Source organism: Odontesthes bonariensis, chromosome 14 (genome assembly GCF_027942865.1).
Source record: "Odontesthes bonariensis isolate fOdoBon6 chromosome 14, fOdoBon6.hap1, whole genome shotgun sequence".
NCBI classification, from domain to species: domain Eukaryota; kingdom Metazoa; phylum Chordata; class Actinopteri; order Atheriniformes; family Atherinopsidae; genus Odontesthes; species Odontesthes bonariensis.
The window spans coordinates 1,378,393-1,522,571 of NC_134519.1; the positions used below are offsets into that span (position 1 = coordinate 1,378,393).

Consider the following 144,179-nt stretch of genomic DNA (forward strand, 5'->3'; position numbering starts at 1 on the left):
ACAAAAAATATCTGTCAAATCTGAGGTTTTACATGTCAGGATACATGTCATCTGGTCCTTATCAGATCTGAAAAATGAGACGAAAATGCAGAAAAAAGTAGTGTGTGAAAAACTAAGTGAACCCCATGATTCAACAGCTTGTAGAACAAACTTTAGTAGCAACAAGTTGAAATAATCATTTCCTGTATGATATTACCAGCTGCTCAAATTATTTCTAACTTATTCTTCCGGAGTATCCACAAAAGGTTCTGCCTGATTAATGCTTCATCCCGTTTAAAGTCAGCTTTCAGAAACAAACGAACGAAAAAGTATTAAATTAAACCTGAAAAACAAGCAGTAAATTTTAACAGGAAACAAAGAAGTCAGCTCACAACTTATATTTCAGTTTAACAACCATGTTTTAGCTCAATCAGGTTTTCCTGCGTCTTCTACATACTGTGAGTTTAATGGCCCTGTCACACTGTTGCGTATGGCACTAGCGTATGCCAGCGTATGAAAATGATCACTCATTCGCTGGTATATGCTGACATACGCTAGGGGAACGTTAGGCATAGGTTGTATACGTTTCAAGCACGCTGGCATACGTTGGCATACGCTGAGGCAGAAATAAATTTTGAACATGCTCAAAACTTTTGTGCGTATACGACCGTATGGTTAATACGCTAAGCATACGCTAGGCATACGCTGAATACGCTAGAGGTACGATATAGGTACGTTACTGATAGGTCGAGAACGCTGGACATAAGTTGCCATACGTTGGCATTAAGGTGTACCGTACAGCTGCACACCTGGCACAGGGAGCCCCTGGAGCCTGGCCTGAAGCTTGCACTTACTTTGCGTCACCTTGCCTCTGGTAGCAAGTATTCAACCATGCAATACGGATGGAGGGTTCCCCACAACACACAGTCACTCGTCGTGAGAGAGGTCTGCCAAGCCATCATCGATGAGTACATGCCTGAGGTGATGGGTTGCCCCACCACTCCTGAGGGATGGCGTGCTATCTCTGACAAGTTCCTTCAGAAGTGGAACTTTCCCCATACATGTGCACTAGATGGGAAACACATTGCCTGCAAGTGTCCTCCAAACAGTGGTTCCCAATACTTTAACTACAAGGGGTTCTACTCTGTTGTACTCATGGCCCTTGTAGACGCGGACTACAAGTTTATCTGGGCAGACCTCGGAGGAACAGGATCTGCATCAGACGCACAATATATACAATGACTCTGAAATTAAGACGTGCTGAAGAAGGTACCATTGGATTCCCTGCCCCTGATCCTCTATCCAATGACTACCAGGATGTCCCCTACTTCTTCATCGGTGACGATGCCTTCGCCCTCCGAGAGACCATGATGAAGCCATACAGCCTCCGGTGTCTGGACAATGAAGAGAGGATATTCAACTACTGGCTTTCCCGAGCTAGGAGGGTGGTAGAAAATGCCTTCGGTATCCTGGCAAACCGATTCCAGGTTCTTCTGACTACCATGCAGCATCACCCCTCAACTGTCAAGGTCATCGTGAAAGCCTGTATTGTCCTACACAATCTGATGAAGATACGGTACCCCGGACTCCAGAACCAGCAGCTTGACCGTGCAGAGAACATGAACCGTGACTTCATCCCTGGAGCATGGAAACAGGACAGGAACTTGCAAGACACATACAGTTGCTGGCAATAACACCTCCACTCAGAAAGGAAAGAAGCAGAGGAACCTCCTGAAGCACTGGGTCAACTCCATAGCGGGTGCAGTTCCATGGCAGGACATGATGATTTAGAGCACCTCAACACACCACCAGGAAAGAAGTAGTGACTGTTGTGTCATCATATAAATGTTTGTTTAAATTTTATTAAAAATAAAACAACTTATTTTGAGTTATTTTTTGGCTTGAATATTATAGTTTTGTTTAAGTTGCATCTGGATCACCGGGACGCTGGTCCCATACAAACCCCCGACCCATATCTAAATTAATAAACTGCACTACAGAAGTGTATGCAAATTACATATGATTTCATGTATACTTCATGTAGACTAGGGGTCAGGGACACTTATGAATTACATATCATTTGATGTATTACAAAAGTATTAAAAACACCACATGTAAGCTTAAAAAAAACATTTATTTAAATGATCAACTGACCTTTAATAATGGCACAGAGTAAACAGTCAATACACACAGTCATAATAACACGACTCACTACAACAATAGTCACTACTTCTTGCATGGTGGTGGTGTGTTAAGTTCCTCATCCTGAGAACCGATATCAAGAGGAGATCCCATGATGGCTGTGCCTGGACTGGGCTGGGTTGGAGTTTGCTGGTCTGTCAGTACGTCGGCAGCAGCACTCAAGGAGGCAGACACTGGGGTGGGGGTAGGGGTGCACTTTTGCTGCTGCTGAGTTAGCTGAGCAGGTTCCTTAGCGGGCATCATCTGATATAGACGCACGCTGAGGAGGCATCTGCTGATGTGGATGCTGGAATGGTTGCTGTTGGTACTGCTGCATGTCCTCCATGGACTGTGAACCCCACACTGATGATGCTGGAGGCACGTTTCTCCACATGTGGGGAGGTGGCTGATACTGCTCGGAGGGTGATGGTGATGAGGAGCCGAACGAGCCGAAGGACGGTGCTGAACTGGGGTGCAGTGCAGGTTGTTGAAGGTGGCTGGGTTGTTGGGTTGCTGGGATGAGGGGAGCTCCCATGGTATTTGAGATGCCATCATCACTGTCCTCATTCATCAGGTCATACAGCAACCTGTTGATGGTTAACCTTGCCTTTTTATATTTGGCATTAGGCATGGTAAACACGCTGTCTCTGACATAGTTGGCAAAGGCTGTTCGGGCTGTGATGGGCTGCTGCTCAGCTTTGGCGAGGCCCTTGAGGATGATGCCGGATTCAACAATTCTATTCTGTAGGGATTCAAGGAGGGCGCTGTCCGGGTCCTTAGGCCGCTTGCGTGAGGTAGATGAGGGGTTAGGGGTTAGCTCATCTAGGTCAACCTCAAGCTTGGCGCAAGCAGTCTCTGCAGCATCAAGGTCTCCCCTGTGCTGTTGGATGGTTGCCTTCACCTGCAAAGACAAAATAACACATTTATAAGTAAAATGAATGCAACAATGAAAGCAAATAGGATTTAAATTAAGAAATGGAATTTATTTCAAAATTATTCATGGGATTCGAATAATAGTGGTCAATCACAAATTAGAACTGTTGTATACGTACACTCTGGAGGGGCTCTGGACGGTGGCGAGTGACCGTCTTCAAGAAGCCAAACTTGGAGAGGATCCACTGCTCCCTCTCAGTCAGGTCTGGGGCACCATCACCGCTCTTCTTCTTGTCAAGGCGTGTGTGGGTGTCACGCAATGACCGGAACCAGCCCTTAAGGGTGTCGACTGTCTTCTCCATCAGCTGGGCCTGGTCTTCCCAGATCTTGTTCTTCTTGTCCTTACGCCTGTAATCTGTCATCTTGACATTCCATAGCATAGGGTTATCAATCATAAACTCCAGCATCAGCTCCTCCTCAGCGATACTGATGTTGCAGGGGTTCTTTTTGGCCCTCTTCTTCTTTTTCCCCTTGTCATCAGCCAGACGGGCTGAGATGGAGGCGGCAACTGACATATCTGAGGCAACCGAAGATTCACGGGAGCGGTCAGGAGGAGGAGTTGGGGATGTTGATCGCTCAGAAGCATGTAACTCATCAGCCGCAGGTGCATCAGGCATTTCAGCAGGTTTGGGTGAGAATGATTCTTGTGTTTTTTTGCCTTTTCCTCGGCCCAGGACCCGGGCAAACGACGATTGCTTCTTGGGAGGCATGATCGAGATGAATGTCTCGAGAGATGTTGATAGCGCGTTGTCTACTGCAATAATGGAGCAATGTGGAAAGGCTGTTGATAAAGGCACGTTGAAACGTACGCTGGGCATGCGCAGTTCATATGCTACTCATACACTAGTCATACGCAGAGTACGCTGGTTATACGTTGTTCATACGCTGACATACGCTGACCATAAGCTACTCATAGGTTCAATACGGTAAGTGTACGCACAATTCTTCATTTTCAAGGACTTCTCGTGCGTATGAAAATGATATTATTAATTTTCATACGCAACTCATACGCTTCTCTTATACGCAACAGTGTGACAGGGCCATAATTCTAAATGATTCTGCTTTTAAACACAGATGCATTCATCTTATTTCTGTCTGAAAAATAACTGCAGCTGCACCGTAACTTTCCTCTGTAAGACTGAAATAAATTATTCAATTCATTTTTATTTATATAGCGCCAAATACAACAAATGTCATCTCAAGGCACTTAGATAATAAAGTCCAATTCAAGCCAATTGGAATTCAATTAATTGTAATCATAATTATTCATAAAATAATCCAATTCGTTCATATAGAGCAAATTCAAAAACAATTTCCTAGCTAAGGAAACCAACAGATTGCACGGAAACTTAAAATAAATGTAACGTAGAGCTCTGATTAGGATCCTCTATGAGTCATATTCCTGTGTGAGTTCACTCAGCCCATCACAGTGTTCCTTACCTGCTGTGTGGAGCTTTATTCGGGGTTTCCAGGTGATATCCAGCAGTCCGCGCTGACGATCGATCTCTTCCTCGTACTGGTCAACATCATTTCCAGTCTCTTGTAACTTTTCCTCACCTTCGGGTTTGGATTGAAGTGGCATAAAGGTATCAGTCTCTTGACCCAGTACAAGCTGCTCTCCTTGACTGGGGCAGAGTTCATCCTGTTCCTCTTTAATGTGTGGAGGTTCTGGTTCCTCCTGATCCACACTGGAGTTGCTCTCCTGGTCACAGAGCTGCCGCTCTACTAGAACGTTCTTCTCCTTACAAACATCTTGTTGCGAGAGTTCTGGAGGGATGAAATGAAAACCAGACATGATTAGCGAAGTGATAATACAGAAATGCACATCTGCCCACATCAAAACTGCGTTCCAAGTGAACGATATCTTCAGTGGGAACAGGAACCTTTGGAGGGTCCTGTTTGTCTTAGTGCTTGGAAATGAAATGAAAGTCTGTTGGAGGTTCCGCTCAGGTTCTGTGGTCAGCCTTTAGAAGTTTAAATCCCACATAAAAAAACGTGACAGTGATCCTACAGAAAATTATTAACAACCTGACAAAGACAGTCCTCAAAAGCAGATGGTAGAAAGCTGAGCTGTAATAACGACAGGTCTAACTTTAATGTTTCATTTTGGTCGACGCAAGACATCTTTTAACGCTTTGATGCGCAACATATGCACACCCCCTCTAATGCACAACATGGGTCAAAAATGACCCGCATTCATTTCCCAGGTTATTTCACGCTGGCTGAGTTTCTCTTTGTTCTAGCTTTTGAAATCAATTTAATTTATGATTGAATATTCCAAGTATTCTTTAAATATCTTGTTTTTGATCATCACTGATCATTATTTTCATTTTTACTTTCATACTTTATAAGAAAGAGTAGTTTTTATATTACTACATCGAATTTACATACATGGGTAAAAAATTACCCATTCATCCAAGTGTGACATAAAATAAAGTAACTTAATACTATTTAACTTGTTACAAGTAGTTACTTTAGCAGTGAGTGGGGCCAAACACTTATTTAGTATTTGCAACATGTTTGTCATTTTTACACACGCACATACTGTCAGGTTTTTGGGGTGGCAAAGCAGGTGGACCCGAATGCAGACACTGCAGGCTGAGGGATTTGAACAAAGCATCTTTAATATAACCAAAAAGGGTTATAGGCAAGATCCAAAAACAGAAAATGGAAGAACAAGGCAAATGGGGGAAACATGACTATGATGACTACAAGACAAATACAACTACCAGACAAACACCAGAACGGCAAGACTTAGTTTGGAAGACTAATGACGCAGGAACAAAATAAATAACTTTGTGAACAAAGGGGAAGAAGAACAGGTGAAGAGAGGGAGGAGAAGCTCAGGTGAGGGGAGTGAGCAGAACATGGATTGGTGGGGAAAACACGAGGAGGCAGGGATGAACAAACAAAACAACGAGACAGAAGTGTGAGCAATCAAAAACGAGCAGGAAAAAGACAAAGACAGTAAGTAAATATGGAACAGAACACAAGAGGACAACCACTACAAAAATGAAACAGGAACTAAATAACAGAACCATGATAACAGATAACACAGATAACCCTACCCTAACCCTAACTAAAATAGTATATGTCAACAACTAGCTAATAATAATTATTTGTAACTTTCTGACAAGTAATGTACTCACTCTCAAGGTAACCTAAACCTAATCATCATATTATGTTATGTAATATTATCTTTCACTACTGTCATCCAGAATTCTCTAAAGTAATATTAGCACAATTGAAAAACTAAAGTTACTGTACTTAGATGTGTGATGTGAGCTGTGAAATGGTAAATGTATGTGGGTCCTGTATGACAAGATATTTACTGCATACTTGGAATAGAAAATGATTAATGATCGATTTATTTCAGAGATAAATCATAGAAACACTCAGCCACACATGATGTGACATAGAAAATGAATGCGGGTCATTTTTGACCCATGTTGTGCATTGGAGGGTTAGTGATACAAAAAGGGTTTTTATTCAAAAAGTAAGAAAGGAGAAAATAAAATAAGGACGCATGATGATTAAAAACAAGTTAATTGAGGAATGTCTTGAATATTTAGTGATTAAGTTAATTTATTGCAAAGATATGGAAAATGAAAACTCAGCCGGGTCACTTTTGACCCATGTTGCGCATCAAAGACTGTTTTAGTCACGTGTCTCTGCACCGTAACTTTCCTCTGTGAGCCTGAAATAAATTTAACGTAGAGCTCTGATTAGGATCCTCCATGAGTCATATTCCTGTGTGAGTTCACTCAGCCCATCACAGTGTTCCTCACCTGCTGTGTGGAGCTTTATTCCGGGTTTCCAGGTGATATCCAGCAGTCCGCGCTGACGGTCCATCTCCTCCTCGTACTGGACGATGGTTTTCTCAAACTCTGAGAATATTTCTTCAGCAGCAGCAGTTAGTCGCTGGCTGATAAACTCTCTCAGATGCTGAACTGAAGACATTGTTGCTGCTGAGTCCATGCAGAAGCTAAGCTAACTTTTAGCTTTTTGTGTAGCAGCGCGGTGTTACCACGTGGTGTTACTTCCGCTGGGTATCACACTTCCGGCAGGCTTGTTGCTGCCTTCTCTGCCGGAAGCAGGTTTGTCTCCGTCTTTCAAAATAATGTGGCACAAATAGGTAATTTTTTTTTTAAATCAAATAATATCAATTTTTTTTCACCTAAATTCAGTTTAATCTTTACAGAATCTTAAGGGTTTATAATGTGTGAATGCTTGGTGTGCGATTTACTTAAAGCAATACAATGTAACTTCTCAAAAAGCCCATTATGGAGCTCCCCCTACAGGCTTGGAGGTAATGTACGGTTACACTGTCGTAAATACAACACCCTTTCATGTTTCACGTTTCACGTTGGTTGACGAACCGGCGAGGAGTCCGAAGGTGCCAGCTATGTCGACCGAGAAGGTAAGAGTACCCCCCCCCCCCCCCCGCCCCAGCTGCCCCAGCTGCCCCAGCTGCCCCAGCTTTTCTTGTTGCTGATGCTGCTGTTTTTCTCCATCTCTCTGCAAGAAAGTTGTTAGTGGGATGGGCCACACCTGCGCCCGGAGTGCTCTACCTTTGGAATAGATGCCTCAGCTTGCAGTCTGGTGGCTCTCTTGTTGCTGTCATCTGGACAGACAGCACCTGAGCAGCATGAGCTCGTCCTATAGTTTATGTGTTTCTTTTGCACATACACCACCACATGCGCCCATACTTACATTACACCACTGAATAACTGAATACTCATGTTTCCTTGGACCCTATCCATAGTATGCCCAACTTACACATATTTGATCAAAAATCAACAAAAGGCTCTTCAATGCTGACGTTAATAAATTCCTCATCTGTGTGAGTTTTTCTTGTGGCATGTCAGGTTGGATTTTTAAATGAAACTTTTCCCACATATTTTGCAAGAATATGGCTTCTCACCTGTGTGAGTTCGTATGTGGTGTAACAGGCTAGTACTTGCACTGAATCTTTTTCCACATATTTTGCAAGAATATGGCTTCTCACCTGTGTGTATTCGCACATGATCAGCCAAACTATTACTCTGACTGAAACTTTTCTGACATACTTTGCAAGAATATGCTCTACCTTTGGAATAGCTGCCTCAGCTTGCAGTCTGGTGACTCTTGTTGCTGTCACAGACAGCACCTGAGCAGCATGAGCTCGTCCTATAGTTTGTGTGTTTCTTTTGCACATACACCACTACATGCGCCCCTACATACATTACACCACTGAATCACTGATTTTCAGATGTTCTGTTAATTTACTTGTGTTTTCTTTTAAAATAAATGAAGTTTTCTAGCCCGCCACCTCGTGTCTGTCTCCCTCTATGTTGCAGCCAGTGAGCCAGGCTGTAACAACAGCCACTGAACTTCAGCTCTTCCAATGACATTATTTCTTCCTCATTCTACTGCAGTGGAAGAACATTGGGCCTCATGCTCTTAAACCTTGCGTACGAGTGATTTAAGAAAATTTGCGCATTCACCAATCTTTTCGTATTTTACGTTTTCTTTCAGGTACGAACAGAATTTACGAGTGATCCAGACCTATCGTACAAGTTTCGTAAAATAGTCTGCTGTTATTCCAATCAAGTTTGCTTGACTAATGGATTGTATATTCAATTACTTTGAAGCAAACATAAATAAATACATACATTATATCCCATAATGATGCTGACATTATTCTGTTTGACTTAAATTATGCACTAATTGAAGGTTCATTTGAATCTGTATATAACAAGGTCAATGGGAAGCGTAACCAGCGGCTGACTTTCTACTTTTGGATGCCTTAGCACGTCAGGCTCTTGACGAGACCGTGTGGAGACAGACGAATGGCTGACATGGCGATTAAGATTGCCAAGGACTGTGCTGCTGCAAATATGCAGCTTGCTGGAGCCACAACTCCAGAGAGAAACACGTCGATCTAACCAGATTCCACCACACGCCCAGGTCCTCACCACCCTTGGATTTTTGGCCACTGGAACCTTTCAGAGGGAGATTGGAGACAGATCGGGGGTGTCCCAGTCCTCTGTGAGTCGTGCGCTCCCCTTGGTCATCAAAGCTCTCATCTGTTTATCACCCATGGTACATCAGATTCCCATACACCGCTGTCCAACAAGTACAAATTAAGAGGGACTTTCATCCCGTGGCTGGACTGCCAATCATAATTGGAGCACGAGACACATATACGCATCAAAGCACCCGTGCCCCAGTCGTGGAGCGCACTGAGCTGAAGGCCAGGTGGGTGTGTCTCTATACAGCGGGGGGGGGGGGGGGGGGGGCAAACTGCTCTATAGCCCAGAGAAGGCATGCCAGATTTGCACAATATTGTCATAAACAAGGGTCTCCTACTACCTGAACTAGCCCAAGAACATTTTCGTATTTTTATTCTAAATTTCTCTTACTTTTTTCGTACAAAAGGTCTCGTACACAAACACGCCACGTCAGATTCAACAAACGCTCTTAACTTCAGAAAAAGTGTGTAAACAACCTGCGTAAATGGTAAATCCCACTCGTGCGTATCTAAGTGCACGTGCACAAGGATTGTAGATTTGCATACTCCACGCCCAAAATTATACCATATAAGGCTGTGCTTCCTGTGGGATTTACCATTTACGCAGGTCGTTGATGCGTATATGTGTCTCGTGCTCCAATTATGATTGGCAGTCCAGCCACGGGATGAAAGTCCCTCTTAATTTGTACTTGTTGGACAGCGGTGTATGGGAATTTGATGTACCATGGGTTACGCTTCCCATTGACCTTGTTATATACAGATTCAAATGAAACTTCAATTAGTGCATAATTTAAGTCAAACAGAATAATGTCAGCACAATTATGGGATATAATGTATATTTATTTATGTTTTCCATCCATCCATTTTCTATACCGCTGAATCCGTCGGTCAGGTCGCGAGGGGGGGCTGGAGCCTATCCCAGCGGTCAATGGGCGAGAGGTGGGGTACACCCTGGACAGGTCGCCAGTCCATCACAGGGCCACACAGAGACAAACGAGACAAACAACCACACACACGCTCACACTCACTCCTAAGGACAATTTTAGAGACACCAATTAACTTAACATGCATGTTTTTGGACAGTGGGAGGAAGCCAGAGAACCCGGAGAGAACCCACGCATACACGGGGAGAACATGTAAACTCCACACAGAAAGGCCCCAGCCGGGAGTTGAACCTGGAACCTTCTTGCTGTAAGAAGACGGTGCTAACCACCACTATTTAGGTTTTCTTCAAAGTAATTAAATATACAATCTATTAGTCAATCAAACTTGATTGGAATAACAGCAGACTATTTTAGGAAACTCCAAAGACAGCTCTGGATCACTCGTAAATTCTGTTCGTACCTGAAAGATTGGTGAATGCGCAAATTCTCTTAAGTCACTCGTACGGACAATTTAAGAACAAATCTGTGCGTACGAATGGTTCTTGCATGAGGCCCAATGTTAGTCTAATGGCTTCATTTTCTCTACTTTTTCCAGGACTAATAGCTGGAGACACAATCTCTCCTCAACAAGATGAAGTCAGTGGAAGAGAAGGACAATCTGTCACTCTCACATGTACATATCAGACAGATAACAGAAATGTTTTGCTTTACTGGTACAAACATCATTCTGACCTTCAGGCTCCTCAGTTTATACTCCTGAAAGGAGCAAAAGGCTCCATAGCTGAATATATTCCAGATAATCGATATGGCTCCCAAACATCAGCTACTTCCACTGAACTGACCATCACAAAGCTAACCCTGGCAGACACAGCTCTCTACTACTGTGCTGTAGAAACACAGTGATACAAAGTGTAGAAGAGGCTGTACAAAAACCTGAACTCAGATATCTGACTACTCTTCAAAGAGGAGGGAAGTGGTGTTCAAACCACAGCTTCATATCAGATGGATTCTGCTAATTCCTGTTTTATCAGAGTCACTGTGGTTCCAGCTGCTAATGAAACACTGTGGGAGGATTCACATGAGCAGCAGATCCACATCAACAAGAAAACAACTACATGATGCTGCAAACACTCCAGATTTGATCAGAATTCATGTTTTCAGACAACTGATCTCCATCCAGTAGAAACACAGTTCATGATTACAGACTTCAGTGTGAATCTGGTATTCTGACATTATTACATTACATTACGGTCATTTTGCAGACGCTTTTAACCAAATCAACTTACAATAAGTGCGTTCAACATCGGTAGGCAAAAGAACTTCAGGTCACAAGAAATCATTAAGTGCATTTCCTTCCAAAACCAAACAGCTAAGAGCAAAACTAGTGCTAGAGTAAGTGCGATAAGTCAGGTACCTAGACAGATGGGAAGACAATTTAGAAAACAAAGACAATTCAGGATTCAATATAAACACAAGAAACTTTTGCTAAGGAAAATAAAAAATTAAAATAAAATAGAGGACCAGACTCATTGAATAATTCCCTATACTCCCTATTATATAGATCAGTGAGCAGCAGTGGGAACCTCCGTCCATTTATTGTTGGAATCAATACATGAGATCAGGAAAACAGCAGGTACTGAAAAAACATCTTATCAAATGTCTCTGAAAACAGAAACTTTTATGACAAAGAACAAAAACTCAGTGCATAAGATCAAAATACCCAAATCCTGTGCACAGTATGTGATTTATTGAAAGTTGAGTGTAATAAAAGAAGATAAACGTTGAGTGACTGGATAAATCTGTGAATTTAATAGTCACATGTGAAACATAAGAGCAAATTATTCACTGGATGTTTGAAACAAAGTTTACTTTAAGAAAATACATTTCAGTATCAGCTAAAAACATGACATAAATTTCAAAGTATTATTGGAATCCACATGCCATAATTATGAGAAAACTACTTCATAATCACAGATATGATGCACAATATACTAAAGGTGGAGGAGCTAGAATACTTCAGTATATTGTCTGAGAATACTCAGGTTTCATTGGACCAGTTTCATTCAATGTGACACAAACTTAATCATTATTGAAATACAGTCTTAACAGCTCCGTAAATCTGAAACATTTAACCAGCACCTTTCCCAAATCTTTTCCCATAATGTTCTGCAAGAACAAAGCTTCTCTTTGTGTGTTCTCACATTAAAAGCCAAAACCACTCAATTTTTCTGACATTATTTCAAGAAAATGGCTTTTCACCTGTGTGAGTCCTCATGTGGGACAGCAAATGACTTTTTCGGCTGAATCTTTTCTCACATGTGTTGCAAGAAAATGGCTTCTCACCTGTGTGAGTCCTCATGTGGGACAGCAAATGACTTTTTCGGCTGAATCTTTTCTCACATGTGTTGCAAAAAAATGGTTCGCCTGTGTGTATCCTCATATGACAAGTCAAACCGTAACTATGACTGTAACTTTTCGCACATATTTTGCATGAATATGGCTTCTCACCTGTGTGAGTCCTCATGTGGGACAGCAAATGACTTTTTCGGCTGAATCTTTTCTCACATGTGTTGCAAAAAAATGGTTCGCCTGTGTGTATCCTCATATGACAAGTCAAACCGTAACTATGACTGTAACTTTTCGCACATATTTTGCATGAATATGGCTTCTCACCTGTGTGAGTCCTCATGTGGGACAGCAAATGACTTTTTCGGCTGAATCTTTTCTCACATGTGTTGCAAAAAAATGGTTCGCCTGTGTGTATCCTCATATGACAAGTCAAACCGTAACTATGACTGTAACTTTTCGCACATATTTTGCATGAATATGGCTTCTCACCTGTATGAGTCCTCATGTGAACCACCATACTGCCATGTTGGCTGAAACTTTTCTCACATAGTTTGCATGAAAATGGCTTCTCACCTGTGTGAGTCCTCATGTGGGACAGCAAATGATTTTTTTGGTTGAATCTTTTCTCACATAGTTTGCATGAAAATGGCTTCTCACCTGTGTGAGTCCTCATGTGAATCACCATACTAGAATGTGTGCTGAATCTTTTCTCACATAGTTTGCAAGAAAATGGCTTCTCACCTGTGTGAGTTCTCACATGATAAGCCAAACTGTTACTATGACTGAACCTTTTCGCACATATTCTGCATGAAAATGGCTTCTCACCTGTATGAGTTTTCATGTGGGACACCAACTGGTTATTTATTCCAAATCTTTTACCACATATTTTGCAAGAATAAAACTTCTCAGCTGCGTGGGTTCTTTTGTGATACTTCATCAATGATGAGTCAGAGACTCTTTTCCCAAGAGCATTGCAAGTGTAAGGTTTTATCTCATCTGTGTATTCAGTTATTTGCCCTTGTAACACTGACAAAGCAGAGTTGTGAGAGTGGAGCTGATTACTGTTTGGTTCTGAATTCTTGTGGTCGCTTTCCTCATAAGCAGGATTCACCATAAGAAAATCTGTCTTCTGTCTTGGTTCCTTCTGGTTCAGACAAGAGTTCCCCTCCTGGTTACAGAGCTGCTGGTCAGAAAGAATGTTCTTCTCTGCAATGACATGTTGCTGTGAGAGGTCTGAAGACACAAAGGGACACAAGATAAAATATTATTGCAGAGAGGAAATACAGTCATGTGAAAAAAAAACAAAAAAACATCATCCGTCAATTCTGAGGATTTACATGTCATCTGGAACTTATCAGGTCTGAAAAATGAGACGAAAATGCAGAAGTAGTGTGTGAAAAACTTAGTGAACCCCATAATTCAGCAGCTTGTAGAACCACCTTTAGTAGCAATGGGTTGAAATAATAATTTCCTGTATGATATTACCAGCTGCTCAAATTATTTCCAACTTATTCTTCCTGAGGATCCACAAAAGGTTCTGCCTGATTAATGCTTCATCCCATTTAAAGTCCGCTTTCAGAGACAACAAACAAACGAAACAGCATGAAATTAAACCTAAAAAACCTCAGTAAATTTTAACAGGAAACAAAGAAGTCAGCTCACAACTTATATTTCAGTTTAACGACCATGTTTTAGCTCAGTCAGGTTCTCCTATGTCTCCTACACACTGTGAGTTTAACTCTAAATGTTTCTGCTTTTAAACACAGATGCATTCATGTTATTTCTGTCTGAAAAATAACTGCAGCTGCACCGTAACTTTCCTCTGTGAGCCTGAAATAAATGTAACGTAGAGCTCTGATTAGGATCCTCCGTAGCCCCTTTCACACTGAGGAATAACCTGCGCTTAATCCGCGAATTTAGCGCGTCCGCTGTTGCGTTCACACTGACGACCCGGGCTGCCGCGTCAACTTGACTCGCCTTTCGACCCGCGTCGGACCCTAGTCTTTTTGCCGAGCCGAGTTTGGTGTGAACGCAATCGACGCGGGTCGGACGTGGGCGTGGCGTGAGGAGTTTAAAAGACAGAATGGACAGCTGATTCAGAACAACAGCGACAGGTGAGGACAAGTTTTACTCTGTTTTAGCCTACATCAAGTTCGAGACATTTTTGAAGATGGCCAACTGGGGAGACAAGGAGGTCCGCGAGCTCCTCAGCCTCCGAGCAGAGGACGTTATTTACCGCCACATGTCGGGGACTATAGTGCTCTTGTATTCTCCGCATATGTTCTTCGGCGGCATCCCACGTAACCATCCACACCCCGTAAAATAACATCTCCATGAACTGCATATACACTTGCAAAAACGAGTCCTCAAGGTGTATTTAACCCTACCTCTGACGCATGGCTTGTGCCTACGTCATTGTACACGCCCAGCATTTTATGTGTTTCGTGTGACGCTCTGCCACAAGGCCACGCACCCTGAACTCGGCTTCAGGCGACACGGGTCACCAACACGCCAAGCGTTCACATTGCTCGACGTGGGTCGAAGGTGCAATTTGGACCCGCTAAGGTAGCGAGTCGCAGTGTGAAAGGGGCTCATGAGTCATATTCCTGTGTGAGTTCACTCAGCCCATCACAGTGATCCTTACCTATTCTGTGTAAGATTATTTGGGGTTTCCAGGTGATATCCAGCAGTCCGCGCTGACGATCGATCTCTTCCTCGTACTGGTCAACATCATTTCCAGTCTCTTGTAACTTTTCCTCACCTTCGGGTTTGGATTGAAGTGGCATAAAGGTATCAGTCTCTTGACTCAGTACAAGCTGCTCTCCTTGACTGGGGCAGAGTTCATCCTGTTCCTCTTTAATCTGTGGAGGTTCTGGTTCCTCCTGATCCACACTGGAGTTGCTCTCCTGGTCACAGAGCTGCCGCTCTGCTAGAACGTTCTCCTCCTTACAAACATCTTGTTGCGAGAGCTCTGGAGGGATGAAATGAAAACCAAACATGATTAGCAAAGTGATAAAAGAGAAATGCACATCTGACCACATCAAAACTGCGTTCCAAGTGAAAGATATCTTCAGTGGGAACAGGACCCTTTGGAGGGTCCTGTATGTCTTAGTGCTTGGAAATGAAATGAAAGTCTGTTGGAGGTTCCGCTCAGGTTCTGTGGTCAGCCTTTAGAAGTTTAAATCCACATAAAAAAACGTGACAGTGATCCTACAGAAAATTATCAACAACCTGACAACGACAGTCCTCAAAAGCAGATGGTGGAAAGCTGAGCTGTAATAACGACAGGTCTAACTTTAATGTTTCATTTTGGTCGACGCAAGACATCTTTTAACGCTTTGATGCGCAACATATGCACACTAAGGTGGCCGACACGTGCAAACGCGCTGCAAACGGCGAAACACATGCAAGAAAAAAAACGCGCTGCAAATATCAAAACGCATGCAAGAAAAAAAATGCACTGCAAACTTCAAAACACAACGGAAGTTCGCCAGGCCACTAGGCGGTCTCGACCTGTGGGATAGGGGATCAACTATGGGAGATCGACCATATGAACGAAAGAGAAGAAAGTCAAAAGGTACGTTGTCCTCATGTCTTTTTTAAACACTTGACCGTAATCTTTTACTTTATTATAGAAGAGCAGCGGAGTTATGTCGCTATAATAAGGTAAAAGATTACGGTCAAGTGTTTAAAAAAGACATGAGGACAACGTACCTTTTGACTTTCTTCTCTTTCATTAATATGGTAGATCTCCCATAGTTGATCCCCTATCCCACAAGTCGAGACCGCCTAGTGGCCTGGCGAACTTCCGTTGTGTTTTGGGGTTTGCAGCGTTTCTCTCTTGCATGTGTTTTGGGGTTTGCAGCGTTTCTCTCTTGCATGTGTTTTGGGGTTTGCAGCGCGTGTGCTCCGCTCGTTTTTGTGATTGCCGCATTTTTCTCTTGCAGCATTTTACTGTTGGATTTGTTTCGCCGTTTGCACGTGTCGGCCACCGTAGCACACCCCCTCTAATGCACAACATGGGTAAAAAATGGCCCGCATTCATTTCCCAGGTTATTTCACGCTGGCTGAGTTTCTCTTTGTTCTATCTTTTGAAATCAATTTAATTTATGATTGAATATTCCAAGTATTCTTTAAATATCTTGTTTTTGATCACCACTGATCATTATTTTCATTTTTACTTTCATACTTTATAAGAAAGAGTAGTTTTTATATTACTACATCGAATTTACATACATGGGTAAAAAATGACCCATTCATCCAAGTGTGACACTTATTTAGTCTTTGCAACATGTTCGTCATTTTTACACACGCACATACTGTCTGGTTTTTGGGGTGGCAAAGCAGGTGGACCCGAATGCAGACACTGCAGGCTGAGGGATTTGAACAAAGCATCTTTAATATAACCAAAAAGGGTTATAGGCAAGATCCAAAAACAGAAAATGGAAGAACAAGGCAAATAGGGAAAACATGACTATGACGACTACAAGACAAATACAACTACCAGACAAAGACCTGGGGCCCGTTGTACAAAAGTAGGATTTAGACATCCAGGACGAATTACTTAGCCAGGTTCAAGGAATCCAAAACATGGGCGCCCAGGCTTAGTTGGTTGCACAAAGGCCAAGCCAGAATGAGCAGACACGGACTCATTAAGCCAGGTGAAAGCGATCCTGGATAAGTGCTGCACACGGCTTGCTTAAATAGACCCCACGATCGATCATAGATTCACTGATTCACCATGGCAACAAGGGCGGCGTATTTCTCCCCAGCGGAGCAAGAATTATTAATGGAAACCTATGAAGAGGTGACGGAGAAAATAAAACAAAAAGGAAATACCGCCACAGTTAAAAAACAAAGGGAGCAAGCGTGGCAAACCATTGCTGACCGCCTGAATGCGTAAGTAGTGCACAAATACACACTCACCCCTCCACTGAAACTATCACAATTAGGCTACAATCCAAATCAAATGTTAATTAACATATTTGAAAACATATTTATAGCCTACTTTGATTATGAATAAGTTGAAATTGACTGCATGTGAGTGAAACCATCTAAATGTAACTATCTAAATGTACTTTTTATTAAGAATGTGCCTGCCCACACTTTGCCTGTACTGTGCATTAATTGGTTTAACATCTTATCATTTCAGATGGTCTGCAATGCTGACTATTTGATCAGTAATGTTGTGGCAAAGTGGCCCGGCTCGGTCCACGACTCCCGAGTGTTTCGGAACTCGGAGATCTATCGGCGCCTATCACAAGGTGAGCCACAGAACCTGTATTGATAACCACTTTTAACATCATGGCTGTGTTAAGACTGTCACTACTTATGAGGTTGTGATGGTAACATTTTGTATTCACAGGTGAATTCCTGGGTGTATTGCTGGGTGACAGAGGGTATGCCTGCCAGCCTTTTCTGCTCACTCCATTTGCAGACCCTCTGGAGGCACAACTGGCATACAACCATGCCCATGCCAGAACAAGGGCCCGGATCGAAATGACATTTGGCCTACTGAAGGCACGCTTTCTGTGTCTGACCCACCTGAGAGTCAGCCCAGACAGGGCATGTGATATCATTGTGGCCTGTGCTGTCCTCCACAATGTGGCCTGCCTGAGAAAGGAGAGGGCCCCCAGAGTGCCAGCTCTCAGACTGGGACATTCCTGCCATCTTCCCGGATGACGACTGTGGTCGGCTGGTCAGAGACCAATATGTGTTAACTTATTTTAATTAATATTGCATGTTTATTTAAGTTGGGCCTGCAATGGCAGAGGAATTTTTGTTAGGTTTTTGTGCTGTATAGGCAAGGCAATTTTATTTGTATAGGCCATTTTTACAAACAGTTTGTCTCAAACTGCATGCTTTGATTCTGTGCTTTTTGTCTTGTAGAGCACTGTGTGACTTCAGTTTTGAAAGGAGCTGATGGTTTACTTGCTTTGATTCAGCCTTGTTCAATAAAGGAACATCATGGTACACTCTAATGTGTATTTATATTTATTTGGTGATGTACTTTATGTGTAGTCTGTGGGAAACTAAATTATCTAGTGGTTAATCTAAAATCATCAGTTATCTAAAATGATTGTAATTAATGATCACAAATGTTTCAATAATGATAGTGGGTATAGTTAAATGTTTTAACAATATGTTCTGGGCAGTGGAATAAATATTGGTTTCCATTTGTGGCGACCGCTGACTGAGATAAGGAATGAGATTAAATAGATCCTGGAACTTAGCCTGGTCTGGAGCAGGCTAGCTTCACAGAATAAATCTCCATGGTAACTTACGTCTGAACATATCCCACTTCCCTCTATCCCACTTTTATGCAACCGGATCACGGATAAGTTGATCCAGGATAGCCAACATATCCCGGCTTAATCCCTTATCTTAGTTTTGTGCAACAGGCCCCAGAACGGCAAGACTTAGTTTGGAAGACTAATGACGCAGCAACAAAATAAATAACTTTGTGAACAAAGGGGAAGAAGAACAGGTGAAGAGAGGGAGGAGAAGCTCAGGTGAGGGGAGTGAGCAGAACATGGATTGGTGGGGAAAACACGAGGAGGCAGGGATGAACAAACAAAACAACGAGACAGAAGTGTGAGCAATCAAAAACGAGCAGGAAAAAGACAAAGACAGTAAGTAAATATGGAACAGAACACAAGAGGACAACCACTACAAAAATAAAACAGGAACTAAATAACAGAACCAAGACAGGAAATAACAGAACCATGATAACAGATAACACAGATAACCCTACCCTAACCCTAACTAAAATAGTATATGTCAACAACTAGCTAATAATAATTATTTGTAACTTTCTGACAAGTAATGTACTCACTCTCAAGGTAACCTAAACCTAATCATCATATTATGTTATGTAATATTATCTTTCACTACTGTCATCCAGAATTCTCTAAAGTAATATTAGCACAATTGAAAAACTAAAGTTACTGTACTTAGATGTGTGATGTGAGCTGTGAAATGGTAAATGTATGTGGGTCCTGTATGACAAGATATTTACTGCATACTTGGAATAGAAAATGATTAATGATCGATTTATTTCAGAGATAAATCATAGAAACACTCAGCCACACATGATGTGACATAGAAAATGAATGCGGGTCATTTTTGACCCATGTTGTGCATTAGAGGTAGCCTGGCGACGCCATCCTACGTACTTCCGCCCAAAGATTTTGGCTCCGCACATAGTCTGGCCAAATCCCCCTACCTCGGTTCGCTCAGTGTTTTGCCAATCAGCAAACAGTTGCGAGTGGTGACGCAGAACTCACGCGCGCAGTCCATTGTAGTCCATGTAATTGTAGTTCAACCGCAGCGGAAATAAACATGGCGACGGAAGAACGCTAGAAGCTATCCATGAAGTTGTCTCAACTCTGGAGATCATCACACAATTAAAACGAGAGCAAGAGAAATGCCTCGTCAATTTTGTTAGTGGCAAGGATGTCGTAGCTCTCCTTCAAACTGGCTTTGGGAAAAGTTTGATTTATCAAATGGTACCGGTATAATGAAAGCGGATGTGGGAAGCGTGATTCGCGAGCTAGAGCCTCGCGAGAGTAAGCATGAAACTCGGCGCATAACCAACGTCATTTCTAAACATTATGATTGGTTAAGGGAACTCCGTTACTCCAATGAATTTAAGTTGCTGGGTAAGGTCCCGCCTTCCATGGAAACGGATTCCTCTTGGGTTTTCCCAGACTGTTTGACAGAGTCAACAGTCGGCTTTCGCCCAGGCTACATTAGAGGGTTAGTGATACAAAAAGGGTTTTTATTAAAAAAGTAAGAAAGGAGAAAATAAAATAAGGACGCATGATGATTAAAAACAAGTTAATTGAGGAATGTCTTGAATATTTAGTGATTAAGTAATTTATTGCAAAGATATGGAAAATGAAAACTCAGCCGGGTCACTTTTGACCCATGTTGCGCATCAAAGACTGTTTTAGTCACGTGTCTCTGCACCGTAACTTTCCTCTGTGAGCCTGAAATAAATGTAACGTAGAGCTCTGATTAGGATCCTCCATGAGTCATATTCCTGTGTGAGTTCCCTCAGCCCATCACAGTGTTCCTTACCTGCTGTGTGGAGCTTTATTTGGGGTTTCCAGCTGATATCCAGCAGTCCGCGCTGACGGTCGATCTCCTCTTCGTACTGGACGATGGTTTTCTCAAACTCTGAGAATATTTCTTCAGCAGCAGCAGTTAGTCGCTGGCTGATAAACTCTCTCAGATGCTGAACTGAAGACATTGTTGCTGCTGAGTCCATGCAGAAGCTAAGCTAACTTTTAGCTTTTTGTGTAGCAGCGCGGTGTTACCACGTGGTGTTACTTCCGCTGGGTATCACACTTCCGGCAGGCTTGTTGCTGCCTTCTCTGCCGGAAGCAGGTTTGTCTCCGTCTTTCAAAATAATGTGGCACAAATAGATATTTTTTCTTTTTAATCAAATAATATCAATTTTTTTCACCTAAATTCAGTTTAATCTTTAGAGAATCTTAAGGGTTTATAATGTGTGAATGCTTGGTGTGCGATTTACTTAACCGCTTCATCATGGATGCATGTTTGTATTTACACCAACAACAGCGGCCTCATGTACAAAGACTTGTGTGGATTTCCTCCTGAAACATGGCGTGGGCTCAAACCTAAATGCCCTCCAACGTACAAAAATATCCGGTTGTATGAATCTGTGCGCACACGCATTAATCCAAGCACATTTCGTTTGTACATCCCAATCAACATTGAACTGAGCGCACATGTCGGAGCACCCGACTCCTCCCTGTCCACGCCCGTACTTAAATATGCAAATCATATGTAAATGAGCCCTGCACCTGCGATTCCCCTCTCTGTACGATCAGAAAATAAAGAAAAAAAGAATGAATAAGACGGGAAAAAAGAAGAACTTCCCGGAAAGCGAGATGTCGGAGCTACTTTCTGAAGTGGAGGTCCGCAAAAATGTGTTCTTTGGCACGCTGTCCTCCGGCATAAGCAGCAAACTAAGAGGAGTGGGTGGGAGAGCCTGTGCGAGGCTGTCAATGCTGGGGGGTCTGAGAAGCCTCACAAGCAGAGGGGAAGAAGAAGTGGTCCCACATTAAGGTGGAGGGGAAGAAGAAGTGGTCCAACATTAAGGTGGAGGTGAAGAAGAAGTGGTCCCACATTAAGGTGGAGGTGAAGAAGAAGTGGTCCAACATTAAGGTGGAGGTGAAGAAGAAGTGGTCCCACATTAAGGTGGAGGTGAAGAAGAAGTGGTCCCACATTAAGGTGGAGGTGAAGAAGAAGTGGTCCCACATTAAGGTGGATGTGAAGAAGAAGTGGTCCAACATTAAGGTGGAGGTGAAGAAGAAGTGGTCCCACATTAAGGTGGATGTGAAGAAGAAGTGGTCCAACATTAAAGTGGAGGTGAAGAAGAAATGGTGCCATATTAAGGTGGAGGTGAAGATGAAGTGGTACCACATTAAGGTGGAGGTGAAGAAGTGGTCCCACATTAAGGTGGAGGGGAAGAAGAAGTGGTCCCACATTAAGGTGGAGGGGAAGAAGAAGTGGTCCCACATTAAGGTGGAGATGAAGAAGAAGTGGTCCCACATTAAGGTGGATGTGAAGAAGAAGTGGTCCCACATTAAGGTGGAGGGGAAGAAGAAGTGGTCCCACATTAAGGTGGATGTGAAGAAGAAGTGGTCCCACATTAAGGTGGAGGGGAAGAAGAAGTGGTCCCACATTAAGGTGGAGGTGAAGAAGAAGTGGTCCCACATTAAGGTGGAGGTGAAGAAGAAGTGGTCCCACATTAAGGTGGAGGGGAAGAAGAAGTGGTCCCACATTAAGGTGGATGTGAAGAAGAAGTGGTCCCACATTAAGGTGGAGGGGAAGAAGAAGTGGTCCCACATTAAGGTGGAAGTGAAGAAGAAGTGGTCCCACATTAAGGTGGAGGTGAAGAAGAAGTGGTCCCACATTAAGGTGGATGTGAAGAAGAAGTGGTCCCACATTAAGGTGGAGGGGAAGAAGAAGTGGTCCCACATTAAGGTGGATGTGAAGAAGAAGTGGTCCCACATTAAGGTGGAGGGGAAGAAGAAGTGGTCCCACATTAAGGTGGATGTGAAGAAGAAGTGGTCCCACATTAAGGTGGAGGTGAAGAAGAAGTGGTCCCACATTAAGGTGGATGTGAAGAAGAAGTGGTCCAACATTAAAGTGGAGGTGAAGAAGAAATGGTGCCACATTAAGGTGGAGGGGAAGAAGAAGTGGTCCCACATTAAGGTGGAGGTGAAGAAGAAGTGGTCCCACATTAAGGTGGAGGGGAAGAAGAAGTGGTCCCACATCAAGGTGGATGTGAAGAAGAAGTCGTCCCACATTAAGGTGGAGGGGAAGAAGAAGTGGTCCAACATTAAGGTGGAGGGGAAGAAGAAGTGGTCCCACATTAAGGTGGAGGGGAAGAAGAAGTGGTCCAACATTAAGGTGGAGGTGAAGAAGAAGTAGTCCCACATTAAGGTGGAGCTGAAGAAGAAGTGGTCCGACATTAAGGTGGAGGTGAAGAAGTGGTCCAACATTAAGGTGGAGGGGAAGAAGAAGTGGTCCCACATTAAGGTGGATGTGAAGAAGAAGTGGTCCCACATTAAGGTGGAGATAAAGAAGAAGTGGTCCCACATTAAGGTGGATGTGAAGAAGTGGTCCCACATTAAGGTGTAGGTGAAGAAGAAGTGGTCCCACATTAAGGTGGAGGTAAAGAAGTGGTCCAACATTAAGGTGGAGGGGAAGAAGTGGTCCCACATTAAGGTGGATGTGAAGAAGAAGTGGTCCCACATTAAGGTGGAGGTGAAGAGGAAGTGGTCCCACATTAAGGTGGAGGTGAAGAAGAAGTGGTCCCACATTAAGGTGGAGATAAAGAAGAAGTGGTCCCACATTAAGGTGGATGTGAAGAAGAAGTGGTCCCACATTAAGGTGGATGTGAAGAAGAAGTGGTCCCACATTAAGGTGGAGGAGAAGAAGAAGTGGTCCCACATTAAGGTGGATGTGAAGAAGTGGTCCAACATTAAAGTGGAGGTGAAGAAGAAATGGTGCCATATTAAGGTGGAGGTGAAGAAGAAGTGGTCCCACATTAAGGTGGAGGGGAAGAAGAAGTGGTCCCACATTAAGGTGGAGGGGAAGAAGAAGTGGTCCGACATTAAGGTGGAGGTGAAGAAGAAGTGGTCCCACATTAAGGTGGAGGGGAAGAAGAAGTCGTCCCACATCAAGGTGGATGTGAAGAAGAAGTCGTCCCACATTAAGGTGGAGGGGAAGAAGAATGGGTCCAACATTAAGGTGGAGGTGAAGAAGAAGTAGTCCCACATTAAGGTGGATGTGAAGAAGAAGTGGTCCGACATTAAGGTGGAGGTGAAGAAGTGGTCCAACATTAAGGTGGAGGGGAAGAAGAAGTGGTCCCACATTAAGGTGGATGTGAAGAAGAAGTGGTCCCACATTAAGGTGGAGATCAAGAAGAAGTGGTCCCACATTAAGGTGGAGGTGAAGAAGAAGTGGTCCCACATTAAGGTGGATGTGAAGAAGAAGTGGTCCAACATTAAAGTGGAGGTGAAGAAGAAGTGGTGCCATATTAAGGTGGAGGTGAAGATGAAGTGGTACCTCATTAAGGTGGAGGGGAAGAAGAAGTGGTCCCACATTAAGGTGGAGGGGAAGAAGAAGTGGTCCCACATTAAGGTGGAGGGGAAGAAGAAGTGGTCCCACATTAAGGTGGAGGTGAAGAAGAAGTGGTCCCACATTAAGGTGGAGGGGAAGAAGAAGTGGTCCCACATTAAGGTGGATGTGAAGCAGAGACTAGCTGCCCATCGTGTGGCCAAAACAGGCGAGGGGGGGGGGCGACTCTGTTTGAACAGAGAGTCAGGGCAACTATGGGTGACACTGCTCTCTCTGGGGTGGTGAGAGCTCATGTGGGTGACTCTGATTACCCTCGAGCTAAATACCCATGTTTTTGTGTAACTCACAACAACGTGTTCATACAGTAACGTGCAGAAGTGCGCCGGGGAAAAGGTGAGGCTGATTACGACATTTTACACTTTACGCACGGGGTTATTAATATATGCCCACAGAAACGATCAGGGGCTTGTTAGAAAGATCTTAAACTGAAGTTTAACCAGCAAAAAACAGCACGAAACTGACTTTAACCACCGACTATGATGCTGTGAAGACGGGATAGAAACTGGGGACGCACATACTCAATGCACGTCACGGGAAATAATATTCAATTCAATTCAATTCAATAATACTTTATTAATCCCCGAGGGGGAAATTACAAGTAGTTCCAGTACGACCCATCCAGACAGACAACATAAAAATAATAATAATATTAGGACAATTACACAATAAAGTTACTCACCAAGAAGCCAGCCATCACGCACAGTGCCACCTTGTACTCTGTTCCCAACAATGCTGTTACTCAGAATGTATGAATCGTGCGTTGAACCAGGCCACCTCGCCACAATGCTGGTTAATTGCATTTACGCATCACATATGATCTGTACATCGATTGAATGAAAATGTTCCCTGTTAACATACAAATTCATCATGTGATGGCGCTTTTATAGCAATGTGTGCGCAGTCGATAGCTCCGATTACAAAACCGGCTCTCGCTTCAAATTGAGCTTTAATGTTGGCCTGTCCAACTGCATTGTGGGAATTTGATATACGTGGCTGAGATGCGGATAATTCTGTCCCACACGGCTGGCTCGGGTCAGGCTAGACTGGCACAGTCCCAATCGGTTGGCCAGCTCCCTCTGGAATGCCCCGGTTGCTATAGGAATCCCAGTGTGCACATCACCTGTGGAATGCCCCGGTTGCTATAGGAACCCCAGTGTGCACATCACCTGTGAGCACAGGCAGCGCACAGCTCCACGCTGTGTTGCGCTCCAACGCCGGCCGCTGCTCTGCGCACAGTTCCAGGAGGATTTCCCTCAAACGGCTAATGAGCCAGTCGCCATCATGTGCCAGCAAATCCTCTCTGTCTCTGAACACACGCTCTCTTCTAATTGCACCATTTGCAAAGTCTTCTAATACTGCTAAAGCAGCCATTGTTTTTAATGGTATGCATTGCACCACTTTGCGCATGCTTTTGTGGTGAGGAGCGGAGTAAAGAATGAAATTTTTGAGCCAACAACGCCACGTGGGGACTTGCACCCCAGGATATGACAACTGAAACCCAATTGCTGTAAGGACACAGGGCTGTGACTGAGGAGGCAGAGATAGTAAAGAAAGAAAATATATTTATTGAAAATAATATTTCTGAATAAAACTTAAGTAAAGCTGCTGCTGCGAATAAACAAGAAAAAAAAGAGTTAAACAGACGGATTTAGTAAATAATTTTTATTAACAGAAGGCTAAAAGGCCGGCTATAACAATACTAAAAGCCAAATGACTAACAGAATTAAAATCAGTGGGCTGATCAATGGGCACTGAGTGGAAGGCATACTACTGGATGTGTGTCCCTCCTTCTTAAGCTGGGGTGCAACAATACAAATGAAAAGTCACCACAAACACCCTAAAAGTGCCCCAGTGTATTTGCATGCCAAAACAGGAAGTGAGGTCCTCACCACAGTGCCTAGCCTCCCACCTGATGACACCCAGGCCACACTGAAACTAAAAAAAAAAGGAATGACAAAAAGTTTAACAAACCTAAGGCTTAAGCAATAATCGAACTAAAATAGACAAAGAACTACACAAGCAAAACAAAAGTAGAGCGAACCAAACAAAACTGCCTAACAGAACTGTACAAACAAACTAACAAAACAGCAGCAAGTAAACCTAAAAAGACAAAAACACGTTAGTAGGAACCAAAGATTGGTTTGCATGATGAAATGGGGACCCTACTCACCACCTGCGCTAGGTAACCACACCAGCTCAGCAAGAGCTGAATGGAGCCATTTTGAGGCTTTAGAAAAGTGCGTACACCAGCCCTGAAGTTGGCGTGAGGCACCGCACATTTCCACGATCATTTCGCTCTTGATACATCTGATCGTTGACGTGAAAACGTGTGTACGCCACTTTTTTGTGGGTACATACCCTTTGTGCATGAGGCCCCTCTTCTGCAGCACAGCAACTGCCTCCACATTTACTGTTAAACACAGGGATAATAGATACATAGTGTTGTGAAATCGGTGGTTTATATGACCCAGAAGGCGAAAGCCTAAAAGTTGCTCAGCTGTAACTCGAGAATAACATGCATCATCATAACAGGTAAGATGCTCTTGTCATGTCTTCAATGACTTGTCTACACACTATGGGAAGAGGTGTACCGTTGCTCAAGGTTTGAGTAAAAAATTGATTTCTTCAGCATTTTTTTTTTTACTTACACAGCATCCCATCTTTTTTTGGATTTGGGGTTGTATCACTATTGTTGAATTAACCCACATCAATTAACACAAATATACCAAAAAAAAAACCCCAAATGTTATAACCGAGATAAGTAAGCTTAAAAGATAGGTTATCAAGACGTCAATGTTTCTATTTATCCTATCATAGCTTACTCAGACTATTCAGTGTCCACGTGGCCATACAGAATTTAACGTACATAAATAATGTCCGCTCAGGATAAAGCCAATGCAACACAACCAGAGGTCGGTTTCACCTCTGGTTTAGTGAAAACTGAGTTTATTAACCCTGAAATGAGGGAAACTCTGAGTTTTCCGTTTCACAAAGGGAGGTAACTCAAACCAGAAAAAGAGGGGTAACTCTAGCCTGTTTCACAAAGAGAGGTAACTTAAAGCAATACAATGTAATCTCTCAAAAAGCCCATTATGGAGCTCACCCTACAGGCTCGGAGGTAATGTACGGTTACGGACTCTTGCTTTGTCGGCCTCTCTCTTTCTCTTTGTTGCTTCATCAGTCAACGTCTTCTTCTGTTTCTTCGGTGCCTCTGCCATGATGATCGTACTGACAATGTTGCGCTAGCTTAGCCTTATACCTGGGAGCGTGAGAGGGGTCTATTTGTTTTTGCGGTAGGTGTGCCAGAAAGCAAGTCGAAGTACTTCCGCTCAGCTCCCGGGCCGGTCCAGCAAAGTTACATTGCGCAGTTTTTCCAACTCAGATCCCCGAAGGGCATAGGAGACAGGCCAATCGTAATATTAAAACTCATTCTAGCTGCACAATTTTTTTCAAGCTGTTATATGATATATCACTGCGTAACCCAACTGCAACTGGAACTCGGCTCACAGGACGCAGCAGGGGGTAAGAAAATGTTCATAAATGATATTACTCGTATGGGATGTCATTCAGCTTCATGTCAAAAGAGGCGAACTATCCCTTTAACAATGTTTGGGTCTAAATTGCTCTTCTTCAGAAGGGGCTTCAGCACCGCTGTTTTAAAGGAGGTGGGGAAGACAACCGTCTGCAGAGAGCAATTCACAATGTTTAAAAGCTGCTCCTCAAAGAATCCATAAAATGTTTTAAAAAACGGTGTTGGAATTGGTGTCTAAAAGGCACGTTGTAGGGTTTTCCTGGGAGAAAACTCGACCAAGTTTACTCCCATCAACAAGGGCAAAACCCTCCCATGTTTCCTCAGGTAAAAGCAATGATCCAGGTGTGGTGACGACTAAAAACTGTGGAGATAAAAGACTGGATCTGATCAATTTTACTTCTGAAGTGGTCTGCAAAGTCCTCACAGAGAGTATCTGATATTATTTTGTGGGATCTGCTATAATTACTGTTAGATAAAAGAGCAATGGTGGAGAAGAGGAATTTGGGATTGTTTTTATGGTCAGAGATTACTTTTTTGAAATGGGAAATTCTTGCCTGTTTGATTGCATTATTGTAGGTTTTGAGTTGTTGGCGTAAAATTTGATAGTGAACGGTTAGTTTTGATTTTCTCCATCTTCTTTCAGCACTCCTGCAGTTTCTTTTCAGTTTCTACGTTTCCTCATTTCTCCACGGGGGTGTAGGTTTTGTCTTGATTGTTTTGGTTAAAAGAGGAGCCACTGAGTCCAGCATTGACTGTCTAGCATTGATGTTAAAATGGTCAACGATAAAATCACAAGGAGCTGGTAAAATCTCCTTTTACCAGCATCTTTCTTTTATTGAAAGACATTCTCATTTCAGAGGAAGTCCTTCTTTAAACTTCTGTATAATTATAAATATATAATTGTTAGAATTACAACATGTGCAAATAAATGCTCTGAACAAATAATAAAAAAGTTAAATCGCCAGGAACGATTAAGCATTTTTTCAGCTTTACAATGAACCAATGAGGTAGACTAATCTATAACTTTCCAGAGGACTTAATATGAATACAAACCAAACTGATGGTTTGTGATGAAAAAGAATAAAAAGAAGAAAACATGCATTTTCAAAACAGTTCAGCAGATATAACTCAGGTGGGTTTATTTCTATTTATAGAGTATTAATTTACAATTTTTATCCAGTAATAAAGTGCTGGAAGTTTTGGTGTGAAAACCTCAATGCAAACAATGACATAAGCACAACTTTCAAAAGTAACAATCAACACATAGCTATCTGCTCATAAAAATGGGAGTTTCTGTCTTTTCGTGGTGAAAGACTATCCATGTGAAAGATTGCTTGGAAAATATCAACAGCAATGCCTTTCCAGTAATGGTCAACGTCTGAGCTTTTCACCCTTACATGTTAACACCAAGATAATATTGAAACATTTGCAAAAGAAAAAGAAAAATTGGGCACATTCGCTTGTAGCATATGTGGAACTATCTTATAATTATGAGACAAGATCAAAATTAGATAATCAAAACGCACAATACAATGATGGTGCAAAAACTGGAACACTATAGAACCTGAGAAGAGTTCTAAGGGTTTTAAGACAAGTAATTCATTCAAAGCTGTCACTACATTCAAAGGTAAGGTGAACAAAATAACTATAGGAGCTCATTTGACCCAATTAATTTGATAAAATGTAGACAAATACAGGCTAAAAACAGAGCTCATGTCGCAGCCAACAGCGCAAGTTAATTAATTCATGGTAACATTACACATTCCCTTTAAAAAAAAAAGAACTTGTTCACAAGACTTAAGTGACAATGTGCAAAATACATCTTAAAATGTGAAATTGCAATGCACATTGGACCTGGTCTCAAACTGAGTGTGTTGCTTCCAAATGGAAACTAGACTTTGTCCATCCCACTGTAAGCTGGGATGAAATGCAGTAAATTCATACATTCATTGTTAAAGCAAAATGTAAAGGCACTTTAAATCTGAAAGCTCCATTTACAGTTTTTACATGTTTTATTCCCCTTGATATCCTCCCTAAAATCTTTCAAGATATTCTCTTTGAGATGTTTCAAGTCTGTGACTTCTTGCATGTGTGGGTTCTCATGTGGCGCAACAAAGTATTACTTTGACCGAAACTTTTCCCACATGTTTTGCAAGGATACCATTTCTCGCCTATGTGGGTTCTCATATGGACAGTCAAATTACTCTTTTGACTGAAACTCTTCCCACATGTTTTGCAAGGATAACACTTCTCACCTGTGTGGACAACAACATGCTTTTTAAGAGCTGATGAGTTACTAAATCTTTTCCCACAAACACTACAAACGTATGGCTTCTCACCTGTGTGCATTCTCATGTGGACAAACAAGATATCACTACGTTTAAAACATTTTCCACATGTTTCACAAAAATATGGCTTCTCACCTGTGTGAGTTCTGATGTGAACAGTCAACTTACCCCTCTGACTGAAACTTTTCCCACACATTTTGCAAAAATACAGCTTCTCATCTGTATGAGTTCTTGTATGGACAGTCAAGTTACTAGTTTGATTGAAACATTTTTCACAGGTTTTGCAAGAATACCTCTTCTCACCTGTGTGGATTCTCACATGTCTTGCAAGTGCCCAAGAATAAGTAAATTTTTTACCACATATTTGACAAAGGTACGGTTTCTTACCTGTGTGGAGTGTGTGATCATTACTCCTGTGGGACTCATGTGGGACCTTTTCACAAACATCACATTTTACAGACTCTTCATCTGCATCAGCATTACCCTGAATATCAGTTTCAGAGAACTTGTTTGAGGCAAGTTGGTCAGTGTTTTGGTGCGTTTCATTGTGGTCACTTTTCTCATAATCAAGAGTCACTGTGAAAGTGTCAGTCTCCAGCCTCTGCACAAGCTGTGATCCCCCCTGACTGATGCTTACTTCCACCTGTTCCACTTTAATGTGTAGTAGATCTAGGTCATCTTGGTCCAAAATGAAGTTCTCTTCATCATTGAGCTGCTGGTTGGTGAGAACCTCCTCCTCCTTTTTACAGACCTCCTGCTGTGAGGTATCTGAAGGGATAAAGGAAAACAAAATGTTTAAAAAAGGGAATGAAAGAAAAGAACAACATGACATAATTATGAGAAAACTACTTCATAATCACAGATATGATACACAATATACTAAAGGCGGAGGAGCTAGAATACTTGAGTATATTTTCTGAGAATTCTCAGGTTTCATTGGAACTGTTTCATTCAATGTGGCACAAACTTAATCATTATTGAAATAGTCTTAACAGCTCCGTAAATCTGAAAAGTTTAACCAGTACATTTTCCAAATATTTTCTCATAATGTTCTGCAAGAACAAAGCTTCTCTTTGTGTGTTCTCACATTAAAAGCCAAAACCGCAAAATTTAGTTTTTCAAGAGTTTAGTTTGTCACCTGTGTGAGTTCTCATGTGTCGCAACAGACTGTTACGTTGAGTGAAACATTTCGCACATATTTTGCATGAATATGGCTTCTGACCTTTGTGAGTTCTTTAGGTGCGACAACAAATGGATATTTAAGCCAAATCTTTTCCCACATATTTTACAAGAATATAACTTCTCAGCTGTGTGGGCTCTGTGGATTTTATCTCATCTGTGTATTCAGTTATTTGCCCTTTTAACACTGACAAAGCAGAGTTGTGAGAGTGGAGCTGATTACTGTTTGGTTCTGTATTCTTGTAGTCGCTTTCCTCATAAGCAGGATTCACCGTAAGAACATCCGTCTTCTGTCTTGGTTCCTTCTGGTTCAGATTAGAGTTCCCCTCCTGGTTACAGAGCTGCTGGTCAGAAAGAATGTTCTCCTCTGCAATGACATGTTGCTCTGGGAAGTCTGAAGACACAAAGGGACACAAGATAAAATATTACTGCAGAGAGGAAATACAGTCATGTGACAAACAAAAAACATCATCCGTCAATTCGGAGGTTTTACATGTCAGGATACATGTCATCTGGAACTTATCAGGTCTATAAATGAGACAAAAATGCAGAAGTAGTGTGTGAAAAACTTAGTGAACCCCATAATTCAACAGCTTGTAGAACCACCTTTAGTAGCAATAGGTTGAAATAATCATTTCCTGTATGATATTACCAACTGCTCAAATTATTTCCAACTTATTCTTCCTGAGGTTCCACAAAAGGTTCTGCCTGATTAATGCTTCATCCCGTTTAAAGCCAGCTTTCAGAGACAACAAACAAACAAAACAGCATTAAATTAAACCTGAAAAACAAGCAGTAAATTTTAACAAGAAACAAAGAAGTCAGCTCACAACTTATATTTCAGTTTAACAACCATGTTTTAGCTCAGTCAGGTTCTCCTGTGTCTTCTACATACTGTGAGTTTAACTCTAAATGTTTCTGCTTTTAAACACAGATGCATTCATGTTATTTCTGTCTGAAAAATAACTGCAGCTGCACCGTAACTTTCCTCTGTGAGCCTGAAATAAATGTAACGTAGAGCTCTGATTAGGATCCTCTATGAGTCATATTCCTGTGTGAGTTCATCAGCCCATCACAGTGTTCCTTACCTATTCTGTGTAAGATTATTCGGGGTTTCCAGGTGATATCCAGCAGTCCGCGCCGACGGTCGATCTCTTCCTCGTACTGGTCAACATTATTTCCAGTCTCTTGTAACTTTTCCTCACCTTCGGGTTTGGATTGAAGTGGCATAAAGGTATCAGTCTCTTGACTCAGTACAAGCTGCTCTCCTTGACTGGGGCAGAGTTCATCCTGTTCCTCTTTAATCTGTGGAGGTTCTGGTTCCTCCTGATCCACACTGGAGTTGCTCTCCTGGTCACAGAGCAGCCAGTCTGCTAGAACGTTCTCCTCCTTACAAACATCTTGTTGCGAGAGTTCTGGAGGGATGAAATGAAAACCAGACATGATTAGCGAAGTGATAATAGAGAAATGCACATCTGCCCACATCAAAACTGCGTTCCAAGTGAAAGATATCTTCAGTGGGAACAGGAACTTTTGGAGGGTCCTGTTTGTCTTTGTGCTTGGAAATGAAATGAAAGTCTGTTGGAGGTTCCGCTCAGATTCTGTGGTCAGCCTCAGAACTCTCTTGGGGGGGTTTGGTGGCGCTCGGGCTCGCGGGGGCCAGTTCCGGCGCACGACCCATGTCTGGGTGGCGGGGGCCTTGCGGGGCTGGTAGGCTGCCACCTCTGGTCGCCGGGGGGGCTCTGCCCCGGGGCTTCCTCTGCTGTCTTCTGGGGGGATGCGTGGTTGTCCCTATGGTGGGCTTCCCGGGTTCTGTGCTCCTTGGGGGCTGTTGGTGGCCTGGGTCTGGGGGCCCTCTCGGCCTGCTTCTGATTGCTGGGGGGTGGGGATTGTGGCACTATACACTGATATTTAAGCATGGTTATTATGTGGAACCATCTAGGCGTATTGCATGTTCATGCACACGCACACACACACACACACACACACACACACACACACACACACACACACACACACACACACACACACACACTCATTAGCCCAGTAGCATGCTCGCTAAGCAGTTGTTATACTGTGGTTTAAGGTCATCTGTATCCACAGTTGTATTTTATGAGATTGCTGCTGCTTGTGCTTTTTTGTTTGTTTGTTTGTGTGTTTGTTCTCTGCTTGTCTGCTTACATGTGCTCCTGGTGCCTCTAAAGCCGGAGTTACAGTTGACGCGGTGGGGGACCGTGACGTCAAAATGACGTTTCAGGCCTGGCGCTTCCCTTGAAAAGACGGCGCAGCGCGTTGTCGTGCACCAGTCAATTTTTGTAACTTGACGGCGCCAACAACGACAGACCGGATGGACCATTTTGAGGCCAGACTCAGTCAGGAGGTGCGTTTGTACAGGCAGCTGTACGACACTGCAGTGAAACAGCACAGGGACCACGTAAACTCCCAAAACTGGTGGACAGAGATTGGCAGAACTTTGGGGAAAGAGGGAGAGTTCTGTAAGAATGTGTGAAATTAGCTACGGGACAGATACGTGAAGGTAAAGAAGAGGGCAGAGACTCCAAGTGGTGATGCCGGGGGCTTCAGACCTTCACCTCTTTTAACTGAATTTAAAAATTTTAATTATCCGAATACTGCAGCAGTATAATTAATGACAGTTTTCCTGCTCTTCATTGTTTTCTTCTCCACTTTCCTGGTTGTAGAGTAGAGGTAACCTTCACGTAGCAGCGCCACCTCTGTGACGGAGAAAATTGCAACTACTGACGCATCGACTTGCGCCACCATATATAGCCGCCACGAAATTGTGACGTCATCAACACCGCTCGCGCTAGCAGACATGGCAACCATGCAAGAGCCTTAAGGCTGGATTCCCCACAAAAGCCGTGAATTGTCTTCAGTTTTGTTTTTACAGGTGTAGCAGCTGGTTGTCTGACTTTTCACTGTTTTCTATGTTTGTCTCTTATTGTTTCTGTTCCTTTTTTTTCCTTCTTTGCTCTCCCTCTCTCTCTGTCCCCTAGTCCGGTTCAACACTATCACACCATGTTAAGTATTGTAACAAAACTAAATAAATAAAAATAAGGATTACTGGGCATCAAGGGGAGCTTTACATTTATAAAGCTTCCCTTGGCATAGCAAATGTGTTTGGCATAAACGGTATTCAGATTACAGTTCTGCTGCCATAATGCTGGACAGGACAAGGGGTTAAATTAAAAAAAAAAAAAAAAGTTTAAATCCCACATAAAAAAACGTGACAGTGATCCTACAGAAAATTATTAATAACCTGACAAAGACAGTCCTCAAAAGGCTGATGGTAGAAAGCTGAGCTGTAATAACGACAGGTCTAACTTTAATGTTTCGTTTTGGTTGACGCAAGACATCTTTTAAAGACTGTTTTAGTCACGTGTCTGCTGCACCGTAACTTTCCTCTGTGAGCCTGAAATAAATGTAACGTAGAGCTCTGATTAGGATCCTCCATGAATCATATTCCTGTGTGAGTTCACTCAGCCCATCACAGTGTTCCTTACTGTTGTAGTTCTTTGTTAGGTCTTACTGTAGGTCTGTCTCAGACCGGACCGTGGGTTACTATAACTATATTAATAAATAATACACAACGGAGGCGAGGTACTTCCAGGTGCTTTCTTTAGTATGTCAGCTTAACCTAGCTACAGATACAAGCAATCAATCACAGAGCCTGGCGCGCCGCAGGCCAACATTGTCAAGTACCGAGTGCTCAATCAAATACACCACATCCCCCTTTTCCAAGACTGAGATGTGATGATACACTTAGCATTATCAACTTCAATAGCATAACACTGTGATGTGCTCAATATCAAACATATCAGATAAACATGTCTCTTAAAGGTGATAGAGAAAGGTTGAATGGGGCATTAATCCTTGTTCTGTGATGTGATATGTAGCCCAAAAAAAATTGGTTGGGTCTGTAATGACTCAGAACCTCCCTAAAAGGCTCTCTGAAACAGCTGTTACTATGCTGGGTTTAGAATGCGTCTTTTTCCATCGTTTCAGAGCTTATCTGGCAACCTCATTGTGAAATGCAGGTAGGTGTTGGCGCTATTCGGTTGCCGTTGCTTGATTGGCTGCCCTTGCTCTCATTGAAAAGAAAGTACTCCGTTTGGCTTCATTTGTTTTGTTTTACTTCGGTAACTGTGACTTCCAAAGGTTATGCATTGAAACAAGCAAGCTGGCCTTTGCAGGCTTACTTACCGCCTGCATAATAGTGAAAATAGCTAGCTGCTAAGGGGTTAGCTCATTCCCTTTAGATGAACAAGCCAGAGCTAACATGCAATTCTTACAACAGGAATATGGCACAACACACATTTAAAACTAAATAAAATGTGATACTTAAAGGCTGTACTGATTGCTGGGGTTGATTTTGTTGCAAAGTCGGAACTGACCCTCTACTGAGCATTAAATTCCGACTGAAGCCTGCTGGGAATCGTGCAAGGTTTGTTAAACTGTACTCCGTGAAGGGGCATGTCTGAAAGGGGGTGGCTGTGGATTTGGGTGTGGGGGGGCGATTGCGGCAAAAGATAGGTCACTTTATGCTCAAACACGGATTGGCACATTTTCTGGAAGTATTCAAAACAGGGGGAGGACTTTAAACAGAGGTTCTGACACTTGCTGGCACTTCGTGTGTACTCCCCACAGCGGGGAGACTCAGAACTAACACCAAAAACGTGAAAAACGATTTTGATTCTCTATCACCTTTAACAGAACCACCTGCTTTCTTCATAAGCATTCTTTTATAAACATGTCAATAAACATTTATGACAAGCAGATAAATAACATTTTGTCTACTCAGCCAGTAGACATGAACTTGTCTCTGAACCTGTATTGTGGTGTGGACACCACTGCCATGCTGCATCCATCTTGAGCAGCTGTCTGAGCGGCGCTGTCAGTGAAGCTTCATTTGGCACATACTGGGCCAAGAACTTAGTCATACCCAACAGGCGTTGGAGGCCTTGTTTGTCCACTGGGGGCGGCATGTCGACGATTGCTTTAATCTTTGCCTTGTCAGCCTTCTGGCCGGCTGTGTCCCATATATTTCACTGTGTCGACCTTGTACTGTATCTTGTCCTTGTTGAACTTCACTTTTGCTGCCTTTGCTCGCTCCATCACCTTATGAAGGATTTTGTCATGTTCTTGTTCTGAGGCCGCAGCTATGATCATGTCATCTGCAACAATGTGCACACCTGGGATGTCACCAAAGGTCTCACAGTTCTTCTGCTGGAACACTTCACTGGCTGACTTAATCCCAAACGGAAGCCTGAGAAAGCGATATCGGCCCCATGGTGTATTAAAGGTGCACAGTTTCGAAGATTTGCTCGTCCAGCTTGATCTGCCAGTAACCGTCTTTTTCATCCAGGATGGTGAAGGTGTTTTTAACCGGCGAGCTCGCTGCACACATCTTCAGGGGTAGGTATGGACTGGAGTAATGCTGGCGTTTGACAGCTTCATTCAGGTTACAAGGGTCCAAACACACCCTTAGTGAACCATTTTTCTTTTTTGTGGCAACAAGACTGTTCACCCATTCAGTCGGCTCGTAGACAGGTTTTATCACCTCTCTCTTCTCCAGGTCTTGTAGTGTGTGTTTCAGTGAGTCCATGATCGAAAGAGGTACGTTTCTGCAGCCATGAATCACAGGGGGAACAGATGAGTCAACATGTATGTGATGTACTCCAGGAAACTCTCCCAGACCTGTGAAGACCTCAGCATACTTTTCAATCAGCTCCTCTTTGGTGGATGGAGGCCTTGGTGGCTGTGAGGGCGTCGTTGTCCGTGCTTCAACCCTCTTCACCAGCCTTCACCTCCCAGAATCGCTTTGTCTGCCTGTCCGGTTACATGGAACTCTACAGTGTGTCTCGCAGTTTCACACTGCAGGGATGCAACCCCGCATGAAGGCAGGTGGGCTCCACCAAAAGCGATTAATACAGTCTTTGTGGGCCGCAGTTGAATGGGACCTGGTAGCTGCTTAAAAATGGACATGGGCAGCACACTTGCATCTGCACCTGTCTCAAGTTTGAATTTTATTGGCATACCTCGGATGCTGGCTGTTTCAAACCATTTGCTGTCCTTTGTGAGGCTCGCTGTTTTTCTTTCCGTACTGTCTACCATGCCAATATACAAGGAATCCATTTCACTCTCAATGTTATGTACAGTCTTGGACATATATTTGTCACGTTTCTCGCCAACTACACGACATACCTTGGAGAAGTGATTATTTTTTCCACACTTATGACACACTGCTCCGTAAGCTGGGTTTTGGCGAGGCTCATGCTGTCTCCCACATTTCTGGCAGTTCACTGTTGCCCTTCTTCTTGCCCTTGTTGAACCTGCTGCTTGTTTGTTTGTATCCTTTTGTTTTTACCACAGCATCAACTGGAGCATCATGCGTGACAGGTGTCATCCGCATCACCTGTATTTGTGTCTTGGCAAGTTTTGTGGACCTCCATATGTCAATTGCTCTTTGAAGTGTTAGTCCGTTTTCACGGAGAAGTCTTTCTTTCAGATGAGGATCATTAATTCTGAACACTAGTTTATCCCTCATCATATCATCTTCACTTCGGCGAAACTCATAGTCTTTACTTTTCTGACGCAGTTCTGTAATGAATCTGTCCACTGTAATTCCTGATGACATCGTATGGGACCAGAACTGATGTCGTTCAAACACAACATTCTTCAGTAGGCTACAGTACTCTCTGAATGCCATGAGAACGTCCTTCATTGATATGTCATCTTCTCCAGACGGACTGACATGGAGTGTGTTCTACACTTCTAATGCTTCGTCACCTAGAGTATGAAGTAGGATGGCTATTTTAACCTCCTCCTCTTTCTCTGACGCACCTGAAGCAATCATGTACAGGCGAAAGCGTTGTTCCCACCTGCGCCAGTTTTCAGCGACATTGCCAGTGAGTATCAGTCGTGACTAGGGTTGCCAAATGCCCTTGAAAAACTGAATTGGGCCGTATTTAGAAACAAAAGCACCGGTCCCGTATTGAGCTGAAAAGGGACGCACTTTGTCCCGTATTACTGTGAGAATCTAAAAATAGGCAGTATCGTGCCAATGGTAGTTAATTTTGTTATTTTATATTAAAGTGAATTGCTGAATGATAATTAGTTTTCCAGGTGTTCATGTCACTCAAAAATATGCATCTAATTCAATTCAGGTTCGAGTCAAATAGTTAAAAAATTGTTTCACTCACAAAAAAAGGGGCTTAAAAATTCACCAGGCCAGGAAGGGTGAAGGCAATCGGTTTCGGCCGGCCCTTCTAATGAGGTGTCCCTTATTCATTTTTCAGGGAGTTGGCAACCCTCGTTGTGACGGTGGTCTGAACTGCTCCATTTTCACGCGTTAGCCGTCCGGTGTTAGCAAAATGCTAATCTCCTCTTATCTCACACGTAGTCCCTCAGCTCACTCCGTAACTCCGTCTTCTGACACCATGTTGTAGTTCTTTGTTAGGTCTTACCGTAGGTCTGCCTCAGACCGGACCATGGGTTACTATAACTATATTAATAAATAATACACAACGGAGGCGGGGTACTTCCAGGTGCTCTCTTTAGCATAGATATGTATAGAATGGCTAGATGTGTTACGTCTGAGTTTAGAACGTCCGCACAAGTCGGCCATCTTACCACAGGGTGAGATGTCCGGGAGACAGTCAAACCTGAGGTAACCTGAGTTACGCTAAGTGATCTGCTCTGACGCTATTACTCTTATCTCGCAGAAATCTCCACCATTTTACATACTAAAAGACCCCGTGCAATATTTTATTTATTCGGTCATCTGTGCAATAATTCACGTCACTATTGTGCAATATCTTATCTATTGATGGTCAGACTATGTGCATACAATGTGTCATTAACACAAGTGTAGTGCATTATGGGCAATAACTCAACCATAGTGCTATAACTTATTTCATTTAACTCTCTTTACTTTGTATATCTTGTATAGCCTATATTCTTTTTTAAACTTTGTTTTAGATTATTCTATATTAATTATATTTTAATGATATATTAAATTAATTATTCTATATTATACTGTATTTTAGATTTATAGAGATCCTATGTGTGTGTTTGGAGCTACTGGGGACTTGAATTTCCCTGAGGGAGTCATCCCAAGGGGTAAATAAAGTTGAGTCATGGGGCAAATAAACCTGAAATATTTACGTTTTTATTTTAAAAAATAAATATGGACTTCGTCTGTAGTGTGATAATTAGCTTACTACTTTGATGTTTATAATAACCTAAACGTTTGAGAATTAAGCAAGTTATGTCTTGAATGTTTGAATGTTTCAACATCAACACAATGTTGTCGGTGAGAGAGCTGCCTGTGGTAAGATGGCGGCCATCTGAAGACGTTCCACTCCGTTGCCCAGCAACGCGGACAAGACATCTAGCCATTCTATCTATGCTCTGTAGTATGTCAGCTTAATCTAGCTACAGATATAAGCAATCAATCACAGCGCCTGGCGCGCCGCAGGCCAACATTGTCGAGTACCGAGTGCTCGATCAAATACACCACACTTACCTGGTGTGTGGAGCTTTATTTGGGGTTTCCAGGTGATATCCAGCAGTCCGCGCTGACGGTCGATCTCCTCCTCGTACTGGACGATGGTTTTCTCAAACTCTGAGAATATTTCTTCAGCAGCAGCAGTTAGTCGCTGGCTGATAAACTCTCTCAGAGGCTGAACTGAAGACATTGTTGCTGCTCACACTCAGATATTCAGCTCAGACAACCCGACCGTCCTCCCGCTGCTGGCGTCGGATCGTTGTTTACTTCCGGCGCGTGTCACACTGTAAATGTCCGGAAGAGGAGAACTGTTTATCTTTATTTCCGTCTTGAACTTTCTTTTTTTTAATTTTATTTTTTATTACTAAAATGCAAATAATGATAACAATAAATTATATAACACTGTTGAAAATAATCTCCAAAGAAAAATAAACTTTTAAAAAAGAAAAAAGCTTATGAAAAATGTAAGCAAAAGAATAATGAAAAACAGAACAAAAAATAAAACTAAGCAACCAAGAATTGGCATCAATATATTTGTTTTTCATTGATTTCAGAAAACAGTAATATATTAATAATAATAATAATAATAATATAATAATAATAGTAATAATTTCTCATAAAGACCTGCAGTGAATGTTGATTGTTAAAATGTTTATATTCATGAATCAAGAAATTGGCTAAAAAACCCCAAAGAGATTTAACACAAATTGTTTTTTTATCGAATTTCAAATATTATCATAAGAGCTTGAATAAGGGCATCTGGACTTCTTTTTCTTGGATCTTGAAGACGTTTCGCCTCTCATCTGAAAGGCTTAGTAAGAGCATATTTCCAGGATATTAGACTGTGCCTAAGTACAGCAGGTTTCACAACAAGTTGGCAGAGGTTAGAAATAGACATTATGGCAGGGTGTACGATTTCTCCATTAGCATTTACAATGGCCATGTAGATAATTATTAGAGCTTCCAAGTGGGTTGTAGGTGGAGAGAGAGACGTCAGGATGGCATGCGCCTTACACCAATTAGAGCATACATGGATGATATGACGTTGGTGACCACAACAGTGCCATGTATGAAGAGAATATTTGAGGGACTTAATAAAAATCTAAAGTGGGCTGGTATGACAATCAAACCTACTAAGTCTAGAAGTATCTCAAGAAGTAGAGGGAAATGAAGTGATAGAAAGTTTGTAATAGATGAAGAAAACATTCCAATAATTAGGGACAAGGCAGTAAAGAGTTTAGGCAAGTGGTACCAGGCAGACATGAATGATGGAGAGCGGGCAGTGCAGTTTCAGAAAGATGTTGCTGAGGGACTGAATAGAAGAGATAAATCAGGGCTTCCAGGAAAGTTGAAGCTCTGGTGTCTGCAGTTTGGATTGTTTCCTAGGTTGATGTGGCCACTGTCTGTGTATGAGATTCCATTATCTGTTGCGAAACAAATGGAAAGATTAGTTAGTTTTTATACTAGGAAGTGGCTAAGTGTTCCTAGATGCTTAAGTACTGTGGCACTGTATGGGAAAGGCATACTCCAGCTCCCAGTATCTAGTCTAGTAGAGGAGTTTAAATGTACTAAAGTTAGGACAGAGCTCCTGTTAGCTGGGAGTAAAGATGTGGTAGTTAGTAATGTGGTTCCAAACCCAACCAAGGGGAGTAAATGGAAACCAAGATTGGCAGCTCAGGAGGCAGAAGCAACTCTTAGACATGCAGAGATTGTGGGTAATGTGCAAATAGGCCGGGGAGGCTTGGGGCTTGGCCCAGGCAAACCGGTGTGGAGTAGAGCAGGTCCCAAGGAGAAGAGAAAGCTAGTTGTTGAGCAGGTTCGTAGACAGGAGGAAATGTTAAGGGGTGCAAAGGCAGTGGCTCAGGCTAAGCAGGGACGGTGGTTGAATTGGGAAGGTGTAGAGAAGAAAAAGCTTAGTTGGAAAGAACTGTGGAGTATGGAGGAAAGGAGTATTAGATTTTTGATAGGGGCAACATATGATGTTTTGCCAACTCCACAGAACCTAAAACTCTGGGTAAATGGAGACCCGTTATGTTCGTTATGTTCAGGTACGGCAACTCTAAGGCATATTGTGTCAGGTTGTAAGGTTAATCTGTCACAAGGCCGGTATACATGGCGACATAACCAAGTATTAAGAAGCTTAGCTGCAGGTATTGAAGATAAACGAAGGCAGGTAAACTTAGGAGGGTCTAAGGTGAAGAGAGTTGCAATTCAGTTTGTTCCAGAGGGGGAGAAAGTTAATAAGACGATAAGGAGGCACGGCAGCTTAGAGGATGCTTGTGATTGGGAGATGCAGCTAGATTTAGAAAATAAGCTTGTTGTTCCCCAGGAAATAGCCTCTACAAATCTAAGGCCTGATATAGTCTTGTGGTCTAGGAGTAGAATGAGAGTCTATTTCATAGAGCTGACTGTTCCTTGGGAGGAATTAGAAGCAGAAGCCTATTAAAGGAAAAAGCTTAGGTATGTGGAGTTGGGGGCAGAAGCAGAACAGCGAGGATGGAAAGTTAGAATCTGTCCAGTGGAAGTAGGATGTAGAGGATTTGTTGCAAAGTTTGTTGTCTTATTGTTGAGGGAGCTGGGTGTAAGTGGACAGAGTGTGAGGAAAATAGTGAAGGAAGTGTCAGATGAGGCAGTAAAGTCCAGTTAGTGGATTTGGATTAGAAATAGCAATAGTAGCTGGGGGCCCAGCAGGGGGAGCACTTAGGGTAAACAGACTTTTGGAAGAAGCAAAGAAGAAGTTCAAGATATTTAAGTGGAGGGTGTGGCCCATAGACATAATATACGTAGACGCCTTATTGACTGACGCTGCCTATTGGAGCTGACGTATCAGCGCAGCCGCCATCTTGGCTGGGTCTCCAATGCCCCCACATTGCATTTATTTCCACTGAGGACGGTGTATATCCCCAACTACAATGATCATAACTCCCCGAATATTTACCGGATTTTCACGCGGTTTGCTTTGTTACAAACGACAGAGATTTAGTTATGATACAGGACGCTGTCACACATTAAAAATACATGCTTTCATGCTGAAAGACTTTGTATTATGCTCTTTAACAAAGACATATGGTAGGCTATGGCATATTGAAAAATTTATAATTTAATTTAAATATAAATTTTATATTTTAATAAAGAAACAAGTTTGATTGTTCATTTGAATTTATTTCTCTTTCACACACACACACACAAACACGACCCTACTGTAACACATATACATACAAGCTCCCATATAGGATTCAAGGATTTTTTTATTTGTATTCCTACAGCAAAATTTTGTTGGCACTCAAGAACAACAGACAAAACAACAACAATGAGGAAAATAAAGTGTCGTGGATAAAAAAAAAGTGTTGAGGAATAAAAACAGTTATAAATATATTAGAAAAAGATATATACAGTTCTAAAAATGGTGGAATTATGAATATGATGGAAGTAAACATTGAATAAAATAGAATAGAATAGAAAAATACTTTATTTATTATTCATCTACATGACTTATTACTCATTTATTGAAGCAGTATATGTAACTCTCTCAGTGATGGCGCTTCTGAATTTCACTGATCACTTTAGATTTTCAAACTGTTTTTTAAATTCTTAGATTGTTTTTAAAGTGTTTATAATTGTATAAACATTTGTATTGCTTTATTATGTCTGCTACTTTATTATGTCTACTTCCGGATCAATAAAGTATCTATCTATCTATCTATCTAAAACCCTTGAAAAATAACTGTTTTGCACAGCTTCTCGCGTATGCTGGCACTCTGTAACTTCAGGGTAGTTAATTTTGCGATGTGGTGCAGCCTTACTGCACGAATAGACCAAGCGCGATATGAGCGAGCGACGCGACGGAAGTAATTGACTTTGTATTGAATCGCTGACGACTGAAGAGACAAAAGCGATTTGCGCGACTAGAGGCGATTCGAGAGACTAGAGCGACAGTTTGTAGTTGAACTTCAGTGAATATTATGCAAATTAGCTATGATGCGGTTCGGCGACAGCCAATCCGAATGTCGAAATGCTTGCATCCGTCTCTCATATATGTCCCATCGGATACAAGCGGCATGATTTTAGTTCCATCACAAATCTTTCGTTCCATACCTCATTTTCGCGCCATCCACCATTGTTTCCGCACAGCACATCACACACACATATTCACTCTCACTTCACTTTATATTCCATTCTTTTGTCATTCCCCACAATGATAGAAAATTTAATCGCATGTGTTCAGGACCACCCCGTCCTACACAACCCGACTCTGTTTGCCTACAGAGACCAGGACAAAAAGGCTGCTGCCTGGGACAAGGTAGCCGAAGTGGTTGGTTGGTCCGGTGAGTGTCTGGTTGAAAAGGTAGCAGTGGTTTCGCGAAACGACATTAAAATGAAGTGAAACATTTATATCATTTGTTTAAGATGTTGTGGGTTGCTTTGCGGATTTGACTTCGATAGCAACGAAACTTGCGCTAACTTTTACTTCCATGATAAGCAGGGTTGCTTATCATGGAAGTAAAAGTTAGCGCAAGTTTCGTTGCTATCAGTTTAAGTGCACCCACAAGTTCATGTAGTCCCACAGTGTCTGATCTTCCCCGCCTTTCATCATTGTTGAACAGAATAGGTTGAGAATAAGTTAAGAATGAAAAATAAGTGTAGCCTATTGATCATAGATGGTACGGTTATGTACTGTGCATAGGAGAGAAATAATGGGAGAGAAAACAATAACATGGCGATATTACAATAGCCTACCATGCGCCCTACGTTTTTTGTAAAAGCAATCTTATCAGATTGTATTGGGTGCGTGATATAACAAATTGGATCACTGAGATGGTGGCTCTTGGGAGGTAGGGGGCTCACTTCATACTGAATGTTGGTTGATTAATATTATATGAATATATACTTAACACTATATTGACGTTCTATTCTGGTCTGTATGTTCTTTGTAGTACATGTTTAATAGCTGAAGAATGCAAAAGAAAATGGAAGAATCTCAGGGACTGTTACAGAAGGGATAGACAGAAACAGAGAGAGCAGAAAAGGAGCGGGTCTGCAGCAGGTGGGGCCCGGCCATGGCAGTTTGCTGAGATTATGGGTTTTCTCGACCCTTTTATGGAGGAGCGTCCCACCTCCTCTAATCTCTGTGCCATGGCCGGGCCAAGCCAGGAGGAACAGGTAGAGGAACAGGAGGAGGATGATGAGGAAGATGATGAGGAGCAGGAGCAGGCTCAGACGCAGGCTCAGACGCAGGCTCAGACGCAGGCTCAGACGCAGGCTCAGACGCAGGCTCAGGTCCAGGGTCAGTCGAGTTCTAGTGGAGGGGCAAAGAAGAGGCAGAAGACCCAGGCTGAGGTCCAGGACGGTCTGCTGAAGGTCCTGGAAAAAATAAGTAACCGGCCCCTGCAGCCGGTCCAGCCCCCCCCTCCCCCGCCACCTCCAGAGGATGCAGACTCACTGTTTTTCAGGAGCCTGGTGGTGGAGTTCAAAACATTGTCGGTCCCCACCAGGCAGCAACTGAAACTCGAAATCCACAGACTTGTGTTTGAGGCACAGCAGAGGGAGGATCCCTGGGGTGAGAGGGCCGGGGTGCAGCTGACAACACTGTGAGGGGTGTTAGTAAGCTTATTTACCCTCGCATTCTGTCAGCTGCACCTTGGTACGGGGTACCTCTCCCTCAGCTTATGGTTGCTACAGGGCTTTCCCTGTACGTATGTTTAGCTCAGAGGTTCCCTGAGTCAGCCTTTCTGCTAGCCAGAGTATTGTCATTTTTTTTAATATTCTTGCATTTAACACTTGTTTATATGTAATAAAGTATTATATAGTTGTATATAAAAACGTATCACTGTGTGTTTTTTGTATGAGATAGGCCTATATGAGTACAATGCAGCAATGCAGTTTTGTGACTATCCTATATTCAGTTTCACTGTGTCAGCATCCAGTCAAGTCAAGGCAAAGGTTACAAAGGTTATGAAAGATCTTGTTAAACACATGCAAAAGTATTTGAGGTAATGCTTTTAAATTACCTTGTGGCTGACAACAAAAGCCTAATTTTAAACTTCATCACACTTAAAGACTAAAATGTCAGGTTTTCTATGTGATGTGTAATAACAATGTAGGCAAAGTGATAAGTAAGTAAGTAAGTAAGTATGCCCTTTATTATCCCACAGTGGGGAAATTCATGCGTCGCAGCAGCAACATACACACATACATACAGCTTGTGCAAAAAGTAGACATACATACAGACACATAATCAGGAAGTTAAAACTATATAAGGGGGATAATAAAATATGGATGTTATATAAAAATAGAGATATTCCTGTCTAAATAAATGCGTTAGTAAAAGGGCTTGAAAAAAATTTTAATTTAAAAACCCAGAGGTAGTGCAGTGTTAGCAGCATCATACAAATAAGAAAAAGACTAAAAATAGTAATAAATAAATTAAATTAAGAATTAAATTGAGAAGAGGTGGTCACAGTAGGCTATCGCAACACTGGTGGGTTATATTATTGAATTTGATGGAAATATTGCTTTTTTCGGCATTTGGTGGCTCTGAAAAGAGCCGTTTGGTGTTGGATGCTGGACATCACGTAGTAGGCTGCCAGGAAACTGCTCTTCGTTGGAGAAGTAGTCAACGAATTTCTCCCGTGTCTGGATGGCCTCGCGAGTCGCATTGTTGCTGCCCACTCGACAAACTGGAAAGATGCCAGAGGGATCGGTGTCTCCCGAGGTGGACGGTCCAGTTTGTGGCTGCCTCCTGGTGATGTTGCGCCGCAAGAAATTGTGCAGCACACAGGTTGCCTTCACACAGGTCTCCGCGTTTGCAGGACTGACCCCAATGACTCCTCTGTACAAACGCCACTGGGTTGTGAGAATACCAAATGTATTCTCAACGATCAGCCTTGCACGGGAGAGCCTGTAGTTAAACACCCTGTGGCTGCCAACTTGCCTCCCCGGGAAAGGCCGCATGAGGTTGCGCCGGAGTGGAAATGCCTCATCCCCCACGAAGGCGTATGGCTGCGGCCCAATCCTCTCCGCTCCTGGCAGCACCGCATCCTCTGGCAGTCCCAGTGCCCCGTCGCGCAGCATCTGGCCAAAGATCGAGTTGGCTAGAACACCACCGTCACTCATCCTGCCATAACCCCCCACGTCCACCACACGGAACCGGTACTCGGCGTCCACAACAGCAAGGAGGACGATGGAGTAGGTGTGCTTGTAGTTGTAGTATAGCGACCCAGACTTGTTCGGCGCCTTGATCACTACGTGTTTCCCGTCAATGGACCCCACGCAATTTGGGAAGTTCCACCGACGCTGAAAGCCATCTGCGATGCACCTCCAATCGTCGGCAGTTGGCTCCGGCATGTATTCGGCCACCAGCTCGTCCCAAATGGCCTTGCACACCTGCACCACAATCCTGCCCACCGTGCTTGCGCCCACACGGTAGCTGTCCGCTATGGTGCGGAAGGAGTCTCCGTAGCCACGAAGCGCAGGCAGATGGCCAGACGCTCAGCAGGTGGAATGGGCTGCCTGTAATTCGTCCGCTGCATCGTGATCACCGGGCCAATCTTCGCCAGCAAGACATCGAACTGGTCCCGGTCCAGTCTGAAGTAGCGCTGGAACCTCTCTCCATCCAGACGCAGCTCTTGAACGAGGCGGTGGAACTCCCCATGCTGTTCACGGCCAGCGAGGATGGGGTGCACCCACACCCGGCGGCGACGACGTCCGTCCAAAAGCAGCACAGCGCAGCAAATAGCGATATCCAGATCATCCATCTTCACAGGATGAGAAAACCTGATAAGCGACGGTATTTATAGAACCTATCTTCACTTGTTTTGAGGCGGGAATGTATTTTACTGGTCAGACGGGTGAAGTAGAGAGCAAATGAAAATTGTTACTTTTTGTTTTTGTTTTGAAGCGGGAATGTTTTTTTGCTCTCCAGTCCACCTCTCTGACCAATGGAATTTATTTCAGCAGCATCAATAGGTCAAGCCCCATGCATGCTTTATTTTAAAGTTGATGATCTTGTGTCTGCAGTGTCCTTCCGTCCAAAGCTGCAATTAATAAAAGAAATAGAGATGGCCTACGTTCATCTCTCTATTTATGTTATCTATTTATTGAATCGCTCAATCAAGACGATCGGCTAATTGTTTTAACATCACACTTCGGTACTTCAATGTCCCATCGTCCATCACGTTCAACATTAGTACATGAATATTTTGTGTGAGCTTATGTCTTTATTGATCACGTTTTGTTGTTCAAGTTACATCAACCTACATGGGCCATGACCTTGAATCGCTAGACTCGCTGCGAGTGAAGCGATTCTTTGTCGCTCGCCGACGCCTTGTCGCGGCCGGTGTATTTGCCCGGTTACTTTGTGAAATACAGACACCACAAATGACACAAGCATCCAGTGTTGTGCCAGTTCACAGCTTTTCTGAACTAGTTCAAGTTCAGTTCATACATGCTCAAAGTGAACAGTTCACGTTCAAAGTTCACCGAATTTCGTTCTGATAACTGTCCTTCCCCAGCGGAACTGTTTCAGTCTGCATTCGCACATGAGTCGGGACCAGGTGGGAACTGATGCGCCGCGCGCAGCCGTCTGCGTCAGTGACGTGTTAGCCGTTAGCTGTTTAGCGCCACATTCAACAACAAAACAAAACAAAACAAAACTGGTAAAAGTAAGGAGAGAAGAAAAAACACCACCAAGAAGCTAATATGGAGAGCGGGGAGGCCACCGTGTTCATGGTCTGCATGATGGTGATATTAATCATGGACGATCACATCGGGCGTCTAATATCAAGGCTGAAAGAGCTCACAGAGAGAGTCATGAGATACTTTTTCATTTCATGAAGGAAGAAAGGAGAGCAGAGCGCCGCAGACAAAAGAGACAAAGTGTAAGTTTAACTTATTAAACACCCGCCGGTTGTGTCTGTGTCGTATGAGGAAACATTTCAGCCGTGACAGCATGACATGTGGCGTAGCTACCGACCACCAAACACCTCCGTCAGATGCGTTCTATAGAACCATGAAAAGACCCGACATCGGAGAAGGAGCTAAATGGTTATAGGAACTAAGGGAGATAGCCCCGAGTTCCTGTATGTCACGGAACACGGGAGAAAACGGCCCCGCGGATTAAAAGGTTATAAGAACTGCCAAAGGTTCCTACAGTCCGAAAGCGGTTATTGAGAGACAGTACCAGTCCCCGCTGTAATAACGTTAGTTAGGATGACACAATATTATATATGGTAAAACAACCAAAATGACTGTTTAATCTTACTTGTGAAAGGTAATCCCACGCGATCTGGTATCAATACTGTCCCGGTTATTGCAACTATAAGCTGCACTAAATACGAACATAGTAGCTCACTCTCCGTCGACTCCAATTGATTCTGGTGCTAGCGTAGAGTGAGGAGACCCAGCCAATATGGCAGCGAAGCTGTTACGTTCCAGCACGCCACGAGGAGTCTACGTATATTATGTCTATGGTGTGGCCCATGTCAGACTTTTGAAACCAGACGGCCATTTTAGGGGAGTTGGCTTTGAGTGAGTTGTATGGCTTTGTTTTTGCTGGCATTTTTAGTGATTGTAGGACTGTTTAGGTGAGTTTGTCTGCTGAATCTGCTTGTGTGTCTTGTCCTGCCGCCACCTCTGGCACCCTCTATACTTTCATTACCCCCTACCCTAACCAGGGTTTGAATCCAATTCCTACTTATCTTTACCTCTTCTATTTCTACCCCCACCTGAACCAGGGTTTGCATCCCCACCCCGCTGTGACTGGTGTGCAGTTGGTGAGAGGCTGAGGTAGCTTGTGGCTGTGGGAAAAAAAAAAGATGGTTGTTGTGGTGTGAGGAGCAGTGTTGGCTGGCATTAGGGGGGTGACTCTGGGACGCCAGTGGTCATTGTCTAGCCTCCTGGAGGTGTCGTGGGCCAACCAGACGAAACACTGATGGAAGGAGGTTCCCACCTGATGACCCCAATGATATGTTGGTCAGCACTGCTCACTGGTCTATATAAGGAGTATAGGGAATTATTCACTGAGTCTGGTCCATTTTTTCTTTAGCTCAAGTTTCTTGTTTACGTTAAATCACCATAAGAAAATCGGTTTTCTGTCTTGGTTCCTTCTGGTTCAGACTAGAGTTCCCCTCCTGGTTACAGAGCTGCTGGTCAGAAAGAAAGTTCTCCTCTGCAATGACATGTTGCTGTGAGAGGTCTAAAAACACAAAGGGACACAAGATAAAATGTTACTGCAGCGAGGAAATACACAGTCATGTGAAAAACATCATCCGTCAATTCTGCGGTTTTACATATCAGGATACATGTCATCTGGTCCTTATCAGATCTGAAAAATTAGACAAAAATGCAGAAGCAGTGCTTGAAAAACTAAGTGAACCCCATGATTCAATAGTTTGTAGAGACACCTTCAGTGGAAATAAGTTGAAGTAATCATTTCCTCTATTATGTTACCAGCTGCTTAAAATGATTTCTAACGTATTCTTCTTGAGGTTCCACAAAAGGGTCAGACTTTTCAATATGTTTATGAGACTCCCCCGAAGCAGCAGCAAACCCAACAAAATGTAGATATGGGTTTGTGAGGAACCAACACATAGAAACTCGCACTTCTCTCTGCCCCCTGCTTCCTGTCTCTCTTCAACTGTCCAATCCATTTAAGGCATAACCCCCCCCCCCCCAAAAAGAAAAGAAGTGCGAGTTAAAGACCTTGCAGACATAGGTGTCCACCAGACGTTCCCAGTTCACCCTCACTATCTTATGCCTAAACGTGGTATTTGTGACGGACAATCCATGGCTAGCACAGAAGTCCAAAAACAAGACACCACTTCAGATGAAACTCCAACAATGCCGGGTAATCTGAGTTGCTTGGTGCATACACACAAACAAGAGTCTGATCCTGTCAGGTTTAAGGGTTGGACAGGTCATGAACACTAACAAAGGCAAAGATCCGACAAAACTGACAGGGGAATAAGGAAACTAAATAGAGGGCGGGGAGTGATTGGGGAGTGAGTGCAGCTGAGGGGAATAAACAGGTGCAGTGAGTGAACTAATTAACAGGGTGCAGGGAAAACTAAGACATGAACTGACACAAAAACATAACCTAAAACATGAAACTAAAAAACACAAGTCCATGGGCATGACAGAACCTTCCCTCCTATGACTTTCAGCCGCAGTGAGGTGGCTCTCTCGCTCAATGGGGAAAACTCCAGCATGGAGGTGCTTGGAGGACTTGTGAGTATCCCTTCACTTGCTCGACCCTCTCTCCATAGTCAAATCCAGAGTTCGAGAGTCCAGTCCTTCTCCAGGACTCTGGTTCCAGGGCCAACACTCTTGTGTGGAGGTGAGCCCAATTATATCAAGTTGGCACCGCTCCACCTCAGACTCTTTCATCACCAGCGAAGTGACATTCCACGTTCCTACAGCAAGTTTGCAACGGCAGGGATCAGCTCACCAAGGCCACCGCCTTCACCTGCCAACCAGCTCACACTACACCCGACCTTGAAATTCCTCACCGCGAGTGGTAGGTCCACATGGAGGTGGCTTCCTGACTCTTCTTCGAGCTGAGCCCGACCGAGGCCCTGGACACAGGATCACAATCAACAAATCCTGTGCAGTATATGATTTATTGAAACTTAAGTTTAATAAAAACTGTGATGTATTAAACATGATTGGGGATTGGGTAATTTCTAAGTCTATTTAAGGACACCTGGGACACCTGTACTGACTTCCTGTTTTGACCCCCAAGTAAAGACAACTCACAGCAAAAGAGCTGGCTGTTTCCGCGTGCGTTATTTTGGAATGAAAATACATCACAGAAAACTGGCAACGAGAATAAAAACGGAAAGTCAAAGGGATGGCTTTAATGGGGACAATAGGAGAATTTGTCCCGAAGTCGGAGTCCTGGACGGCGTATACGGAAAGACTGGAGCAGTTCTTCCAGGCGAATGGAATTAAAGAGGAGAAACAGGTGGCCACATTGCTGAGCGTAATGGGACCAACCACCTATGGACTTTTAAGAAATTTAGTGCAGCCAGCTAAACCGAAGGACAAAACATTTGCCGAAATTGTGAGTACATTGACCACGCATTTTGAGCCTGAGCCCCTACTGATAGCGGAGAGATTCCGTTTCAATCGCCGTAATCAGAAGCCAGACGAAAGTGTCACTAATTACGCAGCTGAGCTGAAGCAGTGCGCATTACATTGTCAGTTTGGTGCCACGCTAGATGACGCGCTACGGGATCGATTAGTGAGTGGCATAAGGAATGAAGCGTGCCAGCGAAAATTGCTTTCGGAAGATAAATTAACTTTTGCCAGAGCGTTCGAGATTGCTGTAAGTATGGAGACAGCCGCGAAGGACGCCGAGCAGCTCCAGAGACCAGACTCCTGCGCGGAGACCGTGCACAGGGTGGAGACACGTTCCTTCAACTCGATGGGGAGAAACCGGTGTTACCGGTGCCACGGTACAAATCACAGTCATAGTGTGTGCTACTTCAAAGACGCGAAATGCCACGGGTGTGGGAAAACCGGACATATTAAAAAGGCTTGCAGAGCTACAACTACTGCTGCCCAACCAAATAGGAGACGCCATGAAGCCGAAAGGAACACAAAGTATGTGGAAGCAGAAGATGATGAATTGCCAATTTTCACACTAGCCAGTGGAGACTGCAAACAACCTTTCAACACGCACTTTAAAGTGAATGGCCAAGACATCGAGATGGAAATCGACACTGGCGCTGCCGTGAGTATTATTTCTGAAACCATGTACTTGACGCATTTCCCAGAGCAACCTCTAGATGTCGCTAGTGTTAAGCTAAAAACGTACACCGGAGAAACTATGCCTGTGGTAGGTCAGTTTGAAGCCACAGTTGGCTATAAGCAGCAAAGAGAGCAGCTACCACTTATTGTAGTGAAAGGTCCTGGCCCTGCACTATGTGGCAGAAACTGGCTACAGAAAATTATACTGGATTGGAAGGAAATAAAACATGTGAGTGAGATGCATGAACCAAGGTCCATAGAGGATGTGCTTCAGTTACACTCAGAAGTGTTTAACGAAGAACTGGGCACGCTGCGTGACTTCAAAGCTAAGATTCTTGTAAATCCAGATGTCCCCCCAAAGTTTTGCAAGAGCCGCTCATTGCCGTTTGCCATGAAAGCCAGGGTGGATGCAGAACTAGACCGGCTGGAGAAGACCGGCATAATATCACCAGTTAAGCATAGCGAGTGGGCTGCACCAGTAGTGCCTGTAGTCAAGAAAGACAATACAATTCGCCTGTGTGGGGATTACAAATTAACAGTTAATCAAGCTGCTAATACTGAAACTTACCCCCTGCCTCGCATTGAGGAGCTGATGGCGACCTTAAGTGGAGGAAAAATATTCTCAAAAATTGATCTGGCTGCAGCATACCAGCAAGTGCTGCTGGAAGAGGAGTCAAAAAAGCTACTGACCATCAACACACACCGAGGTCTCTTTGTGTACAATAGGTTAGCTTTTGGAGTCAGCTCTGCCCCCTCCATTTTTCAACGCATTATGGAGAATCTCCTAAAAGATCTTGATGTAGTTACTTATTTGGATGATTTACTTGTAACGGGAAGAAATGAACGAGACCACTTGCAGAAGCTACAAAAGGTGTTACAGAGACTTCAGGAATGTGGCCTAAGAGTGAAGAAATCCAAATGCGAGTTTGGGAAAAAGGAGATTGAATACCTGGGCCATGTACTGGATAGCCAAGGCCTTCATCCATCTCCAGATAAGGTAAAGGCCATCAAGGAGGCCCCAGCGCCCTCCTCAGTGAGGGAACTCAGAGCATTTCTAGGCCTAGTCAATTACTATTGGCGTTTTATGCCAAACCAAAGCACCGTGTTGGCTCCCCTCTACAGACTGTTAAAAGAACAAGTTAGCTGGGAGTGGAAGAAACCACAGCAAAAAGCCTTTGAGAAGTGCAAAGAATTGTTAGCAAGTGATCAGGTACTCATGCACTACAATCCAGACTTACCTCTTGTACTGGCCTGTGATTCATCAGCCTACGGCATAGGGGCTGTCATTCAACATGAATTGCCATCAGGAGAGAAGAGGCCCATTGCATATGCATCTCGTACGCTGGCCCCTGCTGAAAGAAACTACTCCCAAATAGAAAAAGAGGGATTGTCTGTGATATTTGGAGTAAAAAAGTTCCACCAGTACTTATGGGGAAGGAGATTTAAAATAGTTACTGACCACAAACCCTTGCTGACTCTTTTTGGAGAGCGCAAATGTTTACCCACTATGGCTGCAGCACGAATTCAAAGATGGGCAATCATACTGTCTGCTTATGACTATACCATTGAGTACTGTGCATCTGAGAAACACAGCAATGCAGATGGACTGTCAAGAGTCCCTTTACCAGAGACAAGTGATGCCGGAACAGCAGCCATCTCAGAGAGCATTCATGCACTGTTAACTGAGCACCTAGAGCAAGCACCCTTGGATGCTGACCAAGTAGCACGCGCCACACGGACAGACGTGGTGCTGTCCAAAGTTCTGAAATTCATCATGAATGGTTGGCCAGTGATCGTGGATGCTACTTTGAAAGCCTTTCACTCACGCCGATGTGAACTGTCCATTGAACGTGGATGCGTCCTATGGGGAACCAGGGTCGTGCTACCAGAGAAACAGAAAAAAAACGTGTTAAAGGAGTTGCACTCTGGACACCAGGGTATTGTGAAGATGAAAGCCCTCGCACGCCAGTACGTGTGGTGGCCCAAGATCGATGGAGATCTAGAACAGGTATGCAAAGCCTGCCAGTTTTGCCAGATGGAACAACGGATGCCTCGCCAGGTACCATTACATCCATGGGAGTTTCCTGGCCAGAGCTGGAAAAGACTACACATAGACTTTGCTAGCCCCTTCCTAGGTCACACTTTTATGATAGTGGTGGATGCCTATTCCAAGTGGCTGGAGGTGTTCAAAATGCCATCCCTCACCTCACAAGCCACCATCACCAGACTGCGTAGACTGTTTGCAGCATACGGCCTTCCTGAGCATGTTGTCACGGACAACGGAACACAGTTCACATCTGAGGAATTCAAAACCTTCATGAGACAGAATGGAATTCTACACTCCACCAGTGCCCCTGGTCACCCTGCCAGCAATGGCCTCGCCGAAAGGTACGTGCAAACATTTAAAAATGGAATTAAGAAACTTGGACAGACTTCCATGGATTTAGAGGACAAGATCTCTGTGTTTCTAATGCAATACCGCTGTACTCCTAACTGTACTACAGGCCAGTCGCCTGCAGATTTGTTTTTGAACAGGCACATGCGCACCCGCCTGGACCTGATTCATCCCGATACAGCACTCACAGTTCGCAAGAAGCAGTACATGCAGAAGTTCTACCATGATCGACAAGCAGTGAGTAGATCTTTTTCTCAGGATGACCCTGTGTATCTGCAAAATACAGCAGGGGGAAGAGAGAAATGGATTCCAGGAGTGATAGTGGAGCAAACAGGACCAGTGTCTTACAGAGTTCAGGGGACAGACAGAGACATTACCTACAGGAGACATGGGGATCAGTTGAGATCTCGTGTCACAGCCGAGGAGCTGGATCTGAATACGGACTGTACACCTGCTGACATTGCTGACCAACCCATATCCGACCAGCCCAGTGTTCAGCTGGACATGCCCGCAGATGATGGTCCTCTGCACATGGACAGTGATGAGGTGCCAACTGCATCTCCAGGCTTGCGTCGCTCAGGCAGAGAACGGAAGCCACCTGAGCGTTATGTTCCTTAAGCTGCATAGTTACTTTTGCAGGGATGGATTTTACATTGGACTGCTTTTTGGTAACACAAAGTCCTTTTATTTAAAAGGGGGGTGATGTGATGTATTAAACATGATTGGGGATTGGGTAATTTCTAAGTCTATTTAAGGACACCTGGGACACCTGTACTGACTTCCTGTTTTGACCCCCAAGTAAAGACAACTCACAGCAAAAGAGCTGGCTGTTTCCGCGTGCGTTATTTTGGAATGAAAATACATCACAAAAACAGATAAACATCTTAAGTTGTGACCGGATACATTTTTTTAAATTTTATATCAATAAATATAAAGTCACATGTGAAACAAAAGATCAAACTATAAACTGTAGGTTTAAACACAAATGTATCCTGACAAAATACATTTAATTTACATTAAAACAATTCAACAAAAATGTACTTGTAATTGAAAGGACATGGAGTATTGGGAAACTTTTTCTCACACACTGCAAGAAAATGGCTTTAAACCTGTGTGAGTTCTCATGTGGCACAAAAGACCATGCTGTGTGAGGAGCAGTGTTGGCTGGCATTATGGGGGTGACTCTGGGACGCCAGTGGTCATTGTCTAGCCTCCTGGAGGTGTCGTGGGCCAACTAGACGAAACACTGATGGAAGGAGGTTCCCACCTGATGACCCCAATGATATGTTGGTCATCACTGCTCACTGGTCTATATAGAGAGTATAGGGAATTATTCACTGAGTCTGGTCCATTTTTTCTTTAGCACAAATTTCTTGTATTTACCTTAAATCACCATAAGAAAATCGGTCTTCTTTTTTGGTTCCTTCTGCTTCAGACTAGAGTTCCCCTCCTGGTTACAGAGCTACTGGTCTGAAATAATGTTCTCCTCTGCAATGACATATTGCTGTGAGAGGTCTAAAAACACAAAGGGACACAAGATAAAATGTTACTGCACGGAGGAAATACACAGTCATGTGAAAAACATCATCCGTCAATTCTGAGGTTTTACATATCAGGATACATGTCATCTGGTCCTTATCAGGTCTGAAAAATGAGGCAAAAATGCAGAAGTAGTGTGTGAAAAACTAAGTGAACTCCATGATTCAATAGTTTGTAGAGCCACCTTCAGTGGAAATAAGTTGAAGTAATCATTTCCTCTACTATGTTACCAGCTGCTTAAAATTATTTCTAACGTATTCTTCTTGAGGTTCCACAAAAGGGTCAAACTTTTCAATATATTTATGAGACTGCCCCGAAGCAGCAGCAAACCCTATAAAATATAGATATGGGTTTGGGAAGAACCAACACATAGAAACCGTTGATCCCGAAACCTGAAGCCTTTAATGATGGAAGGTCCTGTAACAGAGTGCCACGCTAGACTTCATAAGGAGAAAGTGTTTTTGTTATAAGCACACATTCACATATTATGAGGCTTTTAACAAGTTTTTTTACAACAAGCACCAACAACCTTCAGGCCACAACTCTTTGAAGCCACATCCGCAACGGAGGTCCTGAACATGGTCCATTCAGATTCCATGTCCCCCAATATGTGAGAAAAATTCTAACAGAAGTGCAAGTTATGGGGTGGTTGGTGGCGTAGTGGGTTAAGCAGGCACCCTATGTACAGAGGCTACAATTTCCTGGTTCGAGTCCCACGCCGGACCGCCGGACTCGAATATTGCTTCAAATACTCTTCACACCCCCATTGCAACCTATTAATTAAAAGTTTTGACACAAATATGAAATTTTTTAGTGGCCTCTAGAACGTACAATCTAGGAAAAACAGTATCCAATCATTGTGAACCGTTCACAATGATTGGATACTGATGCCGTCTATCAAACTGCAATCTGCTCCTCCCTCCCCCTCCTTCCCCCTGTGCACGTACCCTGCTCCGTGAACGAATTACGCGTCCAGAAGCTTGGCAGGAAGCTAAACTAGAGCAGGCTTGGCTAGCACCTAGCATTATTAAACGTATAGTTAGCATATACTAAATACTAAATACTAAATACGGCAACGATCGATGCTTGCTGTCAGAACAGCGCTCGTGCACCGTCGTGCTCGTGCGCGTTCATGTACTCTAGAGGCGTGCCTTCTGGGGGAAAGTGAAGAAAAGGGTTGGGACTTTTTACCTGTGTATTTTCAAAATGCAGCTTCGCTGGACTCAAAATCCAGGATCTCCTACCCTACCTTTAAACGCATAAAAAGCCCCAAAAAATATACATTAAAAAAAAGACATAAGTGTCCACCAGACGTTCCCAGTTAACCCTCACTATCCGTTTGGGCTTACCAGATCTGACCTGCAGTCCCCCCCCCCCCCCCACACACAGTTTATTTTCAGCTGGTTTAGATATATGAGACTTCCCAACACTTTAAAGGAATGAAAAATCTTTTATGTCATCCTGAAATTACATAAATCAAGTTGAAGTAACTTCTGTGTAATCTGAAGAATATTTGATGCTGAGTTTTCTTTTCTTTCTGCAGGGATGAAAATGTGCTCCATCCTATAAGCTCCTGTTATAAAACAATGACAAATATCACCTCCTTGAGTCACAAAGATATAGTGTTGGGTTTCCTCACAGTGATGCAGCAGGAGGAAGAGGAACTGAGAGGAGAGAAACTACAGATCAAAGAGGAGACAGAGATTCAGGGAGGAGCTGAGCTGTTACTGAACTATAGAAGAGACACAAACTTCCACATTCAACACAGTTCAACACACACACACCACAAACATTGCCTTTATTCAACATGCTGTCTTTGCAGACATTTGTATTCACTCTGCTGTTTCTACTCATTGTAACAGGTTCGTTTGATTCTTTCAAAGATTCATTTCAGCATTTTATGTTTCTTGTTCAGTTATTTGACTTCTCTCTTCCTTTAGGTGTCAGCTGTGAAGAACTCACTGCAGTCAAGGATAAAGAGTCCAGTTTAGAAGGCAGAACTGTTACTCTGTCCTACACTTACTTTCAAACAGCAACTGGCAGTGATTATTTCTTCTGGTATCGACAATATCCAGGAAAACCACCAGAGTTCCTGATCTCTCATTTTGGAACAGGAACAGAAATATCAGCTCCAGTACCTGGACTGTCTTATAAAGTGAGTGATGATAAAAAGCAAATGGATCTGGTGATCTCCTCTGCTGCAGTGACAGACTCTGCTGTGTACTACTGTGCTGTGAGGCCCACAGTGACAGGAAACACCAAAACTCTGTACAAAAACCTTTGGAGCAAAGACAACACAATACTCCACAACATCCACTAGAGGGACTCACACACTGTTAAAGCACTGATTGTTGAGTCATTGGACTGATGACAAAGACAACAGAGAAATGAAGCAGTAAAGATCAGAGACAGAGACAGAGCTGCTGTGGAAGCAGAAAAGAATTTGATTGGTTGAGCTTAAGTCAAACAATCCCGTCAACGGTGTGATGACCCCCCCCCCCCCCCCCTTGCACCAGCTTTTCTTGTTGCTGATGCTGTTGTTTTTCTACTTCTCTCTGCAGGAGGGTTGTTAGTGGGATGGACCACACCTGCGCCCGGAGTGCTCTACCTTTGGAATAGTTGCCTCAGCTAAAAGTATATTCTATATTCTACATGTTTTTTTATGAATTTTTATGTTGTAGAGTTGTAAAATTATTTTATCAATGGAGAAATTGAGCAGCCTTGCTTTGTTGTCTACAGTAGTAGATCAACCCTCATCTTACTTTGAAGCTCCCAGCTCCCAGAAGTGACGTCAACGAAGCTTTAGCAGCAGAAAAGCTATCAGGCTTGTGTTGATAATAATAAACTCCTGGACTATGTACAAACTTCCAAATGCATCGTTTTGTGAGTACAGACCATATTTGTACTACTGTAGAAGTTTGGTGTCATGGCATGTGATTTTAGTGTGGTAATTTTGGAGATACTGCCAGGATCCATTAACCCTTGTACGAAGCTATTCGGGATAACTCAGTAACTCAGCTGATGTTCAGCCAATATCGAAAAAACTGCGGGTGGGCTACTTGGTTGGATATCACGGTTCAAATGACCCCAGGTTGAATCTACTCCGGAGTATCGCTTTAAGTCATTCCTCAAAGATATTTTAGCTGCATCTCGGTGAGGCTAATCCAAGCGAGGCTTACATACCCTAGCTTAGTGCGAGTGCACGAGGAACGTAAAAAGCCCTGACGAGTGGATGGTGGAAAAACGGAGATCTGTGTGAAAATGAGAGCGAGACAAGAGCTGTTATTTTTTCGTCAGCTGAACAAATAATGCTGATGGAGCTGTATGAGGATTTTAAAAGTGTCATCACCAGAAATGGTAATACAGCTGTGATCAATAAAGCTAAGAAACGGCATGGCTAACAACTGCAGACAGACTAAATGCGTAAGTTATGAAAGTTTCATACCATTGACATTCATTTTACTGTCCTCATGTATTTATGCTCTCCGCTTTGAGTTATAATTTGTTTACATAAAGCATGCTGAATTGTCTCTGTATGAGATGTACTGCACACATATACTGGCCCTGCTCAGTTAATTAATAACCCAATAATCGACACACATCATCATACTTTGTGACTATCCTGTGTGTGTGACCCACATATTAATTTTTCACTGTTACATCTCAGCAGGAGCAATCTTAACAGCCAAAAGCGTACCTGGCAGCAAGTGAAGGTAAAGTACAGGAAAATATTTCAGAGTGCTAAGTAGCCTTTGAAGAAATGTGTTTGTCCAATAAATAGAGCGCCAAACTAGATACAAGAAACTGAAAATAAAAAAGATCAAGCTAGAGATTATGAAACTGGAGAGGGATGTTAGTATAAATTCAGATAAAGGAGAATTTCGTGTTGTGAACTGTATTTAATTGTTTTCTCTCCACAGCTTGAGAAACATGTAATAATAATTAAAAAATTCAACACAACTTGAACTCAAACCTGTCATTATTGTACGGTTCATGCAAAGTGTTAGAAATTTGTTTATACAGTACATTTATATTCACAGTGGGGTGCCATGACCTAAACGTGTGGAAAGTTATAAATCATCTCTGTCCATTTAGCCTTCTTACACTTGCTCTGACTTAAACTGCTACTGTGTCAATGCTAAATTATGAAAAGAAGTTCTAACTCAAAGGTCACAACAATAAGGATCAAAGGAAATATGTGTCCCTGTACAGGTCCCTCACTGTGTCAGGAGAAACTGAGTCCTTTCAGGCACTGGAACCTGCAGGGACTCAAGGAAGAAAAGACTTGAGCCTGAAAAGTTGTCCACAAGACAAAATGTATAAAATATGAAGTATACTATTAATTTAAGCCCTTATTCCTGGATCAGGATATGGCGTGAAGAGGTACGGGCAGCATGGATAGCCTCTGTCCCCAAGCAGGACACCATTGAACTCTCCTGCAGAATAAGAGAAATGTTGGATGGATGTACATGTGTTAAGACTTTAGGCAATTTGATGCAATATGTGCCTTATATGGCTATCTATAATAAAGTATGACGAGCACTTTAAATTCCTTAAGATGACCTCTACACCTGACCTCTCATTACATTACCAAAATTCTGCCAATGCTACACCTTACTTCAAAAGTACACTCCTTCAGGTTAGTAAAATTCTTGCGCCTTGTGCAAACCTCTGTGCCAGTGAGGATACTCGGAAGATCCCAGAATCATGAACTGATCCCGGCCATTTAGCCTCAATGTTGGAAATTAAATGACCTCCATCACAGATCATCTGTATGCTCGGAGGATAGGAGTCAATGATGAGGTTTCACAGGGCATAAATGTAACATTGCTCAGCATTACTCAGCATAGGGGTTGATGTGGTATTTTTCAAAATGAGAAATCCAGTTCAGAGTCTATGGACAATTATCCCCAAGTGTACCTGTACATTTAGGATATGGAAAAATGTTGGGTTTACATAGTCAGCCTCCACGGGTCCAGCAGGGGCCTGGACAATGTTTAAATCCAGACTGAAAGTTCTATTTAGATGTGCATATGACACCTGAAAGTATTTTATCTGCACTCTTCACTTTTAAATTAATTAATTAATGATTTTTTTTGTTTTTTGGAATGATTTTATTGCCTTCTTGTGATTTTATGTAGCTGTAAAGCACTTTGAATTGCCTTGTGTACGAAGTGTGCTCTACAAATTGCCTTGCCTTGGATGCGTACATGGGCACAGTGTAGTGCACCGATAACATTAGGGAAGCCTGAGGGAGATGATGAACTTAATGCAAATACTTCAGCCAGTAGGTTGTTTTACATTATCAGCTACTGTAAATGTGGAGCAGCAGCCTGAAAGGACAGAGGTCATATTTTTAATATGGTAAGATGTTTTAATTCCTGCGTTTTATCTAATATCTTGTTTGTACAGTCCTTGACTGTACAAATAATTTTTATTAACATTATTACCTGTCCCCCATTTTTCTGAGTCTGGTCCTACGTGGGTGTAGATCGAATGTTTTTTAGGTATTGATTAGTTTTAATGAATACCATGTTCTCTCTCATTTAATTTCATGCTCACGTGTGTATAGTTGCGTTTCTTTAGTTGCACTGGCACCGACTGATTGATTTTTCGAGACAGTGAAAGTGGTGATATGATGACCACAGTTTTTGCTTTGTTTTTTAGACAAGACATGAGTTGCGGGAGCGCAGAATTCTTTTTTTTTTTTTTTAATTTTCTGTTTATTGGGATTTTTCACATTTTTACATACATGAACATTACACACTAAACATCGCTTTACACAGAACTTTCACTTGGGAGCCGTTATTCTAATAAATTTTGACTTATCTGGTATAAGTAGGTTATTCTCTATTTGTTGTCACTATCTTTCGTCTTAAAAATTGTCCATTTTGTCCATTTTTTGTCCATTTGTGCCTGTTGGAGTCTCAGTCAATGCGTCAGTTTCTCCATAGTGTAAATTTCTTCTATTATGTCAATCCATTGGTTTTGACAAGGGGGGTCAGTCTTTCTCCAGTTCCTCGTAATAGCTTTCTTGCAAGCTACTAACATTATCTTAATCAGATACCTGTCCTTTTCCCTTATATTGGCACCGTGAAAAATGCACAGATATAGTACCCTGCTACTCAAGGGGATATCATATCCCAAAATCTTCTTCACCGTTTCATGTACATTTTTCCAAAATTGAACAATTTTTGAACAGTTCCAAAATATGTGTGCATGATCGGCATTCACTGATCCACAATTTCTCCAGCATCCCAGGTTGGTGTCACTATACTTATTCTTGACTTTGGGTGTAATGAAAAATCTTATTAGATTTTTCCATGCAAATTCCCACCATATCCGTGAATTGGTGGATGTCTGATGCGTTTTCCACATGTCTAGCCAATCTTCATCTGGAATTGTCACGTTAAGTTCTTCTTCCCATTTTTCTTTAACATACTTAGTTGAATTCTTATTCATCCTCAGTTTTTGATATAAAGTGGAAATGATTTTAATTTTTGTTCCACTGAATGAATTTATCACAATTTGAATCATACCATTCACTTCAACACAGGGATCCCACTTTATTTCTGTTCTATAATAATCTCTTAATTGTAGGTACCTGTAAAATTCGTGTTTATCTAAGTTATACTTGTTCTTCAGTTTTTGAAAACTCTCAAGCTCTCCATCCTTCTGAAGTGTGTACCACCCTGTGACTCCTTTGTTTATCCATTGTTTAAACCCTTTATCATACATTGCTGGTTTGAAATCGCTATCATATGCTACCCACCTGAGCATCTTCATTTCTTTTTTAATCTTGTATTTTTTTAATGTTTTGAACCATAAATCCAATGTAAATACTGTAATCGGATCCATATATTTCTTGATTTTTTCATATCTATCTTTGCCCCCGATAACACTTTGAATTGGGTATCCTCCAAATTCCTTCTCCATATCTTTCCACTTGGCCATGTAGTCCGGTGTGCACCAGCATATAATATGTCTGAGTTGGGCAGCACAAAAGTATTCTCTTAATTTTGGAAGACCCATACCTCCTTTGTCTTTTGGCAACTGAAGAGTTTCATATTTAACTCTAGGTTTTTTTCCACCCCAAATAAATCTAGATATTATCTTGTCCCATATCACAAATTGATTTTGAGGGACCTCTAATGGTAGTGTCAGGTGTGGGTTTTTAAGGGAGGACACGGATGCGGATTTTCCAAAAGTAAAAATAGATTTATTTAACAAAAACAAAGTATCAAAAGGAAAGCGCGGCTGAGCCGGATACAAAAACCTAAACTGTGGAAATATCTATGACGAAACAAAACAAAAGCATGGAAACTTATCTGTGGCATAGCATAGCATAGCATAGCATAGCATAGCATAGCATAGCATAGCATAGCATAGCATAGCATAGCATGGCATGGCATGGCATGGCATGGCATGGCATGGCATGGATGTTGACGGGGAAGGATCTCAGAACAACTGAAAATTAACCTGGAAACTAAATACTGTGGAGGGTGATTAAGGATGGAGTGCAGCTGATGGGGAAAACACAGGTGAGGGACGTGAGGCTGATTGCAGGGAAGGAGAGGGTGGCGTGACATGAAAACTAAACAAGACCTGAACCTAAAACATGAGAAAAAAAAAACTAAACTAAGACATGAACTATAAACCAAAACATGACCTAAAACTCGTGACATGGCGTTACAGGTAGTGCCTGAAACAAATATAAAAGTTTTGCTTGCACATTCATTTCAATAGCTTCAATTTTTGAATTCAAATCTAGAGGTAAAGTAGTCCATCTATCTATATCTTTTTGTATCTCCTGGCTTATTTTATCATAATTTGCTTTGTACAGTGAAGATAACCCTTTAGTAATGTTAACCCCTAGATATTTAATCTCTTTCATATTCCATTTAATGGGCAATGATTCCTGTATTTCTTTTGTCGGAATGTAATTAAATGTTAGAATTTGTGTTTTGGTTATATTTATTTTATATCCCGAAAGATTACCATACTTTCCAAAAAGATTCATCAGCTCTGGTAACGATTCATTTGGCTGTTCGAGGAAAGTTATTACATCATCTGCAAAAAGCCCTATCTTGTGTTCCTCTTCCTTTACTGTAACTCCCTTGATTTTTTCTTCTTGTCGTATTGCTTGTGCCAGAGGCTCTATAAAGAGGGCGAACAATGTAGGCGATAAACTGCATCCTTGTCTGGTTGATCTTTGTATGTTGAATTTGTCAGTCAGGCTTCCATTTATTTTGATCCTCGCTGTGGGGTGTTGATATAATGCACTGTACTGATTTATTACTGAATCCAAATCGTTCTAGAGTTTTATATAGAAATTCCCAATTTACTAAATCAAATGCTTTTTCTGCGTCAACACTTATTAATACGGTACTTTGCTTTTTCTGTTGCGCCTGATCTACTATGTGTAGTACTCTTTTGATATTATCATGTGTTTGACGTCCTCTCATGAATCCTGTTTGGTCTTCCTCTATCAGATCTGTTATAAAGTTATTTAATCTATTAGCAATTATGGATGTGTATATCTTGTAGTCTACATTTAATAGTGAGATTGGTCTATAATTACCACAGTGCTCTTTATCTTTTCCTGGTTTTGGTATGACCGATATAATGGCTTCTCTCCAAGATGGAGGAATTTTATTGTTATTAAGTGTCCAATTGAATGAAGCTGTAAGGGAGCGCAGAATTCTTGGTGAACATTTCTTTCCGGAGTCCGTTTCAGCCGTTCGGACATTTTTTGAGTTGCAGCTAAGCTAAGCTTCAACTTTAGCCTGCCCGGAAGCAGGCTAGTTCAGCAGCATAAACTACCATGGTTACTCAGCGGGCGTTCAAATAAGCCACCTTTATGGAACGGAACTCTCGCTAAATTTAGCCAGAAGTAGCTAAATAAGCCAGCTTCTAGGAATACCCCCCTGAGCAGCATGAGCTCGTCCTATAGTTTATGTTTCTTTTGCACATACACCACCACATGCGCCCATACTTACATTACACCACTGAATAACTGAATACTCATGTTTCTTTGGACCCTATCCATAGTATGCCAAACTTACACATATTTGATCAAAAATCAACAAAAGGCTCTTCAATGCTGACGTTAATAAATTCCTTATCTGTGTGAGTTTTTCTTGTGGCATGTCAGGTTGGATTTTTGAATGAAACTTTTCCCACATATTTTGCAAGAATATGGCTTCTCACCTGTGTGAATTTGTATGTGGTGCAACAGGCTAGTACTTGCACTGAATCTTTTTCCACATATTTTGCAAGAATATGGCTTCTCACCTTGGTGTATTCGCACATGATCAGCCAAACTAGTACTCTGACTGAAACATTTCTGACATATTTTGCAAGAATATGCTCTACCTTTGGAATAGCTGCCTCAGCTTACAGTCTGGTGACTCTCTTGTTGTCGTCACCTGGACAGACAGCACCTGAGCAGCATGAGCTTGTCCTATAGTTTATGTGTTTCTTTTGCACATACACTACCACATTCGCCCATACAAACATTACACCACTGAATCACTGATTTTCAGATGTTCTGTTAATTTTCTTGTGTTTTCTTTTAAAATAAATTAAGTTTTTTAGCCCGCCACCTCGTGTCTGTCTCCCTCTATGTTGAAGCCAGTGAGCCAGGCTGTAACAACAGGTAATGGGCCCCGCCCACTGAACTTCAGCTCATCCAATGACATTATTTCTTCCTCATTCTACTGCAGTGGAAGAACATTGTTCATCTGTAGTTCCCGCGGGAGGAGCACAGCGAACGAGGGGGCAAGTGGAACGTGGAGTGGATTTCAGTCTGCTGAGGCCTCTCCAAAAGGCTTCTACTCCAGCCAGTGTTAAAATAGAACTTTTCAATGTACAATCATTGTCCAACAAATCCTGTCTTATTCATGACCATATTCTGGAGAAGAATTTGGACCTTATGTGCCTTACTGAAACATGGCACCAACCAGATGTGTACAGTTCGCTGAATGAAACCTGTCCCTCTGGATACAGTTATCTGCAGAGAGCTCGCCGCACTGGCCGCGGTGGTGGTCTGGCCATAATTTACCGCAGTAATTTAAAATTGTCTCATCTGGCTCTTCAGGACTTTTCTTCTGTTGAATGTTTGGCCTTCAATCTTAAAGCCCCCCCTCCAGATGAATATTATATTGCTTTATCGGCCTCCAAAACCACATGCTTCATTTAACTCAGAGATGCATGACCTCTTTACTTCTCTCTGTGCCCGTTCTGTGAAAAATATCATTCTTGGAGACTTAAAAATCCATATTGATCATCCTTCTTCCCCTCTGGCAGCAGATTTTAAGTCTCTTCTGGACTCTCTTAATCTTACTCAGCATGTTGACGCCCCTACACACAACAGGGGGCATACGCTGGATTTGGTGATTACAGACACTGTAACTATCAACGACTTATCTGTATATGACCTCGGTGTCTCGGACCACAGTGTCATCTCTCTAGAAGTGCCTTGAACTTTGTCTGCTCCAAATCCTAAACGTCGTATTCAGTTCTGTGACTTGAAAAACATCTCCCTTGAGGCTTTGTCCTCTGATCTCCACTCCCTGACTGCTGTCAATCATTCATCTGTAAATGACTCTGTGGATTACTATAATCAATCTCTTCAGGAGCTTCTGGAGCTCCGTGCTCCTCTTAAATCGAAGCTGGTGTCATTCCCCCGCTCAGCCCCTTGGTACACTGATGAGCTGCGGAACATGAAAGCAGCAGGCCGTGCTATTGAGAGACGTGTAAAGTCATCTGGTCTTTCTGTACACAAGAAGGCATATAAGGAACATCAGAAAGCTTATGCCTTTTCTCTTAAAGAAGCGCGGTCTAAGTATTATTCCAACATTTTCAACAGCTGCCCGGGAAATTCTAAACAGCTTTTCTCTACAATAAACCATCTCCTTAATCCCACTGAACAAACTCATGCTGAGGACTCGGCTCAAAAATGCAACCTGTTTCTTTCTTTTTTCAAAAACAAAGTTAGCTCTATCCGATCTCAGCTCCATAGTCTTCATGATCTTCGGCTGGCAACTACCCGTGTGCATTCTGGGTCCCTGAGCTGCTTTGACGACGTTGCTCAGAGTGAAGTGGAGACTATCATCAAGAAAATTAAGCCTTCATCCTGCGCCCTGGATCCCTTCCCCTCGTCACTCATAAAATCCAATCATGTTGCAATAAGCCCATTAATCACACAAATAATAAACAAGTCACTGAAATCTGGTCATGTTCCATTGCCTCTTAAAACTGCTATCATCAAACCTCTTCTGAAAAAATCCAACTTGGATCCAGACATTCTTTCCAATTACCGCCCAATTTCCCACCTCCCATTTCTGTCAAAATTGCTGGAAAAAGCTGTTGCTGCTCAGCTGCAGCTCCACCTACAACAACACTCTCTGTACGAGAAATTTCAGTCTGGTTTCCGTCCAGCTCACAGTACTGAGACCGCATTGCTGAGAGTTACCAACGATGTCCTCATGGCAGCTGACACTGGCTCTACTTCTCTCCTTGTCCTCCTTGACCTCACTGCAGCCTTTGACACTGTGGACAATAATATCCTCCTCCACCGTCTTCACGAGGAGGTCGGTCTCTGTGACACGGTTCTGGAATGGTTTAAATCCTTCCTCTCCAATAGGCTGGAATGTGTTAGTCTTGGCAACGCCAAGTCCCATACTGTCTGTGTCTTCTGGTTCTGTCTGTGTCCCACAAGGGTCAGTTCTAGGGCCCCTGCTATTTTCCCTTTACATGCTGCCTTTAGGTCAAATCATTAATCGGCACAACATCTCCTTCCATTGTTATGCTGACGACATACAACTTTACATTAGAACTGGAGCATCATCATCACCATCTTCACTCACTGCCCTCACTACCTGCCTGGAGGAGATAAGGACGTGGATGAATCCGAACTTTCTTCAGTTAAACTGCTCCAAAACTGAGGCCATACTGATTGGCACCCCTCACCAGGTTCAAACTTCAACTCTGACGACTATTTCTTTTTCTGGACAAGACATCTCCCTCTCCACCCCTGTTACAAATCTTGGAGTAAAAATGGACTCTCAACTTACATTTGAAAATCACATTAAGCATCTGTTTAAAACCTGCTTCTTTCATCTTCGTAATATCTCCAAAATTCGTCCATCTCTCTCTTTCTCTGATGCCGAGACTCTCGTCCATGCCTTTGTTTCCTCCAGGCTCGACTACTGCAACTCTCTGTTTGTTGGAATCTACAGAAAACACCTGCAGAAGCTTCAATACATTCAGAACGGTGCAGCCAGGGTTCTATTGAGAGCTCGTAAATCTGACCATATTACACCTATTCTCCATGATCTGCACTGGCTTCCTGTCACTTACAGAATTCAGTACAAAATTGCTCTCATCACCGATCAATGCTTAAACGGAACCTCACCAGATTATCTGAAGGACCTTCTCATTCCACATTCATCCACCAGATCTCTACGATCACAAGACTGCAACCTCCTCCACCTTCCTCGATCCAGATTAAGGACCATGGGAGATCGGGCATTCTCTGTGGCTGCCCCCCGTCTCTGGAACTCTCTCCCGGTCTATCTGAGAGCTCCGCAACCACTGGGCGACTTCAAAAGAGGCTTAAAGACTTTTCTTTTTAAGCAAGCCTATTCTGCCGCCACATGATTTTCATGATGTTGATTTTATCCCTGATTTTAGTTGTACTTTGTAGCAGTTTGAGATTTTTGCGAATGAAAAGTGCGTTTCAAATTTGATTTATTATTATTATTATCTGCTGTCTGCCTGGCTTTAAGAACTCCAAAGACATGTTGCTTTACATCTTTTTGCTTCTATCTCACATTAAAGGTGAGTTTAAGAACAGGGATTAAAGTTTTGTTGAAGCTGCTGCATTAACCAGATATACAGACTGCATTTCACTACTTTTCTTCTTTCTTTGCTCTGATAGAATGAAAATCATGTTTGGATCATCTTGTAAATTGAACTGACAGAGTTCTACAGTTGATTTAGTTGTGAATGTCCACAGAGTAACACTGTACAGGTGACATTTCCCACTGTCTTCTCCTCTCAGCCTCATGGACAATGTTAGTCTAATGGCTTCATTTTCTCTACTTTTTCCAGGACTAATAGCTGGAGACACAATCTCTCCTCAGCAAGATGAAGTCAGTGGAAGAGAAGGACAATCTGTCACTCTCACATGTACATATCAGACAGATGACAGTGGTGTTTGGCTTTACTGGTACAAACATCATTCTGACCTTCAGGCTCCTCAGTTTATACTCCTGAAAGGAGCAAAAGGCTACACAGCTGAATATATTCCAGATAATCGATATGGCTCCCAAACATCAGCTATATCCACTGAACTGACCATCACAAAGCTAACCCTGGCAGACACAGCTCTCTACTACTGTGCTGTAGAAACAGAGTGATACAAAGTGTAGAAGAGGCTGTACAAAAACCTGAACTCAGATATCTGACTACTCTTCAAAGAGGAGGGAAGTGGTGTTCAAACCACAGCTTCATATCAGATGGATTCTGCTAATTCCTGTTTTATCAGAGTCACTGTGGTTCCAGCTGCTAATGAAACACTGTGGGAGGATTCACATGAGCAGCAGATCCACATCAACAAGAAAACAACTACATGATGCTGCAAACACTCCGGATTTGATCAGAATTCATGTTTTCAGACAACTGATCTCCATCCAGTAGAACCACAGTTCATCATTAGACTTCAGTGTGAATCTGGTATTCTGACATTATCACTTTACTAAGATTTATTGTTGGAATCAATACATGAGATCAGGAAAACAGCAGGTACTGATCACTGTATGCAGTGCTACCACTTAGCCTGTTGATGATCATAGTTAGAAAAATCATTGAATCCATCACTGAAAAAAAAAAAATATTATCAAATGTCTCTGAAAACAGAAACTTTTATGACAAAGAACAAAAACTCAGTGCATAAGATCACAATACCCAAATCCTGTGCACAGTATGTGATTTATTGAAAGTTGAGTGTAATAAAAGAAGATAAACGTCGAGTGACTGGATAAATCTGAGAATTTAATAAAGTCACATGTGAAACATAAGAGCAAATTATTCACTGGATGTTTGAAACAAAGTTTACTTTGAGAAAATACATTTCAGTATCAGCTAAAAACATGACATAAATTTCAAAGTATTATTGGGATCCACATGCCATAATTATGAGAAAACTATTTGATAATCACAGATATGATGCACAATATACTAAAGGTGGAGGAGCTAGAATACTTCAGTATATTGTCTGAGAATTCTCAGGTTTCATTGGACCAGTTTCATTCAATGTGACAAACTTAGTCATTATTGAAATACAGTCTTAACAGCTATGTAAATCTGAAACATTTAACCAGCACCTTTCCCAAATCTTTTCCCATAATGTTCTGCAAGAACAAAGCTTCTTTTTGTGTGTTCTCACATTAAAAGCCAAAACCACTAAATTAAATTTTTCTGACATAATTTCAAGAAAATGGCTTTTCACCTGTGTGAGTCCTCATGTGGGACAGCAACTGACTTTTTTGGGTGAATCTTTTCTCACATGTGTTGCAAGAAAATGGCTTCTCATCTGTGTGAGTTCTCACATGATAAGTCAAACCGTAACTATGACTGTAACTTTTTGCACATATTTTGCATGAATATGGCTTCTCACCTGTGTGAGTCCTCATGTGGGACCGCAAATTACTTTTATGGCTGAATCTTTTCTCACATGTGTTGCAAAAAAATGGCTTCTCACCTGTGTGAATCCTCATGTGGGACAGCAAATTAATGTTTTGGGTGAATCTTTTCTGACATATGTTACAAGAATATGGCTTCTCACCAGTGTGAATTCTCATGTGAATAACCATCTTGTTATGTCGGCTGAAACTTTTCTCACATGTGTTGCAAGAAAATGGCTTCTCACCTGTATGAGTTTTCATGTGGGACACCAACTGGTTATTTATTCCAAATCTTTTACCACATATTTTGCAAGAATAAAACTTCTCAGCTGCGTGGGTTCTTTTGTGATACTTCATCAATGATGAGTCAGAGACTCTTTTCCCAAGAGCATTGCAAGTGTAAGGTTTTATCTCATCTGTGTATTCAGTTATTTGCCCTTTTAACACTGACAAAGCAGAGTTGTGAGAGTGGATCTGATTACTGTTTGGTTCTGTATTCTTGTAGTCGCTTTCCTCATAAGCAGGATTCACCATAAGAACATCCGTCTTCTGTCTTGGTTCCTTCTGGTTCAGATTAGAGTTCTCCTCCTGGTTACAGAGCTGCTGGTCAGAAAGAATGTTCTCCTCTGCAATGACATGTTGCTGTGAGAGGTCTGAAGACACAAAGGGACACAAGATAAAATATTACTGCAGAGAGGAAATACAGTCATGTGAAAAACAAAAAACATCATCCATCAATTCGGAGGTTTTACATGTCATCTGGAACTTATCAGGTCTGAAAAATGAGACAAAAATGCAGAAGTAGTGTGTGAAAAACTTAGAGAACCCCTTAATTCAACAGCTTGTAGAACCACCTTTAGTAGCAATGGGTTGAAAAAATAATTTCCTGTATGATGTTATCAGCTGCTCAAATTATTTCCAACTTATTCTTCCTGAGGATCCACAAAAGGTTCTGCCTGATTAATGCTTCATCCCGTTTAAAGTCAGCTTTCAGAGACAACAAACAAACGAAACAGCATGAAATTAAACCTAAAAAACCTCAGTAAATTTTAACAGGAAACAAAGAAGTCAGCTCACAACTTACATTTCAGTTTAACGACCATGTTTTAGCTCAGTCAGGTTCTCCTGTGTCTTCTACACACTGTGAGTTTAACTCTAAAAGTTTCTGCTTTTAAACACAGATGCATTCATGTTATTTCTGTCTGAAAAATAACTGCAGCTGCACCGTAACTTTCCTCTGTGAGCCTGAAATAAATGTAACGTAGAGCTCTGATTAGGATCCTCTATGAGTCATATTCCTGTGTGAGTTCATCAGCCCATCACAGTGTTCCTTACCTATTCTGTGTAAGATTATTTGGGGTTTCCAGGTGATATCCAGCAGTCCGCGCTGACGGTCGATCTCTTCCTCGTACTGGTCAACATTATTTCCAGTCTCTTGTAACTTTTCCTCACCTTCGGGTTTGGATTGAAGTGGCATAAAGGTATCAGTCTCTTGACTCAGTACAAGCTGCTCTCCTTGACTGGGGTAGAGTTCATCCTGTTCCTCTTTAATCTGTGGAGGTTCTGGTTCCTCCTGATCCACACTGGAGTTGCTCTCCTGGTCACAGAGCTGCTGCTCTGCTAGAACGTTCTCCTCCTTACAAACATCTTGTTGCGAGAGTTCTGGAGGGATGAAATGAAAACCAAACATCATTAGCAAAGTGATAATAGAGAAATGCACATCTGACCACATCAAAACTGCGTTCCAAGTGAAAGATATCTTCAGTGGGAACAGAAACCTTTGGAGGGTCCTGTTTGTCTTAGTGCTTGGAAATGAAATGAAAGTCTGTTGGAGGTTCCGCTCAGGTTCTGTGGTCAGCCTCAGAACTCTCTTGGATTAAGTGACTGCAAACCAAAGTCAGTGGAACAAGCCTGAGCTGCCGGACCAATTGTTTTTCATTGTGTTGAAATTGATTTTCTAGAAGTTGGGATTCTTGTCCTGTGGATTAGTCACAGCTCAGATTTCCAAGCTCTGCTCCCCTGTTGTAAGTTTAAAAACGTGGCTGTGTGTTAGTGTGGTTCACCCTGTGGAAGCCCTGCCTGACCAAACCATTAACTGCAGCATTTATCTGTTCTCAGTGAGAGGGGACAGGCTGCGTCAGGTGGAGCGCTTCAGGTTAACTTTCAGCCCTCAGAGCTGACATTACAATACATTAGTGCTGGGCGGTATACCGGTTCACACCGAATACCGGTTTATAATTTCGTTATGATATGAATTTTTAATATACCGCCATGTTTGAGACGGACCCTTTTCAGTGTTGCGCTTCTAAACACGCATGTTTACTGTCTATGGGTGCGAGGTGGTAATAAGCACTTGCGTTACGCAAAGGTGAAGGTGGATAGGATAGACATGGAAAGTTCCGAAATCGAAGCTGCAGAACTAGTAGAACATGCTGACACAGAAGAACTTGTGCCAAAAAAAGGAGCCGTGTCTGTAGTTTGGAAGTTTTTTGGTTTAAAAAAATCCGACGTCGACCCAACAACCATTTTATGCAAGTGTTGTCGGGCTACAGTTGTCGCTGGAGGTGGCAACACGAGCAATTTGCTCCTTCACCTTAGCCGTAAGCATGTCTTAGAATATCAAGAATGCATGAAGTTAAGGTCAGCACCCGCCACATCAGCAGGTAACACGGAGAAAGCAAAAGAAAAGTCGAGCCAAATGTCACTTCAAGACGCGTTTGCTAGAGGGACTGCCTCATATTGATGCAAAAATATAATTATTGCAAGTTGCACTACTTTTTTGTATTGATTTTCATAAAAGATGTTTGCAATTTGCACATTAAAAGTTCTGTATTTTGACTGCAATTGTGTTTCAAATCAAATCAAAATCAAATCAAATTTATTTGTATAGCACATTTCATGTACATGTTTGCATTCCGATTCCTCACTTCATTTGAATCATGAGTAGAACTTCTGAGTAAACAGCATCATTTTGTGGGGCGTTATTCTATGACGGTAAAATAGACCATCCTAAGTTAATCTACTGCAGTAATTCTGTTCTCAATCTGTAGAAAATGCTGTGAACACCTAATTATGCATGAAAAAAAAATACCGTGATATACCATGAAACCGTGATACCGTGAAAAAATACTGTGATATGTATTTTTGGTCATACCGCCCAGCATTACATTACATTACGGTCATTTTGCAGACGCGTTTATCCAAAGCGACTTACAATAAGTGTGTTCCACATCGGTAGGCAAAAGAACTTCAGGTCACAAGTGCATTTCCTTCCAAAACCAAACAACTAAGAGCATAACTAGTGCTCGAGTAAGTGCGGTAAGTTAGGTACCGAGACACATGGGAAGACAAATTAGAAAACAAAGACAATAGGGCGGTCGGTGGTGTAGTGGGTTAAACAGCCGCCCCATGTACAGAGGCTACAGTCCTCGTTGCAGCTGGCGCCGGTTCGAGTCCCGCATCGGACGGCCCTTTGCTGCGTGTCTTTCCCCTCTCTCTGCCCCCTGCTTCCTGTCTCGCTTGAACTGTCCTGTCCATTAAAGACTGCGGTCAAGTGAGCTTTTCCTGATTTAAAGTGCGCCCGTATTACAGAATTTATGGCAAATGCAGGAAGTCCATGATACAGAGCGTCAAATATTTTACTCAACTGTAAAATCCTTTTGATCCATAATTTCTGACAAAGGGTGTACACTTGAACTCAGGAACATCCTGACTGTTCACTCACTCAGTATCAAACATATTCACTGTATCAATTTGGAGAAATTCAACCTCAAATTTCATTATTTTGAAGTGAAAAGGGCATTATGCGCATTACATCAGCCAGGTTTGCAAGAACTGATTCTATATCAAACACAGTCACTGCAGTTTAATTCTTTTGATACATCTCAAATAATTTTGTTCTATTTCTGAAGAATGCGAAATTCAAAGTCATGACAGAAACTTTGACTGATTGACTCGCTTAGTGAATTTTTTCTAAAAAAAAAAAAAACACTTTGTAAACCTCTTCTCTATACGCTAAAACAAGTAAATCATTATTTTATTTATTATAAGAACAATTGTTATTGGTGGCAGTCGTGGTAAATCTAATATTTTCAACTTTCTGTTAGTGATTAACACAGAGACCAGCTGTGCCATGTGCTCAGCTGTCAAACCAACACTTAAAGGGCCTGACCTAACAAACTGGGTAAGTTGTTTAAAAGGTTTTCTCCGCACATTTTGCATGCCTTGTTTTAAAGTGAATGACGGCAAGCAAGAGCCTAAAATGATGAGAAATGACAGCCAATCATCTGTGCTGGGACAATCTGAGGTTCACTCCTCAGCCATAGGGATGTGCATGTTTTCCTATCAAGAATTCCAAAAAAAAAAAAGTGTGCATTAGATTGAGATTTCAACAATGACGACATTTTGATCTGGAGAATAATCAAATGAAGATAGTCATCAAAAGGTTGTAGAACAGTACATAATTTACTTAGTGATTTCCATGAAGAAAGCCAAAACATTTCTGGCCTTTGCCTTTTTACAGATTCAGTGTGACGCCTGTTGCAGATTCAGTGTGACGCCTGTTGCAGGTGGTTCCATGTTGAGTGCATCGACTCGGAAACATTTCAGCAGGCAGAGAGTAGTGAATGGAATTGTGTGATTTGTGAACAATGAATAAACAACGTCAACAATGATTTCAGACTATATCTACAGTTTATAGTCACTTCCTGCTCACACATCCACATTTTTTTAGTGAATGATGTTATTTGTTTCCCAAATGTGGAGCTGAGACATGGAGGGTTTGTAGTGATGTTTTCAGCTGAGTTGTTTAGTTTTCCCTCTGTTTGGAGTGTAATCCTCTCGATTTGTTCAGCTTCATTCTTATTTTGAACAAATAAACAAAACCAATATTTAAAAAAAAAAAAAGGAAAGGAATCTCCCTTTACAAACTAAAAATGTGAACTTTGAGGCTGAATTACTAAACAGTAAGGATGGTCCTGAGTTCAAGTGTACACGCCTTTGTCAGAAATTATAGATCAAAGGGATTTTACAGTAGCATAAATATCGCGCATAATGGCTTTTTAACGCAGAGCTCTGATTAGGACTTTTATTAATAACATTCAGTTTTTAACTCACTCAGCCCATCACAGTGTTCCTCACCTGCTGTGTGGAGCTTTATTCCGGGTTTCCAGGTGATATCCAGCAGTCCGCGCTGACGGTCGATCTCTTCCTCGTACTGGACGATGGTTTTCTCAAACTCTGAGAATATTTCTTCAGCAGCAGCAGTTAGTCGCTGGCTGATAAACTCTCTCAGATGCTGAACTGAAGACATTGTTGCTGCTCACACTCAGATATTCAGCTCAGACAACCCGACCGTCCTCCTGCTGAGCCCGACACGAGGACAGAAAACGATGCTGGCGCCGGATCGTTGTTTACTTCCGGCGGGTGTCACACTGTAAATGTCCGGAAGAGGAGAACTGTTCATCTTTATTTCCGTCTTTCTTTTTAAAAATTTTATTTTTTATTACAGTATTGAAATGCAAATAACAATAACAATAATTATATAACACTGTTGCAAATAATCTCCAAGGAAAAATAAACAAAAAAATGTTAAAAGATGCATATGCACAATGTAAGCAAACTCAAAGAATAATGAAAAACAGAACAAAAAATAAAACTAAGCAACCAAGAATTTGCATCAATATATTTGTTTTTCATTGATTTCAGAAAACAGTAATATATTGATAATTTTCTATAAGACCTGTAGTGAAGGTTGATTGTTAAAATGTTTATATTCATGAATCAAGAAATTGGCTAAAAAAAAAACAACAAAGAGATTTAACGCAAATTATTTTTTTAATCTAATTTCAAATATTATTATTAGAGCTTGAATAAGGGCATCTGGACTTCTTCTTGGATCTTGAAGACGTTTCGCCTCTCATCTGAAAGGCTTAGTAAGAGCATATTTCCAGGATATTAGACTGTGCCTAAGTACAGCAGGTTTCACAACAGGTTGGCAGAGGTTAGAAATAGGCATTATGGCAGGGTGTACGATTTCTCCATTAGCATTTACAATGGCGACGTAGATAATTATTAGAGCTTCCAAGTGGGTTGTAGGTGGAGAGAGAGACGTCAGGATGGCATGCGTCTTACACCAATTAGGGCCTACATGGATGATATGATGTTAGTGACTACAACAGTACCATGTATGAAGAGAATATTTGAGAGACTTGTTAAAAATCAAAAGTGGGCTGGTATGACAATCAAACCTACTAAGTCTAGAAGTATCTCAATAAGTAGAGGGAAATGAAGTGATAGAAAGTTTGTAATAGATGAAGAAAGCATTCCAATAATTAGGGACAAGGCAGTAAAGAGTTTAGGCAGGTGGTACCAGGCAGACATGAATGATGGAGAGCAGGCAGTGCAGTTTGGGAAAGATGTTGCTGAGGGACTGAATAGAAGAGATAAATCAGGGCTTCCAGGAAAGTTGAAGCTCTGGTGTCTGCAGTTTGGATTGTTTCCTAGGTTGATGTGATAACTGTCTGTGTATGAGATTCCATTATCTGTTGCAGAAAAAATGGAAAGATTAGTTAGTTTTTATATTAGGAAGGGGCTAAGTGTTCCTAGATGCTTAAGTACTGTGGCACTGTATGGGAAAGGCATACTCCAGCTCCCAGTATCTAGTCTAGTAGAGGAGTTTAAATGTACTAAAGTTAGGACAGAGCTCCTGTTAGCTGGGAGTAAAGATGTGGTAGTTAGTAATGTGGTTCCAAACCCAACCAAGGGGAGGAAATGGAAACCAAGAATGGCAGCTCAGGAGGCAGAAGCAACTCTTAGACATGCAGAGATTGTGGGTAATGTGCAAATAGGCCGGGGAGGCTTGGGGCTTGGCCCAGGCAAACTAGTGTGGAGTAGAGCAGGTCCCAAGGAGAACAGAAAGCTAGTTGTTGAGCAGGTTCATAGACAGGAGGAAATGTTAAGGGGTGCAAAGGCAGTGGCTCAGGCTAAGCAGGGACGGTGGTTGAATTGGGAAGGTGTAGAGAAGAAAAAGCTTAGTTGGAAAGAGCTGTGGAGTATGGAGGAAAGGAGTATTAGATTTTTGATAGGGGCAACATATGATGTATTGCCAACTCCCCAGAACCTAAAACTCTGGGTAAATGGAGACCCGTTATGTTCGTTATGTTCAGGTACGGCAACTCTTAAGGCATATTTTGTCTGGCTGTAAGGTTAGTCTGTCACAAGGCCGGTACACATGGCGACATGACCAAGTATTAAGAAGCTGAGCAGCAGGAATTGAAGATAAACGAAGGCATGTAAACTTAGGAGGGTCTAAGGTGAAGAGAGTTGCAATTCAGTTTGTTCAAGAGGGGGAGAAAGTTAAAAAGACGATAAGGAGGCACGGCAGCTTGGAGGATGCTTGTGATTGGGAGATGCAGGTAGATTTAGGAAATAAGCTTGCTGTTCCACAGGAGATAGCCTTTACAAATCTAAGGACTGATATAGTCTTGTGGTCTAGGAGTAGAATGAGAGTCTATTTCATAGAGCTGACTGTTCCTTGGGAGGAATTAGAAGCAGAAGCCTATGAAAGGAAAAAGCTTAGGTATGTGGAGTTGGGGGCAGAAGCAGAACAGCGAGGATGGAAAGTTAGAATCTGTCCAGTGGAAGTAGGATGTAGAGGATTTGTTGCAAAGTTTGTTGTCTTATTGTTGAGGGAGTTGGGTATAAGTGGACAGAGTGTGAGGAAAATAGTGAAGGAAGTGTCAGATGAGGCAGTAAAGTCCAGTTAGTGGATTTGGATTAGAAATAGCAATAGTAGCTGGGGGCCCAGCAGGGGGAGCACTTAGGGTAAACAGACTTTTGGAAGAAGCAAAGAAGAAGTTCAAGATATTTAAGTGGAGGGTGTGGCCCATAGACATAATATAGGTAGACGCCTTATTGACTGACGCTGCCTATTGGAGCTGACGTATCAGCGCCGCCGCCATCTTGGCTGGGTCTCCAATGCCCCCACATTGCATTTATTTCCACTGAGGACGGTGTATATCCCCAACTACAATGATCATAACTCCCCGAATATTTACCGGATTTTCACACGGTTTGCTTTGTTACAAACGACAGAGATTTAGTTATGATACAGGACGCTGTCACACATTAAAAATCCATGCTTTCATGCTGAAAGACTTTGTATTATGCTCTTTAACAAAGACATATGGTAGGTTATGGCATATTGATAAATGTATAAATTAATTTAAATATAAATTTTATATTTTAATAAAGAGACAAGTTTGATTGTTCATTTGAATTTATTTCTCTCTCTCACACACACACACATAACCCTTCTGTAACACATATACATACAAGCTCCCATATAGGATTCAAGGATTTTTTTATTTGTATTCCTACTGCAAAATTTGCATGGCATTCAAGAACAACAGACAAAACAACAACAATGAGGAAAATAAAGTGTTGTGAATAAAAAAAAGTGTTGAGGAATAAAAACAGTTATAAATATATTAGAAAAAGATATATACAGTTCTAAAAATGGTGGAATTATGAATATGATGGAAGTAAACATTGAATAAAATAGAATAGAAAAATACTTTATTCATTATTCATCTACATGACTTATTACTCATTTATTGAAGCAGTATATGTAACTCTCTCAGTGATGGCGCTTCTGAATTTCACTGATCACTTTAGATTTTTAAACTGTTTTTTAAATTCTTAGATTGTTTTTAAAGTGTTTATAATTGTATAAACATTTGTATTGCTTTATTATGTCTGCTACTGGACGCTTGAATTTCCTTTGGGATTAATAAAGTATCTATCTATCTATCTATCTATCTATCTATCTAAAACCCTTGAAAAATAACTGTTTTGCACAGCTTCTCGCATATTCTGACACTCTGTAACTTCAGGGTAGTTAATTCTGCGATGTGGTGCAGCCTTACTTTGTGAAATACAGACACCACAAATGACACAAGCGTCATATGTAAGCCTGACAATCTCACCCGTCCTGTCAAAATCATCAGGCTTGAAGTGCTCACTACAGAGCTTTGACGACTCAGACGCAACAAAATCCTCCCGTCTTATAGCAACTTCCCATTGCCTCCTGAAGCCTGTATCACTGGGAAACCTTCAAAATATGAAGAAGAAACAAAAAACAGCATGAGACAATGAGAGAGAGTACCAGTCCCCGCTGTAATAACGTTAGTTAGGATGACACAATATTATATATGGTAAAACAACCAAAATGACTGTTTAATCTTACTTGTGAAAGGTAATCCCACGCGATCAGGTATCAATACTGTGCCGGTTATTGCAACTATAAACTGCACTAAATACGAACATAGTAGCTCACTCTCCGTCGACTCCAATTGATTCTGGTGCTAGACTAGAGTGAGGAGACCCAGCCAATATGGCGGCGACGCTGTTACGTTCCAGCGCGCCATGAGGAGTCTACGTATATTATGTCTATGGTGTGGCCCATGTAAGACTTTTGAAACCAGACGGCCATTTTAGGTGAGTTGGCTTTGAGTGAGTTGTATGGCTTTGTTTTTGCTGGCATTTTTAGTGATTGTAGGACTGTTTAGGTGAGTTTGTCTGCTGAATCTGCTAGTGTGTCTTGTCCTGCCGCCACCTCTGGCACCCTCTATACTTTCATTACCCCCTACCCTAACCAGGGTTTGAATCCAATTCCTACTTATCTTTACCTCTTCTATTTCTACCCCCACCTGAACCAGGGTTTGCATCCCCACCCCGCTGTGACTGCTGTGCAGTTGGTGAGAGGCTGAGGTAGCTTGTGGCTGTGGAAAAAAAATAGATGGTTGTTGTGGTGTGAGGAGCAGTGTTGGCTGGCATTAGGGGGGTGACTCTGGGACACCAGTGGTCATTGTCTAGCCTCCTGGAGGTGTCGTGGGCCAACTAGACGAAACACTGATCAAAGGAGGTTCCCACCTGATGACCCCAATGATATGTTGGTCAGCACTGCTCACTGTCTATATATGAGTATATATCGGCCCTGGACACAGGATCACAATCACCAAATCCTGTGCAGTATATGATTTATTGAAAGTTAAGTTTAATAAAAACAGACAAACATCTTGTGACCGGATACATTTTTTTATTTTATATCAATAAATATAAAGTCACGTGTGAAACAAAAGATCAAACTATAAACTGTAGGTTTAAACCCAAATGTATCCTGACAAAATACATTTAATTTACATTAAAACAATTAAACAAAAATGTACTTGTAATTGAAAGGACATGGAGTATTAGGAAACTTTTTCTCGCACACTGCAAGAAAATGGCTTTAAACCTGTGTGAGTTCTCATGTGGCACAAAAGACCATGCTGTCGACTGAAACGCTTCTCACATATTTTGCAAGGATACGGCCTTTCACCTGTGTGGGTTCTCATGTGACGCAACAAACTGCTACTTAGACTGAATCTTTTCTCACATATTTTGCAAGAATATAACTTCTCACCTGTGTGAGTTCTCATGTGACGCAACAGAATGCTACTTAGACTGAATCTTTTCTCACATACTTTGCAAGAATAAGGCTTTTCACCAGTGTGAGTTGTCATGTGGGACAGCAAATTACTTTTTCGGCTGAATCTTTTCTCACATACTTTGCAAGAATAAGGCTTTTCACCAGTGTGAGTTCTCATGTGGGAAAGCAAATGACTTCTTCGGCTGAAACTTTTCTCACATATTTCGCAAGGATAGGGCCTTTCACCTGTGTGGGTTCTCATGTTGTGAGAGTGAAGCTGATTACTGTTTGGTTCTGAATTCTTGTGGTCGCTTTCCTCATAAGCAGGACTCATAAGAAAATCAGTCTTTTGTCTTATTAAAAACTGCTCTCCCTCATGACTGGGGCAGAGTTCTTCTTGTTCTTCTTTAATCTTTGGAGGTTCTGCTTCGTACTGTTCCTCTTTCAACTGTGGAAGTTTTGGTTCCTTCTGTTCCAGATTAGAGTTCCCCTCCTGGTTACAGAGCTGCTGGTCAGAAAGAATGTTCTCCTCTGCAATGACCTGTTGCTGTGAGAGTTCTGGAAATACAAAAGGGACAAAAGATAAAATATTACTGCAGAGAGGAAATACAGTGAGGTAAATAACAAATTTTTCTTTTTTTTTTTTTTTTTTCCATCCATCCATCCATCCATTATCTTCCGCTGGTCCGGGGATCGGGTCGCGGGGGCAGCAGCTTGAGCAAAGAGACCCAGACGTCCCCGGCCACTTCCTCCAGCTCTTCTGGGGGGACCCCGAGGCGTTCCCAGGCCAGCCGAGAGACATAGTCTCTCCAACGTGTCCTGGGTCTTCCCCGGGGCCTCCTCCCAGTGGGACGGGCCCGGAACACCTCACCGGGGAGGCGTCCAGGAGGCATTCTCACCAGATGCCCGAGCCACCTCATCTGACTCCTCTCGATGCGGAGGAGCAGCGGTTCTACTCCGAGCCCCTCCCGGATGACCGAGCTTCTCACCCTATCTCTAAGGGAGAGCCCAGACACCCTGCGGAGGAAACTCATTTCGGCCGCTTGTATTCGCGATCTCGTTCTTTCGGTCACTACCCACAGCTCGTGACCATAGGTGAGGGTAGGAACATAGATTGACCGGTAAATCGAGAGCTTGGCCTTCTGGCTCAGCTCCTTCTTCACCACGACGGGCCGGTGCAGAGACCACTGCAGACGCCGCACCGATCCGTCTGTCAATCTCCTGCTCCATTCGTCCCTCACTTGGGGAAGGATCTCATTCCCGAGTAAGTAATTTAACGCTCTATTATTGTGTTGCTTTCCTGTATGTACAGTATAGTAACATAGCTTGTTACCACAACAAAGGGTTTGTATCGTTAGCAGCTGACGTTAGCTAACGGTTAGCTATGCAGCTAATAGCATCTGCAAGCTCTTATCTCTGCCAACTGGGCTGTTGGAGGTGTTTGCATGCCCATGAGATGGTTAGCTCGCTCATTTTAGACCAAAACCCCCTACTTCAAGCTTCCTGAAGAAGAATGAATCCGCAAATTCAGTGCATTTCATCAGGATAATGATTCAGTCATGGTTCCAGCGCTAGTGCTACGTGCATCTTTGCAAACCAGAGCAATCAGACGAGAATGTCAAAATCCTCACTCCTGCTTTCCCCTTCACGCACGCCTTTTTTGCTGTGTCTTGTGTAGCACTTGCTTGATGTTTGACTGTGTTAGGAGAGTTGTTCAGTTACTAGTTCGTCATATTGTCAAAGTAAGCTCATTTTAACAGGTTTCGCTAGTTTTACGGCATAGGGCTGCCGTGCCATCTACGTGCCATAGCGATTCACAAAACATTTGCGCATGGTACCACGGGCGTAAGTAAGGCCACACCCCCACTAAACAGCTCATTCTGGGGATCCTAAGGAAAGCTCATTTTTGGGACTGGCTGTAATTCTGCACCAAGGCAGAATTTTGGGGAAAAAAACTCAGATAAAGTATTAGGGGACCACAAAAGCCTATAAAAATATATAAAAGCCTCCATTTATTTTCATGCCATAGGACCTTTAATACAAATTCTTCAGGGGGTCTATTTTCGTTAGATATGCTAAGCTTAACGTTTAGCCTATCTAGCTTTAGCTATTTTCCGACTACATCCTGCAAATAGTTTACAATATCAACCTAGATGCTGCATTAGCCTATTTTAACTTTGAAAAGAAGAAATGAGGCACCGATGCTGTCAGATTTTAAATGAATTAGTAAATTCTAACAGGAAACAAAGAAGTCAGCTCAAAACTTATATTTCAGTTGAACAACCATGTTTAAGCTCAGTCAGGTTCTCCTGTGTCTCCTACATACTGTGAGTTTAACTTTAAATGTTTCCGCTTTTAAACACAGATGCATTCATGTTATTTCTGTCTGAAAAATAACTGCAGCTGCACCGTAACTTTCCTCTGTGAGCCTGAAATAAATGTAACGTAGAGCTCTGATTAGGACTTTTATTAATAACATTCAGGTTTGAACTCACTCAGCCCATCACAGTGTTCCTTACCTGCTGTGTGGAGCTTTATTTGGGGTTTCCAGGTGATATCCAGCAGTCCGCGCTGACGGTCGATCTCCTCCTCGTACTGGACGATGGTTTTCTCAAACTCTGAGAATATTTCTTCAGCAGCAGCAGTTAGTCGCTGGCTGATAAACTCTCTCAGATGCTGAACTGAAGACATTGTTGCAGCTCACACTCAGATATTCAGCTCAGACAACACAACCGTCCTCCCGCTGAGTCCGACACGAGGACAGAAAACGCTGCTAGCGCCGTTTCCTTGTTTACTTCCGGCGGGTGTCACACTGTAAGTGTCCGGCAGAGGAGAACTGTTCATCTTTATTTCCGTCTTGAGCTTACTTTTTTAAATTTTTATTTATATTATTGAAATACAAATAATAATAACACTAAATTATATGACACTGTTGAAAATAATCTGCAAAGTGAATAATTCCATATAATCCCTATATAGACCAGTAAGCAGTGCTAACCAACTGGTCATTGGGGTCATCATGTAGAAGCCTCCTTTCATCCGTCTTTCGTCTAGGTGGGCCCACGACACCTCCAGGAGGCTGGACAGTGATCACTGGCGTCCCAGAGTCAACCCCCTAATGCCAGCTAACACTGCTCCTCACACCACAACAACCAACTTTCTTCTACAATCACAAGCTACCCCAACATCTCAGTAGCCCCTTTCACACTGAGGAAGAACCCACGTTTAATTTGCGAATTTAGTGTGTCCGCTGTTCCTTTCACACTGACCGGGCTAGGTTGTCAACTCGATTTGCCATTCGACCCACGTCGGACCCTAGTCTTTTTGCTGAGCCGAATTTGATGTAAAAGCAATTGACGCGGGATGGACGGGGGCGTGGCGTGACGTGAGGAGGTTTGCCGCGACATCCGAAAATGCTTTCTCCACTCGTCGTCGTCAAAACTGTTCAGAGCATTGGACCAAAACACCAACCCTTGTGGTCTTGCCATCTTCCACACTCTTCTTGCAGACACATGTGTGTTCAGAGCCATGACAGCTAAACGTCTTCGTCGATTGCGTCGACGCTGTTCGCGTTCTTCTGCTTCAAATTGTCGATGGATTTCCTCAACTTGGACATTATAGTGCTCTTGTATTCTCCGTATATGTTCTTCGGCGGCATCCCACGTTGTGACCATCCACACCCCGTAAAATAACATCTCCATGAACTGTGTAGCAGTCACAGTGCCGTGTGGATTAAGAGTTTTTCAAACTTTGACAAAACCAACATTCCTGTGGGGGATGTTTACGTATGTGGATATAAACCAGATCTTCATTTTCTTTCCACAAAGGAAAAAGAGACAGAAACTGCCTAATTTACAACACCCTTAAGAGCTTTTGGGGAGTCGAACTCCAACAGACACTTGCCATTAAAATTGGAAAACTCGAATGAACAAAGAACTCACTCTTGGAAAAGTGGGACACTTACTATCTTATCTAGACCATAACTCGAAAGTTGACACTTTAACACCCCTCTTCACCATCAGACCGACCAGATGGCTATACATACGAACTGAGAAGACTCACTTTTAGTCAAATCTTAAAACTATATTAAATGTGTTTGATAACCGTGTACAATTTCTTTCAGGTTTCCAGCTTGATCACAAGACGCATATAGAGACAATTTGTACGATTCTGGCTTAAATATTGACAAAGAACTGATTTTGGTGGAAAATGCCCAACCTGCCTGATGGAACCACATTGCCCCCTAGTGGTCTGCAGTGTTGATTAGTTGAACATCTAAATCCCAGAGGACTCAGTAAAATGGACAAAATATATGCAACTAGTAACTTTTAACGATGTCCCTTCGGTATCTATTTGGTATTTGTTTGGTGTCCCCATTGTTAACACAGAAATTAGCATTGTGTAATTCACAATTCATATGTCACGATTTCATAGATATTCACCTGAATTTTGAAAGTCATAATTGTCTTTATCATGTGTGTTATTTTGATGTCTTTATATTACAAGTCTATGTTATATCTTTAATCTGCATATCTTAACAAGATGTGGTGTTTTCAGAATCACCGAGACAAATGTTCTATGAGATGGGAGTAATGGAGAAACACAGAGTTCTTTGTCTCATCCAGAAATCCCCCTAGCACAGATCACCTTACAGAGACATGCACACAGTTCAAGCATGTCATTGGCTGAAAAAGTAGTGTAAGCCCCGCCTCCGAGAGTCAAAACCCGGAACAGCGGAAAACACAGGCCTCTTGCCCTCTTGCCTTCTTGCCTTCTTGTGCTCTGGATCTTGTTCCAGAAGGGCTCCAACCCAGAGTTTCAGAAGGAGATTTGAGCAGAAAACAGCTGCTCATAGACTTTTAGAGATGGTTTAAGCAGAAGAGAAGAGCTCGCCGGAGTTTGGGAGTTTTCCATAATCTCAGGAGAGAGCGGAAGGACGTGTGGATAACGATGCAGCGGACGACCGGAGGAGACCCTCCAGAACCCAGTGAGACCCCGGAGACGAGAAAGAAAGATCCGAACAAAGAAACAGATTGAAATACTCTGAAGATGAACGTTTCACGTGTTTGTGTTCGTCCCTCGCCATCCACGTCCTTCTACGTCGCACGTCCCAACCTCCGCTGTTTCACGCCATCATCACCTTTTCCTACCAAGAAAGCCAACTCCAAGCAACCTTTTATTAATCTTCTGTGAACTTAAGTTCACTTCATCAGAGAAAGCAGCAACGGACCAACTCTGACACAACGATGGATTTGATCATCCCACAGTAAAGCCCTCGACATCATCGTCCCCGTTTCCCGGTGAAAGAAGCAACTGAGAAGCTAAAAAGGTCAGCCACCACAGCCAGGAAGGCCCAGAGAGCGGAAGAGAAGTCCCCTCGGACCCCGCGTGGCCGCTGCCTTGGTCCGAACCGACTGAACAGAACTTCAGCACAGTAAGACCGACCCGTTTTCACCTTAAAGTGGGTTTGATGGATGTCTCGAGGCTTTCACAGAATGATAAATTAATCCGAAATGTCAGTATTTAGATTCAAATAGTCAGCCAACCCAAACTATTTGAATACATCCAGTATCTCCCCATTCCCCATATTTTATTTTATATTCACTAAGTGTTTTATATAATCACCCATATTCAATGCATCTCCTGTTTGTTTTAAAGGTTCATGTTTTGGTCATATCATTGTAATAAACAGCTCATATATCTATATATATGTTATAATCACAGATTGTGTCGTATGCTTTCTTTACGTAATGTCTGTCCAACCAAACGAGAACTTCACGAAAGTAGCGAGATATGAGACTGAATATTAATTGAATATTAATTTAACACCAGGATCGTAAGATTTCGAACAGTTTTCCTACCTGACTGTGACTTAAAATTAAGTCAAAACCTAGGTTGGTGGTGCCCCTGAATTCGAGGTAAGGTTTATTTGAGACTGTAAGAACATCTCATAAATCCTTATATTTAATAGGTATATAAATACCCGGTAACGCTACATATTTTTGGTGCGCCGTGCGAGGCGTTTTACGGTAGACTGACTTACGTGAAGGAAAGCATAAACATGATATTGGCTGGTTCATTATCTGTGTGTGAGCAATGCAAGCAGTGGCTGTGTCTGTCTTTATAAACTTAGAATGACTGAAAGCACTTTATCAGAGTAATCGTGGACGCATGATAACTCTCCAAATCCGTGGGTGCGCAATATTAATTGCACACCGCAGAAGCAGCGCCAGCCCAGCTGTCCCGCTGTCTCGTCCCAGAATAAAGATTGCATGCACAGCGCAAGAACGCTGAATTTAAAGGCCTGGCCGTAGTTGCGAGTTTCCAACACGGTTGATTTGATTTTTTATGAGTATCACAAATTCAGCCGCGAGTCCCGGCGAATTTAGTCAACTCAGAGCCTCCTCAAACACAGGAGTTTTGATCCGCTGTAATCTTGCAGCCGCGGACATAAAAAAAGCATCAAGGTGCTATATTGAAACCCCATGAAGTGGGGGAGCGAGTTTAAACGTTGTTTAACAGAGCATTGTGACGCCTAAAATAAAGTAATACAGATTACTTATTGAAAGTTAAAGCTGCTGAGCTTAACTGAATGAGTCAGAGCCGTCGCTCCTGATAAAATAAATGAATAAAATAAATAAATAAAATACACACGGTCACAAAACGTGATCGCATGAATGACTTAAACAGTCAATTGTTTTTGTATTATTAAATAAACGACCGGAACGCCGTGTCTGTTGAACCCAGTTGAAAGAAAAAACTGAGGGTGTGTTTATTTTTAAAATGCTTACAAGCCCTAACTAAAATAATAAACGGCAGTAGTGGACAGACCAATTTTGCTGCAGAAAAATTGAGTTGGTGACTCTATTCGTTGTTATTATCAAAGTTGGTGACTTTTAGAAGCATTCTGAACTGAGGCCGCCGTGTCAAGCATTGTGAATGTTGCAAATCTGTGTTTAAAAAGTTTGTGAGCAAACCACAACATCGCTTGTGCACTGTCTGTGAGAGACGTTAACCCTCTCATTCCCCAGTTGAAATGAGGCCAATTCACTGAGCCCTTGAAGGACTATTGGTGGGCGGTGCTAGAAATCGTCACCAGTGACGTCAACTCCTCACTCCCTTCTCTCAAACCCGCCCACTTGAAGCTTTGACATGTGAGCCGCTTCAGGATCACATTAAATAGGATCACGAAGAAAGCTGATCATTTTGCTTGGTACTAACGAATACCAGCTTTATTTGAATATTCTTTAATGCATTTGAATCAATTGTTTGACATAAACAATACCAACTTTGTTATTTGGAAACATTAATTGAAGCTAATTTATCTCAAATGTGTGTCTTTCACCAAATCAGATTACCTTAACAGGAACTGATTATAAGACACTAAGGCTTAAAGAAAACAACAGCCAAGAGCTTGTATGTTCCCTTTTGTGTTAGCATTAATGTTTTCCCTCTTTTTACCATAACGGTTAATGATAAGCTTCTAAATTAAATGCATTTCTTCCAGTTTTGAGTAAAATAACACAGTCGTGTTTATTTTAACATCCTTCCTTATTTGTTTCTCAAGTAAACAAATTCAAAAGGAAGAAATTAATTTCAGGAGAACAATCCTTATTCCCAACTACCTTCACATTAACCCAACTAATTTCCCTTGTTCCAAACTCAAACTTATTTTCAGAAAGAACCCTTTCTGAGTCAAGTGAAAACAAGATGATGGACTTAACAAAAAAGTTGATACTGGGTTATGCCTTAAAGAAAAGATGCATTAAAACACCTGAAACAGAGCCAATCAGTTTAAAACCATCGGCTGAGACAAAAGCTAAAAAGCCCAAAGAAGAATCTCTGACCAAAATGTTAAGTAGTCTAGCTGTGGTGTTCGTTAAACATGCACACCAAGTGATGGAACAAGCCGCTGACAAACTTAAAACTCGGTCACAGAAAAAGCCACAGTTTCAGGAGGAAACCAAATTCCTCCAACACCAACTTAAAGCCACTGAGAGGGCATCCAGCCAAGCTAATGCCCAAGTAACAGAGTTAACAACACAGGTTGAGAACTCAAACCAACAAATTATTCAACTCAATGAAAACAACAAAAAGCTTGAACAGCTACTTCAAAACTGCCAACAAGAGTTGATTTCAACCCAAGTCCAACTGAAGAAGGTGGACCAAGCACAAAAACAGTCCCAGCAATCTCTACACGTGGTTCTGCAGAAAATGCAGGATTTAACAGCCAAAGTGCCAACTGATGACAAGCATCTTAATGTTGAAAAGGAACAAATGCAGCTGTTGACAGAACAGCTAAGCAAAGCTAAGGATGAGCAAAACGCCGCTCATCCACAGCAGGAACACCTATCAGATAAACCAGAAGGTTTTAAGATAGACCTACGTCAGTCTTTGGAGACTGGACATGAACAAGAAACACATGGCTTCCCCCAGGAAGACAGAGGGAACCCCTTTCCTGAAGTGAAAACAGCCTACAAGAGCTCAATTATTTCACCCCCGTCTTCAACGACAACAAATTCTTTCAGATCTGAAAAGATCGTTTATGATCCAGGTAAACCGGATCAATCATTTCCCACTCTAAAACCCCAAGTTCCACAAGCTCCTTCTGACGAAGAGCTTGACAAAATTGCTCGCCATGTGCCCAGATTCGAGCCGACTCTTGGGACGCCACATGACACCCGAGCATATTTGGACGACATTGATTTCTTCCTGCGAAGGTTTCCAAACGCATCAGTTAACAACAAATTCTACTTGATTAAGGTTACATCTAGCCGCGAAGTCAGTAGATTCATTGAACGTCAACCCGATTACATCCGGAACGACTATACACTCCTCTGCCAAGCACTCGAACGCGAGTTTTCAGACGAGCTGACCCCATCTGGCTTAACCGCTGCCATGATGGTTAAACAAGGACGGAATGAGCTGCCTCAGCAGTATTATTACCGCCTCCTCAAAGCTTATTTTGGTTTCAGCAACAAGGTAGGAATGGAGGAAGACATGAGTTTCAAAACTCTTTTCCTTCAAAACCTCCATCCAACTACCAGCTATCACTTAGGAGTTATAGCTAACCCTCACACTGCTACCATTCAGCAGCTACGTGAATGGGCCAGTCTAGGTTTCCAAAAACATAGACAAGCTAAACAGCCAGAACCCATCACCACACAGACCCAGAACCCTGGTTCTTGGTCCCCAGAGTTAGAAGTGGGACAAAGTGGCAGACCTCCAGCAGAGGTCCCCCACTGGCCACATTCTCAACGGCCTAAGAAAGGCTCCAAACACAACTATTCCAAATCCTCATGGCCCAGCCATGAACCAACTCACTGCCACAGTGAAAACCACAGTGTTCATTCAAACCCGCAAAAAGACATGTCTTTTCAAAATCGACATGACCAGCAATCCGCTCGAAACCGCAACCGCAATTATAGACTTCGGTCTCGCTATAAACCATCACACACTGCATGGTCACAACCATCACCAGATCAGAAAACAACTGAGATGAGCAGAGTCATCGACAAAGACCACATCAAATCTCAGCAATGGTCTAGTGAAATAAGTGCCATCAGTCAAGATGATATTGATAGCCTGAAAAGTCTGCTACTAAAAGAAAAGAAAAGTTCAGAACCCAACCGTGCTAACAGAGACTTAGAAATGCTAGCCTGTTCCTGGAGGTAGGACCATACACTCCAACAAACATTCTAGTAACCCCGAATACCAAACCTTTAACCATAGCTAACTCTTAAAGGAAGCAAAGAAGCTTACCCTCAAAATATCACTTACCCAACCACGATAAAACTACTCCGTAGTATCATGATGCCTCAAGATTGAATCCAGGACACCTCAGTGTTCAAAACTTCAATTTTCAAGTCTATCATCATCTGGTGACACACTCAACTTACCTTATTTCACCCATGTGACATCTACAAATGGGGGAAACTGGTCTACAACTAAATTAAAAGCCAAATTAGCAGTGAAACACTGACAACAGCTTTCACCATGGATCCTTTTAGTTAGAATATCACTCGTTGCTACTGTACAGTGAAGCCCTGTCCAGGACCGCCGCCGCGACAAATATGTTACACATTACTGTTCGTATAAAGTCCTGCGAATATTGCTCACACTCAGGTAGTAAACGTTCTCATTTCCTAACTATTAAGAAATACCACATCCTAGATCATGACTCTAACATGAGTAAAATTCTCCCCTAATATTGATTTTTTTCCAAAAGAAATCTGCATGCTTTTACTAGGATTTTCCATTTGAAATTATATAGGCTTAGAAACCTTTACTTATGAACATTATCTTTAGCTATTAGACATTTACTACGTAGGTTAAGTAAGCTTAACAAAATTACGTTTATAGCCATTGTTGTGTCAGAATTGTATTAGGCTGTCTCGAGACACCCACCATAACCCTCTTGAGAGTTCTAGCAACCACCAGACTCGGACACACTGGACTTCTTCACCTGCGATTCGGATCAGCCACGAGTTCAGATCCGATTCGAATGGGGGAATGTAGCAGTCACAGTGCCGTGTGGATTAAGAGTTTTTCAAACTTTGACAAAACCAACATTCCTGTGGGGGATGTTTACGTATGTGGATATAAACCAGATCTTCATTTTCTTTCCACAAAGGAAAAAGAGACAGAAACTGCCTAATTTACAACACCCTTAAGAGCTTTTGGGGAGTCGAACTCCAACAGACACTTGCCATTAAAATTGGAAAACTCGAATGAACAAAGAACTCACTCTTGGAAAAGTGGGACACTTACTATCTTATCTAGACCATAACTCGAAAGTTGACACTTTAACACCCCTCTTCACCATCAGACCGACCAGATGGCTATACATACGAACTGAGAAGACTCACTTTTAGTCAAATCTTAAAACTATATTAAATGTGTTTGATAACCGTGTACAATTTCTTTCAGGTTTCCAGCTTGATCACAAGACGCATATAGAGACAATTTGTACGATTCTGGCTTAAATATTGACAAAGAACTGATTTTGGTGGAAAATGCCCAACCTGCCTGATGGAACCACATTGCCCCCTAGTGGTCTGCAGTGTTGATTAGTTGAACATCTAAATCCCAGAGGACTCAGTAAAATGGACAAAATATATGCAACTAGTAACTTTTAACGATGTCCCTTCGGTATCTATTTGGTATTTGTTTAGTGTCCCCATTGTTAACACAGAAATTAGCATTGTGTAATTCACAATTCATATGTCACGATTTCATAGATATTCACCTGAATTTTGAAAGTCATAATTGTCTTTATCATGTGTGTTATTTTGATGTCTTTATATTACAAGTCTATGTTATATCTTTAATCTGCATATCTTAACAAGATGTGGTGTTTTCAGAATCACCGAGACAAATGTTCTATGAGATGGGAGTAATGGAGAAACACAGAGTTCTTTGTCTCATCCAGAAATCCCCCTAGCACAGATCACCTTACAGAGACATGCACACAGTTCAAGCATGTCATTGGCTGAAAAAGTAGTGTAAGCCCCGCCTCCGAGAGTCAAAACCCGGAACAGCGGAAAACACAGGCCTCTTGCCCTCTTGCCTTCTTGCCTTCTTGTGCTCTGGATCTTGTTCCAGAAGGGCTCCAACCCAGAGTTTCAGAAGGAGATTTGAGCAGAAAACAGCTGCTCATAGACTTTTAGAGATGGTTTAAGCAGAAGAGAAGAGCTCGCCGGAGTTTGGGAGTTTTCCATAATCTCAGGAGAGAGCGGAAGGACGTGTGGATAACGATGCAGCGGACGACCGGAGGAGACCCTCCAGAACCCAGTGAGACCCCGGAGACGAGAAAGAAAGATCCGAACAAAGAAACAGATTGAAATACTCTGAAGATGCACGTTTTACGTGTTTGTGTTCGTCCCTCGCCATCCACGTCCTTCTACGTCGCACGTCCTAACCTCCGCTGTTTCACGCCATCATCACCTTTTCCTACCAAGAAAGCCAACTCCAAGCAACCTTTTATTAATCTTCTGTGAACTTAAGTTCACTTCATCAGAGAAAGCAGCAACGGACCAACTCTGACACAACGATGGATTTGATCATCCCACAGTAAAGCCCTCGACATCATCGTCCCCGTTTCCCGGTGAAAGAAGCAACTGAGAAGCTAAAAAGGTCAGCCACCACAGCCAGGAAGGCCCAGAGAGCGGAAGAGAAGTCCCCTCGGACCCCGCGTGGCCGCTGCCTTGGTCCGAACCGACTGAACAGAACTTCAGCACAGTAAGACCGACCCGTTTTCACCTTAAAGTGGGTTTGATGGATGTCTCGAGGCTTTCACAGAATGATAAATTAATCCGAAATGTCAGTATTTAGATTCAAATAGTCAGCCAACCCAAACTATTTGAATACATCCAGTATCTCCCCATTCCCCATATTTTATTTTATATTCACTAAGTGTTTTATATAATCACCCATATTCAATGCATCTCCTGTTTGTTTAAAGGTTCATGTCTAAGATCATATCATTGTAATAAACAGCTCATATATCTATATATATGTTATAATCACAGATTGTGTCGTATGCTTTCTTTACGTAATGTCTGTCCAACCAAACGAGAACTTCACGAAAGTAGCGAGATATGAGACTGAATATTAATTGAATATTAATTTAACACCAGGATCGTAAGATTTCGAACAGTTTTCCTACCTGACTGTGACTTAAAATTAAGTCAAAACCTAGGTTGGTGGTGCCCCTGAATTCGAGGTAAGGTTTATTTGAGACTGTAAGAACATCTCATAAATCCTTATATTTAATAGGTATATAAATACCCGGTAACGCTACAACTGCATATACACTTGCGTGACCGAACAAACAGCCAGCAACAAAAACAAGTCCTCAAGGTGTCCCACCATCGTTGGTTTGAAAAATTTGATGCAGACAGGTGTATTTAGGCTTACCTCCGATGCATGGCTTGTGCCTATGTCATTGTACACGCCCAGCATTTTATGTGTTTCGTGTGACGCTCTGCCACTAGGCAACGCCCCCTGAACTCGGCTTCGGGCGGCACGGATCACCTAATACGCCAAGCGTTCACATTGCTCGATGCGGGATGAAGTGGCAATTTGGACCCGCGATGGTAGCGGATCTCAGTGTGAAAACAGCTACCAATTGCACACCAGTCATGGTGGGGTGGAGATACAAACCCTGGTTCGGGTAGGGGGTAGAAATAAAACAGGGAAAGTTAAGTAGGAATGGGATTCAAACACTGGTTTGGGTAGGGGGTAATGAAAGTGGAAGCAGAACAAGACACACAAGCAGATTCATAATAATAAATAATACTAACTTGGACTTATATAGCGCCTTTCAGGGTACCCAAGGTCACTTAACAAGAGAAAAGAAGGGGGAAGGGTAGTAGGGCCGGGGGGGGGGGGGGGGGGTTAAGAAGAGTAGGACCTGGAGAAGAGTTGTGTTTTTAGATTCTTTTTTAACTGTAGTAGAGAGGGAGCAGAACGGTTGTGAATTTGCAGATTGTTCCATAGGGTAGGGGCAGTTGAACAGGAGGCCCTATCTTCATTTGTTTTTAGTCTGGTGCGAGGAATGGAAAGTAGTTCCTTGTCTGAGGAGCTCAGAAGCCGTGACTGGGAGTAGGGGTGGAGGAGATCAGAGATGTACTTAGGTGCGAGTGAGTGGAGAGATTTGTAGGTCAAGAGAAGGATTTTATAGGTGACGCATGCTTTGACTGGGAGCCCGTGAAGTTGCTTTAGGATGGGGGTGATGTGCTGCCAGGGCTTGGTGTGAGTTAGCACCCTGGCAGCTGAGTTTTGAACATACTGCAACCTGTCAAGGGTCTTACTGGATAGCCCAGACAGGTCACCATTGCAGTAGTCCAGACAGGAGGAGATAAATGAGTGGGTGAGGGTCTCTGTTACTGAGTCGGATAGTGAAGGCCGGAGTCTTGAAATGTTTCTGAGATGAAAAAAGGCAGATTTAGTGATATTCTTGATGTGGGACCGAAATGAAAGGGTGGAGTCCAGGATGACACCCAGGTTCCGTACCTCTGGTGATGGAGAGATGGAACAGACATCTGTGACCAGGGCCAGATCACCAATCTTCTTAAGCAGGGGTGCCGGGGCCACCACCATGAGCTCCGTTTTGCTGCTGTTAAATTTGAGGAGGTTAGAGGTCAACCAAGCTTTGATTTGATGCAGGCAGTTGTTGAGTTGCGTGGGTGGGAGCTGAGAGGAGGGGTTTGTGCTGATGTACAGCTGAGTGTCATCAGCATAGCAGTGAAAACTGAGTCCATGGTTACAGATAATTTGTCCTAGGGGGAGCATGTAGATGGTGAAGAGAAGGGGACCCAGGACAGACCCCTGGGGGACGCCATGGTTAACTGCTGCAGCAATGTTGGAACCTTTCCGAGTGATGTATTGTTTCCTGCTTGAGAGGTAAGACTGGAACCAAGAGAGGGCTGTGCCAGATTCAGCAGACAAACTCACCTAAACAGTCCTACAATCACTACAAATGACAGCAAAACAAAGGGCATACAGGCCAACTCCCCTAAAATGGCCGTCTGGTTTGAAAACACTCACACGGGCCACACCCTCCACTTAAATATATCTTGGATTTCTTCCTTGGTTTTTCCAAAAGTCTGTTTACCCTAAGTGCTCACCCTGCAGGGCCCCCAGCTACTATTGTTTCTTCTAATCCAAACCCACTGACTGGACTTTACTGCCTCATCTGACAATTCCTTCATGATTATCTTCACACTTTGTCCACTTACATTCAGCTCCCTCAACAATGAGACAACAGACTTTGCAACAAATCCTCTACATCCTACTTCCACTGGACATATTCTAACTTCCCATCCTCACTTCTCTGCTTCTGCCCCCAACTCCACATACCTAAGCTTTTTCCTTTCATATGCTTCTAATTCCTCCCAAGGAACAGTCAACTCTATGAAATAGACTCTCATTCTACTCCTAGACCACAATACTATACCAGGCCTTAGATTTGTAGAGGCTATCTCCTGGGGAACAGCAAGCTTATTTCCTTAATCTACCTGCATCTCCCAATCACAAGCATCCTCTAAGCTGCTGTGCCTCCTTATCGTCTTATTAAATTTCTCCCCCTCTTGAACAAACTGAATTGCCAATCTCTTCACCTTAGACCCTCCTAAGTTTACCTGCCTTCGTTTATCTTCAGTACCAGCAGCTAAGCTTCTTAATACTTGGTTATGTTGCCAATTTTCCCGGCCTTGTGACAGACTAACCTTACAACTTGACAAAATATGCCTTAGAGCGGCAGTACCTGAACATAACGAACATAACTGGTCTCAATTTACCCAGAGTTTTAGGATCTGGGGAGTTGGCAATACATCACAAGTTGCCCCTATCAAAAATCTAATACTCCTTTCCTCCATACTCCACAGCTCTTTCCAACTAAGCTTTTTCTTCTCTACACCTTCCCAATTCAACCACTGAGTAAACTATATCTCCCATCTTCTCTAGCCTATCGCTTGCATTTCCTCCTAACCTATCTAATATTATCGACAAATATTTATTGACTGCTTCCCATTCAATTCAATTCATCCATCCATCCATTTTCTATACCGCTGAATCCGTCGGTCAGGTTGCGGGGGAGCTGGAGCCTATCCCAGTGGTCAATGGGCGAGAGGCCAATTCAATTAAATTCAATTCAATTCTGCTCCATATTTCTCTCTATAACTGGCCTATTCACCTCAGTATCAGCTGCATCCCTTCTTAGAACCTCCTCCTCCACCTCCGTAGCTGTGTTATTAAAATCCTTCAGACTGTGGTTTTCTACCTGCCGCTGGACTTCATCCGATTTACTCGATTGACTTCTTAAAAAGACAAGTCACAGACAAGTGTCCACCAAACGTTCCCAGTTAACCCTCACTATCCGTTTGGGCTTACCAGATCTGACCAGCAGTCCCAACTCACCACCAGGTGGTGATCAGTTAACAGCTTTGCCCCTCTCTTTCTCAAGATTGTTGAGAAAGTGGTTTTTCATCAACTCAGTAACTTCTTGAACTCCAGTGGACTCCTTGACAAATTTCAGTCAGGCTTCCGACCTCACCACAGTACAGAAACGGCTCTTATTAAAGTGTTAAATGACATAAGCTTGAACACTGACTCAGGCAAGGTGTCAGTTCTGGTCCTGTTGGATCTTAGTGCTGCATTTGACACTGTGGATCACAGTATACTGCTGAATAGGTTGGAAACCTGGGCAGGACTCAGCGGGACAGTCCTAGAATGGTTCAGGTCCTACTTGGAGGAGCGGAGTTATTTTGTGACCATTGGAAGTAATCAATCTGATCGAGTGGCTATGACATGTGGAGTTCCTCAGGGGTCAGTTCTTGGACCCCTTCTGTTCACCCTATACATGCTGCCTCTAGGTCAAATTCTGAAGAACTCTAAAGTCAACTACCACAGCTATGCAGATGACACACAGATATATCTGGCACTGTCTCCAGATGACTGCAGTCCTATAGAGTCATTGTGCGACTGCTTAGAGCAAGTCAAAAAGTGGATGAACCAAAATTTCCTTCAGTTAAATCAAGAAAAAACTGAGGTCATTGTGTTTGGCAACAAAGAGAAGAGGTTTGCTGTCAGTAAACATCTTTAGTCACTGTCTCTAGAAACTAAAGACCAAGTCCGGAACCTCGGCGTGCTGATAGACTCAGACCTGACCTTCAACAATCATATTAAATCAGTCACCAAATCAGCCTTTTATCAACTTAAGAACATATCCAGAATTAAGGGTTTCATGTCCCAAACAGATCAGGAGAAGCTGATTCACGCTTTCATCTCCAGCAGACTTGACTACTGTAACGGTCTTCTGACTAGACTCCCCCAAAAGAGTCTCAAACAGCTGCAGCTCATTCAGAACGCTGCAGCCCGAGTTTTAACCAGAACAAAGAGATCACATCACATCACCCCAGTTCTCAAGTCTTTACATCGGCTCCCGGTCAGATACAGAATAGATTTTAAAGTTCTGCTACTCGTCTACAAATCACAGAATGGTTTAGGTCCAGAATACATCAATGACATGCTAGCAGAGTATAAACCCAGTAGAGCTCTGAGATCTGCTGACTCAGGTCAGATAGTGGAGCCCAGAGTTCAAACTAGACACGGTGAAGCAGCTTTTAGCGTTTATGCTGCACACAACTGGAACAAACTACCAGCAGAACTGAAATCAGCCCCAACTGTAAGCACTTTTAAATCCAGGTTAAAAACATTTCTCTTTCGGTGTGCTTATGGTTGAGTTTATATCTTTCTTTTTCCCCTCTTCTTTGATTGCTTTTAACTGTGTTTTTAATTTTTATTCTATTTTTTTTTATCTTTAAATTGCTGCTTTATGCTGTTCTTTTAAATGCCTTGTCTTTATGTAAAGCACATTGAGTTGCCTGTGGTATGAAATGCGCTATATAAATAAAGATGCCTTGCCTTGCCTTGCCTTGCCTTGCCTTGCCTTGCCTTGCCTTGCCTTGCCTTGCCTTGCCTTGCCTTGCCTCGCCTTTTCTCGCCTCCCCTCGCCTCGCCTCGCCTCGCCTCGCCTCGCCTCGCCTCTCTTCACCCGAGTGTCCAAGACATATGGCTGCAGGTCTGATGACAAGACTTCAAAGTTGATCATCGACCTTTGGCTTAAGGCGGCTTGGTACCAAGTACACTTATGAGCCACCTTATGCTTAAACGTGGTATTTGTGACGGAAAATCCATGGCATCGCTTGCCGGTGAGCTCCCCCCCTGGCCTTGCTCTAGGGGGGTATCCCTTTTCCAGGCAAGCTGACTGATGTTTTCTGGTGCCGCTCCATCGAGGTCTTTGAATCACTCTTATCCCTCCCCTGAAGCCAATTTGCCACCAGGGGCTAATGCCCCAGACCACACAGCTCTCAGGATCATGCGGATACTCAAACCCCTCCACCACATTAAGGTGGCAGTACTACGGAGGGGACATTTTCACTTTATAAAGCTTTAGTGCCAGAATTGACACGAGATGAAAAAAACAGCAGGTTCTGATTATAGTATGCCATACTACCACTTAGCCCGATGATCAGTTTGAATAACCAGCATTAAATTAAATATTGTTATCAATGTCACTGACAAAACAAAGCACGAGGCAAAAAGTCAGGACACAGGATCACAATCCCCAAATCCTGTGCAGTATATGATTTATTGAAAGTTAAGTTTAATAAAAACGGACAAACATCTTGTGACTGGATACATTTTTTCATTTAATATCAATAAATATAAAGTCACATGTGAAACACAACAACAAACTATAAACTGTAGGTTTAAAGGTAAGGCAAGGCAATTTTATTTGTAGAGCACAATTCGTACACAAGGCAATTAAAAGTGCCTTAAACACAAATGTATCCTGACAAAATACGTTTAATTTACATTAAAATAATTTAACAAAAATGTACTTGTAATTGAAAGGACATGGAGTATTGGGATCCAAATGCCATAATTCAGTGGTGTAGTCTACCTTTTTGAGGTGGGTATACTGTATAGTTGCCCAGTCATAGGCCTGTGGTACCAAACTAGGGGTCGGGACTCGGGACCAATAGTAGCCCCTTAATGCACGCCGTACCTCCAGTGGCGCGCTGTAATAGTCATTGAAAAGTTAAGTACCATAGTACTACAATACTATGACATAACACAGGGCTTTTAATAATGCACTACGACTTGGTCATTGCCATTCTGGTAAAAGCACATTTATAATGCTGTCTTAACGTGTTAAGGGACAAACATGTTTGTGGGGTCGCAGCTTTGCACTTACCTGCTCCTTGCATGCATAAGGGACAGGATGAGGGACATCATAAACTCACTTTGATTTTGTGGACTGTGTGCTGTGTATCTCAGTGGCAATGGGACTCCCTGTGGCACTTAATCTTTGTAATCATCCCTCATAGAGCAAGGCCTAACAGAGTGATTGTTTTAAAGCAGCAGAACACCATCACATCTTGAGACAGGTTGTTTTATATATTAAAGCTGCAGTCTGCAACTCTTTTTCAAGCATAATGCCTGGAACTGTCCGGGGATTCTGAAAGTAGTACATTAAATACCCCAATACAAAAAAAAATGAGTTCTCTAGGTCCCCTATATGTCCCGCTAGGTCCCTCCAAAGCCAGCAGGTTTGTTTACAAAATTGCAGACCGGACCGGTAAAAGGTAACCAATCAGGTTTACGAGCTGGGCTCTGCTGCCTGTCAATCACCGATTGTGCACGCGCGATACAAGGTAGGCTCGTCCCCACGCTTATTTATCTGGAATATTGAACTTCATTTCGGGCTAGTCTACTTACTGTGTCTTCCATGATCGCAAATAACAGGTGAGTTGATGAATGAGGAGTCGTGTAGGCGCATCTGGCGTGCACGTAGACGTGCACGAGTTCTCATGTGTTTTGATGGGGCGGGACAGGAAGTTGAATAACTTTTTATTTTTCGGTTAAAAAATAAGCATTTCTTGCATTTTGCGACTACGGAGGTCACTGTTTTCAACTTCAAGCGTTCTGATAGATCATGTAAACTCTTAAAATGCCAAAAAGTAGGACTTTACGTGTGAAAACAACAAATCTTGCAGACTGCAGCTGTCAGAATTAATTAATTGTAATATATATATATGTGTATTACATTCGTTTATATATGTAATATACATAAAAAATATATATATATACACACACATCCATTTTAGTTTTCCACCTTCCACTCCTATATAGGGGGCGCTGTTGTGCGTTAGAGAATCACCGCTTTCAACTAATACAAAGAAGAAGAGTTTCTATGGGACGTTATTGTCAAACAACTGATAGTGAATCCCTGGGAGATTGACTGACTGCCGCAATTTCCGAATGAATGCTATTCTGAAGTGTTGTCGTTGTATTGTTAAATTATAACAAGGCTTCCATGGGAAGTGGTAGTTGATGAAACGTGGCTGTGCTATTCTAAATATTGAAAAACGAATTTTAATTGGGTATACGGAGCATTTTAGGTAGGTATACGGAAATCCCCCCAAAAAAGAGGTGGGTATACGCCGTATACCTGCGTTCAACGTAGACTACACCACTGCCATAATTATGAGTGACATCTTTCATTTCATTGGACACATTTTGCTCAATGTGACACAAACTTAAACGTCAGTAAAAAGTCTAAACAGTTCTGTTAATCTGAAACTCTTTAACCAGCAATTTTTCACGTGTTGCAAGAATACAACTTCTCACCTGTGTGAGTTCCCACGTGAAGCAACAAATGGATATTTAGGCCAGATCTTTCCCCATGTTTGACAAGATTATGGCTTCTCACCTGTGTGTCTTCATATCACGCAACAGACCGTGATGTCGACTGAAAATGTTCTCAGATACTTTGCGAGGATATGGCTTTTCACCTGTGTGAGTTCTCATGTGGCACAACAAACTTCTACTTAGAATGAATCTTTTCCCACATATTTTGCAAGAATATAATTTCTCACCTGTGTGACTACTTTTTTCATATACTTTTTTCATAGCCACAGTGGGGGACACTGGAGATCCCATGGAAGTTGGTTCCGTCGTTCAGTGAGTCAAGTTTTTTTTTTGATTTGATTTATTTAATTGTATCAGAAAAGTCTTACACACATTCAAAGACTCAAAACACAATTGAGGATAAAAACACAATAAAGTCCAGGACTTATTTCCATTGTGGTCCTCACACAAAACATTAAGACAAGACAAGCCACAACAAGACACTCACAGAGTGTATGACAAACACACCTTAAACACATTAAAAGACATCATCACACAATTGAGGATAGCAACACTATAAAGTCCAGGACTTATTTCCATTGTGGTCCTCACAAAAAACATTAAGACAAGACAAGCTACGACAAGACACTCACAGAGTGTATGACAAACAGTAATAAATAACATAGAATGCAAACCACATTTTTCTTAAATAAAAATAAACGACAGTAGCTGACCCCCTGCTCTATTCAGCTACCCTCTCTAGTAACCAGGCCTTGATTCTCTTTTTAAAAGTATTCAGACACGATGTGACTTTAATTTCCCTATCTAACTTGTTCGACTGCATTGCCCCTATATAGGCAAAGGTTCCTTTCCCTACAGATGTTTTAAAAGAATATGGACGCAGATCTGATATGCTGTGACTTTCTTCTTATAATGGTTTTTGGGATCCCTCATCAGGGCCTCCTAGGTGGTATCACTCAGCAATGTTGTCATTTTTCTGTGATAATCGGTTTATATCTTATTAAAATGTCTGTTCATATTCAGGTTACTACTCATATAATCTGTGAAAAATATCTGATGTTGAGTTTACAGTTTATTTTCAGCTGGTTTAGATATATGAGATTTCCTGACACTTTAAAGGTAAGAAAAATCTTTTATGTCCACCTGAAATTACATAAATCACGTTGAAGTAACTTCCGTATAATCTGAAGAATATTAGTTTTCTTTTCTTTCTGCAGTGATAAACTCCTGTTATATAACAAATGACAAATATCACCTCCTCCAGTCACAAAGATATAGTGTTGGGTTTCCTCACAGTGATGCAGCAGGAGGAAGAGGAACTGAGAGAAGAGAAACTACAGATCAAAGAGGAGACGGGAGGATTCAGGGAGGAGCTGAGCTGTTACTGAACTATAGAAGAGACACAAACTTCCACATTCAACACAGTTCAACACACAAACCACAAACATTACCTTTATTCAACATGCTGTCTTTGCAGACATTTGTATTCACTCTGCTGTTTCTACTCATTGTAACAGGTTCCTTTGATTCTTTCAAATATTAATTTCAGTATTTTATGTTTGTTGCTCAGTTATTTGACTTCTCTCTTCCTTTAGGTGTCAGCTGTGAACAACTCACTGCTGTCACGGATGAAGAGTCCAGTTTAGAAGGCAGAACTGTTACTCTGTCCTACACTTACTATCAAACAGCAACTGGCAGTGATTATTTCTTCTGGTATCAACAATATCCAGGAAAACCACCAGAGTTCCTGATCTCTCATTTTGGAACAGGAACAGAAATATCAGCTCCAGTCCCTGGACTGTCTTATAAAGTGAGTGATGATTAAAAAAAAATCACTGTAAATTGAACTGGCAGAGTTCTACAGTTGATTTAGTTGTGAATGTCCACAGAGTAACATCCAGGACTAATAGCTGGAGACACAATCTCTCCTCAGCAAGATGAAGTCAGTGGAAGAGAAGGACAATCTGTCACCCTCACATGTACATATCAGACAGTTAACAATGGTGTTTACCTTTACTGGTACAAACATCATTCTGACCTTCAGGCTCCTCAGTTTATACTCTGGAAAGGAGCAAAAGATCAGAGTGTTCATGAATATATTCCAGAGAATGGATACGGCTCCCAAACATCAGCTACATCCACTGAACTGACCATCACAAAGCTAACCCTGGCAGACACAGCTCTCTACTACTGTGCTGTAGAAACACAGTGATACAAAGTGTCGAAGAGGCTGTACAAAAACCTGAACTCAGATATCTGACTACTCCTCAAAGAGGAGGGAAGTGGTGTTCAAATCACAGCTTCATATCAGATGGATTCTGCTAATTCCTGTTTTATCAGAGTCACTGTGGTTCCAGCTGCTAATGAAACACTGTGGGAGGATTCACATGAGCAGCAGATCCACATCAACAAGAAAACAACTACATGATGCTGCAAACACTCTGGATTTGATCAGAATTCATGTTTTCAGACAACTGGGGCCTCATGTACAAAGGGTGCGTACGCACAAAATAGTGGCGTACGCACCTTTTCACGTCAACGATCAGATGTATCAAGAACGAAAAGACCGTGGAAATGTGGTAGCTCACCTCACGGCAGCTTCAGGGCTGGCGTACGCACGTTTCTGCAGCTGTTGATTCTTTGGCGACACCTAAGGTGATGTTGGGAAACTGTTATCATAAATAAATGTGAAAACAATTAGTCCTCAGACAGTGATGTGCACATTTGAGATAGATGAACAATTAATACACCCATGTGTCTCTATTTACACGAGTGGATATAAAAGCAGCGCAAAGTGGTGCAATGCATACCATTATAAACAATGGCTGCTTTAGCAGTATTAGAAGACTTTGCAAATGGTGCAATTCGAAGACATCGGCCCTCATTTATCAAACTTGCGTAAGACGAAAAACATGCGTAGATCGTGTGTACGTTCTTTTCTGCGCAAAGGTTGGCATTTATCAAATCCATCGTGAGCGCAGGAAAGATGAAATCGCCACGACAGGTCTGAGGCCGTGTACGCACTTTTCCATTTTGACTTGCGGTGACTGCAACACAGCAGCGTCACTAGTGCGTGCCTCATGAGTCGCAACAAATCCCTAGGTTAAAATTACAGACTTATCACTTCAAAGAAGGCCCATGTTTTATTTGACTTCAACATAAATATAAACTTAAACGCAAATTAAATAAATTAAACTTAATTGGAAGAGTGATGGCTCATTATTCAACCGCCTATTTAAGAGGTGATTCTAGCAGCGCGGTAATGGCGAAACGATGGCAGATCTGGCTTTGTTAGAGGACCTGAACACGCGCATCAGGCGCGAGAGAGTGTTCTGGGACCGGCAGGATTTCTTTCGGGAAAATGATGAGTGGCTTATGAGCCGTACAGGAGAGGCGCTTTAACACTGCGCATAGTACGCGTGCCACTGTGGAGAGGTGTACAGGGCTCCTAAAGGGCAGGTGGATCTGTCTCTCGGCTGCGGGGGGAACCCTTCTATATACGCCCGATAAAGTATGCAATATTATTATTGCATGCGGAGTGCCATTTCCAGATGTACATCCAGAGGACCCCGTACCCAGAGATCCCTACCACCAGCCTGCACAGCCAAGAGCGCTCAGGAGGAGAGAGGAACTTATTCAGCGATTCTGACTTTTGGTAAGCATTCTGTTACTCAAGGAAAAAAGACGTAGCTCCGATCAGGCCAGCCACCCTCTCCTCCAAGGCACTCAAATCCAAACCTGGATCGGAGCCCCCCCCCGTCCCAGCTGTCAACAGCGTTTCTTTGCCGCCTTTCGTCTATCCATGTCGCAAATTCTAGAGGTGTGGCCTTTTGTAGAAGGCGTGGTTAGGATCATTACGATGGATTTCAGCCGCCGGATTTATCAACAGCCGCTCGGTCTTACGATGGGATTGGTGTGGTACGCATGTTCTGTAAATCTCACTTGAGCCTCTGCGTACGACGAGTTCTCCGCTCATATCAACGATGCTTTCTACGACGGCTTGATACATGAGGGCCACTGTGTGTTCACTACAACAGAGAGGATCAGCTGGCACATGATGGCGACTGACTCATTAGCCGTTTTGAGGGAAATCCTCCTGGAACTGTGTGCAGAGCTGCGGCCGGCGTTGGAGCGCAACACAGCGGTGTTGCGCTCCAACGGTGATGTGCACACTGGGGTTCCAACCGGGGCATTCCAGGGGCAGGTGGCCAACCGATTGGAACTGGGCCAGTCTACCCTGAGCCGAGCCATGCCAGCCGCGTGGGACGTGGGATATCAAATTCCCAACAGGCCAACATTAAAGCTCAATTTGAAGCGAGAGCCGGTTTTGTAATCGGAGCTATCGACTGCACATATATTGCTATAAAAGCGCCATCACATGATGAATTTGTATGTTAACAGGGAACATTTTCATTCGATCGATGTACAGATCAAATGTGATGCGTAAATGCAATTAACCAACAATGTGGCGAGGTGCCCTGGTTCGATTCATACATTCTGAGTAACAGCATTGTTGGGAACAGACTACAAGGTGGCACTGTGCGTGATGGCTGGCTTCTTGGTGAGTAACTTAATTGTGTAACTGTCATAATATTATTCCCCGTGACGCGCATTGAGTATGTGCGCCCCCAATTTCTATCCCGTCTTCACAGCATCATAGTCGGTGGTTAAAGTGAGTTTCTTGCTGGTTAAACTTCAGCTTAAGATCTTTCTAACAAGCCCCTGATCGTCTCTGTGGGCAAATGTTAATAACCCCGTGCGTAAAGTGTGAAATGTCGTAATCAGCCTCACCTTTTCCCCGGCGCACTTCTGCGCGTTACTGTATGAACACGTTGTTGTGAGTTACACAGAAACATCGGTATTTAGCTTGGGGGTAATGAGTCACCCACATGAGCTCCCACCACCCCAGAGAGAGCAGTGTCACCCATAGTTGCCCCGTCTCTCTGTTCAAACAGTCGGTCACCCCCCCCCCCCCCTGTTTTGGCCACACCGCAGCGGTGGGACCACTTCTTCTTCCCCTCCACCTTAATGTGGGACCACTTCTTCTTCCCCTCCACCTTAATGTGGGACCACTTCTTCTTCACCTCCACCTTAATGTGGGACCACTTCTTCTTCACTTCCACCTTAATGTGGGACCACTTCTTCTTCACCTCCACCTTAATGTGGGACCACTTCTTCTTCACCTCCACCTTAATGTGGGACCACTTCTTCTTCACTTCCATCTTAATGTGGGACCACTTCTTCTTCCCCTCCACCTTAATGTGGGACCACTTCTTCTTCCCCTCCACCTTAATGTGGGACCACTTCTTCTTCACCTCCACCTTAATGTGGGACCACTTCTTCTTCACTTCCACCTTAATGTGGGACCACTTCTTCTTCACCTCCACCTTAATGTGGGACCACTTCTTCTTCACCTCCACCTTAATGTGGGACCACTTCTTCTTCACTTCCACCTTAATGTGGGACCACTTCTTCTTCACCTCCACCTTAATGTGGGACCACTTCTTCTTCACCTCCACCTTAATGTGGGACCACTTCTTCTTCACTTCCACCTTAATGTGGGACCACTTCTTCTTCACCTCCACCTTAATGTGGGACCACTTCTTCTTCACTTCCACCTTAATGTGGGACCACTTCTTCTTCACCTCCACCTTAATGTGGGACCACTTCTTCTTCTCCTCCATCTTAATGTGGGACCACTTCTTCTTCCCCTCCACCTTAATGTCGGACCACTTCTTCTTCACCTCCACCTTAATGTGGGACCACTTCTTCTTCACCTCCACCTTAATGTTGGACCACTTCTTCTTCACTTCCATCTTAATGTGGGACCACTTCTTCTTCACCTCCACCTTAATGTCGGACCACTTCTTCTTCACTTCCACCTTAATGTGGGACCACTTCTTCTTCACCTCCACCTTAATGTGGGACCACTTCTTCTTCACCTCCACCTTAATGTGGGACCACTTCTTCTTCACTTCCATCTTAATGTGGGACCACTTCTTCTTCACCTCCACCTTAAAGTGGGACCACTTCTTCTTCACCTCCACCTTAATGTCGGACCACTTCTTCTTCACCTCCACCTTAATGTGGGACCACTTCTTCTTCATCTCCACCTTAATGTGGGACCACTTCTTCTTCACCTCCACCTTAATGTGGGACCACTTCTTCTTCCCCTCCACCTTAATGTGGGACCACTTCTTCTTCCCCTCCACCTTAATGTCGGACCACTTCTTCTTCACATCCACCTTAATGTGGGACCACTTCTTCTTCACCTCCACCTTAATGTCGGACCACTTCTTCTTCACCTCCACCTTAATGTGGGACCACTTCTTCTTCATCTCCACCTTAATGTGGGACCACTTCTTCTTCACCTCCACCTTAATGTGGGACCACTTCTTCTTCCCCTCCACCTTAATGTGGGACCACTTCTTCTTCACCTCCACCTTAATGTGGGACCACTTCTTCTTCCCCTCTGCTTGTGAGGCTTCTCAGACCCCCCCAGCATTAACAGCCTCAGGCTCTCCCACCCACTCCTCTTAGTTTGCTGCTTATGCTGGAGGACAACGTGCCAAAGAACACATTTTTGCGCCTCCACTTCAGAAAGTAGCTCCGACATCTCGCTTTCCGTGAAGTTCTTCTTTTTTCCCCGTCTTATTCATTCTTTTGTCTTTATTTTCTGACCGTACACAGAGGGGAATTGCAGGTGCAGGGCTCATTTAAATATGATTTGAGTATTTAAGTAGGGGCGTGGACAGGGAGGAGTCGGGTGCTCCGACATATGCGCTCAGTTCCACGTTGATTGGGATGTACAAACGAAATGTGCTTGGATTAATGCGTGCGCACAGATTCATACATCCGGCGTTGGAGGGCATTTGGGTTTGAGCGTATGCCATGTTTCAGAAGGAAATCCACGCAAGTCTTTGTATATGAGGCCCCAGGTCTCCATCCAGTAGAACCACAGTTCATGACTATAGACTTCAGTGTGAATCTGGTAATCTGACATTATAACTTTGCAAAGATTTATTGTTGGAATCAATACATGAGATCATAGTTATTTCATAGATCATGAAAAAGAAACATCTTATCAAATGTCTCCTAAAATAGAAACTTTTATGACAAAGAACAAAAACTCAGTGCATAAGATCACAATACCCAAATCCTGTGCATAGTATGTGATTTATTGAAAGTTTAGTGTAATAAAAGAAGATAAACGTCGAGTGACTGGATAAATCTGTGAATTTAATAAAGTCACATGTGAAACATAAGAGCAAATTATTCACTGGATGTTTGAAACAAAGTTTATTTTGAGAAAATACATTTCAGTATCAGCTAAAACACGACATAAATTTCAAAGTATTATTGGGATCCACATGCCATAATTATGAGAAAACTACTTCATAATCACAGATATGATCCACAATATACTAAAGGTGGAGGAGCTAGAATACTTCAGTATATTGTCTGAGAATTCTCAGGTTTCATTGGACCAGTTTCATTCAATGTGACACAAACTTAATCATTATTGAAATACAGTCTTAACAGCTGCGTAAATCTGAAACATTTAACCAAAACATTTCCCAAATCTTTTCCCATAATGTTCTGCAAGAACAAAGCTTCTCTTTGTGTGGTCTCACATTAAAATCCAAAAGCACCAAATTAAATTTATCTGACATAATTTCAAGAATTTAGTTTCTCACCTGTGTGAGTTCTCATGTGAAGCGCCATACCGCCATGTTGGCTGAAACTTTTCTCACATATTTTGCATGAAAATGGCTTTTCACCTGTGTGAGTCCTAATGTGGGTGAGCAAATTACATTTTTGGGTGAATCTTTTATCACATGTGTTGCAAGAATATGGCTTCTCGTCTGTGTGAGTTCTCACATGATGAGCCAAACTGTTACGACTACTGTAATTTTTCGCACATATTTTGCATGAATATGGCTTCTCACCTGTGTGAGTTGTCATGTGGGACAGCAACTGACTTTTTCGGGTGAAACTTTTCTCACATGTGTTACAAGAAAATGGCTTCTCACCTGTGTGAGTTCTCATGTGAACCACCATACCGTCATGTCGGCTGAAACTTTTTTCACATATTTTGCATGAATATGGCTTCTCACCTGTGTGAGTTGTCATGTGGGACAACAAATTACTTTTTTGGGTGAATCTTTTCTGACATGTGTTGCAAGAATATGGCTTCTCGCCTGTGTGTATTCTCACATGATAAGCCAAACTGTTACTATGACTGAACCTTTTCGCACATATTCTGCATGAATATGGCTTCTCACCTGTATGAGTTTTCATGTGGGACAACAAATGACTTTTTCGGCTGAATATTTTCTCACAGGTGTTGCAAGAATATGGCTTCTCACCTGTGTGAGTTCTCACATGATAAGCCAAACTGTTACTATGACTGAACCTTTTCGCACATATTCTGCATGAAAATGGCTTCTCACCTGTGTGAGTTCTCATGTGAACCACCATCCTGTAATGTCGGCTGAAACTTTTCTCACATGTGTTGCAAGAAAATGGCTTCTCACCTGTGTGAGCTTCCAGGTGCGACACCAACTGGTTATTCAATCCAAATCTTTTACCACATATTTTGCAAGAATAAAACTTCTCAGATGCGTGGGTTCTTTTGTGATACTTCATCAATGATGAGTCAGAGACTCTTTTCCCAAGAGCATTGCAAGTGTAAGGTTTTATCTCATCTGTGTATTCAGATGTTTTCCCTTTTAACACTGACAAAGCAGAGTTGTGAGAGTGGAGCCGATTACTGTTTGGTTCTGAATTCTTGGGGTCGCTTTCCTCATTAGCAAGATTCACTATGAGAAAATCCATCTTCTGTCTTGGTTCCTTCTGGTTCAGATTAGAGTTCCCCTCCTGGTTACAGAGCTGCTGGTCAGAAAGAATGTTCTCCTCTGCAATGACATGTTGCTCTGGGAAGTCTGAAGATACAAAGGGACACAAGATAAAATATTACTGCAGAGAGGAAATACAGTCAGGTGACAAACAAAAAACATCATCCATCAATTCGGAGGTTTTACATGTCAGGATACATGTCATCTGGTCCTTATCAGGTCTGAAAAATTAGATGAAAATGCAGAAGTAGTGTGTGAAAAACTAAGTGAACCCCATGATTCAACAGCTTGTAGAACCACCTTTAGTAGCAATAAGTTATTAATCATTTCCTGTATGATATTACCAGCTGCTCAAATTATTTCCAACTTATTCTTCTTGAGGTTCCACAAAAGGTTCTGCCTGATTAATGCTTCATCCCGTTTAAAGTCAGCTTTCAGAGACAAACAAATGAAAAAGCATTAAATTAAACCTGAAAAACCTCAGTAAATTTCAACAGGAAAAATAGATGTCAGCTCACAACTTATATTTCAGTTTAACAACCATGTTTTAGCTCAGTCAGGTTCTCCTGTGTCTTCAACACACTGTGAGTTTAACTCTAAATGTTTCTGCTTTTAAACACAGATGCATTCATGTTATTTCTGTCTGAAAAATAACTGCAGCTGCACCGTAACTTTCCTCTGTGAGCCTGAAATAAATGTAACGTAGAGCTCTGATTAGGATCCTCTATGAGTCATATTCCTGTGTGAGCTCACTCAGCCCATCACAGTGTTCCTTACCTATTCTGTGTAAGATTATTCGGGGTTTCCAGGCGATATCCAGCAGTCCGCGCTGACGGTCGATCTCTTCCTCGTACTGGTCAACATCATTTCCAGTCTCTTGTAACTTTTCCTCACCTTCGGGTTTGGATTGAAGTGGCATTAGGGTATCAGTCTCTTGACTCAGTACAAGCTGCTCTCCTTGACTGGGGCAGAGTTCATCCTGTTCCTCTTTAATCTGTGGAGGTTCTGGTTCCTCCTGATCCACACTGGAGTTGCTCTCGTGGTCACAGAGCTGCCGCTCTGCTAGAACGTTCTCCTCCTTACAAACATCTTGTTGCGAGAGTTCTGGAGGGATGAAATGAAAACCAAACATCATTAGCAAAGTGATAATAGAGAAATGCACATGTGACCACATAGGGGTGGGCGGTATGCACGGTACCATACCTTATGCGGTATTTTTCACCAACGGTAGAGATTTTTTTGCCATACCTTATACCGCAATAGTTCATGACTCCGGCAGTAACGCAAAGTTTTGAACATCCGCTTGGATATGCCGGGCGACAGTAATCGCAAGACAAGGTAACACGAGTAATTTGTTTTACCACCTGCGGGCTAACCATGCTCCGGTATATGAAACGAGTCAAAGCCGGTGTTCTGTCGACTTCTCCTACTTGTCGAGATTTGCTACTTTGTGGTTTTGCGCATGCGCCGAGCCGATTTTCTAAGTTTCGTTTTCACGCCCATAATGTTTTGCTACCCTGCGTCTCAGCTGGTGTGTAACGGTAACATCCTCAAAATCCGGATTATTTTCTCTTTTGGAAGACATGCAAAGTAATAAAACACTTATCGTATTAACAAGCAGTTAGCTTAACATGCACAAATGGGGGGTCTGAAACATGACGCATATTTGAGCATGTTGAATAAATGGAAGGCGCCTATGAAAGTTACGTTATCCAAGAGGCAGCGGTTGGAACTGCGTTCCAAGTGAAAGATATCTTCACTGGGAACAGGAACCTTCGGAGGGTCCTGTTTGTCTTAGTGCTTGGAAATGAAGTCTGTTGGAGGTTCCGCTCAGTTTCTGTGGTCAGCCTCAGAACTCTCTTGGATTAAGCGACTGCAAACCAAAGTCAGTGGAACAAGCCTGAGCTGCCGGACCAATTGTTTGCATTGTGTTGAAATTGATTTTCTAGAAGTTGGGATTCTTGTCCTGTGGATTAGTCACAGCTCAGATTTCCAAGCTCTGCTCCCCTGTTGTAAGTTTAAAAACATGGCTGTGTGTTAGTGTGGTTCACCCTGTGGAAGCCCTGCCTGACCAAACCATTAACTGCAGCATTTATCTGTTCTCAGTGAGAGGGGACAGGCTGCGTCAGGTGGAGCGCTTCAGGTTAACTTTCAGCCCTCAGAGCTGACATTACATTACATCACATTACGGTCATTCTGCAGACGCTTTTATCCAAAGCGACTTACAATCAGTGTGTTCCACATCGGTAGGCAAAAGAACTTCAGGTCACAAGAAATCATAAGTGCATTTCCTTCCAAAACCACCAACAGCTAAGAGCATAACTAGTGCTAGAGTGTTGAGGGGGCGTGGTGCATCAGCTGCAGGAGAGAGGTGTGGAGAGAGCTCAGGGGAGCAGCACCAGCTGAGTGATTAGTACACCAGCATCCACGGGAGCAGGTCGTTTAGGCCGACAGAGGAGCCGTTTAGGCCACAGGGAGCAGTCGTTTAGGCCAGGCTACCTGCAGCTGAAATCTTTATTATTGTACATTCGTTATTATAACATATTATAAATTATAAGTCAGCGGTTTATTTACACAAACATTTGTTGGCAGTTTTGCATCTCCTCTTCCAATTTCCAAGCAACTCGCACTTCTCTTAAGCGTCTTTCGTGCACTTGTGTGTGTTTTAATGTTTAATGTTTATATCCTATGAATAACTGCAAAATAAACATGGCCAATATTTAGTGAACATGTGTTCATATATAGTCTAGCCATCCAAGCCATCGAAACCACTCTCACCTGACTAGAGGTAGGTGTTGGTATGCCGGGCGATTAGTGCTGGCGTAGACCAATTAAATGTGCCAGCTGTGAACGAGGCGAGGGTATGGAATGTTAACCCATCAAAGCCACTTGCAGCTCTGTATGCAGAGCGATTACTATCCGCGCAGATCAATGACACACATGCCAACCAGCCATCTGTACATTTTCGCGCGCTCTCTCTAAAAATAGATAAACCAGGGAAGCAATTGTACACGCCCCAGCTACTGCGGAAATTATGTGATCAGGATTCCAAAAATATTCTCACAAACCACGAATCAAACTGGCTTCTGAATAACAAATTATTAGGTATTAATAATTATTGTCCAACGAATGTGGTGTTTCAGATCAGTCACCCTTTCGATGACAATGCATGCTTATCTTATAAATCACTATTTTAATTCTCACAAACCGAATGAATCTAACGGGCTTCTAAATAATTACAGCATTATTGTCCAATGAATGTGGCAATGCGGATGATTATTTCCACAATTTATAAATCACCATTTATTAAATAAAAAAACGCTTCCACACTAAAGTTGGTTATTAGATAATTTACCATAGATATGTAGGCTACCCAGACAGACCAGTAGAGCTGACTTATATCTTATAATAACGAATGTACAATAATAAAGATTTCAGCTGCTCAGGCCGACAGAGGCGCAGGAAGCGCAGGAGGGAGGCCGTGCTGAGAGGATCACTGAAAGAGTGACTAAAATAAAGCATTATACCTTCATCTCAGATCTCAGTCGTACTTGCCAGCTGAAGGAACCCGCAATGAGTAAGTTAGGTATAGGCCGCAGAGCGAAGTGGTGGGGCGGGGGTGTAGGGCTTGACCATAGCCTGGAGGTATGAAGGAGCTGTTCCTTCCACTGCCCTGTAGGCCAGCACCAGAGTCTGAAACTGGATGCTGCAGCTACAGGGAGCCAGTGTAGAGAGCGGAGAAGGGGAGTGGTGTGGGAGAACTTGGGGAAGTTGAACACCAGACGAGCAGCAGCTTTCTGAACCAGCTCCAGAGGTCTGATGGCAGAAGCCGGGGCGCCAGCAAGGAGGGAGTTGCAGTAGTCCAGGCGGGAGATGACCAGAGCCTGGATGAGCACCTGCTGCCTTGTCGGTGAGGAAGGGGCGAATCCTCCGGATGTTGGAGAGGAGGAATCGGCAGGAACGGGTCACTGATGCCATGTTTGGCGAGAACGACAGTTGGTCGTCCTGGCTCACACCCAGATTCCTCGCGGGTTGACGTCACCATGGTGAATGACCAGGTCTCTGAACGGGCAGGCCTTCCCCGGGAGAAACACCAGCTGACTCACAGAAGCTCTGGTTCAGAGCAGCAACGTGAGAAATGTGCACGTAGGAGGAGCACAGTAGCTCAAAACTGAGGAGGCTCAGGAGCAAACTCACACTCAGCAGATTTAGAAGTTTAAATCCACATAAAAAAACGTGACAGTGATCCTACAGAAAATTATTAACAACCTGACAAAGACAGTCCTCAAAAGCAGATGGTAGAAAGCTGAGCTGTAATAACGACAGGTTTAAAGGGATAGTTCGCCTCTTTTGACATGAAGCTGTATGACATCCCATATTAGCAACATCATTTATGAACATTGGGCGTCATGCAACAACCGTTCGTACGCACAGATTTGTTCTTAAATCGTCCGTACGAGTGATTTAAGAGAATTTGCGCATTCACCAATCTTTTCGTATTTTACATTTTCTTTCAGGTACGAACAGAATTTACGAGTGATCCAGACCTGTCGTAGGAGTTTCATAAAATAGTCCGCTGTTATTCAAATCAAGTTTGCTTGACTAATGGATTGTATATTTAATTACTTTGAAGAAAACATAAATAAATATATACATTATACCCCATAATGATGCTGACATTATTCTGTTTGACTTAAATTTTGCACTAATTGAAGGTTCATTTGAATCTGTATATAACAAGGTCAATGGGAAGCGTAACCAGCGGCTGACTTTCTACTTTTGGATGCCTTAGCACGTCAGGCTCTTGAAGAGACCGTGTAGATATCCTGCGGAGACAGACGAATGGCTGACATCGCAATTAAGATCCCCAAGGACTGTGCTGCTGCGAATATGCAGCTTGCTAGAGCCACAACTCCAGAGAAAAACACGCCGATCAAACCCAATTCCACCACACGTCCAGGTCCTCTCCACCCTTGGATTTTTGGCCACTGGAACATTTGAGAGGGAGATTGGAGACAGATCGGGGGTGTCCCAGTCCTCTGTGAGTCGTGCGCTCCCCTTGGTCCTCAAAGCTCTCATCAGTTTATCACCCGTGGTACATCAGATTCCCATACACCGCTGTCCAACAAGTACAAATTAAGAGGGACTTTCATGCCGTGGCTGGACTGCCAATCATAATTGGAGCACGAGACACATATACGCATCAAAGCACCCGTGCTGTGGTGGAGCGCACTGAGCTGAAGGCCAGGTGGGTGTGTCTCCATACATCGTTCATGGCGCAATATTGCCATGAACGAGGGTCTCCACCTGAACCAGCCCAGGCAGACCAGAAGGTGCCAGAAGACCCCCCTCATGGACCCCCCCATCAAAGAGCCATCATGATGAGGCAACAACTGATTGCACGGCTTTAGTTGCAGTCATCGAGCGCCTGGCCAGGGCGAGACTTTTTATTAAGCCATTTTCATATGAAACCATTTATTTTTTTTATTTCGGTGACATGGTATTAAAGGTCCCATGGCATGAAATTTTCACTTTTTAGGTTTTTTAACATTAATATGAGTTCCTCTAGCCTGCCTGCGGTCCCCCAGTGGCTAAAAATGACGATAGACCTAAACCATGCACTGGAAATTATTCTCCGCCTTTGGTAATGTGACCATGCAGATGGCCTGATCGGGAAAGGCGCCACTTATGACGTGTGCCCGCTTATGACCTGGAGGTTGTTTCCACCCAGAGCCAATAAACTGCCTTTCCCCGCCCACAGCTCTTTGGCCAGCTCATTGCTCTGTATATCGATGTAAAAAATCTGTTTAGAGCTCCTGCATCAGAACCTCTAAAGAGCCAGTGGACAGATTTTGTTTTTTTCTGGGAAAGTGACGACAGAACTGAAGAGATTTGTGTGTGCGCCAAATATTTCACCGACGAATGTTTCCAGAACTTGGGCCAATACCGAGCCCAAGGGAGAGCCCAGACACCCTGCGGAGGAAACTCATTTGGCCGCTTGTATTCGCGATCTCATTCTCTCGGTCACTACCAACAGCTCGTGACCATAGGTGAGGGTAGGAACATAGACTGACCGGTAAATCGAGAGCTTGGCCTTCTGGCTCAGCTCCTTCTTCACCACGACGGGCCGGTGCAGAGCCCGCATCACTGCAGACGCCGCACCGATCCGTCTGTCAATCTCCTGCTTCATTCGTCTCTCACTTGGGGAAGGATCTCATTCCCGAGTAAGTAATTTAACGCTCTATTATTGTGTTGCTTTCCTGTATGTACAGTATAGTTACAAAGCTTGTTACCACAGGAAAGGGTTTGTATCGTTAGCAGCTAACGTTAGCTAACGGTTAGCTATGCAGCTAATAGCATCTGCAAGCTCTTATCTCTGCCAACTGGGCTGTTGGAGGTGTTTGCATGCCCATGAGATGGTTAGCTCGCTCATTTTAGACCAAAACCCCCGACCTCAAGCTTCCTGAAGAAGAATGAATCCGCAAATTCAGTGCATTTCATCAGGATAATGATTCATTCATGGTTCCAGAGTCAAAACAGTCAGTCTGTCTGTGTCGTTAGCTCTGCAGCTAATAGCTCGGTCATGTAACGGTAAATAGCATGAGGTATGCGAGTGGACACCTCATTTACTGTAACGCGAGTGTTGTGTACTTATTTGTTGTTTTGATAGCCGTCCTGCTGTTGGTGTTATGGTGCGCACGATATCTGCCTTTCCCCTGATTGAAATGACTAGCGCTACGTGCATCTTTGCAAGCCAGAGCAATCAGATGAGAATGTCAAAATCCTCACTTCTGCTTTCCCCTTCACGCACGCCTTTTTTGCTGTGTCTTGTGTAGCACTTGCTTGATGTTTGACTGTGTTAGGAGAGTTGTTCAGTAACTAGTTCGTCATATTGTCAAAGTAAGCTCATTTCAACAGGTTTCGCTAGTTTTACGCCATAGGGCTGCCGTCCCATCTACGTGCCATAGCGATTCACAAAACATTTGCGCATGGTACCACGGGCGTAAGTAAGGCCACACCCCCACTAAACAGCTCATTCTGGGGATCCTAAGGAAAGCTCATTTTTGGGACTGGCTGTAATTCTGCACCAAGGCAGAATTTTGGGGAAAAAAACTCAGATACAGTATTAGGGGACCACTAAAGCCTATAAAAATACATAAAAGCCTCCATTTATTTTCATGTCATAGGACCTTTAACAGCACTCGTAATTGCTTCCCATTTCTTGGCTTTAGCAGGTCCCGTAATTCCACTGCTGACACTGCTAAAAATGACAGATTTTCCTTTCTGGATCTCTGGAAGCAGAACTTCAATCTCAGAGCCCCTAAAGTTGTTCTTTTTGCGCCTTGATGTCATCATTTACGCAGGTCGTTTACACACTTTTTCCGAAGTTAAGAGCGTTTGTTGAATCTGACGTGGCGTGTTCGTACGAGACCTTCTTACGAAAAAAGTGAGAGAAATTTAGAATAAAAATACGAAAATGTTCTTGCATGAGGCCCATTGACTTACCCCCTGCTGCGTCCTGTGAGCAGAGTTCCAGCCTCGTTTTGGTGTTGATGAAGGTAGTCCGGCTAGTTGGCTGGGGTTTAAAAAATAAAGCGTAACAGGTGTGGCTATCGCTATGTGGCTGGACGCATTGATATCAAGGGAGGCAAAAAATAGCGCCAAGCGATTGTGAGGTCTGACTTTTTCCTGGAGAACCATTTTGTGATGCAAATGTATTACTCTGTTGAACGCATATTGTTCTGAGAAGCAAAACGCTTTATTTTTTAAACCCCAGCCAACTAGCCGGACTACCTTCATCAACACCAAAACGAGGCTGGAACTCTGCTCACAGGACGCAGCAGGGGGTAAGAAGATGTTCAGAAATGATGTTGCTGATATTAGACGTTACACAGCTTCATGTCAGAAGAGGCGAACTATCCCTTTAAAGAGGCGAACTGTCCCTTTAAAGAGGCGAACTGTCCCTTTAACTTTAATGTTTCATTTTGGTCGACGCAAGACATCTTTTAAAGACTGTTTTAGTCACGTGTCTGCTGCACCGTAACTTTCCTCTGTGAGCCTGAAATAAATGTAACGCAGAGCTCTGATTAGGACTTTTATTAATAACATTCAGGTTTTAACTCACTCAGCCCATCACAGTGTTCCTCACCTGCTGTGTGGAGCTTTATTCCGGGTTTCCAGCTGATATCCAGCAGTCCGCGCTGACGGTCGATCTCCTCCTCGTACTGGACGATGGTTTTCTCAAACTCTGAGAATATTTCTTCAGCAGCAGCAGTTAGTCGCTGGCTGATAAACTCTCTCAGATGCTGAACTGAAGACATTGTTGCTGCTCACACTCAGATATTCAGCTCAGACAACCCGACCGTCCTCCCGCTGAGTCCGACACGAGGACAGAAAACGCTGCTGGCGCCGGTTCGTTGTTTACTTCCGGCGGGTGTCACACTGTAAATGTCCGGAAGAAGAGAACTGTTCATCTTTATATTATTAGTCTTGAACTTTCTTTATTTTTATTTTTATTTTTTTTATAATTGAAATGCAAATAATGACAACCATAAATTATATAACACTGTTGCAAATAATCTCCAAAGAAAAATAAACAATTAAAAGAAAAATGCATATGAACAATGTAAGCAAACTTAAAGAATAATGAAAAACAGAACAAAAAATAAAAATAAGAACTAAGAATTGGCATCAACATATATGTTTTTCATTGATTTCAGAAAACAGTAATATATTGATCATTTTCTCATGAAGACCTGCAGTGAAGGTTGATTGTTAAAACGTTTATATTCATGAATCAAGAAATTGGCTAAAAAACCCCAAAGAGATTTAACACTAATGATTTTTTTATCTAATTTCAAATATTATAAGAGCTTGAATAAGGGCATCTGGACTTCTTCTTCTTGGATCTTGAAGATGTTTCGCCTCTCATCTGAAAGGCTTAGTAAGAGCATATTTTCAGAATATTAGACTGTGCCTAAGTACAGCAGGTTTCACAACAGGTTGGCAGAGGTTAGAAATAGGCATTATGGCAGGAGTTCCCCTCCTGGTTACAGAGCTACTGGTCAGAAAGAATGTTCTCCTCTGCAATGACATGTTGCTGTGAGAGGTCTAAAAACACAAAGGGACACAAGATAAAATGTTACTGCAGCGAGGAAATACACAGTCATGTGAAAAACATCATCCGTCAATTCTGAGGTTTTACATATCAGGATACATGTCATCTGGTCCTTATCAGGTCTGAAAAATGAGGCAAAAATGCAGAAGTAGTGTGTGAAAAACTAAGTGAACCCCATGATTCAATAGTTTGTAGAGCCACCTTCAGTGGAAATAAGTTGAAGTAATCATTTCCTCTACTATGTTACCAGCGGCTTAAAATTATTTCTAACGTATTTTTCTTGAGGTTCCACAAAAGGGTCAGACTTTTCAATATATTTATGAGACTGCCCCGAAGCAGCAGCAAACCCTATAAAATGTAGATATGGGTTTGGGAAGAACCAACACGTAGAAACCACAGATCCCGACACCTGAAGCCTTTAATGATGGAAGGTCCTGTAACAGAGTGCCACGTTAGACTTCATAAGGAGGTAGTGTTTTTGTTATAAGCACACATTCACATTTTACGAGGCTTTTAACAAGTTTTTTTTACAACAAGCACCAACAACCTTCAGGCCACAACTCTTTGAAGCCACATCCGCAACGGAGGTCCTGAACATGGTCCATTCAGATTCCATGTCCCCCAATATGTGAGAAAAATTCTAACAGAAGTGCGAATTAAAGACCTTGCAGACATGGGTGTCCACCAGACGTTCCCAGTTCACCCTCACTATCCATTTGGGCTTATCAGATTTGACCAGCAGTCCCCACCCCCACAACGGATGCAACTCACCACCAGGTGGTGATCAATTGACAGCTTTGCCTGTCTCGTCACCCGAGTGTCCAAGATAAACGGCTGCAGGTCTGATGACACGACTAAGACTACAGCTGATCATCGACCTTCGGCTTAAGGTGGCCTGGTACCAAGTACACTTATGAGCCACCTTGTGCCTAAACGTGGTATTTATGACGGACAATACATGGCTAGCACAGAAGTCCAAAAACAAGACACCACTTCAAATGAAACTCCAAGAATGCTGGGTAATCTGAGTTGCTTGGTGCATACACACAAACAAGAGTCTGAACCTTCCCTCCTATGACTTTCAGCCGCAGTGAGGTGACTCTCTCGCTCAAAGGGGAAAACTCCAGCATGGAGGTGCTTGGAGGACTTTTGAGTATCCCTACACCTGCTCGACCCCTCTCTTCATGGTCAAATCAAGAGTTTGAGAGTCCAGTCCTTCTCCAGGAGTCTGGTTCCTGGGCCAACACTCTTGTGTGGAGGTGAGCCCAACTAGATCAAGTTGCAGGGGTGGAAAGTAACGAATTACATTTACTCAGGTTACTGTAATTGAGTACTTTTTATGAGTAATTTGTAATTTTCTGAGTAGTTTTTGAAATGTGTAATTTTAACTTTTACTCGAGTACATTTTGACCCAAGTACTTTTACTTCGCTACATTTGAAACCCCTCACGTTACTGAGTAAAACAAATATTTATGGTGAAAAATTAAATGCGGGTGGAAATTTAAACATCTGTCCCGGAACTGAAAGTCAATAGCTGGGTTTCACTTGACGTCACTTCTGTATTTTCTAAGCGCGCGAACCTAAGTGGTGGGCAAGTGGAGCTGGCTCCCATTGAAAACCCTGTGTTTTGTCTGCCACTTTTTTGCCCAAAATACCTCAGTTTTGTGCCGTTTTTGGATGTTGCAATCGGTCTAACCGAGAGAAGGGAAAGGGTTACTTTCGAGTACCTAAGGTAATCGCCCATAGAGGTGAGAAATGGAAAAAACTCACAGAACAACGCCCCAAAAAGTGGATAGCTAACCTACGTTTACAGACTGGAAGAGCTGAATCTGCAAATGCTCGTGTCTGCGGTGACCACTTCGTCAAAGGTATGCGCGAAATCTAACTGTTTAGTAGTAGTGCAGTAAAGTATTATGTTGTTAAATGTCAATCAACAGTAATGTAATACGGGCTACGTTTGGGCTTTGTTTTGAAGGCTGCCCCAGCGCGTTGTTGGCTACTGAGTCAGTGGACTGGGCTCTGACGTCAGTATTTGGATATTTGGATCTCGGCATTTTATCAAAACATAAACATTTTTATTGTTATTCCACAATGAAGTCCCGCAGGTCAGAGGGTTCTGGGGAATTGGAGGGGTACCTTGCCTGTGTGTCGGAGAGCATGGACCTGCCGAACTCCTTCCCAAACATTAAGAAGCTGTCTCTGAAACTCAACACAGGCCTTCCAGCCTCAGCTGCCTGTGAGAGGCTTTTTAGTTCAGCCGGGTTGCTCTTCACAGCAAAGAACTTCGAAAATCAGCTGCTGCTGAAATTGAACAAGAGCTTTTCCGGTCTAAAGTTGTAGATTATTGGCAGATTTGTGGGATCCTGTGGGCATTTTGTTTTATTTTGAGATGTGGGATCCTGTTTACCTGACTCCCGCCCTCTGGTATTCGCAGGAAAGGGAACGCCCCCGCGTGTAGTTGGTGAACGCAGCCAGATGACGTGAGTCAGGTTAGGATCCTGTGGCATTTTATTGTGAATAGTGGGATCCTGTGGCATTTTAGTTTGATTTGTGGTATCCTGTGGGCACTTAATTTTGTGTGCATTTTTGTTTTTTTAATACTTTGATTGTAGTTTAAATTTCTTTATTCTTATCATAGTGTTGTCCATTGGACAATAGGACTGAAAATTGTTTGCACTTTATTCAATTCAATTCAATTAAAAAAACTTTATTTATCCCAGAGGGAAATTGAATGTTGATGTAACTCAATTAAATCAAGGAGTTATGATAGATGCTGATGGCTGTAGGCAGGAATGATTTCCTGTAGCGGTCCGTTTTGCATCCAAACTGAAGAAGCCTTTGACTGAAGAGACTCTGTTTTCCGATAACAGTCTCATGGAGAGGATGTTCAGGGTTGTCCTTAATTATGGTACAAGTTGTGACTGTCCTTGTGAGGAAGTATGTTCCTGAGCCCAGTTGATCTTTTGCAAGTGTGGATGTGCACTTTAATACACCTCGAAATAGATTAAAACAACTTGTACTGAATTTGATTCATGACTCATCCTTTTTTGCATTAAGAAACTGAAAGTAATTAAGTTACTTATACTCAAATTACATTTTAAATGAAGTAATTTTGTACTTTTACTCAAGTAAATTTTGATATGGGTAATTTTACTTTTACTCTGAGTAGAATTTAGGCAAAGTAAAGATACTTTTACTTAATTACAATTTTTCAGTACTCTTTCCACCTCTGTCAAGTTGGTACCGCTCCACCTCAGGCTATTTCCTCACCAGCGAAGTGACATTCCACGTTCCTACAGCAAGTTTGCAACGCCAGGCCCCAGGCCCCCCGACTTCGCCTGCCAACCAGCTCACACTAAACCGACCTTGAAATTTCTCACCGCGAGTGGTAGGCCCACATGGAGGTGGCTTCCTGACTCTTCTTCGAGCTGAACCGAGGCCCTGGACACAGGATCACAATCATCAAATCCTGTGCAGTATATGATTTATTGAAAGTTAAGTTTAATAAAAACAGACAAACATCTTGTGATGGATACATTTTTTTTATTTTATATCAATAAATATAGTCACATGTGAAACAAAAGACCAAACTATAAACTGTATGTTTAAACCCAAATGTATCCTGAAAAAAACCCTTTAATTTACATTAAAGGTGACATATTTGACCTCTTTTTAAACAAGTTAGAATTGGTCTATGGGCTATACAAAACATGTTCATGAAGTTCTTTGCACAAAATCACTCTCACATAAAGAGATTTCACCAGCTCTATTCTTGCCAGTTTCAGTCTCTCCCAAATTGAGCCGTTTAAAGGGCTCTGTCACTTTTATGCAAATAAGCTGTTGCTAGACACGCCCCGCCCCGCTCATGAGAAGCCTCCGGCTGCGTGGACTGTTTACCCTTTTGTTTTGAGGGTCCAAAAGGTACATATATGTGCTCAAGTGGTAAAAGGTACATATATGTACCTTTTTTTCTACATGCTGGGGTACAATAGACAGTCTGTGTTAGGCTACTTCAGTATAAGGGTACAAAACTATACCTTCAGAGGGTACTGCCCCAGTGACAAGCCATGGTACCCCTTAAGGTACAATTCTGTAGAGTGTATTTTTAAACTGTTTTTTTAAATTCTTAGATTGTTTATAATTGTATAAACATTTTTATTGCTTTATTATGTCTTGCTACTGGATGCTTGAATTTCCTTTGGGATCAATAAAGTATCTATCTATCTATTCCCTTAGCCTGGCTGACGCGTCCACATCTCGATGAGATGGTGGTCTGGGAACTAGGTGTGCATTTTCTCGTATTTGAGGCGTGGTTTACGAATGCCTAGAGCCGTTTATTGGGCGCTACGAATGTCTATCAAATGGCGTCTGGTTCTTCCCATGCTGCTTTGCGCTCGATTCATAGCCAGTTGCATCACTTGTACCAGATGACGAATGTAGAGCGACAGAAATTCGACGAGGAAATACATCCTTCTTGGCAATGAAATCTTTCAACGCCAAACGTTGCTCTTTTTTAAAAGTAAACTTGCGTTCTGAGCTACTTAAAACACTTTCTAAGGCTGCATCGAACGGTAACGTTGTGTCCGCTGCCATGTTGGATTAACACTCTACAAGCTTCGGTGTCACGCATAGACATCGTCATTGTCTTGCTGCCCCCCCCCTCCCGTTCTGTGATTGGTTCCCTAACTCAGGCAAAAATGAGGGCGGTGGTTTCCAGGCTGCCTTTGCAGTGTGAATGAAATTGCGCGCAAAGCAGCATGGGAATTCCCAGGCTACTATTCCCTATGAATTAAGGATTCATTTGTTTTCAGTGCAGAGTCTCCAGCCTGACTCACCTGTGGTGCGTTTCTGGAGACCCAGGTGTGCAGCAGCAGCTCCAGTCTCTGCCGGTGATACCTCCCGGTGGTTTTCACAGCCACGAACAGGTCAGCCTGTGTGAGCTGCTCCACCGGCCGAGGGGGAGCGCTCCTCCGCGCCTGGCCGCTCACCGCTCTCCTCTCCCGGGCCAGCCGCCTGAAATAAGTTGAGAAAACATCCTTACCCCCTGCAGCCAGCAGCTCCTTCTGGTGTCCGCCAGTGAGCACGAGCATCCCGGCCACCAGCAGACAGGTGACCGCGGCGACAGCAGCGCGAGGTCCCGCTGAGATGAAGGCGAGCCTCGGTCCCCCGGCAGGCTCCACATGTTCACCACGTGGATGGGTTCACCACTTCGCTCATGGACAGAAAAGAAGTGTTTTCTCAACTTATTTCAGGCGGCTGGCCCGGGAGAGGAGAGCGGTGAGCGGCCCGGCGCGGAGGAGCGCTCCCCATCGGCCGGTGGAGAATACAACTTCTCAACTGTGTGAGTTCTCACGTGATGCAACAAGTGGGTATTTAGGCAAGATCTTTCCCCATGTTTGACAAGATTATGGCTTCTTACTTGTGTGAGTCATCATTACACCACAGACCGTAATGTTGACTAAAACTCATCTTACATGTTGAAAAAATATGGCTTCTCACCTGTTTGTATTCTAAGATGATCAACCAAACTTTTACTGTGACTGAAAATTTTTTTCACACACTTTGCAAGAAAATGGCTTTAAACCTGTGTGAGTTCTCATATGGAACAAAAGACCATGCTGTCGACTGAAACGCTTCTCAAATATTTTGCAAGGATACGGCCTTTCACCTGTGTGGGTTCTCATATGACGCAACAAACTGCTACTTATCAAATCAAATCAAATTTATTTATATAGCACATTTCATGTACAAACAGTTCAAAGTGCTTTACATAAAATAAAAGCATTGCAGCAGGGAGTGCAAGAAGCATTAAAAATACATAAAAGAATATAAAGAGAAACAAATAAAATCATTTAAATGAATTTAAAAACAGGCAACAGTCTAGATAAGTTAAAAGATATTTCATGCTTAGACACATGAGAAAAGAAATGTTTTTAACCTGGATTTAAAAATGTCTCCATTTGGTGAAAGTTTAATCTCCACTGGCAGTTTGTTCCACTTGTTGGCAGCATAACAGCTAAATGCTGCTTCTCCATGTTTAGTCTGGACTCTGGACTGGACCGGCTGACCTGAGTCCTTGGATCTAGGAGCTCTGCTGGCTTTATATTCTCTGAACATATCACAGATGTATTTTTGGCCTAAACCGTTCTGGGATTCGTAAACCATCAGCAGGCTTTTAAAATCTATTCTGTGACTGACTGGAAGCCAGAGTAAAGATTTTAAAACTGCTGTGATGTGTTCAGATCTCTTAGTCCGGGTTAAAACTCCAGCAGCAGGGTTCTGGATGAGCTGCAGATGTTTAATGCTCTTTTTGGGAAGTCCAGTTAAAAGAGCGTTACAGTGATGGAGTCTACTGGAGATGAATGCATGGATGAGTTTCTCCTGGAAACCTTTAATTCTGTTGATGTTTCTGAGATGGTAAAAAGCTGCCTTGGTGACAGCTTTGATGTGGCTGCTGAAAGTCAGATCTGAGTCTATCAACACTCCGAGGTTACCAACTTGGTCAGTGATTGTAAGGTCCCGAGTCTCAAGATATTTACCAACGCTGACCCTCTTCTCTTTGCTCCCAAACAGAATGATCTCAGTTTTGTCTTCATTTAATTGTAGAAAATTCTCTCTCATCCAGGTGTTTACTTCCTCCAGACACTGACACAGTACGTCTGCTGGGCTGCAGTCGTCCGGTGACAGAGACACATAAAGTTGTGTATCGTCTGCATGACTGATGTTAAAGTTCTGCAATATCTGACCCAAAGGGAACATATACAAGTTAAACAGAAGAGGTCCAAGAATTGACGCCTGGGGGACTCCACAAGTCATGGCCACTCGCTCAGATTCATAGCTGCCAATTGTAACAAAATAACTCCGGCCTTCTAAGTAGGACCTGAACCAGTTAAGGACCGCTCCAGTCCAACCCAGTTTTCCAGCCTGTGCAACAGGATTCTGTGATCTACAGTATCAAACGCAGCGCTGAGGTCCAACAGAACCAGGACTGAAACATTACCAGAATCAGTATTCAACCTGATGTCGTTTAACACTTTGACCAGAGCTGTTTCAGTGCTGTGATGACGTCTGAAGCCTGATTGAAAGTTATCAAGACTTCCACTTTCATTCAGAAAGTCGTTGAGCTGGTTAAATACAACTTTCTCAATAATCTTGGATATAAAAGAGAGATTAGAGACAGGTCTGTAGTTGTTCATCATAGAGGCGTCTAGAGTTCTCTTCGTTAGGAGTGGCTTAATGGCAGCTGTCTTTAGTGACTTGGGAAAAATGCCTGATGCCAGTGAGTTGTTAACTATTTGTAGGAGATCACTTTCTACTGAGGTAAAAACTGTTTTTAAAAAGTCGGATGGTATTATGTCCAGAGTACAAGTTGTTGATTTCAGATGCCGAACTGTTTCCTCTAGGATTTTTAAATTAACAATATTAAATTGTGACATAACGTCAGAGTTATTTCTAGGTTTTAGACACAGATTAGTTTTCTTGTTTGTCTGTGTTGCGTTAATGTTTTGTCAAATTGTTTTGATTTTTTGGCTAAAAAAGTTGGCAAATTCGTTGCATTTCTCAGTGGAGAGGAGGTCTGGGTTTGACTGTTTAGGAGGATTTGTGAGTTTTTCAACCATAGCAAACAGAGTTCGAGAATTGTTGACATTCTTATTAATCATTTCAGATAAATGCAGCTGTCTGGCCTTGCACAGCTCATTGTTATAACTACGCAGGCTTTCTTTGTACAGCTCATAGTGAATCTGAAGCTTTGTTTTCCTCCACTTACGTTCAGCTTTCCTGCATTCTCTTTTCAGGTTTTTGACCGTAGTGGTGTTTCTCCATGGGGTTTTCTGTTTGATCAAGGTGCTCTTGATTCTTATCGGTGCAACAGCTTCCATTACATTAAAAATTTTCAAGTTAAAATGATCCAGCATTCCTTCAACCGACTCTGCGCTCATTGTTGGTAACAGAGCTATGGCCTCCCTAAACTGAGCACTTGTTTTCTCATTGATGTACCTCTTCTTAACTGAGAAGCTGGTTGTTTGAACATTCTGAGTAATATGTAAATCAAATAAAATACAAAAATGGTCAGACAAGGCCAAATCAATAACCACAACAGAAGAAATATCAACACCTTTAGAAATGAGCAGGTCCAGAATGTGACCTCGAAGGTGGGTTGGTTCTGTTACATGCTGCCACAAACCAAACATGTCCAGCACAGAAGAAAATTCTTTGGCATTACCATCCGTCATATTATCTATGTGAATGTTAAAATCCCCGGTCAAGATAAAATGGTTAAAATCAGTCGAAATAACAGACAATAATTCAGAAAAATCATCAATAAAACTTGCACAGTATCCTGGAGATCTGTAAATGATTAAGAACAGGATTTTAGGAACACCCTTTAAAATAAAACTCAGATATTCAAAAGAAGTGAAATCACCAAATGAGATCTCTTTACACTGGAATGTATCTTTAAATAAGGCAGCTTCACCTCCACCTTTCCTCCCATTTCGGCATTTATCCATAAAACTAAAGTTTGGGGGGGCTGCTTCATTAAGAACAGCAGCACTTGTGCTCTCTGTTAACCATGTTTCTGTCAGAAAAAGAAAATCTAAATTGAAATTATGAAGTCATTAACTAACAGTGACTTATTGGATAGAGATCTAACATTAAGTAAGGCTAGCTTTGTGGAGTTTACACTGGTCTCTGTTGTATTCTGAGTTGTACGTGGTACCGATAACAGATTAGATAGATTCACCCAGGAAGTTGACTGTTTTCAATTCCTTCTTTTACTGACTAAAACAAGAATCCTATTGGGTCCCAGCTTGTTCTCAGAACAGCTGTCAGTAGTCGGACTATTATAGCAGGGACCCTGAACGCATCATGGCATGGTATCTTTGTTTTGAACAGTACTATCTTTGTTTTGAACTCTGGATGTTGTGCTGCTCCTTGAACATCCTGCCCATCCCCTTGTGCCCTGCTCTGCCAGGACAGATGATGTAAGAGGAGGAGGAGGGGGTGCCCTGCGTTTCTCGGTTGATGGTGGTCGCTGGAGTCCTGGCTGGGATAGAGACATCCTTTTGAGGCCTTGGGTGATGTGGAGTAAAGGGTCTGGTGAGGGGAGGGCTGGGGGTTGTTTGCCTCGCTGCTGTGTCCTTCAGGCTAATCTGTACAGTCATGTTTGGGTTTGCCGTCCCAACAGCATGACGTAAATGTGCACCAAGTAATCTGCATCCAGTTCGATTGGGATGCACGCCATCAGGTCTGAAACGCTCCTTACAGTTCCAAAAAATATTAAAGTTATCAATGAACTTAATCCTATGGGCAATGCATGCATTTGACAACCATGTGTTCAGGCCAAGAAGTCTGCTGAAAAGTTAAATTCCTTTACCCACAGTAGGAATGGGGCCAGAAATGGAGACCCGGTGTGCTCCATAGTGACACAAGCCCCTTTCACACTGCGACCCGCTACCTTAGCGGGTCCAAATTGCACCTTCGACCCGCGTCGCGCAATGTGAACGCTTGGCGTGTCAGGGTGACCCGTGTCGCCTGAAGCCGAGTTCAGGGGGCGTTGCCTAGAGGCAGAGCGTCACACGAAACACATAAAATGCTGGGCGTGTACAATGACGTAGGCACAAGCCATGTGTCGGAGGTAGGGTTAAATACACCTGTCTGCATCAAATTTTTTCAAACAAACGATGGCGGGACACCTTGAGATATTGTTTATGCAATTGTATATGCAGTTCATGGAGATGTTACTTTACGGTGCGTGGGAAACCGCGCTCTCCTATCTTTCTCGCCAGCCCTTCCAGCAGAGGTCCATCCTTCACCGTCCCCGAAATCTGGCGGAAAATAATGTCCTCTGCTCGGAGGCTGAGGAGTTCGCGGACCTCCTTGTCTCCCCAGTTGGCCATATTAAAAAATGTCTCCAACTTGATGTAGGCTAAAACAGAGTAAAACTTGTCCTCACCTGTCGCCGTTGTTCTGAATCAGCTGTCCATTCTGTCTTTTAAACTCCTCACGTCACGCCACGCCCATGTCCGAGCCGCGTCGATTGCGTTCACATCAAACTCGGCTCGGCAAAAAGACTAGGGTCCGACGTGGGTCGAAAGGCGAATAGAGTTGACGCGGCAGCCCGGGTCGGCAGTGCGAACGCTAAATTCGCGAATTAAACGCGGGTTATTCGGCAGTGTGAAAAGGGCTATTGTCTCTCCAACAGCAGAGAAAAATCCTTCTTCAGGATCTCAGAGCCAGTCTTCCTTCTCAGAATATCAAAAGACCCTGTGTGGACAATGATCCTCGTGTCATCTGGATGAGTAGACAGAATGGTCGGCAAAATATCTATCAGTTCCCTGACTGATGTATCAGAAAAAGTTATATTTTCCGTCTTTGCCATTCTGACATGCTGTGTTATAGAGCCCCCAATTAGAATGGTGTCTATTCCTTTTTGTGTGGAGGTGTCGATCACTTTTGTAGTCCTCACCTTGGTTGTGGGATTTGGGCTTCTCCTGATGATCTGGTTAGCCCTTGGCTGAGGTTTGGGGCCATTTCTTTTGTCTGTCTTCATGTTTGGGTTAAATTCATCATCACACACTTTATTTTGAGTCAACGGATCGTATCTATTATGCAATAGAACTTCAGGTGGTGGAGTGAGTGCTGGAGGTTTAGGTTTCGTGCTGGATTTACCTCTGCGACGGACAACATGAGACCAGATCCTGGCTGGGGTTGATGATTTGGGTTTGGCACCAACACTGTTCCAGTGGGAGATGTCAATCGGACCGTCCGGTTTGGGAGCTTCACCAGATATTCCAGTGTCATTTGGACAGATCCAGGGAAGTGTGTCAGCCAGGGCTGCAGTGTGAGATTCCACATCAGCTTAGACTGAATTTTTTCTCACATACTTTGCAAGAATAAGGCTTTTCACCAGTGTGAGTTGTCATGTGGGAGAGTAAATGACTTTTTCGACTGAAACTTCTCTCACATACTTTGCAAGAATACGGCTGTCAGGTTCAAATACCTACAAATTCATAAAGAAGAGAGAGACGTTTAGGATTTTTAACTCATGAGGAGAGCTGATGAGGAGACAGCTTTTCACAGCTTCTTCCTGATCACTCTAAAGCTGCTCCTCAGGCCTCAATTTTATTCAGAAGTGGGTGTGTACAACAGCTCTCAAAAGAGAGGAAAGGGGGATCCAGTTTCAGGCCGCATTCCTAAAAGTGGAATTTACGACCTTCACACAAATGAGCAAAGCACAACTTTGCTTAAAACTCTTGATCAATACAACAAAAACAGAGTATATATGGGATAACTAACATAAAATGTATTTACAACTCAACAACGGCCTTTCACCTGTGTGGGTTCTCATGTGACGCAACAAACTGCTACTTACACTGAATCTTTTCCCACATATTTTGCAAGGATATAACTTCTCACCTGTGTGAGTTCTCATATGACGCAACAAACTGGTACTTAGACTGAATCTTTTCTCACATATTTTGCAAGGATACGGCCTTTCACCTGTGTGGGTTCTCATATGACGCAACACACTGCTACTTAGACTGAATCTTTTCTTACATAATTTGCAAGAATATAACTTCTCACCTGTGTGAGTTGTCATGTGGGACAGCAGAATGCCACTTTGACTGAAACTTTTGTCACATACTTTGCAAGAATACGGCTTTTCACCTGTATGAGTTCTCATGTGACGCAACAAACTGCTATTTAGACTGAATGTTTTCTCACATATTTTGCAAGAATATAACTTCTCACCTGTGTGACTAATTTTGTCACATTTCAACAATGATAAGTGAGAGACTTTTTTCCCAAGAGCATTGCAAGTGTAAGGCTTAATCACATCTGTGTATTCAGTTATTTGCCCTTTTAACACTGACAAAGCAGAGTTGTGAGAGTGGAGCTGATTACTGTTTGGTTCTGAATTCTTGTGGTCGCTTTCCTCATTAGCAGGATTCACCATAAGAAAATCAGTCTTTTGTCTTATTAAAAACTGCTCTCCCTCATGACTGGGGCAGAGTTCTTCTTGTTCTTCTTTAAACTGAGGAGGTTCTGCTTCCTCCTGTTCCTCTTTCAACTGTGGAAGTTTTGGTTCCTTCTGTTCCAGACTAGAGTTCCCCTCCTGATTACAGAGCTGCTGGTCAGAAAGAATGTTCTCCTCTGCAATGACATGTTGCAGTGAGAGTTCTGGAAATACAAAGGGACAAAAGATCAAATGTTACTGCAGAGAGGCAATACAGTCAGGTAAATAACAAAAAATAAATAAATTCAGTCAATTCTGAGGTTTTACATATCAGGATATGTCATCTGGTCCTTATCAGGTCTGAAAAATCAGACAAAAATGCAGAAACAGTGTGTATAAAAGTCGACCCAATGGTCCGACAACTTGTAGAACCACCTTTAGCAGAAATAGCTTGAATAATTTTCTGGATGACATGAGTCCGACTAATTATTACTAACTTATTCTTCTTGAGGTTCCACAAAAGGTGCTGCCTGATTAATGCTTCATCCCGTTTAAAGTCAGCTTTTAGAGACAACAAACAAATGGTTCAGGCTCAGAGTTGGAACTGATCCCTCCTTTTGGCTCAGTTTCTTTAGTCCACTGTTGAACTGCACCAAGTTGTCAAAACAGTGGGATGAAAAGTGGTTGCTGCAAGTACACACAGTCTCTAGCTAACTCTGCTGGAACATTAGCCTCAGATAGAGTTTATCCACTGGGCTCTGATATGCTCTGAGGCTGCTGCTGGATGGAAGATGCATGCTCCTCAGTACAGCTGACAGCAGAACATTTCCACCAGAAGCTGGCTTCATCTGTCCCACGGGGTGGATGTGAGTGGGCGAGCTTAACAGAGGAGTCAACTTAAGAAGTGAGTACTTTAGAAATGAAAATCAGAATGGCTGGTTAGATGAGGAACTTTCAAACAAAGAGGAACTAAATAAATACCAGGGTTGTGTTTTTCGGGAGTTTTACACCTGCTGGTGACGCCCTGATATCTGCTCCCAGGAACAGGAAGAAGGGAGTTTCACACTATGTCTCCTTTAAGTTACAAAAGTTACTGGTAGTTACCAAACAAATACTAAAATACCAACCAAGAAAACTGCTGTTGGTGCATTACTGATTTTAACTTTGAAAAGAAGAAATGAGGCACTGATGCTGTCAGATTTTAAATGAATTATTTTAGTTTTTAAAAACCTCAGTAAATTTTAAACAAGAAACAAAGAAGTCAGCTCACAACTTATATTTCAGTTTAACAACCATGTTTTAGCTCAGTCAGTTTCTCCTGTGTCTTCTACATACTGTGAGTTTAACTCTAAATGTTTCACACCGCTTTTAAACACAGATGCATTCATGTTATTTCTGTTAGAAAAATAACACTGCGGTCAAATGAGCCGCCGTTCGTCTTCGCTTAGTCAAGCCAGCCGCTCAAACATTTTATCTGCGCCTATACCATGGAGCTTACTGCGAATGCTCCAAGTCCACTGACAAAAGATAGTGCTAGTTTAGAACCACGTAAAATGACTTCCGGTTTTCAAAATAAGAGGGTAGAAGCAATAAATCAAGCGTGTGTGTGTGTGTGCACGTGTGCCCCCCCCCCATCCTTTTTTTTTTTTTTTTTTTAACCGAAAACGGTATAATATTCTATTTTTACTGGACTGTAAGATAACTTTCGTCCGTAAGTTTTGACAATGGTTTTGCTTGAAAACCACCCTGACTACATGGCATGCTCAGTCATTTATCAAACATTTTTACTGTATCCTTTTGGAGTAATTAAAACTCAAAGTTGTCTTTTTTGTTTTGCACCAAAAAAGCTCCCATACGCCATATTTACTGTACAATAACAATATTTTTGCTGTATACTTTCTGAGTCATCCCGAGACAAAGTCCCTTAAACTGAACAAGAATGGACCTATTTTGTCTAAATTTGAAGTGGTATAAAACCTGTTTTTTCCATAAGTAGTTCATGAAACCTATACTGAAAGACTAATTACGTCATGGACTACTACCTTGGGTACTATCAAGTACTTTCACTGTATACTTTGTGAGTAATGCATAGACAAAGTCCCTTAAATTAAACAAGAATGGACCTATTTTGTCTAAATTTGAAGTGGTATAAAACCTGTTTTTTCCATAAGTAGTTCATGAAACCTATACTGAAAGACTAATTACATCATGGACTACTACCATGAGTACTATCAAGTACTTTCACTGTATACTTTCCATGTAATCCATAGACAAAGTCCCTCAAACTGAACAAGAATAACCCTAATTTGGTGGGCCCGCCTCCTCAAGCAAAGTGTCGATGTCTGTTTGGATGTTTGGTTCTGTATCCAACTGTACAGTACACATGTTATGGATCAGGTTAGGTTCATGCATGGAATACTGGAAAATAAATGGAGGGTGGCTGATGTGGAGACTTGAGCTGTGATAAACAAGACAGAATAATTACATGACATCCATACATCTCTCATCAGATCAGATCAGATTTTATTGTCATGCATACACACGAAATTTGTCCTCTGCTTTTAACCCATCCAGGTTGGCACCAGTTTACATACACAAACACAGGTCATACACTCATAGACAGATACCAACCTGGAGCAGAGGCTGGTATTTGATAACAAATGTACATTATTAACAGTATGTACATTAACATTATTATCAAAAGTGAAGGGGTTGTATTCTAGATGTCTTACTATATAGCTGACTTTCTATACACTGTGTTTAGAGATGTTATTAAACTAAAACCTGAGGCTGTGTGTCCAGTTTAAATAGAGTGGCATGTGTCCTTCTCATCTGGTTTGGTCTGTTTGGACATCTTCTTCCTCTGAATCTGATAATCACAACGGTACACTAAATCCTCTTTTTATATAATAAGATATATAACAACATAATATGATACACTTTGGTGCACTACAACATCTTGTTGTTACAGTACCGTGTTTTTGGTTGCTCAAAATCAAAGGGCTTGGTCATTTTAGAAACGTATACGCCTTTCCTTCCCTGCTTTCTCTGTTTCCACCGTTCAACATCGACCCTGTGTGTCTTGTTACAATAAACAGAAAGATATATTGTTTTGAATTAACCTCTTTTCGGTATTCTGCAGTTGTTTTGGTTAAGTGTTATTATTCATTTGAGGTCTGTAATAGTGTCATAGGGATGACAAAAGATGGCCGCAACAGGTAGTTCAGGTGCAGGTGGCTCAGGAATACTCCTGGCACTATTAATTTATTGTCTGCTTTCAAAGTTTGTAGATACTGAAACAAAATTTTTTGATTCAGGACCGTATTCTGATCAATGTTTCTCCCAGGAACGGAGTAAACTCGGCAAAACAAATCATAAACATTTTGGGTATGGCAGTTTTACGCTACTGTCCACTTTCGTATATCCAGGTTGGCATGCAGCGATAACCTTTAAACGTCACAGTATGAAAACGATCAAAACCGCATCTAAATGCCAAAGCTTCGAAGCAGTTATAATTACCATCTGCCTTCTGATGTCCGGGGATATACATCAGTGCCCCGGTCCATCTCCCACATGTGAAATGAGAGACCAATATGTAAACGTGCAAAGCAGACGCCATATAGGCTTACCTGAAAACAACATCAGGAGCACCGCTGTGATCCCTCAAGTAAGCTCGGTGGAATGGGGCACTTCTGTCGGGTTTGCTTGCATTTCAACTAACGCGGATATTTCCGCTGTTTTAACATCCACGGGAGATGCGAAGAGAGTGGCCGAGGTCACGCTCGGAAGAGCAGACAGGAGTGAACGTGCTTCTGAAGATTGGCTACTGGGGCCTGGGTGCTCATGGAGGGGAAACATGGAAGTAAAGGCTGACGCGGCTGCCAGCCTGGACTCGGATGTCAATATCGTTGAAGAGACGTGCAACGACGAGACTGGTGGTCCGGAGAATGATCTTGGACGGATGACGACTGAAACAACTCAACGCTGGGAGGATATCGTTAATCATGGGAATGTGGTAACTGAAGTCCTACGGGCAACTAGGTCTAAACGACGCATAAATAAAGCCATAATTAAGCATCGTAAATGGAAAGTGTTTAAAACTGAACAACTCTAGATTAATCTGGGACTCACGTAGCAAACCCAAAGGACTCTTAGGTGGTCACATAAATATAAGAAGTGTTCTTTCTAAATGTGAACAAGTACAACATCTTTTACAAGAATCAAATTTGGATTTCCTAGCAATGTCTGAAACATGGTTAAATGTAAACTCGCCACATGCGGCTATAAATGTGCCTGTTTTTAATATTTTTAGGAATGATCGTAAACATGGAAAAGGTGGGGGGGTTATGTGTTACGTAAAGGACACAATTAGATGTAATGTAATCAAAGACATGGCATGTGAACTAGAATGTCTGGGTTTAAATATTGTACTCTCTTCAGAAATGTCATTAACCCTAATTGTAATCTACCGTCCGCCCTCATCAAATGTCAGTTTCTATGAACAATTTAGAGAAATGTTGCAACAGTGTGACTTCAATAGAGAGGTGATTGTTATAGGAGATATGAATGTGAATTGGGAAGATAAATCTGCAAGAAAACAACTGAAACAAGTAACTGACAGTTTTAATTTAACACAAGTAACTAGCGGAGCAACCAGAATGACTAATTCCTCGAGTACACAGATTGATCTAATTTTTAGCATTAAACCTGAAAGAATAATTAAATCTTATAACTTTATAACTGGACTCTCCGATCATAATCTGATACTAATGGCTAGAAAAGTAAATGGAAAGAAAGGCTCTGTTTCTGCACAGAGCATGGATTATATGAAGATACCAAAGAATAAAAAGGAAGATTTTAAAAATGATGTGCAGAATATAAAATGGGATGAATTAATGAAATCAGATAATCTGGACTTTACTAGCCAGTATTTTGTGGATAAACTGCATAAACGTATTAAAGAATTTTCAAAAATGTCTAGAAATAAAAATAAAAGGGCTTCCCTTCCGTGGATAAATGAAAGTATACTTCAAATGATGAAAGAACGAGATCAGATCCTAAAAGCATCATTGAAGTCTAAATTGACAACTGACAGACTTAAATTTACATCAATAAGGAATAAGGTGACAAAAGAACTTAGAAAAGCCAAGGCAAATTACTTCCTTGAGATAATAGTAAATAAGGGAAACTCTAAAATGACATGGCAGCAAATAAAGAAACTATCTGGACAAAACAATGCTAGAAAACAGATCGAACTGAGAATTAATGACACACTAACAAATGAGGCAATGGATGTAGCTGAAGCATTAAATCATTATTTTGTAGATTCGGTAGCTACCATTGCCAACAGTTTTTCCTTAAACCAGCAATATGATATCAAGGAACTAATACCAGGACCCATTTTTAATTTTGAAAGAGTCTCTGAAGCGCAAGTATTAAAAGTGATTGATTCACTCAAACCTAAATCTTCAAAAGATGTTTATGAAATGGACTCTGCTATGATCAGGGAGTGTGCAGGTTCATTGATTAAACCAATCACACATATTGTAAATATTTCTCTGACTCAGGGTCGAGGGAGCTTCCCTCAATATTGGAAGCCTGCAGTTGTTGTTCCTATCTTTAAGAATGATGACCCGCAGTTAGTTTCAAATTATAGACCAATAAGTATTCTCCCTGTTATGTCCAAAGTCATAGAAAAGTTAGCGGCGGACCAACTAATTCTTCATCTAAATTCTAGCCAACTCCTACATCCAATGCAACATGGATTTAGGGCACACCACTCAACAGAAACGGCAACTGTTTATTTTATTGAAAGAGTTAAGTCTTTGATAGACAGAGGGGGCGTGGTTGGGGCGATATTTCTGGATTTACGAAAAGCGTTTGATACAGTTAATCATAATATTCTTCAGTCAAAATTTGTTCAGTTTAATTTTTCTCAGTATACATCTAACTGGTTTAAATCATATCTTACTAACCGCTCTCAATGTGTTAAAATACAACATACAAGATCCTCCTTTAAAGATCTTGTAACAGGGGTACCCCAAGGCTCAATTTTGGGTCCAATTCTTTTCAGTCTTTATATAAATGACCTTCCATCTGTGTGCCAAGGCAGTGAGATCCTTATGTATGCAGATGATACTGTCATTTTTAAGGTAAAAATCACTGAGGTTGCAGTACAGCTGACAAAAGTTATGATTAATGTTTCAAATTGGTTGAATAATTGTCATTTACAACTTAACACTTCTAAAACTGTAGCCATGTTCTTTGCTAAAACAAAAAAATCTTATACAGAGCCTGATGTTTTCATTTCAGGGCAGAGAATTCAAATTGTAAATGAATATAAATATTTAGGCATTATTTTGGACAGTAACCTGACTTTCAAGCAACATGTTAAAAAGGTGAGTAGGATCACAAACTTTACACTTAAAAATTTTAGGCATCTTAGAAATGATATGTCAACAGAGGCTGCAAAAATGTACATGTTCTCTCTTATAATGTCACATATTAATTACTGTCTACCAACATGGGCCACTGCAAACTCCACGACATTAAAGCAGATAATATCTTTATATAAACAAGCTGTCAAGATTTTAGATAAAAAACCAAGATCTTTTCATCACTGTCCAATACTTAACAAATATAGGCTTCTAAGTTGGAACAATCTTGTTATGTTTAAAAATTGTTGTCTTGTATATAAAATCCGACACAGCTTAGCTCCACCACCACTCTGCAGCCTACTGCAATTTAGATCATCTGTAACCAGTGTTACCAGAGGGGCTGCTAGAGGTGATTGTGTAGTGCCTTACAAGAAATCAACTTTTGGTCAGTCAGTTTTCACTTATACAATCCCACAAAACATAAGAGAGTCCAGTTCTTATAGTTCATTCAAATTCAAATTAAAGAAATGGCTGATAGAGAACCAAGTCTGTCAGCATTAGTGTATGAGATTAGAGGGTGTATGAGAGTGTGTGTGTGTGTGTGTGTGGGGGGGGTATCTTTTGTGGATGTGTGTGTGTTGGGTTTGGGTGGGTTGTAGACAGATGTGTTACACGTCTGTTTTTTATATGTATTGTAATTGTTTTATTTTTGTTTTGCTTGCTTTTTTGCTGTAATTTATTGTTTTAATTAATAGGTAACTTTGCCATGCTCCTTCTGGCAAGGGGACTACCAATGGAAACTAGCCTTTTGGCTATAATTGGGTGCATTTACATTTTCTTTGTGAAATGTCAATTAGTGTACACTGTCCCTCTATAACAAATAAAGTTATTAATAATAATAATAATAATAAGTAATGTGAATTATAATAAATCATCATGTCAATATTGCGTCAATAGCGTTGTATTGGCTCAAAATCAATGCAGGATCATACTTGTTTTATGAGACACAACTCTTACTTTCTTTTTTTAATCAAATCTAGTATGCAGTAAAAGTACTTGATAGTACCCATTGTAGTAGTCCATGGTGTACTTAGTATATGTTTCATGAACTACTTATGGAAGAAACAGGTTTTATACCACTTCAAAGTTAGACAAAATAGGTCCATTCTTGTTAAGTCTAAGGCACTTTGTCAATTGATTACTCACAAAGTATACAATGAAAGTACTTGATAGTACTCATGGTAGTAGTCCAGGATGTACTTAGTCTGTCAGTATAGGTTTCATGAACTACTTATGGAAGAAACAGCTTTTATACCACTTCAAAGTTAGACAAAATAGGTCCATTCTTGTTCAGTTTGTCTGGATTACTCACAAAGTATACAGTGAAGGTACTTGATAGTACCCATGGTAGTAGTCCACTTAGTCTGTCAGTATAGGTTTCATGAACTACTTATGGAAGAAACAGGTTCTAACTTCAAAGTTAGACAAAATAGGTTTATTTTTGTTAACTTTAATGGTCTTTGTCTATGGATTACTCAGAAAGTATACAGTAAAAATATAGTTACTGTACAGTAAAAATGGATTATGGGAGCTTTTCTGGTACAAAACAAAAAAGACAACTTTGAGGCTTAATTACCCCAAAATGATACAGTAAATATGATTTGATAATGACTGAATATGTCAGGATGATTTTGGAGTCAGACCATTTTCAATACTTATGGACGAAAGTTATATTACAGTCCAGTAAAAATGGAATATTACACTATTTTTGGGGTTAAAAAAAAAAAAAGGGCCACAAGCCCACACGCTTGATTTATTGACTCTATCGTCTTCTTTTTAAAACCGGAAGTAATTTTGCTTGGTTCTAGCTTTTTCATTGGACTTGGGGCATTTCCCGTAAGCTCCACGGTACTGGCGCAGAGAAAATGTTTGTGCGGCTGGCTTGACTATGCGAAGACGAACGGCGGCTCATTTGACCGCAGTAAAATACTGCAGCTGCACCGTAACTTTCCTCTGTGAGCCTGAAATAAATGTAACGAAGAGCTCTGATTAGGACTTTTATGAATAACATTCAGGTTTTAACTCACTCAGCCCATCACAGTGTTCCTCACCTGCTGTGTGGAGCTTTATTTGGGGTTTCCAGCTGATATCCAGCAGTCCGCGCTGACGGTCGATCTCCTCCTCGTACTGGACGATGGTTTTCTCAAACTCTGAGAATATTTCTTCAGCAGCAGCAGTTAGTCGCTGGCTGATAAACTCTCTCAGATGCTGAACTGAAGACATTGTTGCAGCTCACACTCAGCTATTCAACTCAGACAACCCGACCGTCCTCCTGCTGAGTCCGACACGAGGACAGAAAACAGCACCGCAGATAGCGTCTTATTTACTTCCGGCGGAAGTCTCGCTGTGAAGCGTTTCTTCTTCATCGTATACTGGCGCCGTTTCCTTGTTTACTTCCGGCGGGTGTCACACTGTGAAGTTCCGGTGGGAGGGAATGGCATTTCATTTTCTTTTCCGCTTTGATCATACTTTCATACATTTTCTAGCAGAAGTGATAATTCTACATTCCTCATTGATAAAACACATGTCTGAACAAGAGCAACAACAACAGCTACAGGGCCAATAAAAGATATCCATCCATCTTCTAACACTCATCTGGGGAATGTGGGCCCCAGTCAAATAGTAAAAGAAAAAAACAACCTGCTGTTGGGTTCCCCTGAAAAAAAAGCACGATACGATGAAAGTAAGAGGGTTGGAAAAATTCTTAAGATTTCAGAAAAGGCAACCGCTGATGAGAAAATGAGAATTGGACCACACTGACACTTTGTGACTAACCCATTCATACCAGCCACTCCTGCTTCTAAATGTTATATGTTTACATTTATATTTCGTGAAAACTAACCCTTTCTGTAGCTGAGAGACATACCACCTTCTCGTGGATCATTGTCTCAGGGTCATGTCTTTGACCACTGTCAAAGACAGTAACAGCTCAGTTCATGAAGACCAAGTTAAACTTAAATAAAGTGTCTAAACATGTCTCTGGGCCTGGGCCCCCACGTAGCCTCGGCCCTGCTAATCTGACCCTTTTCATGTTATCAGCTGGTCTCTTGTTGTGCCTCCATCTTTCTGTTTGACTTAGAGCTTAAGTAAAGTTACTTGCCATCGATGATGATGATGATGATGATGGTGCTGATGAGTGGTTACCTGACTCCCGCCCTCTGGTATTCGCATACCATCTGGGACGAGCCCACAACCGACATGATTTCAAATGGCGCTATTTTTTCTAAAACTCGTGCATGTGATTGGATGAAGAATCTGTCCGTCATCTTGACTGACACGCCACTTCAGCCACTCCCAATGACTCAACCCGTGACGTAGCTCAGAGCTTACCTGACTCCCGCCCTCTGGAGCATGAATGGGCGGCCATAACGCCAAAGTCCCACCCAGCGATTAATGATTGGCTCTGATTATTTTCTAATCGGACGAAACACATATGACTCCCAGGCTCCTCAGATGGTTGTGTGAGGAAAGGGAACGCCCCCGCGTGCAGTTGGTGAACGCAGCCAGATGACGTGAGTCAGGTTAGATGAGTGCAGCATCACTGTCATTTCTAAAGCTTCCATCAGCCTGAATGGAAACAGAACACAGCAGGAGGAGGAGCTACACAGCTGAATATGAAAGGCTTCATGTTGTAACTGAGGAGCTGCTGTGTTCTCTCTGCTGTTCACTCAGTACAAGTGAAAATAATGTTTCTGCTTTTCATTTGGATGATGATCGTCTCCTTTCAGACGGGTAAGTCAACCGAAGATGGAGCCAGATTTTAAAATGGAGGATAGACAGGAAAAACATTTAGTTAATGTTTGGATTCACTTTTTTTTTTTTATAAAACTAAACTGAGATTACAGAGAAAGAATTCAAATCAAAAGATCATGCTGAAATCTGTCTTTGTTGTTTTCAGGATCCTCTGAGGATTTACTGACACCATTTAAAGATGTACTGATGGGTTTGGAAGGAGACGATGTGACTCTCCTGTAACTATTCAGGCTCTGTATATTATCTTTGCTGGTACAGACAGAATTCTGGTTCATCTCCACAGCTTCTCATCAGAGGATTATCAGATGAAAAAGAAGAAAAGTTTTCTTTAAAACATGAGAAAGAGAAAAAGGAGTTTGATCTGGTGATGTCCTCTGCTGCAGTGACAGACTCTGCTGTGTACTACTGTGCTCTGCAGCCCACAGTGACAGGAAACACCAAAACTCTGTACAAAAACCTTTGGAGCAAAGACAACACAATACTCCCCAACATCCACTAGAGGGACTCACACACTGTTCCTCTTGTTTGTTACAACAGTCTAAATTCTTTGTAAAAGTGAGAATAAACCATAATCAGCATGTTTGCTACATCAATAAACTCTTTGTGATGATGAAGTCTAGATGTGTGTTTTGTATCATATGGAAACAACCAAAGTAGATCGTAATAAGTTTCTATCTATCTTGTTACTCTGGTGTTAATTACAGAACATTTAACATGATGAAACTCCTCGTTATAAACTATTCTGACAAAAAAAAATCAGCTGAATGTATAAAATCCCACTTTTCAGATCACACAACCATCAAATTGCCAACAGAGAATAAATGCATATAATTTCTTAACCGGTTTCTAGCAGTGCTTTAAGTTTCCATTAAATGTTAAATGTTTCCATAATTTTTTATTTTTCATTTTGATGTTTTTTGGAATAATTTTCGCCTGTTTACACTTCAGAATTGAATATTCTCACCTGTATGAATTTCAGTGTCGTCCCAAAAAACGATCACTTTGAGACATACTTTTCCCGCATCTTTTCCAAAACCGATGCTTGTCACCTGTTTGGATTTCTGTTTGCTTTTTAAATACTGATAATTCTGTCAGTAAAGCCTTTAATTGGTTTCGAAAGCTGTGCATGTGAAAATCACCCTGGGACTGTCTGATATCTCCCCTCCTCTGATTGGATAACCTTGTTCCGCACTCCAGTCTGATTAGTGAAGGATTTTTAAATATTATCTTTCAGTGCATCGTACAAACTACACCGGTCTCCCCCAAGACCTTGTGGCAGTGATTTAAGGGTTTCTGCATTGAAGGGACCCCTAAATCATGTTCTTGAGAAAGACATAGTGGTGGTTGCTACCCTAATGCACACTCAAAGGGTGACCTTCCTGTCGTGGTACTGATTGGTGAATCGTGTGCATATTCAATCTATGTGAGATGCTTGCTCTACAAGGATATGGTTCAAAGTAGAGACATATCAGACAAATTTTTCCAGCTCCCAGTAAATGCGCTCCAACTGCGTGCTGATCTGAGTGTGGGAGCCTGAGGAAAGGCAAACTGAGCTCTCTTCTCACTGTTGACCTTATTTTGGAAGTTCAACCATCCAATTTCTATACCCACTTAATCCAAGTCAGGGGGACTGGAGCCTATCCCAGCTGTCATTGGACAAGGGGCAGGGTACATCCTGGACAGATCACCAGTCTATCTAGTGTCATCTTAAAACGCGAATACATTCTGGGGAAATTGTTCCATTGATGCTGAGTTTTCTTTTCTTTCTGCAGTGATGCAAATGTGCTCCATCCTATAAACTCCTGTTTTAAAACAAATGAGAAATATCACCTCCTTGAGTCACAAAGATATAGCATTTGGTTTCCTCACAGTGATGCAGCAGGAGGAAGAGGAACTGAGAGAAGAGAAACTACAGATCAAAGAGGAGACAGAGAGATTCAGGGAGGAGCTGAGCTGTTACTGAACTATAGAAGAGACACAAACTTCCACATTCAACACAGTTCAACACACAAACCGCAAACATTACCTTTATTCAACATGCTGTCTTTGCAGATAGTTGTATTCACTCTGCTGTTTCTACTCATTGTAACAGGTTCGTTTGATTCTTTCAAAGATTCATTTCAGCATTTTATGTTTGTTGTTCAGTTATTTGACTTCTCTCTTCCTTTAGGTGTCAGCTGTAAAGAACTCACTGCAGTCAAGGATGAAAAGTCCAGTTTAGAAGGCAGCACTGTTACTCTGTCCTACACTTACTATCAAACAGCAGCTGGCAGTGATTATTTCTTCTGGTATCGACAATATCCAGGAAAACCACCAGAGTTCCTGATCTCTCATTTTGGAACAGGAACAGAAATATCAGCTCCAGTACCTGGACTGTCTTATAAAGTGAGTGATGATAAAAAGCAAATGGATCTGGTGATCTCCTCTGCTGCAGTGACAGACTCTGCT

The 144,179-nt window shown here is 42.3% G+C and overlaps 6 protein-coding genes across 10 annotated transcripts; all 6 read right to left on the reverse strand.

Moving 5' to 3' along the window:
* Window positions 1-2,094: 2,094 nt before the first annotated feature.
* Window positions 2,095-20,675, reverse strand: LOC142398502 (uncharacterized). 3 transcript variants are annotated; one of them, XM_075482538.1, is made up of 4 exons: window positions 20,422-20,675; window positions 4,534-4,860; window positions 3,213-3,847; window positions 2,095-3,061 (listed from the first exon to the last, which is right to left on the reverse strand). In XM_075482538.1, the coding sequence occupies exons 1-4, from the start codon at window positions 20,609-20,611 to the stop codon at window positions 2,411-2,413; spliced, it is 1,803 nt and encodes a 600-aa protein (XP_075338653.1). In that variant the 5' UTR covers window positions 20,612-20,675; the 3' UTR covers window positions 2,095-2,410. The 3 variants fall into 3 exon arrangements, with proteins under 3 accessions (XP_075338653.1, XP_075338652.1, XP_075338651.1); XM_075482537.1 differs by lacking the exon at window positions 20,422-20,675 and adding an exon at window positions 6,882-7,167; XM_075482536.1 differs by lacking the exons at window positions 2,095-3,061; window positions 3,213-3,847; window positions 4,534-4,860 and adding exons at window positions 11,578-13,572; window positions 14,984-15,310.
* Window positions 20,676-28,685: 8,010 nt separating this feature from the next.
* On the reverse strand, window positions 28,686-39,809 carry LOC142398509 (uncharacterized). 3 transcript variants are annotated; one of them, XM_075482546.1, is made up of 4 exons: window positions 39,563-39,809; window positions 32,106-32,432; window positions 31,241-31,411; window positions 28,686-30,606 (listed from the first exon to the last, which is right to left on the reverse strand). In XM_075482546.1, exons 1-4 carry the CDS (start codon window positions 39,732-39,734, stop codon window positions 29,618-29,620), a joined length of 1,659 nt encoding a protein of 552 aa, XP_075338661.1. In that variant the 5' UTR covers window positions 39,735-39,809; the 3' UTR covers window positions 28,686-29,617. The 3 variants fall into 3 exon arrangements, with proteins under 3 accessions (XP_075338661.1, XP_075338663.1, XP_075338662.1); XM_075482548.1 differs by having other exon boundaries at window positions 30,436-30,606; window positions 31,290-31,411; XM_075482547.1 differs by lacking the exon at window positions 28,686-30,606 and having other exon boundaries at window positions 31,002-31,411.
* Window positions 39,810-70,287: 30,478 nt separating this feature from the next.
* On the reverse strand, window positions 70,288-76,296 carry LOC142398525 (uncharacterized). Its single transcript, XM_075482564.1, has 3 exons — window positions 76,055-76,296; window positions 72,251-72,577; window positions 70,288-71,568 (listed from the first exon to the last, which is right to left on the reverse strand). Exons 1-3 carry the CDS (start codon window positions 76,224-76,226, stop codon window positions 70,721-70,723), a joined length of 1,347 nt encoding a protein of 448 aa, XP_075338679.1. The 5' UTR covers window positions 76,227-76,296; the 3' UTR covers window positions 70,288-70,720.
* Window positions 76,297-81,005: 4,709 nt separating this feature from the next.
* LOC142398550 (uncharacterized) lies at window positions 81,006-84,149 on the reverse strand. Its single transcript, XM_075482592.1, has 2 exons — window positions 83,906-84,149; window positions 81,006-81,944 (listed from the first exon to the last, which is right to left on the reverse strand). Exons 1-2 carry the CDS (start codon window positions 84,075-84,077, stop codon window positions 81,169-81,171), a joined length of 948 nt encoding a protein of 315 aa, XP_075338707.1. The 5' UTR covers window positions 84,078-84,149; the 3' UTR covers window positions 81,006-81,168.
* A 24,652-nt stretch (window positions 84,150-108,801) lies between these two features.
* Window positions 108,802-118,834, reverse strand: LOC142398507 (uncharacterized). Its single transcript, XM_075482543.1, has 3 exons — window positions 118,614-118,834; window positions 111,242-111,568; window positions 108,802-110,551 (listed from the first exon to the last, which is right to left on the reverse strand). Exons 1-3 carry the CDS (start codon window positions 118,783-118,785, stop codon window positions 109,284-109,286), a joined length of 1,767 nt encoding a protein of 588 aa, XP_075338658.1. The 5' UTR covers window positions 118,786-118,834; the 3' UTR covers window positions 108,802-109,283.
* An 11,778-nt stretch (window positions 118,835-130,612) lies between these two features.
* Window positions 130,613-140,294, reverse strand: LOC142398548 (uncharacterized). Its single transcript, XM_075482589.1, has 2 exons — window positions 140,030-140,294; window positions 130,613-131,765 (listed from the first exon to the last, which is right to left on the reverse strand). The coding sequence occupies exons 1-2, from the start codon at window positions 140,199-140,201 to the stop codon at window positions 130,876-130,878; spliced, it is 1,062 nt and encodes a 353-aa protein (XP_075338704.1). The 5' UTR covers window positions 140,202-140,294; the 3' UTR covers window positions 130,613-130,875.
* Window positions 140,295-144,179: the final 3,885 nt, after the last annotated feature.

What these genes read in the sequence shown, in the direction of transcription:
- LOC142398502 (XM_075482536.1), bottom strand. Translation starts at nt 20,611, where the DNA reads ATGGACTCAGCAGCAACAATGTCTTCAGTTCAGCATCTGAGAGAGTTT. An exon ending in AATAAAGCTCCACACAGCAG is followed by an intron (nt 15,311 to 20,421) that starts GTAAGGAACACT and finishes TCATCCCTCCAG; the next exon opens with AGCTCTCGCAACAAGATGTT. An exon ending in AATAATCTTACACAGAATAG is followed by an intron (nt 13,573 to 14,983) that starts GTAAGGATCACT and finishes TTGTGTCTTCAG; the next exon opens with ACCTCTCACAGCAACATGTC.
- LOC142398509 (XM_075482546.1), bottom strand. Translation starts at nt 39,734, where the DNA reads ATGTCTTCAGTTCAGCCTCTGAGAGAGTTTATCAGCCAGCGACTAACT. An exon ending in AATAAAGCTCCACACACCAG is followed by an intron (nt 32,433 to 39,562) that starts GTAAGTGTGGTG and finishes TCATCCCTCCAG; the next exon opens with AACTCTCGCAACAAGATGTT. An exon ending in AATAATCTTACACAGAATAG is followed by an intron (nt 31,412 to 32,105) that starts GTAAGGAACACT and finishes TTGTGTCTTCAG; the next exon opens with ACTTCCCAGAGCAACATGTC.
- LOC142398525 (XM_075482564.1), bottom strand. Translation starts at nt 76,226, where the DNA reads ATGTCTTCAGTTCAGCATCTGAGAGAGTTTATCAGCCAGCGACTAACT. An exon ending in AATAAAGCTCCACACAGCAG is followed by an intron (nt 72,578 to 76,054) that starts GTGAGGAACACT and finishes TCATCCCTCCAG; the next exon opens with AACTCTCGCAACAAGATGTT. An exon ending in AATAATCTTACACAGAATAG is followed by an intron (nt 71,569 to 72,250) that starts GTAAGGAACACT and finishes TTGTGTCTTCAG; the next exon opens with ACCTCTCACAGCAACATGTC.
- LOC142398550 (XM_075482592.1), bottom strand. Translation starts at nt 84,077, where the DNA reads ATGTCTTCAGTTCAGCATCTGAGAGAGTTTATCAGCCAGCGACTAACT. An exon ending in AATAAAGCTCCACACAGCAG is followed by an intron (nt 81,945 to 83,905) that starts GTAAGGAACACT and finishes TTGTATTTCCAG; the next exon opens with AACTCTCACAGCAACAGGTC.
- LOC142398507 (XM_075482543.1), bottom strand. Translation starts at nt 118,785, where the DNA reads ATGTCTTCAGTTCAGCATCTGAGAGAGTTTATCAGCCAGCGACTAACT. An exon ending in AATAAAGCTCCACACAGCAG is followed by an intron (nt 111,569 to 118,613) that starts GTGAGGAACACT and finishes TCATCCCTCCAG; the next exon opens with AACTCTCGCAACAAGATGTT. An exon ending in AATAATCTTACACAGAATAG is followed by an intron (nt 110,552 to 111,241) that starts GTAAGGAACACT and finishes TTGTATCTTCAG; the next exon opens with ACTTCCCAGAGCAACATGTC.
- LOC142398548 (XM_075482589.1), bottom strand. Translation starts at nt 140,201, where the DNA reads ATGTCTTCAGTTCAGCATCTGAGAGAGTTTATCAGCCAGCGACTAACT. An exon ending in AATAAAGCTCCACACAGCAG is followed by an intron (nt 131,766 to 140,029) that starts GTGAGGAACACT and finishes TTGTATTTCCAG; the next exon opens with AACTCTCACTGCAACATGTC.